The sequence below is a fragment of the Myodes glareolus genome, chromosome 12 (assembly GCF_982192425.1).
Source record: "Myodes glareolus chromosome 12, mMyoGla1.1, whole genome shotgun sequence".
In the NCBI taxonomy this organism is placed as follows: Eukaryota; Metazoa; Chordata; class Mammalia; order Rodentia; family Cricetidae; genus Myodes; species Myodes glareolus.
The window spans coordinates 74367938-74512116 of NC_142037.1; positions in this window are offsets into that span (position 1 = coordinate 74367938).

Genomic DNA, 144179 nt, shown 5'->3' on the forward strand with positions numbered 1-144179 from the left:
TTTGACAAGGGAGCTAAAGGTGTACAATGGAAGAAGGAAAGCATCTTTAACAAATGGTGCTGGCATAACTGGATGTCAACCTGTAGAAGGATGAAAGTAGATCTATACCTATCACCATGCACAAAACTCAGGTCCAAATGGATTAAAGACATCAACATTAATCCGTTCACTTTGAACCTGATAGAAGAGAAAGTGGGAAGTAGTCTACAAGATATAGGCACAGGAGGCCTCTTCCTAAGTAGGACCCCAGCAGCACAGACAATAAGAGAAACAATGAATAAATGGGATCTACTGAAACTGAGAAGCTTCTGTAAAGCAAAGGACACTGTCAGTAAGACAAAAAGGCTGCCTTCTGACTGGGAGAAGATCTTCACCAACCCCTCATCAGACAAGGTCTGATCTCCAAAATATACAAAGAACTCAAGAAACTAGGCACTAAAACTCTAATTAACCCAATTAAAAAATGGGGTACTGAACTGAACAGAGAATTCACAACAGATGAACTTCCAATGGCCAAAAGACACTTAAGGTCATGCTCAACCTCCTTAGCGATCACGGAAATGCAAATCAAAACCACTTTGAGATACCATCTTACACCTGTCAGAATAGCTAAAATCAAAAACACCAATGATAGCCTATGCTGGAGAGGATGTGGGGTGAGGGGAACACTCATCCATTGTTGGTGGGAATGCAAACTTGTGCAGCCACTGTGGAAATCAGTGTGGCGGTTTCTCAGGAAACTGAGAGTCAACCTCCCTCAGGACCCAGCAATTCCACTCTTGGGAATATACCCTAGAGATTCCTTAGCATACAACAAAAGCATTTGTTCAACTATGTTCATAGCAGCACTATTTGTAATAGCCAGAACCTGGAAACAGCCGAGGTGCCCCTCAATAGAAGAATGGTTAAAAAAGGTGTGGAACATATACACGTTAGAGTTTTACTCAGCGGTAAAAAATAATGACATCTTGAATTTTGCATGCAAATGGATGGACATTACTCACTTTACTGAGTGAGGTAAGCCAGACCGAAAAAGAGGAACACGGTATGTATTCACTCATAAGTGGATTCTAACCATAATTTAAAGGTATTTGAGCCTATTTTTCGTGATCCTAGAGAAGCTAAAAAAGAAGACGAACCTGATGAAGATTATTTAGCTATCCGCCAGGAGGTAGGAAATAGTCAAGAGTCCCAAGTAACCTTGGGTGCATGGGGGGGGAGGGTTGTTGGAAGGGGAGAGGGTTAGAGAGAAGGGAGTAGGGGAGGAATGGAGAAAGCTTGGTTGACCGGGATGGGGGGAAGGGAGGAAGGATGAATAAGGGATCAGGGAAGAATATATTTCAACTAAGGGAGTCATTTTAGGGTTTATAGGAAACTTGATTATATATGGGATCCCAGGTCCAAGGAGAGATCCCCAGATTGTTCTCTTGACAGAGGAGAGGGTGCCTGAACCGGCCTTGGCCCACAACCATACTGATGAATATTTTGCATGTCACCATAGAACCCTCATTTGGCGATGGATGGAGATGGAGGCGGAGAACCACGTTGGAACACTGGACCTAGCTCCCTAGGTCCAAATGAGAGGCAGAAGGAAAGAGATCGTGAGCAATGAAGGCAAGGGCACAGGAAACCTTCATCCGACGTTGGATGGCGATACAGATGGAGACCCATATTGGAACACCGAACTGAGCACTCCACAGTCCAAATGAGGAACAGAATGATGAAGAAAATAAAAAAAGTACTCAGGACTGCGAGGGACGCGAGCACCCACTGATACAAGGGGACTGATATAATGGGAGTTCACCAAGGCCTGTTGGACTGGGACTGAACGAGGACATGATCCAGCCAGATTCTCTGAATGTGGCTGGCCCGGAGCCTTTTTGAAAAGCCATTGACAATGACACTGGGACTTGCTTCCTATGCATGTACTGTATTTTTGCACTCTAGTCTGTTTGGACTCTCACCTTCCCTTGACCTGGAGGGAGGGGGGAGGAACTCGGGCTTCCCACAGGGCAGGAAACCCTGACTGCTCTGGGGGATGGAGAGGGAGGGGGAGAGGGAGTGGGGGGAGTGGGAGGGTGGTGGGAGGAGGGGCTGAAATGGAAACTTTTATAATTTAATAATAAAAAAAAAAGAAACAAAAAGAAAACGCTTTACTGAGTGAGGTAAGCCGGACCCAAAAAGAGGATCACGGTATGTATTCACTCATAAGTGGATTCTAACCGTAATTAAAGGTCTTTGAACCTATTATTCGTGATCCTAGAGAAGCTAAATAAGAAGACGAACCTGATGAAGATTATTTAGCTATCCGCCAGGAGGTAGGAAATAGTCAAGAGTCCCAGGTAACCTTGGGTGCATGGCAGGGGGGTGGGAGGGTTGTTGGAAGGGGAGAGGGTTAGAGAGAAGGGAGTAGGGGAGGAATGGAGAAAGCTTGGTTGACCGGGATGGGGGAAAGGGAGGAAGGATGAATATGGGAGAAGGGAAGAATATATTTCAACTAAGGGAGTCATTTTAGGGTTTACAGAAAACTTGATTATATATGGGATCCCAGGTCCAAGGAGAGATCCCCAGATTGTTCTCTGGACAGACGAGAGGGTGCCTGAACTGGCCTTGGCCCATAACCATACTGATGAATATTTTGCTTATCACCATAGATCCATCATCTGGCGATGGATGGCGATACAGACGGAGACCCACATTGGAGCATCGGACTGAGCCCTCCAAGGTCCAAATGAGGAGCAGAAGGACGAAGAAAATGACGAAGGACTGCGAGGGATGCTATCACCCACCGATACAAGGGGCGGATCTAATGAGAGTTTACCAAGGGCAGTTGGACCGCGACTGAACGAGCATGTGATCCCACCAGATTCTCTGAATGTGGCCAGATTCTCTGAATGTGACTGGCCTGGAGTCTTTCTGAGAAGCCATTGACAATGACACTGGGACTAGTTTCCTTTGCATATACTGGATTTTTGGGATCCAGTCTGTTTGGATACTCACCTTCCTGGACCTGGAGGGAGGTGGGCGGGAACTTGAACTTCCCACAGGGCAGGAAACCTTGACTGCCCTTAGGGACAAAGAGGGAGGAGGAGAGGAAAGGGGAGGGAGTGGGAGGGTTTGGGGAAGAGGGGCGTAAATGGAAACTTTTATAATTTAATAAAATTACTTTAAAATAAAATAAAATAAAATATATTATATATATATATTTATCTAAAAAAAACACTGAATAGATATAGGAACTAAAATAATATGGTGCCAAATATCATCCATTAGAATGATTTAACAGAAGAGAAATTCCAGAAATATGAGTATATAATGAGCCAACTTTTTTGAAGCAAATTATGTGTTGCTGTTTGAATTTAATATCTACCATAAGATCATCAGATTGGACTCTTAGTCATTAAGTGTTAAGAACAATGTGTGAAGTCTTGCCATCATTAGGAGAAAGGGCATGGCTAGAGAAAGCTGACTATTCCTCTTCCTGAACTGGAATTCTAACAAAGAGTCACTGACCACACATGCTTCACCCTAGAAAAGCATATAACAGAATGATGTCTGCAGCTGGAAAATTTGAGACTGAATTCAAAAGTAATAAATGAAAATGTTAGATATAGAAATTCTCCTGGCAATAAAAAATTTAGACTGTATCATTGTTATTCTTCACTGCATTTACCAAAATGTACAGTTGGAAGAAGTTGAAACTCTATCAGGAAGATATAAAAAATGTAAAGTTTAATAATGAAAAGACCACGAATATGATTATAATTGAACACAAGAAAAGTGAAGAAAATTAGCCATAGCTTTTTATAGATTTCTCATTAAGAAAAAAATCTTACATGTTGGAATGAGAAATTAAAAAGTACCTAGAAAGTAAGGCAATATTCATCAAAACCTCTGGAAGACAATAATGCAAGCTCATTTGAAAAGTTTTAATTCAGAAAGCAATACCTGATCAAAGAGAATCTTGAGAACATTCTCCAATGACATTTGTTTCCTAGGTATTTATTTTCTCAAGTGCAGTCACATAGCATACAGAGGACATTACAGCTGTGAGGGACAGTTACCATCCCAGAAAAGAAGGAGAACTTGCTATTAACATCCATGTTTTGCTTGCCAGGTATGGAGGATTCAGGAGAAAAGGAGGTTCTAAAGGTTTGCTCTTAAAGAAAATATTTGAAACTGCATGACATGTAGCAGGATCAGATTCTCTGCATGGAGCTCCTGAATAGGATGTATTTGAAACCAAAACTGGACTATATCACATTGAGTTCCCATTAAGCTGCAAAGAATTAGTCAACGACAAACATACCAACTGCTAAATGGTTAAAGATATGTACCATCTAGACATCTGACAAAGAATTAATATCCAGAAGTCATAAATAGCTCAAAAATTTAACAATGTAAAAAATGTCTTGCAATCTACTTTTTATAGAAAAATGAAAACCAATTTGAATAGACACTTCTCAAGAGAAGCAAGACAAATGACCAATTAATATATGAAATAGAATATTGATATCATTAACCTTTGGAAAGATGAGTCAAAAAATTTCAATGAGATATTTCACCCTAATTGGAATGACAGTTATTAAAAAACAGTCTGTCAGCCAGGATAAGAAGAAAAAAATCTGTGTCATACAGTTTTGTTGAGAATGTCAATTACTATAACTATTATTGAGACTCATTTCAAAATTCCTTTAACGATATAATTTTATGTAGACTGCAGACCTAGATATTTCACTTCTTGATGAATTTATCAATAAAACACTCATACAATAAAAATACACAGCATTATATATAAATATAAAAATATTATATATATATATAATATCATATATATCTTATGTTGGAGAAGGGAACTGTTTGTTGGTATCCAGCTGCCCACCTAGCTTAGACCTGAAATAATCACACAGAAACTGTTTTAATTAATATACTGCTTGGCCCATTGGCTATAAGTTCTTATTGGCTAACTCTTTTTTTTCCTTACTTATTTATTTAAAGAATTTCCACTTCCTCCCCTCCTCCCAATACCCTCCCACTTCCCCCACTCACTCTCCTCCTCCCTCACCATTCCCAAGAGCAGTCAGGGTTTCCTGCCCTGTGGGAAATCCAAGTTCCTCCCCTCTCCCTCTAGGTCCAGGAATGTGAGCATCCAAACAGACCAGGATCCCAAAAAGCCAGTCCATGCAGACGAAACCAGACCCAGTGCCATTGTCAATGGCTTCTCAGTCAGCCCCCATGTCAGCCACATTCAGAGAATCCGGTTTGATCACATGCTTGTTCAGTCCCAGTCCAGCTGGCCTTGGTGAGCTCTCATTCGGTCAGTCCCCTTGCATCAGTGGGTCTTAATTTAATCCATTTCTAGTTATTTGTGTCTCACCATGAGGTCGTGGCCTACTAGCAAAGTTTCAGCACGTCTGTCTCTGACAGCTCCGTGACTTCAGCCCAGTTTTCCATGCCTAGCGAAAAATCCAAAGTAGTTCTTTATTCATTAACCAATAAAACCAACACATAGACAAAAGGACCTCCCATACCAATATTATTCCTGAAAGCTAAAATGTATGATTGATATTCATTAACCCATAGTAGATGAATAATATATCATAAATATTGAAGCCATGATTACAGCATAATGAAGAATAAAGCATCATTTGTCACAAGTAGAAAATAAAATGTATCATTAAGCATGGTAGAGTTGGTCAGTTCTAGTGACACACCCTTTTAATCCCAGCACTCAGGAGGCAGTCTAGGTGTATTTCTGATTTAGCAGCCATCCTGGTCTACAAAGTGGATTTAGGGCAGACAAGTCTAAAATGAGAAACCAAGTCTTGATAAGCCAAAACCAAATATAAAACAAAGATGAAAAAAGAAGTGTTGTGTTTGGTCATTATTCATTTTGTGCACATGATGAATATGATAATAGACACAAGTAAGATCTTTCTTTAGTTAAATTTAATTAAAAAAGGAAAAGTAATCTATTTTTATGTCAGTGTATTCTGGATATGACTGGTTGTTGGTGTTATGAACTCAACAGTAGCTCTCATGCCTGTACAGTTCTGTAAAATTTCAAGCCAATAAATAATCCAATATGGATATAGGAGAATGGGTTTATGAAGTATCAACCCACTTGCAGGCCTACTGACAACTGAGTACTGTTGTAAGAAAGTAAATGAGATCTCTCCAAGAGTATAAACCATGACATGTTGACTCTGCTCAAGTTGATGGCTGGCCCTATTATCATAAACATATGTACAGTTTTTATTGTGGGATTTCTAAGAACTTGAATTTTGGAAAGGTACAAAATTAAGGTATCCCTGAGAGGGGCACAGAAGAGCTTTCAGGTTGGTATGATCAAAATACACTATAAAAATATATAAAATTCCCAACATTAAATAAATTTAGAAATGGAAATGTACAGCAGTAAGCAGTCTCATTCGTGGTTCAGCACTGATATCAGAGAGAAAGCTTTCAGCTCTTTTGATATAGATTCTATAATGATGACTCATTTTATGAAACCTTAAGTATATTGTGGTATGTTTATTTTATGCACAATTTATTTAGGCATTTTACCATAAGGGCATATTAAATTGATTGATTGAGATGAGATTTGTTTGCCATTAATTCTGTCGATGTGATATTTGGAAATATATTGGTTCCTTTATATAGAACCATCATTCATACTGAGAGTAAATATGGTATTAAAATCAGACTGTGTTTGACTTTACTGAAAATAGTGTCCTGTAGTAGTAGTTTTGTTCCATACTTCTATTTTAATTTTAAATGAATTAAAACATTGTCAGTATCTCAGACATTTTGTTATTGGTTAATTTTCTTATAAATTAACACTTATATATTCCTTATAAATTAAAGTGGATAATACTGAAAATACAAGAAGAACAATTTTACAGGAATGTTACTGCTTCATTGAATTTGAACTTTCATCCTCCACAATCTTGAAGCTGTAACATTGGACATGACATCAAAACCTAGAGACATTTATTTCTAAGCACAGCAAAAGAAAGAATGTGTAAGCCCTTACATTAAAAAGCTCTACTTCCAAAGTACATTCATTTTCCTTTTTTATATACTCTTTTTTTTTTTTTTTTTGGAGACAGAATTTTCTGTCCTCCCCTTTTCTGCAGCAATTCAGTCTCAACAAATCATACAGGGGCTTATATTAGTTATAAACTGGTTAGTCTATTAGTTCAGACTTATTAACTAGCTCTTAAATTAACCCATAACTCTTATCTATCTTTAGCCACATGGCTTGGTACATTTTCTTAGTGCAGCATTCTCATCTTGCTTCTTCTGCATCTGAATAGTGACTGTAGACTGAGCCTTTCCTCAGAATTCTCAGAATTGCCAGAATTCTTCTCGTCTGGTGGGCCACACCTATCCTTCCTGGATACTGTCCAACTGGCATTTTATTAAACCAATACAAGTGACAAAACTTTACAAGGTAATAGAGCATTATCCCACAGCACTTTTTTGAATTTATTTATTTTGTGTTTTGATATGGTAATATAAGTATATCAATTCCACATCCCTTTTCTTCCATCCAAAACCTTATATATCTACCTGCTTGCTCATTTTCAAAATCATGGCTTCATATTTATTAATTGTTCTTCGATACTTATATGTATAGTATATATGATGTAGGATTCCCCTATGTATGCTGTGAATATGTTTTATTACCATTGGTTAATAAAGAAGATACTTTGACCTATGGCAGGAAAGAATACAAACAAGCAAAAAAATTAAACTGAATGCATTGAGAAAGAAGGTGGAATCAGGCAGATGCCATAAAGCTATAGCAGGAAAAAATACGAGAACTTTACCAGTAAGCCACTGTCTCATGGTGATTCATAGTTAATATAAATGGGTTAATATAAGGTAAAAGAGCTAGCTAGACATGTGCTTGTGCTACTAGCCAAACTGTGTTGTAATTAAAACAGTATTTTTGTGATTATTCAGGTATGGGTGGGAGGAAAACAAAAAAGCAGTTTCTGTTTACATATATACATGCATGTTTCCTAATATATAAACATGGATTGCTCCTGCTGTATAATGTTATATATATTATCAGGATTTATCATTTTACATGTAGTGGCCAGTTGCTGCGCCCTTTCCTGGTGAGGACTATTTCTCAGACCTTAACATTCCTTGATTGTCTGTAGATATTTTTCCAGGTTTGATGCCTTTTGGGTTTCCTTCTTGTCAATATATCAAAGATCACAGGTGTGAATTTGTTCTATCATGAGCAAAAGTCAGAGAGTTAAAGCTTATTTTTGCAACTTCAAAGTTATTGACAGGAGGCTTCAGTTAAGGTCTGGCTACTGATAGCAGGTCTTTAACTAGGGTGAACACCCTCAAGAAATTACTTCACTCAACTGCCAACTGAAATGAACCTGGCACACAGGTTACACCATGAAAGATCTGATTAACAGAGCCCCCATTCAGCACGAAGCAGTTTGGAGAGAAAAAACTGTGCCTATATTCCCAGATATTATTTATAAATGTTCTTTTACATTTAAAGGGGAATATGATATAGGTATGAATAATTTGCATTGGTATAAATCTTGACTTATTGATACAAGTTTAAGGTCAAATTTGTTATATGTATATGTATTTCTGATCTTGATTAAGGTATTGTGATTGTGTAGTTCATTTAAAAATGTGATGTATAATTAGGAAATATAGGTTGTTAATGGATAATCATCAATAATAGTCAAGCTTGTAGTCATGTCAGTTAGATTTTCTAGATATATAGAGATATATTTCAGTTAGATAGGCATTCTTCATATCTTTCAAAGACTACAGAATATGGCATTTAATGTTTGAATAACTTAGGGTTTTTCATGACAATGAGACAAGTCTGCTACTGGCAGCACCGATCTACTTCGGGAGGAAGATGGGCATTGAAGAGGCTCCTTATGGAGTTTGATAGCCATCTGGGCAAAAAACTGCTCTTGCCTGGACTGTTGCATAGACTGGACACAGAGAACCCTCAGAGAGAGAACTGCTGTACTTACCTAAAGGTGAGATGGTTTTTCAGGGTTCCTGATTTATGAGAGTCTACGAGACATTCTGCAGGACACAGCAAAAAGTGACTGAACTGTCATTGAATTTTCCTGCTTCATGGAAATGTCAGCTGGATATTATGGGCCTGTAGGCTGAAGATGGATGCCCCAATGGTACAGAGGAACTTTGGGTGACTGTACAGGCAGCAAGATGTCTCTGTCATTTCTAGAGTTTGGAAGTTGCTTATTTCTTGTTTACTTAGGTAGTATTATATCCTTCTGGAGTCTTTGATGGAGTTGAAGAATGGATAGTTATAGTTTACCTTAGTTATGATAAAAGATAAAATAGATAAAAATATCATAACTATAATTCTTGCTTGATAACTGTTGTTATATGTAATTTTACTATGTTAAAGTGAAAGCCTTTCTTTTTTGTTTAAACAGAAAAAGGAGAAATGTAGGACGGTCATATGTTCATGTGTTACTTTCATTGGTTAATAAAGAGACTGCCTTGGCCCTTTTGATAGGCCAGCCCTTAGGTGAGTAGAGTAGACAGAACAGAATGCTGGGAGAAAGAAGGCAGTGAGGCAGACGCCATGGCTCTCTTCCCCGAGACAGATTCTTCCTGGTAAGCCACCACCTCGTGGTGCTACACAGATTATTAGAAATGGGTTAATCAAGATGTGAGAGTTAGCCAATAACAGGCTGAAACTAATGGGCCAAGCAGTGTTTAAAAGAATATAGTTTCGGTGTAATTATTTCGGTTAAAGGTAGCCGGGAGATGGGCGGCAGGAATCAGCCCACCATTCCTTTTACAGGTTACCTGTTGTTTTGTGTAATAAGATGGTAATTACTTTGTTTGTTCCTTGTTTCTATCACAGTAAAGAAGTCTTGCCGTCTTTCCCCCTTTTTGAGTTTGGGTATTTAAAGAGCGTGAGACATAAACATGAATAGATTCAGAATTTACTAGGTTTCCCTCTCCACCGTAGTCTGTGTCTCTGTACATTTCTTTTGTATCTCTGTATTTTTCTGCCTTTCAAATCCACAAGCTCCTACCATGGAGCACGTAAATCCATCAAGTCTGGACCCCAACAGATGGCCTTCAACAAAGGTCTCATGACATCCATGTTAGTATTCCATTATTATTGTCCATATTCAAATGTTCTTATTTATGATATGGGCCTGCACAAATTAAAATATTTCATAACATTTGGGAAGCATATTCACAAGTACTGATTTTCTTGTTGCTCAGTAATAAGTACTTCATGTAAATTGTTCACATTGCTTGCCCAGAACAATTTTATAGTTTTGAAAAATAAGGGGGGGTATTCCCGCCATCCTTATCTCCCTGGCTGCTTCAAAGGGGTAGCTTCCCCCAGCTAATCCCTCTCTCCTGCTACGCCATCCCAGCTTTTGGCCTCGAACCCCTCCCCTCCTCTCTCCCTTTTTCGGGGCTTAAATTCCTCCATCTCAGCTGGGGTGGGCACCACGGCCCGGGGCAGGCGGTGAGTGCAAAGGGATGGGAGTCCCTTTGTGCTGATAGCTGGCCTGCAGCAAGCTAAGACCGCAGGCAGCAAGTCTTCTGACCAGCGAGGGGCTCTGATCCTGTGGAGGGGTGAGTGTGTTGACCGCCATACAAGTCCGGTTAGGTACACATGGCATTCCCGCCATCCTTATCTCCCTAGCTGCTCCAAAGGGGCAGCTTCCCCCAGCTAATCTCTCTCTCTCGCTACACCACACCTGCTTTTGGACTCGAACCCCTCCCCTCCTCTCTCCCTTTTTCGGGGTTTAAATTCCTCCATCTCAGCCGGGGTGGGCACCATGGCCGGGGGCAGGCGGTGAGTGCAAAGGGAAGGAAGTCCCTTTGTTCTAATAGCCTGCCTGAAGCGAGCTAAGACTGCAGGCAAAGTGATTCCTGGATAGCAAGGGACACTAATCCAGTAGAAGAAGACCCAGAGGAGGGAAGAGCCATTGGAGAGCATCTGAAGGAAGAGATGGGCAGGCGCCAAGGCAAAAATTCCTCCAACAATCTGAAAAACAACATGAAAACACCAGATCCCAGCGATCTTACGACAGAAGGAATTGAACGCCCTATTCCGGAAGAAGTGGAAAACAGTGTCATTATGAAAGCAATAGAGTCTCTTAAACAGGGTATGAATAACTCACTTAAAGAAATAGAAGAGAAATATAACAAAAAGATGGAAGAAATGAGTAAAGAAATGGAAGACAAATATAACAAAAAGGTTGAAGAAATGAGTAAATTCGTAAATGATACCCTGGGAAACCAAGAAAAAGCAATCAAACAGGTAATGGAATCAGTTCAAAAATTGAAAACTGAAATGGAGGCAGTGAGGAAAACACAAACCGAGGGCCGGCTGGATATGGAAAACCTAGGTAAACGAACGGAGACTACAGAATCAAGCATAACCAATAGAATACAAGAGATAGAAGAACGAATCTCAGATTATGAAGACACCATAAAGAAAATAAACGCCCTGACCAAAGAAAACAGCAAATCCAACAAATTCGCATCACAAAACATTCAGGAAATATGGGACATGATAAAAAAACCAAATCTAAGAATAATAGGAGTAGAAGAAGGAGAAGAATTGCAGACCAAAGGTCCAGAAAATATATTCAACAAAATTATAGAAGAAAACTTTCCCATCCTAAAGAGTGATATTCCTATGAAGGTGCAAGAAGCATACAGAACACCGAATAGACTGGATCAGAAAAAAATATCCCCTTGCCATATAATAATCAAAACACAAAGCATTCAGATTAAAGAAAGAATATTAAGAGCTGCAAAGGAAAAAGGTCAAGTAACCTATAAAGGTAAACCTATCAGACTTACACCAGACTTCTCTATAGAAACCATGAAAGCCAGAAGGTCCTGGATAGAGGTAGTGCAGAAACTAAGGGACCATGGATGCAAGCCCAGATTAATATACCCAGCAAAGCTTTCATTCACTATCAACGGAGAAAACAAAATATTCCAGGATAAAAACAAATTTAAACAATACGTAACTACTAATCCAGCCTTACAGAGAATATTAGAAGGAAAATTACATCCCAAGGAATCCAACATTGCCAACACTGACTACAATAATTCAGACATCTAGTGACCCTTCACAAGCACAACTCAAAGAAGGAAAACACATACACGCTACTACCCAAAAAAATGACCGGAGTCATCGATCACTGGTCATTAATATCACTTAATATCAATGGTCTCAACTCACCTATAAAGAGGCACAGACTTAGAGATTGGATACGAAAACAGGATCCAACATTCTGCTGTCTACAAGAAACACACCTCAACCACAAAGACAGACACCTACTCAGAGTAAAGGGTTGGGAAAAGGTTTTCCAAGCAAATGGACCTAAGAAACAAGCGGGTGTGGCCATTCTAATATCTAACAAAATCGACTTCAAACTAAAATCAATCAGAAGAGATGGAGATGGACATTTCATACTCATAACAGGAACAACTCATCAGGAAGAAGTCTCAATTCTGAATATCTATGCCCCTAATGTAAAGGCACCCACATATGTAAAAGAAACTCTTCAAGAACTCAAGGCAGTCATCAAACCACACACACTAATAGTAGGAGACTTCAACACTCCTCTCTCACCAATGGACAGGTCAATCAGACAGAAACCAAACAGAGAATTAAGAGATTTATTGGAGGTATTGAATCAAATGGACTTAACAGATATCTATAGAACACTCCCCCCAAATAGGAAAGAATATACCTTCTTCTCTGCAGTTCATGGAACCTTCTCGAAGATTGACCACATACTCGGTAACAAAGCAAACTCCCACAGATACAAAAAAATATTAGTAACCACCTGTGTCTTGTCAGATCACCATGGATTAAAATTAGAATTCAACAACAATGCTACCCCCAGGAAGTCAACAAACTCATGGATGTTGAACAATCAACTACTAAATCACCCCTGGGTCAGGGACAAAATTAAGAAAGAAATTAAAGTCTTCCTTGAATATAATGAAAACAAAGACACAACATACTCAAACCTATGGGACACTATGAAAGCAGTGCTAAGAGGAAAGTTCATAGCAATATGTGCCCAATTAAAGAAAACGGAGAAAGCACACATTGGAGACTTAACAGCACACTTGAAAGCTCTAGAAAAAAAAGAAACTGATTCACCATGGAGGAGTAGAAGACTGGAAATAATCAAACTGAGGGCTGAAATCAACAAAATAGAAACACAGAAAACAATCCAAAGAATCAATGAATCAAAAAGCTGGTTCTTGGAGAAAATCAACAAGATTGACAAACCCCTATCCAAATTAATCAAACGGCAGAGAGAGCACATGCAAATTAATAGGATCAGAAATGAAAAGGGGGATATAACCACAGACACAGAGGAAATTCAGAGAATCATTAGATCTTACTACGAAAGTTTATCAGGAACACGACAAGGCTGTCCACTCTCTCCATACCTCTTCAATATAGTGCTTGAAGTTCTAGCAATAGCAATAAGACAACATAAGGAGATCAAGGGGATTTGAATTGGAAAGGATGAAGTTAAACTTTTGTTATTTGCTGATGATATGATAGTGTACATAAGTGACCCCAAAACTCTACCAAAGAACTCCTACAGCTGATAAACACCTTTAGTAACGTGGCAGGATACAAGATCAACTCCAAAAAATCAGTGGCCCTCCTATACACAAAGGATAAAGAAGCTGAGAGGGAAATCAGAGAAACATCACCTTTCATGATAGCCACAAATAGCATAAAATATCTTGGGGTTACTCTAACCAAGGAAGTGAAAGACCTATTTGACAAGAACTTTAAGTCTTTGAAGAAAGAAATTGAAGAGGATACCAGAAAATGGAAAGATCTCCCTTGTTCGTGGATTGGGAGGATCAACATAGTAAAAATGGCAATTCTTCCAAAAGCAATCTATAGATTCAATGCAATCCCCATCAAAATCCCATCAAACTTCTTCACAGACCTTGAGAGATCAATAATCAAGTTTATATGGCAAAACAAAAAACCCAGGATAGCCAAAACAATCTTATACAATAAAGGAACTTCAGGAGGCATTACCATCCCTGACTTCAAACTCTATTACAGAGCTACAGTATTGAAAACAGCTTGGTATTGGCATAAGAACAGAGAAGTCGACCTTTGGAATTGAATAGAAGACCTGGATATTAACCCACAAACCTATGAGCACTTAATTTTTGACAAGGGAGCTAAAGGTATACAATGGAAGAAGGAAAGCATCTTTAACAAATGGTGCTGGCATAACTGGATGTCAACCTGTAGAAGAATGAAAATAGATCATACCTATCACCATGCACAAAACTCAGGTCCAAATGGATTAAAGACATCAACATTAATCTGTCCACTTTGAGCCTGATAGAAGAGAAAGTGGGAAGTAGTCTACAAGATATAGGCACAGGAGGCCTCTTCCTAAGCAGGGCCCCAGCTGCACAGACAATAAGAGAAACAATGAATAAATGGGATCTACTGAAACTGAGAAGCTTCTGTAAAGCAAAGGACACTGTCAGTAAGACAAAAAGGCTGCCTTCTGACTGGGAGAAGATCTTCACCACCAACCCCTCATCAGACAAAGGTCTGATCTCCAAAATATACAGAGAACTCAAGAAACTAGGCACTAAAACTCTAATTAACCCAGTTAAAAAATGGGGTACTGAACTGAACAGAGAATTCACAACAGATGAACTTCGAATGGCCAAAAGACACTTAAGGTCATGCTCAACCTCCTTAGCGATCAGGGAAATGCAAATCAAAACCACTTTGAGATACCATCTTACACCTGTCAGAATAGCTAAAGTCAAAAACACCAATGATAGCCTATGCTGGAGAGGATGTGGGGTGAGGGGAACACTCATCCATTGTTAGAGGGAATGCAAACTTGTGCAGCCACTGTGGAAATCAGTGTGGCGGTTTCTCAGGAAACTGGGAGTCAATCTCCCTCTAGACCCAACAATTCCACTCTTGGGAATATACCCTAGAGATTCCCTAGCATACTACAAAAGCATTTGTTCAACTATGTTCATAGCAGTACTATTTGTAATAGCCAGAACCTGGAAACAGCCTAGGTGCCCCTCAATAGAAGAATGGTTAAAAAAGTTGTGGAACATATACACATTAGAGTTTTACTCAGCGGTAAAAAATAATGACATCTTGAATTTTGCATGCAAATGGATGGACATTACTCACTTTACTGAGTGAGGTAAGCCGGACCCAAAAAGAGGATCACGGTATGTATTCACTCATAAGTGGATTCTAACCGTAATTAAAGGTCTTTGAACCTATTATTCGTGATCCTAGAGAAGCTAAATAAGAAGACGAACCTGATGAAGATTATTTAGCTATCCGCCAGGAGGTAGGAAATAGTCAAGAGTCCCAGGTAACCTTGGGTGCATGGCAGGGGGGTGGGAGGGTTGTTGGAAGGGGAGAGGGTTAGAGAGAAGGGAGTAGGGGAGGAATGGAGAAAGCTTGGTTGACCGGGATGGGGGGAAGGGAGGAAGGATGAATATGGGATCAGAGAAGAATATATTTCAACTAAGGGAGTCATTTTAGGGTTTATAGGAAACTTGATTATATATGGGATCCCAGGTTCAAGGAGAGATTCCCAGATTGTTCTCTGGACAGAGGAGAGGGTGCTTGAACCGGCCTTGGCCCATAACCATACTGATGAATATTTTGCTTATCACCATAGATCCTTCATCTGGCGATGGATGGCGATACAGACGGAGACCCACCTTGGAGCATCGGACTGAGCCCCCCAAGGTCCAAATGAGGAGCAGAAGGAGGAAGAAAATGACGAAGGACTGCGAGGGATGCTATCACCCCCTGATACAAGGGGTCGGATCTAATGAGAGTTTACCAAGGGCAGTTGGACTGCAACTGAAGGAGGACATGATCCAACCAGATTCTCTGAATGTGGCCGTGTTCTCTGAATGTGGCTGGCCTGGAGTCTTTCTGAGAAGCCATTGACAATGACACTGGGACTAGTTTCCTCTGCATATACTGGATTTTGGGATCTAGTCTGTTTGGATACTCACCTTCCTGGACCTGGAGGGAGGGGGGACGAACTTGAACTTCCCACAGGGCTTGAAACCCTGACTGCCCTTAGGGACAAAGAGGGAGGAGGAGAGGGAGGGGGGAGTGGGAGGGTGTTGGGAAGAGGGGCGTTAATGGAAACTTTTATAATTTAATAAAATTACTTAAAAAAAAAAGAAAAAGAAAAATAAGGGGAAAATCAAGTAAATGGCGCTATTTGATCTATAGAAAATTTTCCTCACATATTGCCATGTTGGTTCTATCTGTAAATTCTTACTTGCTTGAAATGATGTCCAAATTCATACATGAAACTATCAAAATGTAAAGTAAAGAATTATGTACATATTTCCTTTTAATGGAAAACCATGCAACAATATATAGTAGTGTATATTCATATAGAGTATCCATAATTCATGTTCCCATTGAAGTTGTTGTGTTTATTAGTTCATCTTCTTTTCTAACATTGGCTCTAGGTGCCACACAATCTTTAAGAGCTGTTGATAAGAGAGCAAACACTGATTTAGCTGCACTGGAAAGGTCCTGTAAACATACAAAGTTTGCCTTTGCAATATTTCTTTTAAATTTAATTATCTGTACATGAAGGCAGAATAGGTGTTCAGGAAAGATGCCTGTAGACACCATACTGTATGTGATTTACCCTGGATCTATAGCAATAGGCAATTGTTGGTCTCCAACATGGATGTCTATAACCAAACTTGGATCTTCTAGAATAGCAGTGCATGCTTTTAAGTCTGAGACTTTTTTTTTCTATTTTTGTAAAGGTTATTTTCTTTTTAATACTTGATGAACAAAGGTTTCTTATTGCTCTGTTCATAACTGCATGATAACTGGCAGCAAACTCGTTGTCCATATGCATATTGATGGATAACAAAATGTGTTATATTTGCAAAATAACATATTACTCAACTGCTGAAAAATGAAATTTGCAGGCAAATGGATAGAGCTAGAAACAATTATTTTGAATGAGGTAACCCATACTCTAATAGAAAATATGGTATATATTCACTTATATGTGAATGTTTGCTGTTAAGTCTTGGTAAGCAGGCAACAATCCATGTTACCCTAAAGGTAAGATAGAGATCAATGACAAGGGGGCAATGTGGAACTCCCTAGAAATGGAAAACTGGATTATTATGGACAGATGGATGGGCAGGGTAGAATGGGGGACTCAAATGACATGGAAGAAGAAGAGATGTGTGAAACACTGAAAAGGGAGCCACAGCTAAAACTAATGGTTATTTAAGTGGTTATTGGGAAACGTAATACAGTAGAAGTTTCCTCTAATGCATACATATGCAATGGTGATCTAACTAGAATCACAACCAACAGAAAATACAGAGCCCCAGGTAAACACTGTTATCAACAAATTAAGTGTCCTGATTGGATTACATATAATCAAATTGCTGGCCAAAGACTTTACATGATAAACCCTAAAGAACCCAGGCTGTTTCCAAAACTGTAGGATGCTCTGCACAAAGCCCCATGTCTGAAGACAACATCTATACAACCAATATAACCAACTAATACCTGATTTCTATTAAGGCCTATTCCATAAAATGTAGTCCATACCAGACACTGCTTGGGCGACCAAACATCTGAGATTGGATAGGTCAGGGACCTAGGAGAAAATCAAATGCTAATGTTCTAATAAAAAAAAAATAAAATACTGACATTCTACTAAACTCATAAATCAGTGTCTAGTTCTCCTATGGTAACATTGCTTCTTCCCACAATAGATGGGAACAAATGCAAAAACTGACAGCTTCACAGTATGCAAAATGAAGGATCTTGCAATACTTAATGAAACGTCTCCATCGTTATCTCTTCCTAGGGGTTCAAGGAAACCAGAGTAGAGGAAAAGCCACACAGGATGGAAGACAGCAATGAAGCAAAGTCTTTAAACAGAAAAGGACTGATGTATTTATGAACTCACAGTGACTGTGGCAACATGTACAATGTCTGTGCTGGTCTGGATCAGATGGGGTCTCAGCTCTGAGAATGTAGTGGACATAAGGGAATACACCTGAACCAGAAGATATTTCCAGTTGATAACTTTAAGATGAAGAGTAAATTAATGTATTCCAACAGAATCTCACAGAGTATACAAACCAGTTATTTTTTTATTTGTTTGTTTTTATTTTACATACCAAACCCAGTTTAGGCTCCCTCCTCTCCCTCCCCTCAACTCTACCTGCCATTCACTCTTCAGAGGGGTAAGGCCTCTTTTGGGAAGTCAACAAAGTCTTGTATACCATAAACTGTGGGACCCTGTCCTCCCTGATCCTTGAGACCAAAATACTGGATGCAAATAATGTTTACACTAACCAGCTAAGCTTCCTGCTAGTTCTGTCCTTGGTTCTACTACAGCCTGGTACATTAGCCTGAGGGATCTATTTTACTTTAAAATGGTAATTTCTCAACCTGCCTCAAAGAAGCTCAGGCGCCAAGGCCCATCTAACCTGTCTAACATTGCCTTGAACCCTTGACCACCTGCCTGGGGAAAAACTCCCACAGAGGCCAGTTTCCCCAGCCCCCTCTGGTTGGGAGGAGTTTTCCTTTACTGGGGCCAAAGGTATTTTAACCCTGGATTTAGTTGAATAAAGGGGCATTCGCTTCTTGAGGATGACTGGAACTCTGTATCTGTGTGTGTGCGTCTTGTGCTTTAACCCCTAGGACAATATGGAACTCGTGGGATGTGGGTGGCATGGAAGGACGACCCCTACAATAAACCACTCTTAAGACCAAGTTCTATGTCTTGTAGTAAATGGTCAATAAAAAATAAACTCAATGAACTTTTGGGAGGTTCTTTTTCTTTCCTAATAATTTGTCAGAGATATTTTTGATTTTGTTGTTTTCCTTATTTTTTATTTTTGGTTTTTCTTTTTATCTTTATAGCTCTTTTGTGTATATACTATGGCTTTCAGTTTTGTGTTTTAATGGAACTCCTATGTATGCAATGTGTGTGGATCTCTGCATCAAAATTTACATTTTTTTTATCCTTTTTCTTTGGTTCTTTTGTTTGTTTGTTTGTTTTTGTCGTATTCTGTTTTGATTTTGTATTACCTTATTTTATTTCTTTGTAATTAGTTTTTATTATTCTTTTTAAATGTTTCTTTGTATTCTAATGAAAGAAAGATGCTTGTTTGTATCTTAATTAAAGAGTATGAATAAAACAAAAGAAAAATGAAAGGAATTTTTAGGTAATATGAAATAGACATACATGGTTTTATACTTCTTAAATTATGTGTCTTCCCAGTAGATATTTTAGTTATATAAGATATAGAAATAAAGTTTCTTCTTAGGGAATATTATTAAAATACATTATAGATTTTCTTGGTAAATCCTCAGTAATCACTTATATTGAAACATAGTATACACATTAAACAGATTTATATATTTTATGCAAATAACATTTTACTCTCTATTAACTAATATTAATGTATTTATATAGAATGCAATTTTGCAAGCACTGGAAATTTTCAAACACTTAGAGTGTCTTTTGTTCATTAATGTAAGAGACGGTTGAATTATCAAGGGAATGCAGATCATCTCCTAAAGTAGGATATTTGAATGAATTTGTTTTCAAAATGTTGCTAAAGATGCTGAATTTCAAGTTTTTGTCCCCTTAAGTACTTAAGTCTGCACAGTTCCTGACATGTTCTTTCAGGTTAAATTCAAATGAGGTAGAGCAATTCTACTTAGCCCTCTAGAAGAAAAGCACACTAAATAGAGATGACCTAATTATGGCTGAAGACGACGAGGTCAAGCTAATTAAGTTAAATCAGCTGTTCTTCCTTCAACATAAACAATGATATATCCTTTAAATCCTCCGTTGTTCTTGGCAAAACTATAAATTGACAATGCTTCCTAAAACTTTTAATGCATGTTTATTTTACTAGTCTTATTTTCATGAGATTCAGAAAGATAACAAGACTCTAAACAACAAAAGGAAAGGATTGATAAGTACATTGTCAGTAAAAACATTTAAAACATAAATACTATTTAAAATGTAAGACATTACTATTTTCAGAATCCACTGACATATTTTCATGTGTATGGTCACATCGACACATATTCACACTGACTTTGCAGTATCTTATTTACACTACATGTATGCTCCACATGAACTGCTTCAAGCTGAATGACATTCATATTAATTGGCAAAAGTTTAACTTCCATATGGTACCAATTAGCTACATTACTTTTAATGGGTCAAATGGTTTAGTTTAAGATGTTATTTTATTTTGGAATAAAAATTATATCTTTTATATTTTAGATATAACTGAAAGGACTAGAACTGGGAGCATAAAATACAAATTACTATGAAACCACTTGTTCATCTGCTCGATGCTGTAGGGTCAGTTCTCAACACCACATGAGAAAACTCATTAGGATATAACATAACATGTGGTCTAATGTATTACAAGTATTATTTTTCATATTTTACTTTTTGATTCCGTAGAAATGTCACATTATGTACCCAATGTCACCTTTTTCCACTACTTCCATGCTCACTCTCACCGTTTAGTGACCCCTGAAAAGAAAAGTTAAAAAAGAAAAACTACAAATAAGTTAAAGTTCTAAGAAAAATCATAAAACAGTCATAAAATGAAACAAATATATAAAAAATAAGAATATTAATTTTAATTAAAAAACAAGCCAAGAAAAGCAAACAAACAAAACAATAAAAATAAACCACTTTGGAAATGTACATATGTACACATAAGGTTTTAAAATGTAAAATTAAAAATAGACAAGTGAGCTTGATATTTTGTACTTTTGACTATTTCAAGTATAATTTTAACTCCATAAAATATCAATTGCAGAGACAGACATAGAGATCCATAAATAGATTACTGTGAAAATTAATAGTATCAATTGCAGAATTACAAGTTGAATGAAAAATCTTAATTCCATTTCGTACAAATCTGTAATGAAGCATAAAACATAATGAGACGACAATATACCAGTCCTGAAAAGCAATGGGATTTTCATTAACATTTAGAAGGTACAATAGGATTACTAATTTGGAAAAAGCATGCCATTATATAGTAAATTTGAAGACATTAGTGTATCTTAACATATGCCACAGACGGCTATTCAATGAAAAACAACTCACATTCATGTATCAGAGTGAATCACAGTACATAATATGTTATATTATTTATAACAGAGTATCTATTAAATGAATTGTTACAGGAGCATGCTAATGTGCTAATGGACAGTACAATGAAAGAGAAGCTTAGCCAACAGCACTTTTGGAAACATTCTTCAGTAGGTATTGGAAGGAACACTTTTATACTTTGAATACAAAACTGTAAAACTGTCAAAGGTAATCTCATAGTAATATTTTAATTAGGCCTGAGCAAAGTCATAAATATTACTGCTTTCTGCGTAGTGCATTGAGCTTAGAAGTGCAAGCTCCAAGCTTGGCAAAATATGAAAACAAAATTACCATCTTCAAACTAATATACAAACACATATATGTTTCTATGTATCTATTTATTTAATCTATAGGTATTTACTGTTTTTTAAGATAGAGATTAATTCCTCAGCATTTAGACTCAGCATGTGACTGAAAAGACAGCCATGAAGTTCCTCCTGTCTGATAACCCAGTACCAGAATAAGAACATATGACAACAGGATCACTGAAGCATGATTGATAAAAATTCAAAAAGATAAATTGGGGTTCAACCTAAACTTCAGAAAAGCAAAATAGCCATCCTGTGGCTCTTACCTCAAAGTTACTGTGAAATGTCAGTCCTGCCTCTAGGAATATCAAAATGAAACTGTATCTGAGAGCTGTCTATTCACATTGATATTCCTTCCTAGGACTGGGATTAAAGGTATGCACCACCCTGTTTCTATGGCAAACTAATGTGGCTTCAGTTTGGGATTAAAGGTGTGTGTCACCACTGCCTGGTGTGTAAGGCTCACCAGTGGGGCTGTTTTATTCTTTGATCTTCAGGCAAGCTTTATTTATTAAAATACAATTGAAATGCCACTACAAATTACCATTCTTAATTTTATTATTTTGAACTTGGGTCTAGCATTCTAAATCTAAGGTGAGTACCTGATCAACGAATCTATTCCTTATATTCTGTGAATCTTTTATTTTTTAATATGGTTCAAATGTCTTCCATGTTGTTCTCTCTGTCTTACTATTGCTGTTTCGCTCAAAAAGTAGGCTGACTTTCACAAACAAAACACGTTGGCCAGTCACTGTCAGAATGTACATATTAGTAATAACTATTTTAACATCAGGATTATTGATATTGAATTTCTCTTTTGTATCCAGATGGTTAACACGAAGTCAATTTATATCAGCAAATTAATCTATTTGAGGGGTAATATTCCATATTTTCCCTTAAAAAGATATATCAACATCAATTTGACTAAAAAAATTTTTTTAAAAGAATGGTATTTATGAAATGTTTTGTTAATGGTTTTATGTGTGCAAATGCTTCTTCACCAAGACATTCAGGCCTTTTATTAAAATGTGACTTTCATTAATTGTGTTAAATCTGGAAATGATTGAAACATTTCAATGAATAGTCTGATGATTCCTGGCCTGACTTGGCCTCATTTTCATCTGTAAAAACAAATTCTGTGGTAGTGGCATCTATTTTTAACTTTTTATCATTAAATAAATTAATCTCCTATTTTATTCCATGTTTTTAATATATATGATTTATGATTTGTCTTTATTCCTATTTCTTTGTTGATGTCATTATATAAACTCAAGTGAAATATTTACTAATATATGATTGAAATATAAGTTAACATTTATAGGTGTTTATAAAGTACTGCAAGATTGACAAAGAATAAAAATGAGGTATGAGAATAGAAAAAATACTTAATATTTTCTTTGGGAAATGAGGTTAAATTTACATATAGCACACTATTAATACTCAACATGATAAATTCAAATATGTTACATGCTGTACAATCTGAAGAAGTATAAGTAAAAACATTTTATCTCTTGGGCACAACCAGATCAACAAAGCTGAAAATACCTTGATGGACGTTTTTCTCAATGTCTAAGAAAAAAATTAAATTATCTAAGCTACTCACTGTGGAAATTATTTTATTTTTCTTTTTATTCACTCTAAAAATCAGACACATTAACCTTGAATCACTCATTCCTTTGTTCTAAAAGATACTCTTTTTTTTTAAATAATGCCAGATGTAAACAAAATTCATTGAGCTCCACAGTGTGTCAGACATATGTTTTAAATACTTGATTTGATTAAGCATCCCCAGTAACTTTAAGGAGGTACAATCAACATTCTACATATTCCAAGGGTGTTGTGTAACTGCTGGGATCCTAGAGTCAGTAATTGCATGGTTAAGAATTACAATTTAAAAAGAAAAGCGAACCCTTTGTAAGGTGAATCTTTGAAGGAGAGTTAGAGGCATTTTGGAACAATACTGAGTTAACTGGGCAAAAAATGGGAAAGGATGAGCCATCATTATCCCTTCATTAAAGTAGGTCTACGGGACCTTGGCCAAAGTCAGCATAATGATGCCGTAATAAAGAAAAGCTGCCTTGACCTTTTCCTTTGTGCCATTTCTATGAAAGGTTTATATTTTTTTCTGTGAAGGTCAATTTAGAATCAGGTTTTGTTAAACAGAGAATTCTCTCTCTGTCTCTGTCTCTATCTCTCTGAAAGAAAACAAATTCTACTTAGAATTAGTTAATAACTATTTCCTGGGGTAAATTGATTTCCTTGGTACTTAAAGGAGTAAGAAAGTAATATAATTTAAGAAGCAAACAATTGATACTCTACCAGGAAGTCTTTACACCTCAAATGAAAGAAAATTACAATATGTTGTTGAAAAGACACAGTTTTGAAAATGACTGAGTTAGGTTTTTCATTATTTTATATGTGAGTACATGAACAATTATCATCATTGATAAATTATAATAGTAAATATTTCAATAATATTAAAACAAGAGGCATACTCTTATACAAATACACCTATCAATTGAATTATATATTTAGTCTTATGGAGTTGAAGTAAACCTTATAATTATTAGCATTTATGGCAATATACAGCTTTCATTCACACTATTATAAATAATCAAGGGAATAATCACATCAAAATTCTTCTTTCCCATGAGCAATATGACACTGAAATGGCAAGCACACTGAATTTTTTCCATGTCTCCTGAAAACCTAAATATCATTTTTCTGCTATCATTTGGTTTTAGACAAGTCATTTTTCATGTTTGAGCCTTGTATAATTGTTAGATAAAATTCAATAAAATATTTTAAGCATTAGTGTAATATAAAGTTGTTAATTATACCTATTACTGGAAATTCTGTTTATCAAGTTTATAATTGATTATTCAACTCTGCAAAATTCTCCATAAATACTTGATGAGAATATAATGCAGGAAGTTTTCTCTGATTCTCTGTTAGATTCCTCTAAATTAGTGTCAATCATATCTGACACTGTTTGGACACAGAGTGAGTATCTGTTAGTTATTTTACTTAAATGAGGTTATTCAAAAGGTTTAACTTATTATCTAATAACAAATGATCATTCCATTAAATATCAGTCAATGTTATGGTTTTATCTAAGTGCAAACATTTATTTGGCGTGCTCACAGTAGACATCACATTGCTTTTCATCATTTGAAGCAAGGACTTTTGAGATCTATGAATGGACTATAAATTGCCATTTCCCACCACTTTACAAAAATTTCCGAAATTTAGAAGGAAATCCAACTTTTATTGTACATAGATATCAAAGAAAGAGAAGCCATGTAGCTAAGTCAGGGACAGATGCTGGAACTTTTTCCGGTAGGCCACTGACATATGGTGATACACAGATTAATAGAAAAGAGTTAAATTAATATGTAAGAGTCATCCAATAAGAAGCTAGAGCTAATGGGTCAAACAATGATTTAAATTAATATGGTTTTATATGATTATTTTGGTTCTGTGCAGCCAGGACAAACAAGTGGCCTCCATGAAACAATGAATCTTACTATAATTATTTGTTTATTGATATATTTTATATCAATTTATAGAATTTTAAACAGAGTTAGATGGTTGACATAGTCTATCAGTTTTTATTATATGAATGGTTGATCATTTTTATCTAACAATAGGTTTTCACCACTTGTGTTTAAATTATTTTATTCTTTGTGATTGTAGTATAATTACATTATTTCCAACTTCCCTTTTCTCACTCTAAACCATCTCTTATACTCCCTCTTTTCTTCCCTTCAAACTCAAGACCTCTTTTTTTATTATATGTTTTATTCTAACATATACACATATGTACGTATATTCAACCTGTTTTGCAGTTATAATGAAACTTGAATGTGTATTCTCAATTGATAATGTATACCAAACACCGTTTCTCCCACTCTCAGTGTTACGTGTGGTTCTCTGGGGATGTTCAAAGCCAATGGGGCTTTCCTCAATCCATTAATTGCATTTCTATTATTGTTGTCCTTGTCAGTTCATGTTTGGTTATTTAAGGTGGTAAGTCTTTATTGGTATTGCTTCTTCACATAAAAATAATATGATAGCAAATACTTTGTATGAATTTAAAATTTAGAATCTAGAATCATAACACACATTAAAAGTGGTTTATATTTCTTGCATCCAAATTTAATTTGTTAAAGCTAACAAAGCTACAGGCAATTTAAAGAATACAGCACATCATGCATTTTGGTGTAGTATCACAAAGGTTTGTCAACTACATTAATATGCAAATTATTTTCTAAGAGTATTCCATTTGTTTTCACACCTGAGGTGGGTAATTACATCTTAAACTCTAATGCAGATCATGTTACATTTTATTTCCAAATCCTGCAGTTTCCTAATAACAAAACAAAAGCCACAAAAGGGGGAAAACAAAATGTTTTATTTAAATAAAGTAAATTGTGGGAAAATAAAGGATGAGTGAAATATACGAGTTATTTTGACAAAACTTATCTCAATGAGACATCAAATGTATGATGCCCTGATAACGGCTGCTCCTTTTCTTCTCATGCACAGTTGCGTGTTTCATGAGAGTTCTTTTTTTTAATTAAAAATTTCCACCTCCTCCCCTCCTTCCACTTCCCTACCCTTCCCTCTCACCACTCCCCCTCCCCCTCCTTCTCCTGGCCAAAGAGCAGTCAGGGTTCCCCTACCCTATGGGAAGTCCAAGGTCCTCCCAAATCCCCCCAGGTCCAGGAAGGTGACCATCCAAATAGACTAGGCGCCCACAAAGCCCGTCCATGCAGTAGAAACAAAGCCCAATGCCATTGTCCTTGGCTTCTCAGTCAGCCTCCACCATCAGCCACATTCAGAGAGTCCGGTTTGATCACATGCTCCATCAGTCCCATTCCAACTGGCCTTGGTGAGCTCCCACGGTGGGTGAACGTATCTCTCGCGTTCCTGACTTCCTTGCTCATTTTCTCCCTCCTTCTGCTCCTCATTAGGACCTTGGGAGCTCAGTCTAGTGCTCCAGTGTGGGTCTCTGTCTCTATCTCCATCCATCAACAGATGAAGGTTCTATGGTAATATGTAAGATATCCATCAGTGTGGCTATGGGATAAGGCCAGTTCAGGTACCCTTTCCTCTGCTGCTCAAGGAACAAGCTGGGGACATCTCCTTGGACACCTGGGAACCCCTCTAGAGTCAAGTCTCTGCTAACCCTAAAATGGCTCCGTTAGCCAGAACCTGAAAACAACCTAGGTGCCCCTCAATAGAAGAATGGATCAAAAAGGTTGTGGCACATATACACTTTAGAGTTCTACTCAGCTGTAAAAAACAATGGCATCTTGAATTTTGCATGCAAATGAATGGAAATAGAAAACACTTTACTGAGTGAGGTAACCCAGACCCAAAAAAGAGAAATGTGGTATGTACTCACTCATAAGTGGATTCTAGCCATAAATAAAGAACATTGAGCATATAATTCGTGATCCTAGAGAAGATAAATAAGAAGGTGAACCTAAAAAAAAAAAAAGCATATAGTTATCCTCCTGGATATTGGAAGTTGACAAAATTTCCGGGCAGGGGTTGGGAGCACGGGGGTGGGGGTGAGGTGGGGATGGGGATAAGGGGAGATGGGGGAGAGAAGGGAGAAGAGGAGGATGGGGAAAGCTTGAAGGAATGGGATGGGTGGGATGAAGGAGGGGTGGATGTGGGAGCAGGGAAGTATATATCTCATTCATGAGAGTTCTTAAACATCTATTTAAGAGTCAAGTAAAGAATTCTGATCCCCATGACTGTGGGTTTTTTTTTTTTAGTGGTGGGTGGGGTGCTGAGCTTCAATAGTTATACAAAAGTGATATATTCTTAAAAATTCTTAAAAGGTAGGCAAACACCAAATATGTGAGAATAGTTGTTCAGTGAGTTTGTACAACCCTTTTAATTGGACACAGACTCCAGTTCACTCATTAATGAATTAGTGACAGTACACTAATGAACATCAGTTGGTTGGTGTTCACATTCATCTGTAAATTTCAGATAAGCAGTGCTGATCCAAGGGAAATCATACATAAAGTTTCTGGAAGGTACACTGGAAATTCTTTTTTTTTGCTATTTTTATCATACAATTATGATTGGTAAATTTGGGAAAATAAGAGCACTGAAAATAGAACAACTTAGAGTACTGACCAAGTGTTCCAGAGAATTTTGTTATGATCTGGCAGTCTTTTGTGGAACACTAATGGGAATATCAGTGCATGTCCTAAAGCATCTATATATTTTAAGCACAGGTTTTTTAAAAAAATTAGCCTTCTGTGTCAGGAAAATATTCATAATTAATTATAACTCTGCATATTTCTTGTGTATTCTCACTACTACAGAAAATTACAAGGTCATACTGATTATACACACGGAGCAAGTATTATACATGACTTGAGGCACACTGGTGCTTTTCATAATGTATTGCTGTTATCTTTACAAGTCTGTTCAATTAGAAATTTTGTTGTTTGACTTTTCTTGGATAGATTGTTATTAGTTCCAAATATAGCAGTTTCTTTCTTTTATTTTTGAAAATATACTCCTCTCATAAAATACATCAAAACCAGTTTTCCCTTCCTCTACTCCTCCAAGCCCCACCTCATCTTTCCTCTCTCCCAGCATATTCACCCTCCATTTCCTCTTAAGAAAAGAGCAGGCCTACACGAGACCATAGCTGAAAATGACAAAAAAAAAAATCACAATAAGAAAAGACAAAACCCCTCGTGTCAAGGTTGAAGAAAGCAACCCAATAGGAGTTAAAGAGTCCGAGGACCAGGCAGAACAGTCAGAGATGCAATTGTTAGGAGTCTTACAAAAATACTAATTTAACATCCATAACCTGTACACAGAGGACCTGATGCAAACCGTTGCCTCTTTAGTCTGTGTTATCCCATTAGAGCCTAGCTCAGTTCATTAGTTGAACCATGTTCTACTCAAAGAAACAAAATCACCCAAACCAAGCTTATTGAACTTTGAATTTGTGGAGCTTAATTATAAGAATATCAGTGTAGCACCAAAATGCTCATTGTTGCAGGCATGATAGATTATGAAATACGCATTCTGCAAATTCTCATTGCAAGTTACAGGCAGCAAGGTTGATTAGACTGAATCCTCCCAGCTGCTGTTGTTACTTATAAAATGACCTTGGTGAACGACATCTGTATTATTTTAGTTTCAGAAACTTCCTGAACTTTGTGAATTTCTTCTACTTCCTAAGTATTTTAACCCCTGCCCCCAGACTGAAATGTTTCAGTTGGGAGTAAATAGCTACACAGAAATGTTCTGTCTCAAATAGAGTACAGCTGTGTTCTTCAGAGTGTTCTGCTGGTCTGATTATAATTTATAGACACACTTAAGTCATTATGAAAAGTTAAAAGAGCCTTCTAAATTGTTAAATAATTTATAATAGTCATTAACTGGAGATTTAAAATTACACCATATGACTTTAGCAAATGAATATGTTAGCCCAATTATTTTGTTAAGAGATGTCTCAAATAGTGAGATAGCATCACATGTTTTTGCCACACATACACTATATGTGTGCAACTGTTTATTTTCTTTGGCCTACTGACAAATCAGAAATTTCAAAAGGAAGACACATAAAATTATGTTTTTTAATATTATAAAATTAATTCAATCAACACTAACAAGAAAAGACTATAAAGTTATTCCATTTATTTTGAACAGCAAAAATTACTCCACTTCCATTAAAAATAATTAACTTATAATCATAAATTTTAATTGAAGTAATTAAATGAGGTCAATTTTAATATTTTACTACTAGTTTTAAGAAATTTTCTTTCTGACAGATTTGTAATCTCAATTTCTTTTCATGTTCCATTAAGTCAAAACTTCAAAAATAAAATCAGTAAGCAATTTGATGTGAACAGTTAGATTTTCTCAAACAAGTAACACATAAATAAATTTTCATCTTGGTGATTACTTTATTGGGCCCTGTAATATTTATTAGCACTTAATAAAAGAACAATGATATATGATATTACAGTAAGCCAAGATTTCTAAAATATTAATAATCTTAAAGCATGAGTAGCAACAGCTAAATACATATGCTTATTCTTTTTCTTTGGTGTGATATTCATCCCTCTCTCCTTCTCAGTGTCTGCCTGAGTGTGTGTGTGTGTGTGCATGCATGTGTGTAGAGGCTTGTATCATGTTTTCCTTTTTGATTCATATTAGAAATCAACTAGCCTGCTTTTTGACAAAGATTTTGATGCATATGCTCATTTAGTTAAAGAACCAGCATTATTTCCCAACTAAAATATGCCCAACCATATGACAGATATAAGGGTACAGATATTTCTTGTATAGTGGCTGTTACCTAAATTTTGTAACCAATATCCAAACAGCAATTAAATATTCCACTTATAATAATATAAATTACCATAAACAGACTGATTCTTGTTTATTATACTAACATCTCTTTTGAAACGTACAATTTCCTCTTGAAAGACATACTTAACAGATATTTTTTGAGCACAGATAAAAACCTGCATTTATATTCCTGTAAATAAACTCCAAACTTTTCTGTCACTAACATGGTTTGGTTGGAAATTTGTCACTAATAGAGTATATGATAGTTTACAGATCATTTTATTTTTTTGATTAGTCCTTCTTATAATATATGTATGACTGTTTTGACTAAATTTATTGTAGTATAATATATATGTGATTTGTTCCCACCAAGGCAAAAATAGAACATTGAATCCTATGTAACTGGAGTTACTGAGACCTGTGGACCTTCATGTGGTGGCTATAAATCTAACCTAAGTCCTCTAAAAGAGCAGCATATGCTCTTAATATCTAAACCATCTCTGTAGACATTATCCGTCATTTTTTTTCTTAAAGTATATCAAACAATATTAAAATGTTTTTAAAATATTTACAGATTTATACTTTTTTATCAACAGGATAACAAAGAATCTCAAGTTTTAATTAGTTGAGGGTTTCATAAATGTTTTGATCACATTCAGCCCTCTTCTTCTTACTTTTTCAAAATTTACCCCTTTTCCTAATCACACAACCTCTACTCTCCACACATTAATTAGATTTTCTATCAGTGCGAAGAATGTGTACACATTCATCTTCCACACATTCATTAAATTTATAGTTGAGGAAATATCCCAGGAGTGAATTCTTGCTGCAGAAGTGTAAGGACCTGAGTTTGGGTGTACAAAACAACGTAAAGCCAGCACATTAGTAAATCTTTGATGCTTGGTGTGCCCTGTTCACAATGAAGGCAGAGACAAGATGCTCTGCAGAAGCCTCTGCATCTGCTAGTAGGGAATATGCAGAGGTGAATAGCAAGTGGATGAAACTAGAGAAAGATACCACCCTGTGTGGGGTAACCCAGACTCAGAAAGACAAACACAGTATGTACTCACTTATAAATGATATTAGATATAAAGTAAAGGATAACCAGACTAAAATGCACAGCTCTAGAAGAGTTAGGTAACAAGGAAGACCCTAAGAAGAATGCGCAGATTGTCTTGGGCTAAAAAGTTTGATGAGATCTCCTGAGTAAACTGGGGGTAGTGGGGGCAATAAAGGGGAGGGGAAGAATACGAACACCAGGGACTGAGATGGTTGAGTAGGGGAACGATGGAGTGTGAGAGCAAGGAAAGAGAGATCTTAATAGAGAGAGACATTATGGGGTTACCAAGAAACCTTCTGCAAGGGAAATACCCAGAAATCCACAAGGATGACCTCAGCTAAGACTCCAAACAATAGTTCAGAAGGTGTCAGAACTGGCCTACTCCTGCAATCAGATTGGGGAATACTCCAACCATCACCATAGAGTCTTCATCCAGCAATTGATGGAACCAGATGTAGAGATCCACAAACAAGCACCATGCTGTGCTCCGAGAATCCAATTGAAGAGAGGGAGGATGGAATATATTAGCAAGGGAGGTCAAGAACATGATGGAGAAATCTACAGAGACAGCTGTACCAATCTTCTGGAAAATCATGAACTATAGACTGAAAGCAGTGGAGCCTCCAACTGGTCTCTCCATGTGTGGGAGAAAGTGATGATGCTTGAATATCTGAGGGACCCTTGACAGTAGGACCAGGATCTATCCCTTGTGCAGGAGCTATTTTGTTGGATCCTTTTTTCTTTGGTACAATGCTATGCTCAGCCTTAATGCAGGGAGGAGGGACTTGGTCCTCCCTCAATTTAATATGCAGGACTTTGTTGACTCCCCATTGGAGTCCTACCCACTGGGAGAAGTGGAAGGGAGGTGGGCTGGAGGAGGAGTTGAGGGAAAGCAGGAAGAGGGATAGGAGATCTGTGGTTGAAATATAAAAGAAACTAAAAAAATAATAAATAAAAAGAGGTTTTTTTCTAAAATAAAGTAGAAGGAGAAATGACCTTGGTTCAGACACAGCAATCACGACAGACTCCCAAAGCTCTAGTTGTGCTTATTGATAAATGTTTTCATTTTCTATCAAAATTATCTGCAAATAGTAGAAAAAGTAGCTATTTCTTGAAATGGACAAACTACAGCTAAAATGTATTAGAAAAAAGAGATAATCAAGAAATGACATGCAAAGTGACTTAGGATAAAATCTCTAGTGATTGGTGATAGGATCTTAAAGAGAAAAGAACACAAACAGTCAAAAGTAATCTCTTACACTATGTCCATATTAATAGACATTATAGTAAATGTGCACTTCAACAAATAATTAGTTAAATGTGGCAATTGTGTAAGACAGATGTCCAGAAATTGATATAAGAACTTTAGTAATAGATCCATATGTGTATAGTAAGTTGATATGGCACAAACACAAATAAGAAACTCAATGTAACCCATCATTACCCATGTATTTCAACATCAGCCAGTGACTGAACTTTTCTCTTTCTTGAACAATTTTTTACTGACCACTCCAGAATATTCAGTGTTTTCGAGCCTTTTTGTTTTTCCATTTTAGGTACTAGTTCTATTAATATCCATTTCGGAACTGAAAAATTCTAACACTGTGGCTATTCACAAGTTACACAAAACACAACAAACAACCTTGGGTGCATGGGGGGGGTGGGAGGGTTGATGGAAGGGGAGAGCGTTAGAGAGAAGGGAGTAGGGGAGGAATGGAGAAAGCTCGGTTGACCGGGATGGGGGGAAGGGAGGAAGGATGAATGTGGGATCAGGGAAGAATATATTTCAACTAAGGGAGTCATATTAGAGTTTACAGGAAACTTGATTATATATGGGATCCCAGGTCCAAGGAGAGAGCCCCAGATTGTTCTCTGGACAGAGGAGGGGGTGCCTGAACCGGCCTTGGCCCGTGACCATACTGATGAATATTTTGCTTATCACCATAGATCCCTCATCTGGCGTTGGATGACGATACAGATGGAGGCCCGCGTTGGAGCACCGAACTGAGCCCCCCAAGATCCAAACGAGGAGCAAAAGGAGGAAGAAAATGACGAAGGACTGCGAGGGATACTATCACCCACTGATACAAGGGGTCGGATCTAATGAGAGTTTACCAAGGCCAGATGGACCGTGACTGAACGAGCATGTGATCCAACCAGATTCTCTGAATGTGGCCGGATTTTCTGAATGTGGCTGGCCTGCAGTCTTTCCGAGAAGCCATTGACAATGACACTGGGACTGGTTTCCTCTGCATATACTGGATTTTTGGGATCCAGTCTGTTTGGATGCTCACCTTCCTGGACCTGGAGTGAGGGGGGAGGAACTTGGACTTCCCACAGGGCAGGAGACCCTGACTTCCCTAGGGGACAAAGAGAGAGGAGGAGAGGGAGGGGGGGAGTGGGAGGGCGTTGGGAGGAGGGGCGTAAATGGAAACTTTTTATAATTTAATAAAATTACAAAAAAAAAAGAAAGATACTCTGAGACTTCATAGTTCATAAGGCTCATGGAATTCATGAGATCCTCATATACCTTGAGTTTATATTAGAGCTAATCCATTGACCATATTTGGTGTTGTCCCCTGGTATAGCTGTAAATGGTTTTGGGCAATGGGTTGGATTCCTGGTGGTCTCATCTCTTCTGAGTTTCTCAATTTCTAGAAACAACCACAATAAAACTTCGTTTACTAAGGTGGAAAAAAAAAAACAAATACAACAAATCAGTCTATTAAAATGGAATTATCTCCAAAAAGTATAACTGGAATGAAATAATACAGAAAAATCAAGGCTTATACCTGTTACTCTAGGACTAGGGAAATGGATCATGAATAATGGCAAAGGAACTTAATGTCATCAAGTCTGAGTTCAATCCCCATAATTCACAGAGTAGACGAGAGTCCATCTGTAAAATTATCTTCTGATTTTCTTATAGGTGTTATGGCTCTTTCAGACCCACAAAAACAAACAGTACATACATGTCATTTTTAAAAATAAGTAAATAAATATCACCTGAATATAAGTAAGAAGAAAAGGGACACATTTTTAATACTATGTATTATAGTCGTTAGAATTTTATTTCTTTGCAGTTTTTTCTTATGAGATCATAGCAGTGAGAGGGGGAACCAGACAGAAATCCCATTCCAAACCAAGATGTTGTCTTAAACTGACAATGGCTTAAAAGAAAAACTAGTGATCTTCAACGGAGTCTGAGTATTTTAGAGTATATTAGCCACGTTGATGGGCATGTCCTCAACTCCCATTTCCATTAGAATGTCAGCCTCCACACACATACACAACTGAACGGTATTTTTGTAGGTTGTTTTTCATCTCCTATTGCTTTGATTCGACATTTTTTTGCTGTATAGGTCTTTTGATTGCATATTATAGTTTCTGATTTTGTGCTTTCATGGCCCTCGTAAGAGTTTCTTTCTCTGTAGATATGCATTTCTCTTGTTTTTCTTTTTAAATATTTTATTCTTAAATAAAATCTAGTGCTTTATAAAACTGTGAATACTTAATGTGACAGCAGAGAATGTTTGGCTGTGCTGCGGCTGGGAGCACGCTCTCGCAGAGGCTGCATGAAACCTGCACTTGAATGCCCCGACTCAGTAACAGCATTTATGTTAAAAACAGTACTCCAGGAAACTACAGGAAAGATATAAAATCTTCACAGTATTCCAAGAAATGATTCTGCAGATATATGTAAATTAACTTAAGTACTGCATTTGCAGTCTCTGGGAGGCTGTAAAGGAGATATTAGTATGAAGAACTACAACAGGCAGGATTAATCACCAATTAACTCATGTGACTGACCAGTGAGTGTGCTGACAGGGAATGTCAAGTATTTTGCCAAGAGTCCAGGCTTCAGTAGAAAGCTTCTAAATGGTAATGCCCTTAAACTTACTGTGTAAGAAAAATGTTCTGTGGCCAGGTGTTGAAATTGTTAAGTAACACCTTCTACAATATGTTCAAATAACCTGCAAGCTAAAATATATGCTTATAAAAGATATTGTTCATTGTCCTCTAAAGCTGAAACAAAATGTAAATTGTTACTAAAGGAAGAAAAATGAAATTTGTAATTTATCCAAGATACAGCCACAGCAAAAAAAAAAATCTGAAATAAGGATCTAAATATTTCTTAAAATAGCTCATATTTAGTCTAATGCTACCTTTTGACAATATTTTCAAATATTTTGTTTGTCCCAACTAGAAGTTCACCAAATAGCCATCTAGTATATGGAGACTTGGGATGTTACTTAATATTGGAAAATGTACAGGTAGTTCCTCACACAAATAATTATTCAGCTCAAAAACCTACACTACTCACATGGAAAAATTCAATGCTACACTAACAAATATACTAATATCAAGTGCCATGTTCAAGTCTAAAATGTATCCTTATATCAATATGATGCTGACTATCATTTGAACAAAGTGATATAATTTTTCTTTAAATTTAGTTCATCTGCGTATGTGAAGGTTATGGTCATATTGCTACTATTAAATTTGTCATGCTGCAAAAGAGTTATAAAGACAAATATCATCACACAATACACATATACATATCAGCATAATTGAGAATAAAATTAAAAAAAATTAGATTTTCTGTAATTGTGCTACCAATTGCTTTTCTGTTCCTATAAGAAAATGTCATGACCAAGAGCAATTTAGAAGATTAAAAAAAAAAGGTACAACTTTAGCTTATGGTTACAAAGGTGATCCCATCTCTTATGCATGAACACATTGAACAAAAGCTTAAAGCCTGACAGTCAGGACACAGAGGGGTCACATGGCATCAGCACCCAGGAAGCTGAGAACAGGGAGTGCATTCATATCATTGTACCCAGTGTCCTACTTGACTCAACATAGTTCTGCTTCCTAAAGATATTACATATTCAGAAACACCATTACCACAACTTGTGGGCCAAGCTTGTAATGAATGAATTTATGGGAAATATTTTTCATTCGAAGCACCACAAATATTGACAAACAATATAAAACATTTTATTAGAGGAAAAACAAATGACTCGGTAGTATTTATTCTCAGAATGCAATTTATTTCTGAGCAGTTAATGCAGAATCTTGGAAGCAAGTATATTTTACACATATGTATATTTTACACTCATGTAGAGCAATCAAAAGAAATGGATTAGTAAGTGATTACAAACTCAGCTCTGTGACACATATAGACACCAAAAACATGAGGATACAAGGAAAGGAGTGAAAACTGGAAGATGTTCTTCCTGATTATTGCATAACAAATTTGATAAACTCAAAACAAAATGAACTCTCATGATAAAAGATTCTTTCACGCAATTATAGGGTCTTGATCTAACTATATTGTCAAATACCAAAAGTAGTTTAAGATTTGGCAAGTTAAAAAAGAGTAGATAAAAATAATAATTCTTATAACAATATAGGTATAAATTATATACCACACAATTAAAAAAATATATATTATAGTTTGAGCCTAATAATCTGTTTTTATTAGAATTGTTATTTTTCAGTCAGCTTAGGATCTGCACCTGAATCTACTGATGTTTTAAATACCATGGCCCTGCATTCCGTGTCTGATATTCATGCCAACAACAAATCATACAAGTATAATGTTTGAAATTTCCCCTTGCAAATTGAGGTAATATAATGATATCACCATGGTAAGTCTGATATTTCCCATTAATGCAACAGTAAGAGGATTGTATGCAAAACAAAGTCCATGGATTATTTTTCATTCTACATCCCTTTAATAACAAAAATGCTTTTTCTGAAATACTAAGCACACAAGCTGAAGTAAAAGCTCAGTAAAGAATTGTGTTTTACATATTAATGTTGTAATAATGTGCAATGCCAGGACTGAAACAACAAGGAGCACTCCAGGAAAATCCCAGATGGAAATGGGCAGAAAGCAGTATTTACTACATGTTCATGCAAAGTTCAGTTCCATTTCAAATGCTTGTTGGAAACAGTTTCTCCAGTTTGCCTAGACTGGTCATAAATGTATGATTATCTAACATCGGCAGCCTCAATAGCTTGAAGTTAAAGCTGTATTAAACTTTAATATTAAACTTACAGTTTAAGATGATTATCACTTATAAAAATGCTCCATGCCTGAAAAGAAGAACAGGAGAAACAAACCAAACTTCTGTTAATGAGAAGATGGCAAACACAGAATTACATGTAGAGATAAAAGAATGAAATTGAGATAAATACTGGTACAAGGAATGAATTTAATCTTTAGAAAATGATTGTTCAGCTCATGATTACTCAATGTCATTGCTGGCAGCAATGGCATGATGGTAATCACAGACTCTCCTCTAAGATCAACTCAAGGAAAGCAGCTGACAAGAAATAAATTTTCTGAAAAATAACTTAACCAACAACACAGTAGCGGGAGAAGACATACAGAACACACCTAATAGGTCTATGATGATTTTAAAACATTTTGGTTAATTGTTACTGAGGCAATCACTATACTGACTTCTTGCGTTGTGACCAAACCCAAAATACTTAAGTACTTTATAGGAAGAGGTGCTGTGGGAGACAGGTTAGAGAGTGTCCATCATGTGACATAGGAATACTCACTCAGAGTCTGCCCTCCTGAATTCAGGCTACAGTCCTTTCCATGAGCATCTCACCTGTTTTTTCCCTTGCTTTGTCCTCACTCCTTTATTGGTTAAAACAACATTGGATGAATTCTTGTTACTTTTAACTCATTCGTGCTTTTTCTATATAGAGCTAGGGATGTCATGGATAATGTGGCAGAATCTACACCTGCCATTTTACTAAAGGAGCATTACCTTTAACTATGTTCTAGTTATGCCCAGAGTGTGTGACTCTGAAGGTGGGCTTTGAAGATGTATATGCTCAAGCTATGCCCATTGTGAGACAAAGATGCCTTCTGCTTTAAGACATAGAACTCTCAGCTCCTTCTCCCGCACCATGTCTGCCTGCATTTTCTACTATATTGAGAGTGAACTAAAGCTCGGGAAATGTAAGCCATTTCCAGTTAAATATTTTCCTTAATAAGAGTCCCCATGGTCATGGTATCTTTAGCAATAAATATCCCAAGTAAGACAGAAATCGCTACCAGGGACTGGGCATTGCTGTGGTAGACGTGACCTTGTTTTGGTATGGAGGAATTTGAACTTTGGTATTTTGGGTTAGGAAAGCAGTGGAATGCTTCAATCATTGCTTAATGTACCATAATAGTATGACCGTGAATGACAGTGGGGCTGAGGGTGATTTGAACTGGGGGAGGGGGAGACTTGTGACATTTGGTGAAAAATGTGGAGATTCGGGTTAATTTCTTTGTCAAAGGAAACCTGAAAACAGCCTAGCATATTGCGTGGTTGTTAATGTTAATTCTAATGAAGACTGATAATGAAAGGGAGCAAGAAAAGCAAGCAAAAGTGCAAAATGTATAGACTGAGGCACTAGGAAGTGAAATGATGGTAAGTCCTATGTTCAAGGAGACAAAAATATTGAGTAATAGAATTAAGGGGGTTGTAACTTATGGCAAATGCCACACAGATAAGCTTCTCACCTCTGAAAAGAAACTAAAAAACAGTTTAGCTTCAAGCATGGTAGTGTACACCTTTCATCCAAATATTCAGAAGGCAGAAGCTAGCAGATCTGAGTTTGAGGCCAGCATGGACTACAGAGTTTTAGGAAGGCCAAGTTTAGGCTCTGAAAGAAACCATCAAAAATGGAAAGATGGTCAAACACACACACACACACACACTATCACCACCACAACCCATAACAAAAACAACAGGATTCAACAAGTACTGATCATTGACTTCTCATGTATATGCTGTAAACGTCAGATTGGATGTGGAAAGAGGATTGATCATTTTGCTGAATGTATGCCCCACTACTGAAAGAAAAGTGGAGCAAGAAAGATTTTTTTTTAATTAAAACATTCTAGAATTTAATGAAAATGAATACACAACATACCCAAACTTATAGGACTCTATGATGTGGTTATAAAATTAGTCCATAGACATTAGTGCCTACATAAAAACAATGGAGAGATCTCATACTCTTAATAGCATTTCTGAAAATTCTAAGACGAAAAGAAAAAATAACTAAAAAAAAAAAACAGTAAAAATTAAACACTGCTGAAATCAGGAAACCAGAAACAACCACCAAAGAAAACCAGTCTAAAGAATCAATGAAAGAAAAGTTGGTTCTTTGAGAAGAATAAATTAAGACTGGCAAACCCTTGTCAAAATTAACTTAAAGGCAGAAAGAGAATATCAAATTGGCATAGGAACAATTACAAATAGTAACGAGAAAGTAGATATTTTATTAAAAAGGGAATCAACTGAGTAAAAGACTCTCAGACAGTGTTCATCAAAAAAGATTACTGTTACTGCTTTGCTAATCCTTGGAAATATTATAGACAAAAAGAATTTAAAAAAGAATAAAATTTCATGTATTATGAAAAACAGTTAAAGATGAATTTCTCATTATTAAATAAAAAAGAATTAAAAGTAACATAATTTGACAAATTTTTAGTGCAATTAAATATTGAATGTATGTTATATATTCTAACACATAATAAAATGTCATATATATATATATAATTCAGATATTTTTGATAATGTATAGAAAATAGAGATAGCATCCCGTAAGTCAAACACAGCAACCCTCATTTTGTAGCAGATTATAGGATAAGAATACATATGTCTTTTCCCCAGATGCTGATATAAAATTTATGAAATCCTTGGAATTCTGGAAATATGGTGATATTCTTTGTTATTAACACCAAACCTTTATGGTTTGGGACTTGATAAGCTGTAAAGGTAATCCAGAGTGAAAGACCTGGTTAGACCCAAGATAGATTCTTTATGAGAAAGAACAGTAGTTAGAGTTTGAACTATTCATGGTACCCACTAACCTAGAGGGGATTTTGTGGGGACTGGACACAAAACAATAATAATTCATGAACACTAACATGAGCTTTGCATCTGTGTTGTGAACCTATCTACACAGTAAAAGTAACATTTCTTCTTCACTACAAAGAAAATGAGTCTTCCTTCACTTCTGTAGATTCCTGTTTATTTGTCAAAACAGGCAATATATCTACAGAAACAATGAAAATGAGGAAAATTATTATTTAAAATGTAAATAGGATTTATTAACATTAAAATATCTCTCAAAGCAATTTTTAATTTTCTATACAGTATTAATATGTTGAAATAATGATCCTTACAAACATCCTGTGATTTCATTCTTTGAGTTATCAAATCTTTATTTATATGGAAAAATAATGATATTAAGCTTCAAGTGTAAAATAAAAATACTAGTTTTATTTTCTATCATATTTTAATAAGGATTCAATGAAATAACTCAAACACTGGTTGTACATTTTTTCAATACACTAATTATATTTTGAATAAAAAAGCTAGTTTTTATTTGTAGTCACTAAAAGATATCTAGATAAGTATATCTATTTTTATATATGAAATATATTATTAAAAGTATTTGAAATCTGTACAAAATAAAAATTCTTCAAAACTTAACAAAAGAAAGAGAAATGCAATAGGTCCTTTCTTTCTTTGCTACTTTCTCTCTGGTGGACAGTGGATAAATCACATTCCAAGAAAACCAATCTACCCGTGCTTCTTTCTTCTCATCTCAGAGCTGAAAAACTATATTAGAAATAATCTCTGTAAAATCCACAAAGAGTTAGAAGGCATAACTGACATTCATTGTTATAAATAAAGATAACAAGAACCCCCCACTGTTAATGCTATTATAAAATTCATTCCTCTACAAAATGGCAAAACTTCATAGAATCACCATGGAGCCTTCCACTGTTACTTGGAATGAGCACAGGAAGCAGTTTAGCATTTCTGAAGAGACTTCTTCTATTCAGCATATATTTTCTAATAATTATACAATAATAGTAGAATTATATTACCTGTATTGACTATGCTTATGTACAGTATACATGATTTGTTAATTTAGAATAGGCTCATATATAATTAAAATTGTATCCAATAAATTACCAAGAAATTTTATTTTAATATTCTTTATATATTTATTTATATATTTATTTATTCTCTAGAGAATATTTATATATTTTATAGAGAAATTTAAAAGTTATCCCATGAGCAATTTGATGAATGTACTTTGTAAAAGTTAATGAATCAATTCAAATGATTATTCTGGAAGATATCTTGCCTGTTGCTTTTAATAGTCTTTAATTTAGAAATAAATTCAGCATTTGAATTTTAGATCTGCAATATTTTATATGACTTATTAGGAATGGTAGTATGCTACCCCAAAATAGTAGAAAATGGAAGCATAAATGATCATTGTATTAAGGTATCTATCACTGTAGATATCAAATCTAAATTTCTTTTAGGAATTCTGTAGGATTGTTATAACTGGATCATAAAATAGATTTATTTTTAGTTTTTGAGAGTTCTCTACACTGATTTTCAGGGTGCTTGGATTTGTTTGAAACCCCAAGAAAGGTAAATGCAAATTTTCTGTTACACACAACTTCTCCCGCATTTATTGTTCTTTGTTTTGTTGATATTTGCCATCAGAAATAAGAAAAGATTAAATTTAAAATTGTTTGGATTGCATTTCCATAATTTCTAAAAACATAAAAATTGGGATACTTCTTAGCTAGTCTTATGCTTTTGAGTACTGTCTATTCACATATATAGCACATTTCTTGAATATGTCTTCTGTTATCTTTTTATTGAAAACATAGTCATACAACATATTGATTATTGAGTTGACTTCTACAATTCCTTCCTGGTGCTCCAATCTTCTCTGCTCATCCAAATCCATACCCTTTCTCGCTGCCTCATTACAATACAAACAGGCAAATAGTGATGATAATAATGATGATGATGATGATGATGATAATGATGATGATGATGGTGATGGAACAAGGCAAAATATGTCAAAAAAAGAGAAGAAAAGAGTAAGAAATACATATAGAGACACAAGAAACTGTAATATGTTTGCAAAAGTACTATAAGAAAGATAAAATGGAGGAAGACCCTGACAAGAACCTCCAAAATGCCACTGAGTTAATTTTGTGTTGACCATCTACTGTTGGGCATGGGGCCTGTCCTCAGTAGTGCTTTGTATACACAGTGAGACTCAGTTGGAGAAACAAATAATCCGTCCTCACTTAGAGACAGTTCTGGGTAGGCATAAGAGTTTCCGTCCCCTTTTGACACTGGCACCTCATCTGGCACAGACACAAACATGCTCTGTGCATACTTCCATGATCTCTATGAGTTCATATGTGCTTTGTTCTTGCTTAATTTAGAGCGTCTTATTTTATAAATGCCTTCTTCCCCTCTGGCTCTCATTATTTCTCCACCTCCTCCTTTGCAGGGTTCCCTGAGTCCTAAGGGAAGGGACTTGATGTTGATATACCATTTAGTACTGAGTGCACTGTACCAAAGTCTCAGACTCTCTAAATAATGTTGGATTTGGGCTTATGCATTCCCTTCTACTGCAGGATATAGTTTCTCTGAGGTCGACTGGGGAAAGCATATGGATATAGCAGGATGTTATTAGGAGAGATTTTAATGTTATATCCTGCTGTGGGACAATAGTCTAGTACCCTGTAAAGATTTGTCAGTTATATTGGTTTAGTAAAATGCTAATCGGCCAGTACGCAGGCAGGAAGTATAGGTGGGATGATCAGAAGAGGAGAATTATGAGAAGAGGAAAGACTCAGTCTGCAGTTGTCACCCAGACACAGAGGAAGCAAGATGAGGATGCTTCAGTGATGAAAGGTATCAAGCCATGTTGCTAAACATAGACAAGAATTATGGGTTAATGTAAGTTACAAGAGTTAATAAGGCGCCTAAATTACAAGGCCTACCAGTTTATAATTACTGTGAGTCTCTGTGTGTTTCTTTGGGACCGAGTAGCTGTGGGACAATGTGGGAGAGAAACTTCTGTCAGCAATGTTCCTTTAGCAGAACAGAAGTGTTTCTTTTCCCTCTCTGTGCCTAGTCTATCTAGTCTTAGGTTCTTGACCAACCAAGCTATGTCAGGGATGAATTTCATCTCAGGAAATGAGCATGCAATACAATTATAGTTTGATTGGATTCTCTTACAGGCTTTGTGTGACTTCTGTACTAGATCATTTTGCAGGCCGGAGGACATCAGTGCACACTAAAAGGCTTAAGTGTCTAAGTTAATGTTCTATTATTGTAAAAAAAAGCCACCATAACCATAACAAGTCTTATAAAGAAAACAATTTATTCAGTTTGCTTTAAGTTTCAGAGGTTTAGTCCATTATCATCATGGCAAAAACATTATAGAATACAGGTGGACAAGGTACTGGAGAAGCTGAGATTTCTAGTCTGGATCTACACGCAGCAGGAAGAAGCAGAGAGCCATTGGGACAATACCAAGCCTACTCTAAGGCTGCTCCTCCTACTCTTACATAATACCACTCACTGATGGAGAAGTATTCAAATATATAAGCCTATAATCAAACCAGCACAATTGTTGTCTACATTTTGCTTTTGGAATCACGCAGAGTACCTTTCAGTACCGTGAACACCAGTTAGTAGGGGTGAAGGCTGTGGCTAAGCACAAGCTCAACTTCTTTATGTTTAACTAATTGTGTTAGTGTCTCTTCAGCATTAGGGCTCAAGAAAGATCACAGATATCAGGGAATCTTTAGTCATCTAACCTAGGTCCTCTGTATTTATGTTATTGATGAGAAATTTAGTGTTCTTGTGGGATTCCTAATAATGAGAGCTAGAACTGTTTCTTATTCTTTTACCTACTTGTGGAACATTTTGCCTTCTAGTTATTTTCCTAACCTCTTCCAGCCTTGATCATGTATGTGCCTGGTATTATGCATGTTATATCATAGTTGGTTGATGTATCTGGGAGTTGTGCTCTTTTCTGCTTTTTGTCATGTTGTCTAATCCCAGCAATAGTAATGCTAAAACAGGTGGACATATACATTTTCATTTGAATATTTATTAGCAAGAAAATTCAAATGAAAGATAACATTAAATGTTTATGCAAGTGCTTAGAAGTGAAAGAGAATAAAATGATATATAAATATGTCAGTATCTGTGAGATTCTGTGTGGGTTCTTGTTACAAAGTTTCTTGTGTTTGAATGTGTTAGTGATTTTTATGTAGTGCAAGTGGGTGACAATTTTTAAAATATCCATAAGTCTAGGAGCAATTGAGAGTGCTGAAGAATGTTTGAAGCAGAGAGCAGATGGCTGCAGGGAGGTGAGCAGGAGAAATCTCTCATGACTGAACCAGCATTGACATGAAATACTCAACTGACTTGTATCTCAGTTTGGGAGAATAAAGCAAAGCTCCCCAGATAGAATTTGAGGAACAGATCTATAAAGTGATATAGGAAACTCAAAAATAAGAAAAGATGAAAATAAATTGAACTGTAGAGAATATATAAACAGACTGAATGTAAGTTTTCTAATGTAAAAGCAGGTTAATTCCCTATAGACTGTTCATATATATCTACTCAATGCTCTTTTGGTTGTTCAAAGTTAATTCAATAGTATGCTGGCTCAATAATGTATCCATAAACAGCAAACAAAATGTTTGCATTGTTAGAGAAAGAAACTTAAAAAATCAATACAATGGTTATTTTAAGAGTTGCTACCAGTTTCATGAAGGAAAAAGTTAAACTCTGGTGTTACTGCAAGAATTCAATATTTTCAAATATACATATTTATATTCCTATTTTAAGGACATGGACTGAAATTTATTCATATGAACACTAATCATTTTCTCAACAATTATAACTTAAAGCACTTTTCTTTTCTACAGATTTATCAAACATGATCAACCTTATCTGATACCATATTATAATATTTTAATTAAAATTTATTATTTTATTTTTGCTTTTAAAGTCAATTAACTTGCTAAGAACAATGACACTCAGTGAACATATCATTTATTCCATAGGGAGCTTTCCATCTTGTAGCGGTCATATAAAGGTTAAAAGTAAATTCATTATATGAGTTATGTGTAACTTATCTAAAACTTACCATGAACTATAGTTTCTATAAAGGTTTAGATGAGGTAGTAGAAGGTGTAGTGGTATAATAGTAGTAATAAAAGTGTAGTAGCAGTTAGTGTTAGTAATGTAGTAGAGTAGTAGTAGTAGTTTGGTAGTAGTATAGAAGTAGTAGAGTCGTAGAAGAAGGGTTTTGCAGAGCTATAGAAAAAACAGACCCATTCATGTAACACTATCAGTCTAGTATTGAACTCTATGCCCAGTTCACTTACCAATGAAATAGAATACATTCTTTTGACAATACTAAACTTTTGAACCCTCTCATAAAATGCTTATAAAATGTGAAAAATTCATGGATAGTACTTTGTCTCTATTCCATACTGCTTCAACTTTTAATTTATTTAATATTAAAGGAAATGAAAATACATTTTTATAATCTTGAGAAACATTTAAAATGTTAAGTGCTCCCACGTATCTAATGACTGTAATATAGAAGAACACTTTCAGAAAACTTTACCACAGTCTCTAACTCTCAAGTCTGCTTCACTTTGTGCAAACCCTCCAAGGAGACTTGTCATTGAGTATATGGAGTACAGATCTGGCTTAGTTGTTAAGATCACTTATGGCCTATGTAGAGAGACACATGTTGACTCAAATAATATATAATCCCAGTTCCAAAGTGTTACAATTCATCTTGTGGTCTCAGCTGACAGCAGACATACACGTTCAGACAACAATAATACATATACAGGAAACGTAACTATATACATCTTTAATAAAACTACCCACCCAATCCTATGTTACATTGCACATATGTGTACAATGTAAGCTATATATAATTTATATTTCATCATTGGATAGCACTTTATTTTACTTATATCGATGTGTGTGTGTGTGTGTGTGTATGTGTGTGTGTATGTGTGTGTGTATGTGTGTGTATGTGTGTGTGTGTATGTGTGTGTATGTGTGTGTATGTGTGTGTGTGTATGTGTGTGCATGTGTGTGTGTGTGTGTGTATGTGTGTGTATGTGTGTGTATGTGTGTGTGTGTATGTGTGTGTATGTGTGTGTGTATGTGTGTGTGTGTATGTGTGTGTATGTGTGTGTATGTGTGTGTGTATGTGTGTGTGTATGTGTGTGTGTGTATGTGTGTGTATGTGTGTGTGTATGTGTGTGTGTATGTGTGTGTATGTGTGTGTGTGTATGTGTGTGTATGTGTGTGTGTATGTGTGTGTATGTGTGTGTGTATGTGTGTGTGTATGTGTGTGTATGTGTGTGTGTATGTGTGTGTATGTGTGTGTGTGTATGTGTGTGTGTATGTGTGTGTATGTGTGTGTGTGTATGTGTGTGTATGTGTGTGTATGTGTGTGTGTATGTGTGTGTATGTGTGTGTGTATGTGTGTGTGTATGTGTGTGTATGTGTGTGTGTGTATGTGTGTGTATGTGTGTGTGTATGTGTGTGTGTATGTGTGTGTGTATGTGTGTGTATGTGTGTGTGTATGTGTGTGTGTATGTGTGTGTGTGTGTGTGTGTGTGTGTGTGTGTGTGTGTCAGGGTAGGTGAGTGCACTTAGCTGTGATGACCAGATATACTGAATCCTTTTCAGCAGCAGCTGTTTCAAGCACATGAAATGAAAGCTTAGAAAATGATTGAATTTTAAAATGCTGAGGCAAAAATATATCTATTGACTGACAATGATTTTTATGTATACATAGAAAGATACCTGTATGTTTAGTCACGGAAAGTCTGAAAACTGGTAATATTTATCAATATGTCAATTGATATGCTGCATGTTTATCATTATGTGTAAATTTATTCTACTACTTTTTATGAAACATATTGATTGCAGTTTTATTATGGCTCTTTTTCAACTTTTGTTATCAAATAGGAAAACTTCTATCTTTATAATAAAATACTTGGTAGGCAAGAGATAAGAAAAAATAAAGTAATTTCTTTGCTTTACTGAGACAATAAATTCTGGTCAGTTGGAGCTAAGAAATTAGAAGAGCCAGCATGAGTGAGGTGAAATCTTTTAGAAAGGATTTTTTTCAGAATCTACACAGAGAAGCTCTGTTCCAGAAGTAGATTGAACTTGAACCGTCAGCTGAACTTGGCAATGTAACCTAAGTGGTACTAGTTTTGGAGACATGAAAGGGTCAAGAAAAGCAACTGAGACAAGCACTGTGAGAGGCCAGGATAAGCCGCTGGAGAAGATGTAGCTCTGAAAGCACTGAAGCCCCAGAACTGAAGGGATGATGGAAGTGGTAAGGTTTGGCACCTTGAAAAGAACCTATTTATTCATTGTTTCTCTTATTGTCTGCGCTCCTGGGGGGATTTTGGGGATCCAGTCTGTCTGGACACTCACCTCCCTGGCCCTGGAGGGAGGGGGGAGGAACTTGAACTTCCCATAGGGCAGGAAACCCTGACTGCTCTTAGGGATGGAGAGGGAGGAGGAGAGGGAGTGGGGAGAGTGGGAGGGTGTTGGGAGGAGGGGAGGAAATGGAAACTTTTATAATTTAATAAAATTACTTTCAAAAAAAAGAACCTAGAATAAGATATTAGTCAAGGTAGTGTCCAGAACATCCCAACATTTTAGAGGTTACAGTAATATGAGATGACCACCAAGATTAGCAGCAGCAATGCAGTGAGTCAGAGAGCATAGAAGACAGGCTCTGTTTGCCACAGATAGCAGAGCCAATGAAAGGACCAAAGCCCCTTGGAGGAGCACACATGATAATGACTGAATTCCAGACATTGGACATTGGGTTATTTTCACAGTTTTAGTTTCATTCACTTTGATTTAATTGTAACTGACTCTTCCATCTTAAAATAATAAAGTATTTGATAAATTTATGTGTTTTATTTTACATGAACCAACAGTTGAGAGATTTCAAACTTTTAAAAGGACTTTGGAGATTTACACAGACTTTAGATTTTGAAAAAGCTTGGGTATATTAAAGAAACTTTGAACTTTTAAGTATTTAAATTTTTAAAGACTGTGAGGACTTTTTAAATTTTGGAATATTTTATATTATGGTATTCACATTGATGCAAAATTTTGGGGAGGAATAGAAATGGAAAGGTTGTGTCATGATTGTGATGCATTTGTGAGACATGTTGGCAAAGGGTCAGCTGTGCTTGCTAGTTTTATGGCAAAGGACAAAAGTAGAGTCACCGGGGAAGAGGGAGCTTAAATTGAGAAAATACCACTATAATATCCAGCTAGAAGCAGATCGAGAGGCAAACATTTTAATTAGTGCTTGCTGGGGGAGGAACCAGCCCACTGTGGTGGCTCCCTTGACAGGTGGTCCTGGATTCTGTAAGAAAGCAAGTTGAACCAGTCATGGGGACAAGTCAGTAAGCAGTGGTCCTCTATTGCCTCTGTGCCAGCTCCTGCCTGCAGGTTCCTACACTGTTTGGAGCTCCTGTCTTGAACAAGGATAAACAATGATGAGGAAGCATAAAGTAAATAAACTCCTTTCTCCCCAACTTGCTTTTTGTCATGAGGCTCCATTATATCAGTAGTAACCCTAAGTAGGACATATATTTAAAAGAAGTTGAATTTAAAATGCTTTTAAATAAATCAAGGTCCACAGCATGATAATGCTATTAGATTCATATTTAACTTAAATTGTGGATCCGTGCAGAAGTCATGATTCAGAAAAACATAAATGTAATATTAAGCTGGTAGAGTCTTATAAGCCAATGTCTACTTTTTTATAATAAGGTTAGGTTAAAGTACTAATCATAATGTACCAGCATTTAGTAATTGACTAACTGAATACATCTAATTATCTCTATTATATTTTAGAGAGTCCAAAATTCTGCTAGCTTTTTTTTCTTTCTAGACTCTAAGCGACAGATATTTTAATTGTTATCCTGCGGTTACATTAAAGGAAGTGTGTATAAAATATGTATACCTACATAGTCAAGACCACATGAGTAGCTATCCAAACTAACTTTCATTCATCATACATAATCCCTCATTTGTATTGTCTCCATGAGATGATTAATTTTGGCCCCTAATGTGAAAGATATGACTATTAACTAATTTGTATTTCTCCTCTTAAAAGGCAGTCTCATCTCTTAAGTGTGACTTTCCACCTGTTGAACTAACTCAGCTTCTGCGAAGTGGCAAGTCTTTCTATACTTTCCACAGCACAATTTTCAATATCTGTCATGTTTTTCTTCAAATTCCATGCTTCTGGTACAACTTCCATACTCCCTTTCTGCCTGTTTTACAAACAATCTTATTTAAGTCTCATTTAAAATTAAATTTTGTCATATCATTTTATCTGATACAATTGTTAAAGTTATTTACTCTCACTCCAGAATCATAGAAAATGAAAAACAGAAAGTTTATTTTTATTCACATTTTTTTTACCATTGCCATTGGCAAGAGTGAGGCTTCTCCTCACACTGCTCCACATGTGCTCTGCCATAGACTAGGGGCAGTCAGGAGAATTAATGAGTTCCTCTGAGTTCTAAAATAAACTCTATACCCAACTTCAGAGTTAACTAGACTAGGGCAGATGGGCTCATTAGGAGCTCAACCTATAGCAAATATTCAAACCAATAATCCTCAAAAATCATTTTAATGAAACAGGAAAAGCTGCTCTTCTGATGGTAAATTATACATTTAACTAAAATGTAAATTAGTTTTTAAGAGCTTATTTGTAACTGAATTGCTTTATAAAATTTATTTTGTTTTTATTTATTTATATGTATCTGTATATTGTGAGGTGTTGGGTGCAGTGTGAGTATCCGAGTAAATGGCAGAAAGATATGTCAAATCTCCTGAAGCTGGAGCCAGAGACAGATGTGAGACTCCAAGGATAGGAGAGGCCAACCAAACTCAGATCATCTCCAAGAACAGTTATGTGCTCATAACTGCTAAAACATCATCATCTCTTCTACCTCAATGTAGGTCTTCTTAAGCAGGAAAATTGTTGAATAAAGTAGATATTGAAAAGTTTTAATAACCATGTAAAAGATTTAAAATGGACATTTGCAATTACATAAAATATTGTTTTTATAGCTGCAGAGAGTAAAGATATTGATAAATAATAGTTATCTTACCAAGTGTGTCTGAGCCCTTCCTGCTTTCAGAAAAGCAACTATGACTGGACATGTCAAGGTGATTATCATGTGCTTTTTATCTGGAATTTCAGGTTAGTGGCATGACTCCTGTGTTATGCAGTACTGGGGATCAAGTCGAGGACCTCATATATGTTAGTGAAGCTCTTTACCAGCTGAGCTGTACTCCTACCCTGTTAGGTACATTGTGTAAATGAATGTGTTTTAAAGCATGGTGAGGATTATTGAACTAAGCAGAAAAATGTAGAGATAAATCATATACATGCAACTCTGCTGCTTCCTTTATTAAATAAGTTCATATGCATTCTGAATTATTTTTTAAAAATCTACTCAGTGACAGCATTTTTCTTACTCTGCAAGGAACTATGGATAATGCAATGCATAAAATATATTAGATTATTATCCCCATGAAGTTCCAGTTTTTGTTGCATTACTACTTTAAAAGATTGCTATCTCCTTTATCCAGTGAGTAGTCTTTTTTAAAAAAAATTACAGTATAATGATGTGGGTATATTTTACAGATTTTATTTTAATCCACTTTTATATTTGTTTAAATTTGGCAATACCACATTGTCTTTATAGCAATATTGATATAGTAGCTTATCAAGCATCTAACATTTGATGTTCTTCTTGGCAACAAAATTAACAATGATTAAGGATTATGCAGCTGAGAAATGAATATATCATTGCTTGTATCTCAGAAATTTCAAAGTTCCTTAATAGCAACAATGATAAAAATATAGTACCAAAAGATATTAAATATGCTTAATTAGGATTTAAGAGATAGATCAAGTCCAAGACAACTGAATGCTGTACTTGGACATTGCAAAATAAGTGTTCAGTAAGTTCAGTAAATTTAAACAGAACATCTCCATACCTTAGTTTAACCAAAAGAGAATTGCAAATATATTTTATTATATATCATAATATATTAAATATATAATAATCATTTGATTATTTTTATATAGTTAGTACTTATATATTTGATTTTATGGAGAAGTATTCTACTTTATTGTGCTAATTTTAGTTTAATACAGTTTGACATGAATGTGTCTGTATGCAAATATATAATTATAAAAAGTCCCTAATTCTTGGATACTGAAGATATTTGACCACTAATTTTCTAACATTTATTCATTTATACTAATTTTTAATTTCAATGCAAAATTATCTTTTATCTGACTGCAGTCATGTGGGGGCTCAAATTTAAATGTCACCTGTTTTATTTATACAGCCATGCACTTACATAGACATAGCAGATTTTTATCTTGATGTCTTGAATAATTTCTATGAAGAGCATCATTTTATCATAAAATTATAAAAGCTTTACTTATTATATTTTTTATATATTACTTTTATAATACATAAAGTGCTCGTGATACTTAAATAAATAACTAGGTTAAAATTACAGTAATTGAGACTAAAACATTTTTTTTGTTTTGTTTTTTGGTTGTGAGCTTAGCTCTTAACAGCTGAGCTATAATGGCTCAGTGGTTATGGGCATTGCCTGCTCTTCCAAACATCCTCAGTTTATTTCTGAGCAACCACATGGTGGCTCACAAACACCTGCAATGAAATCTGGTACCCTCTTGAGGAAAAGACCTGGTCAGTCCTTATCAACTTAGACCATGTAGCCTAATATGAACAAGTTCAACAGAACCTTCATATACAGGCTGCCCATGCATGCTTCAACACTACCAGGGCATTAATTTCATTTGTTTTCATGTCTTTTTCTTGTTGAAATCTCTTTGCTTAGTTCAATTTTTGTCCGTTATTTATTTTCAGTTAACTATTCTTGGAGTTCATTAGAATCAGGTGCTATGTAATTGTAAGATGGGAAATGTAACCACAGATTTACTATGACATATCACAGTATTTTTGCATTTACATGCCACAGGTAAGTAAAGAACTGTGAAATATGGAAAGGTATAACTGCCTGACAAGGGTGGAGCGCACAAAATTCAGGTTGTCAGGTGCAGCAGCAAATGCTCATAACCGAGAACCAACTCTTAGCTGATAGGTGCTACTGTTGTTTGCAAACTTGTTCTCAATTACTCACAGAAGAACTATGAATTGGAATAGGGCAAGCCTGTGTCTGGTTGTCATTGGTTACATGAAAGGCAATAGAGGCCATGCACTGTGTCATATATGATATATAACAAAGTTAAAAGAGGCAAGAGCATAGACCTTCTCTTCGGACTTTTAATAAGGATCACAAACCTAAGGTTAATTTGATTTTAGCCCATTTAGCAACGTTAAATGTCAGCTCTAACAAAATACAAAGTCATCATCAGACAGGCTTCCTCTTGCAGCAGACAGGAGCAGGTAAGAGAACCACAGTCAAATATAAGGGAAAACTTGGGGAACTCTAGAAAAGGATGGTATGGATTGTCACATCCTGGTGGGGTCAAGGTCCCTAAGAGATCACTGCCCTCAGAATCATCTAAGCAGGGTTCATAGGAGCACACAGAGACTGAAGTGGCAAACACCTGAAGTGCGGAGGTTGGAACCACAACATGCGTACAAGTTGTGGTGCTTCAGCTTGGAGTGAGGGTGTAACTGATTCTTTTGCCTGCTCTTGGGACCCTTTTTCCTTCTATTGCGTTGTCTTATCCAAGCTTGGTATGAGAATCAGTGCCTAGTCTTAACGTGTCGTGTTATGTTGACTTTCGTTGATAATCACTGGGAGGCAGGATCTTTGCTGAAAGAAAAAGGAAGAAGGTTGGATCTGGGGAAGAGGAGGGTGGGTGAGGACTGGGAGGAGGGATAGGCAGATAAGGCTGCAGTTGCAATGTATTTTAGGAGAGAGGAATAAATGAAATAAAAAATGAATGTGTTGTTATTAAAACTGTTGGTATCATATTTAAAGTAACATTGAAAACAAAGTCATGCTTTTTTATACAACTTAAATTTCCTTGTGCTACTTGAGTTCATCCTCATTATATAAGTTGATGTTATCTTACATATATTACAAATATGTAAAAATTTGTCAATTTTTTTACCATTATAATTTTTAACTGTGTTGTTTAGAGATGTTAAGTTTTATAATGTTGCTGACACTTCTATTTTATTTACTTTACTGATCTTACCATGCACATCTCTTTTCTACAGTTATACATCAAATTCATTCAAATTTTACGTGGCATTTTGCTTTATTTTGACCTTATATACCATCATATAACTGTAACTGTAGAAAATTTAAATTTGGCACATTTTTATTACCATCTATGTCAGACAACTTACAACTGTCTGTAACTCAAATTCCAGACACTCTGATGCCCTCTTCTGGCCTTTATAGGAATTCACTTGTTACATGCCTACATAAATACATACTTACTAAATATGCTAAGCATGTTTTAGCAATTCATTTTGCATGTGCTGCTTAGAGACTAATCTTTTTGTTTAATGCCTTTTTAATTTAAATGTCAAGTTGAAGTTTTAAAGTAAATTCTCTTTCAAACAAAAATTAAATATTATTTTTATGTACAATGGTCAAAGAATCCATCCCTTCAACTCCTCTCAGAACCCTCTCTGCTATCTCCCCACTCCCCCAGTTCAAATCCATCTGGGCTTCCCTTTACAAAAGAGGGCAGGATATCCCAGGGATATTCACTGAACATGGCCTAGCAAAATACAATAAGGCACAAACCTTCATGGGAGTTGGGGGACTCTCTATTTTATCTTTGCTTGGGATACTTTTTCTCCTACTGGGTTGCTTCAACCTTTCTGAATATGAAGGTTTGTTTCCAGCAGCATTTGTTAAAGAGATTGTCCTCTAGTGTACATTGTTGGCATTTTGGCTAATTAGGATGTATATGTGAAAGTGTGAATTTTCCATTATGTAATATTCCATTGCTCAATATTTCTGTTTCATTACGTTATTTTGTATCTATGATGTTTCAGTATGCTTTTACTATATATTATGATTCCTTGAGTTTGTTTCTCTGTTTTTCTTTTTGTCAAGATTCCACTGGTCATTTAGAGTGTTTGGTCTTCTATTTGAATTGTTTGAATCTTAAATTGTTTTTCACAGTTCTTTGACGAATGCCATTATATGCGTGCAGATGACAACATCAGTATAAAACTTTGGAGTATGAACACTATAAAATTTTGACATTATCATCTAAGTACATAAGAAACTGTCCATTTTTAGTGATTAATAGTTTACTTTCAGGGTATACAAACTTAATTCCTAGTTACCTGCTTCAGACTCAAGAAGAAAAAAACATAGAAGAAGCTGGATGAAGCCTATTTACAGAATTAGTTAATACTCTGATCATTAATATAATGACAGAAAGTATATATATATAATTAATACATATTTTCTATACATATTTAATTTATAAATTATTTATATATGTATCTTATAAATTGAAGATAATATTTATAATAAGAAAGTTTTTAAAGTTTCAAAATAAAACTAAACATTTATGATATAAATGAAAATAGAAAAGTCCCTTCATTTTGTTTTATTTCTATCCCATATCTTCTGACTCTTCTGACATTAGACAGAGATTTTGGATTCTGCCTTATCAAGCATTCCTGGATTTAGAGAGCAGAACACACTCCAACTCCAGAGCCAACTTTGATTTTTAATAGAATTGGGACATTAAAAAGATCATCTGCTTTCTATGCTTGTAGATAGCATCAAAAAATATTTGGGAAGATTTATTTTTTTTTTCCTGTTGGAAATGTGTACAACATTAGGCCAAAATTACTCTTTTTCTTGAGATATTCCTTTCTGGATGATTCATCTTTCATCAGACGTCTCATTTGTCCAGTGGTCTTCAGATCTCTTAATTAAATGCTTTCATTCCCTGGAAGAAAAAAAACAAAACCCTTTCCCAACCCTAACTTTGAGAACGCCCTTTTTACTCAAGTTATATATTTTTTTTAAAGCAAAATGTTTTTGGTAGCAGCAGAAGTATTATTTTTAATAATAAAAATATTTTATCTCATTTTTATACGTTCATACCTGATCAAATGAAAGTATTTGTTTGTCTCGTAAGTTAGTTTAAATTGAATGACCAAGTTGTGTGATGAGCTAGCACATCTCTTAATCAAGAAGTCCCTCCGAGTTGACTCTAATTTTTATAAATCTTGATGGTGTCCATAGCTTTTTATTTCCTGTGAGGGAAAAAAAATAAAACCCTTTCTCTAGCATAACAATTACCCTGGTTTCCATTTTGAGGTCAATTCATTTTTAAAATATATAGGATGATTTAATTCAGCAGTGTTCCTATTGTACACTCTCTCTCTGCAGCTATTGATTCTTGTTCACTAGAATTTAAAGTCAATAAAACACTATGTAATCTATCTCTGGGGGTCATTATTACCCAAATCTGCTTATTCAGCATATCTATTAAAGTCAATTAGACCTTTCTATAACTGTTTGTCCTGTGTGGTATTCCTGGTATATGCTTTATGCTGTAATAGGCAAAAAAAAAAAGTTTCATTTTACATGTATTGGAGTGTTGTCAGTCTTAATTTGTACAGTTATTCCCATAATGGTCATTGCTTCCAATAAATGCAGAATTATAGAATCAACCTTTTCAGATCTTAAAACAATTGCCCATCAAAATTCAAAATTTGTATTGATAATATAATTTTATCACCCAAACTTTACAACATGAAACTCATTCGTTGTCCAAATATTATTTATTTGAGTAACTTTTGGGTTACTTCCTATATCAGAGTTCAATTACATAAAAAAAATAAGTTAGACATTTTGTTGGCTTGATGTCAAGTGTCAGAACATTCTCCCTTCAAAACTTAGCTGTTAACATGGTGTCTTATGAAATTATGGAGATTCTACCACATTTTCTACCAATAATTGATCAATTACATTTATCTTGTGCTAACGGGCCTGATAGACCCATATAAAATCTGATATGTGTTATATGCAAGCGATAATTTATATTTTGATTATATTTTCTGTTTGAATTAGTAAGTTAATTCTGAATATCTGGAATAAATTCAGAAATTTATGTAAAAGAATTCTCTTTCTGCATATTGAGAGTGAGTTACTGCATTACAGGGTTCTGGAATATCTAACAATGCCATGAGAATAGCATAAAATTCTGAGTTTTGGACAGATCCATAAGGACTGTGAGACACTTTACTTTCTTTTCTTAAAACTTGTCTTTCTTGATTTACTTTCAGCATATCAAATGTAGGGACTCCAGAAACTGGTTTTCCCTTTATTACATGAGGGAGAATTCAAGTAGTTCTTTTTATAACATGAAAACTCTTATTTTTTGGATATTTGTTGCTAATCTCTCCCAAGAAATTATTGCAAGATCTTTGCCAATGTTCATTTTATGCCCATAAAGAAGTGATTTCAACATTAGTAAAAGGTACCATAATTTATGCTTGGTCTATCCATGATAATTGACAAGTTTTAATTTTCCTTTCAGAATCAATTCAGGAATCTTTTCTACATAGGGTCTTGAAGGTTTTACTGCTTGTGTTGTGAAATATCCATTCTAAGACACTATCATCTCTCTGCATGAGATGGTGGGGCTGATCTAATGGGAGCTCACCAAGGCCAGCTGGACTGGGACTGAAAAAGCATGGGATCAAACCGGCCTCTCTGAACGTGGAGGACAATGAGGGCTGACTAAGAAGCCAGGACAATGGCACTGGATTTTGATCCTACTGCATGTACTGGCTTTGTGGGAGCCAAGTCTATTTGGATGTGCTCCTTCCTAGACCTGGATGGAGGAGGGAGGACCTTGGACTTCCCACAGGGCAGGGAACCCTGACTGCTCTTTGGACTGGAGAGGGAGGGGGAGGGAAATGGGAGGTGGGGAAAAGGCAGAAATTTTTAATAAATAAATAAACAAACAAACAAACAAAATATGTGGTAAAAAAGAATTGCTGTAGGATAATGGATAGACGGTATAATAACCAGAATACAATCAAGGACAAGATCTATCTGTTCCACAAGTGCTTCCTATAATACCTTTTCTATCAGGATTAATTCTTGCTCAGCCTCAAGTGATAGTTGTTTAGATAGATTTTAGCCTTTATCACCTTGTAATTCTGGAAATACATTACTCAGTTCTTGAGCTGTTAATTCATTGGTGGGCCATACTTGATTAATATCTCCAAGTGATTTTTGAATGTCATTAAGAATTTGTAATTGATCTCTGCTGATGTGTACTTTCTGTGATTGACTTTTCTATAAACCTATCTTATACCCTTACTAATTAATAGAATCTCCTCTTTGTATTGTTTTAGGAGCAATTTGTAATTCCCAACTATATGAAATTGTCTTTACTCCATGAAACATTTTTTTTCTAAAATATCTGTTTCTTAATAAGTCAATAGGGTATCATCTATATAATCATAAATTATAGATGGAGGGAACTATTTACAAATTAGTTTTAATGGCTGTTGTAAAAATATTGACACAAGATGGGGCTGTTTAACATTCCTTGAAAAAGAATTTTCCAATGGTGCCTTTTAATAGGGTGGGAATTATCATAAATGGGCACTTTGAAGGCGAATTTTTCTCTTTTCTGTTCTTGTAAATGTATAGTAAAATTCAGGTAGCCTTTCAAATCAATCACTATAATAGACCACCCTTTACATAATTAAGAATGCAAAGGAATTCCAGGCTATAAAGTGCCAATTGACTAACTACCTTCATTTCTGGCTCTAACATCAGTTAACAGTCTCCATTTTCCAGATTGTATTTTATTAACAAATGTGAGAAAATTTCAAAGACTGATCAGTTCTTCAGAATGTTAAGCTTTTAAATGCTCCTGTTCCAATGTCTGTTATTTTTCTGATGTCAAAGTCAATTGTACCACCCACAGAGGTTTGTTAATTAACCACTTTATCCCTACAGCTCTTGGTATCATTTTAAGACCAGAAGCTGTTATGCCCTGCTTTTTTTACATCCTGAAAAGTTGATGAACGTTTTTGAAAATAGCTTTTAATATTTTTCTCAGAGACCTGCACTATTTTGTGGTTGTTTCTGGGATTGGAGGAACGTTTATCTATGTTTTCCATTGTTGCAACAAATCATGTCTCCATAATTTTTTTGCTCTGTTAGCCACATATTGTTTTAATTCTTCTGTCTGTCATTCTGGCTCTCTCCACTCATCACATCTTGCTCTTTGTTTTAGTCAAGAGATAAAGTTTTAGTCCCTAGCAGCTGAACATTTACATAATGAAGAGGGAACTCTGAATGCCAAGATTTTGGTAAAATTATTGTTATATCTGTACCTGTGTCTTACAAACCTTCATTTTCCATGCCATTTTTTTTAGTATTTTAGCTTTTGTCTTTGATAACTTATAGACATTTGCCAAAATACCTGTTATATGATCTCTCCTGAAAATTTTACTTTATCTCCTGAACTTGTTCTGTCATGCAGCATTGTTTTAAATAACAACCATTAAGTCTTCAATATCTCTGTGAAGTGGTTTCCACAATGTTTACAGTGAATATTGAAGCAAATTTGTCATTGGAGCCTGCAGAGGCCTCCCTAGGTGTTTCACATTGGCAAAGGTTAATTTTTCTTACTCTATTACTTTTTCCACAAGTTTAATATTTATTTTATTACTTTTAATATTAATTGTATTACTTTTAGTCCTTTACTCTATGATTGCCTTTACTCATCTATATTATAATTGTCTGTACTCTTTTCTTCTCTCTTTCAAGCCTGTGTATATTTATCAAACACTGTGACTCATTTATAGGTCTTTTCCATGGATTTGTATTTATTGAGTGAGGATCTTTGAATTCACAGTTACCAGCCAACTTCTTTAGAAGCATCCTGGATGCTCAGTTCCCATCTTGGTGGGAATTTTATTTCTGCAGACACCAGCATTGTTGCTGTCACTACAGAAAGATAGAATTAACTAAATATCATTTTATTTATAAATTATACTCGAGATTCAAAGGCTGGGTTGTAAAGCTGCTTGCTCAGAGAGGTTGGGTAGATGCTACCTAACCTTCTCTCCTTGCTGGTCTGCCTTCCAAAGCCCATCTTTTTACTCTACCCAAACAAAAAGAGGTGTGTCACTCAAAATTTCTTGATACTACTACTGGAACATTTCTCTATCTCTTCCAGATGCCCTCTGATGCTCTATTATTCCTTTCTGTCAACTAGTTCCTAGTTCAGCCTACTGATCCAAGGTAAATTGTATTTAATTAATGCAAATACTAACCCAGGGTTCACAGTGTGATCAACTATCCCCCAACAGACAAAGTTGATGAACCAATTTTTCCAAGCTATATACAGAAACAAGTTGAAGAAATTCCTTCCCCTGAGTTAACTGCAGGATTACATATTAAAAAATCATCTTCAAATTAGTCAGATAAATCATAATCCTTCCAACTATAAATGATCATATTATGTAAATGGTGACTCTGAATCTAAATGCTCTACAAAAGAGATGAAAAATTGTTTTATTAAAAGTAAATATTTCTCTGCAGCTGGCACTGTAAAGATGTTAAGAAATCCTTCTTTTGAAGTTCTAACTCAGCTTGAGAGTTCTCAAAATTCCTTCCTGACATTCTTTACAGTCCTCTTTCTATTTATTCATAAGTATATTCTAAATAAATTAAAGACTTCAAAATAAACCATGATGCTATGATACTGCTCATGAAAAGCTACATAATACAGAAGTAGATGAGAACTCTTTAAACAGGACTATAGTTACTCAATGGATCATCAAATGACAAATGGGATCTCATCTAAATAAAATACTTCTCTACAAAAAGTAACTAGCTAATGTTATGAAGGCAACCTACAGAACAAGAACAGATGTTCAATATGTAAACATATAATAACATATATAGTTATTTATTATTATATAATAATATATATGATTAATTTGTATAGTGTAAAATAATTCAAAAAGGAAAAGGCTAATAAAAGCATTCTATGGATATGAGAAATAAATCTCAAAAAGAATAATATGAATGAATAATAAATATTTTATAAACTATTCAATGTCATAAACAAACTGAAACAACTTGAAGATTTAATCTTACCCTAGCCATAGTTGATATTATCGACTAAAATAAAAACAAAAATATTTGTAAAGATATAGAGAAGAATGAACAGTTTCCTGGTGTAAGTTTAAACACAAATTGGTGTAGTCAATTTGAAATAAGTGTGCAAATTCCTCAAAAGGTTAAACTAAAGTTAACTTATGGCCTACCTGCTCCAGTTCTCGGAATGTATCCAAAGGTTATTATATTTTATTATTAAGCTACTTGCTTAACCCTTTTGATGATCACTGTGTTCATCATACCTAGGGTATAAATTAGGAATGATGTCCATCAAATGAAGAACTGATATTGAAATATATATATATATATATATATATATTCACTGAAATTTCATTTGGCTTTTAAACTGAAATAATAAAATAATAATATAAAATAAATAAATGTATGAAATTGGGGGAAAAATCCCTTACAGAGATTACCTACACAGAAACACACACAACTTGAGATCCTGTCTCATATGTGTACTCTAGGTTTGTATCTTTAAAATTTCTGGTTTTAACTTATAACATTTGTTGAAGCCAGAGTTATAAAAAAAAAGACAACTGGATGAGTAGATGCATTGCTAGAGGAGACTAGCAGGATCGATATCGCAAAAAAAAAAAAAAGCAGATGGAACTGATACTGTGAGATGAAAGTTTGTGCAAGGATGTGATGGGGAAGGATAATTTGGAGGGATATGAAATATTAAGCTAAATGAAGGCTTTGTGAAAACATCCATATAAAATTCTGCTACTTTGTGTGTGTTTGTGAGTGTGTGTGTGTGTGTGTGTGTGTGTGTGTGTGTGTAAGAGAGACATGGGAGACAAACATACTACAGAATTAGAGGCATCTTGCAAGGCTGTATAATGTTCTCCCAATAAGCCAGGTTACTAATCAAAAGCAGAAGTATCTGGTCTGGATAATCTTTTAGAAACTCTTTACCAGGAGGTACAATAGGCTGCTAAAATCATGCAAATTCTTGCCTCTCTTTAGGAATGGTAGTAAATACAGAATGATGGTGAAAACAGAAAATGGCTGCTTGAGGTGCTGGGAATATGTGACTGCTGAGTTCTTAATCACAAACATGACATTTTCACCACCACCTCAAAAGCACAGGGAACAGCATGTAGGAACAATAGAAAGAATGTAAAAACACCAGTTTAAGGTAATGGATATGGTATTCTCTTAGAATGAAACAGCCAATGTAATCAGAATCTGTCAGATGCTTCAGGTGTCTGAAATAGATCTACATAAGAATGATCTTTCCTGAATCATGGATTGGGAAACAACTAATACCTACTCCTTTCCATTAAGCAATCGACTACCACTGGATTCTAATGATGAAGAGGAGATGGTTTACAGTTATGTGAGAACTAAAGAGTCAACTGTGCTCCAGGGATTAGTTCCAAAATCATTGTCCTGCTTAAACCAAGAGTCAAAAGCAAAAAAAAGCATAGCAAATAGGGGAAAGAGTATTATAATGAGATCTAGACGGAAAATGGAGTTGAGATAATATTAATAAGAATTTATATGTTCATATGTGAAATAGTATCAGAACAGATTTAGTAAGAGTCAAATAATAAATAATTAAAATACATTCCATTAAGTAGCTAATGAAACTGAACAGAAACACACAGGAACCTTTCCATTATAATGGAACACATTCCATTACTCTACCTGATTTCTACAATTTTATGAGATATAAAATAAAAAATCCTGTCCCAATGAACTCCTGCCTGTGCTGAAGAATAAATCTTAAAATTTTTATCTCAACATAAATATTGGGTTTATTGCAATAATAACTAACAGTATTCCCAAGTTTTGAAGCAAAGACAGATACATATTCAGAACTATCATAAATTAAGTTAGACCAATATATGTTTAAGAATGAAATTTTTCTCTAAAGATTGTAACGTCATGCCAGATGAAAATTAATAACACCTGTGCACAACTTGTTTTCACTGATCTTCCTTTAAATTTGGTGAAGAGTCTGCTGTGATTACAAATGAAAAATAATTTATTTTTCTCAATGCTACTATGATGTTATCTCCTTTCCCAATGAGTCAGTTAGTACAGTGTAGTCAGTGGCCTGTTTATTCAATTTACAGTTAATCTTAATGACAGTTTTAGAATAGAGGAATCTTTAAGGAATATTTTAAGGTTGAAAATTAATTAATTTTTTTTATTTTATTTTGATCATAGTTAAATTTGGCAAAGAAAATACAGTTTTAATGTTAATTACTTAATGATTCTTAATTTAAATCTATATCCCCCAAAGACCTTTACAACTACTTTTTCTCTAATGAAGATGCTATACTGTAACTATAATCAAAGAATAAATGTGTGATTAGTGTTTGCCACTTTCTTTATAGAACAATTTCTTTTGTTTTGTTCTTAACATGTGTTTGACCCATGATGAAATGGAGAACTCGTTAACTTTGTGTAGTATGATAAGTGGAAAATATGTTCAGTTATAGATATATAAATTGACATTAATCCAACAGTAATTTTTAATTCTAGAAATTCAAAGTGTTTTCATGTACTAGGATATATGATACCTCCTTTGAATAATGTCCTCACTGGTAAGTTAAGTAAATATGACCTTTCCTTTATTCTGGATTCATTTTCTCTGTCTCTCTTTCTCTCTGTGTCTGTCTGTCTCTCACTCATTCTGCATGTGAGTGTGTCTTCTTTAAGGAAAATGCAGATTAAAAACAAAGCCATAACTCTCTTTGAGTATTCTACACTTCCTTTGTTACAGCTATTTCTGTAGAGACAATTTCAATTTCTTTTTGGAAATTAAGCATCTGTCCTCAGAAAATGTATTTAAAACTTTTTGAAAAATTAATGAGCTTCTGTCAGTTTAGAACTCAGAAATGTCTTTTTCAAGGACTTGAGAAGCATCCATGTGCAATATTTTCATCTGTGATCCAAGCAATAACCATGTGTGATCTTAATTTGCTTATTTGGTGACAGGAAATTAACATGGTTAGGATTTATGGCTGTAAATGGGAAAGTCTAGTATCAGGATTGGGTTATCTCTGTTGGTGTTTTTAACCAGTTTGTCTGGATAGATCCTCAAACATGCTGGCTACTGTCATTTTTCTTGGTTAAAATTTAAATTCAGTAGAAAGATCCTACTTTGGAAGATACCTTGTACTTGAATTCTATAATGTGTAGAAACTAAGATGTTATTGACCTGCAAGTCTCATCACTATGAGCTAGTTTTTAAAGTGTTGGTAGATGATATGAATGCTACCAACAGAAAATATAATCATAATTCATATTGAGGTTTGCCCCTGGGATCTACACTAATGGTTGGGCTGAAAGGGGTAGATAGTGGAGCAATGGTGGCACAAATATCAGAGGAGAAAGCAAACATTTTCTGATTGGTTTTAAGTACAGAAATATACAATTGAAACCATACTTACCACCATTATCACAGCCACTACCAGTGATGAATAGACCATAAATACTAACAAAGACCCAATTTCTGCTATTGTGCTAAGTGGACTAAATGTTAATCAATGTCTAATGACCTAATGCTATAGTTGCAGATGAGTGCATCTTTCAACTCTCACAAATAAACTACTTTCTGTGTTAGGTGATGTTTAATATAGAGTACAATCATTGGTCAATTATAAAGAATAATATTCTTCCAAACACCAGACCTAAGTGGGGCATGTATAACAAAACATTCCCAACATATCTCAGCATTTAATGTGGAATAGTAGGGAAGAACTATTTTAAGACACAAAGCAGTGGATACATATGAGAAAACAATGTTTTCCCAGACCCAAATAGGATAGTTGCACACTGAGCTCTGAGATATTGTGACACCATGCACAAGACAGAAGACTGTGCAGAATAAAAGTTAGAAAGAGAATTTCATATTCTAAAGAATAATCCTTTATTTCTATAGAAATAAATCCAGAGTCTCCAATTTCGGTAACTGACAGTTTTTCTCACACCCTTGCTTATTTTACTGGCTTTAGTGTATACTATAATTCATTGTGAATTTAAGTCTTTTATCTCACCTCTTTCTTATTTTTGCATAAATTATTTTAACTGCATAATTTTTCTTATAATATCATTAAAATTAACATATTGGAATTACTATTAGGAAGAATATACAAAGTGGAGTTATGGGAAAGATGCCTAAGAATGTAAATTATAGAGACGGTATAAAGTCAAAACATGCTGAGAGAAAAGTCATTACTGCTATCACATTTGGGAAATTATTTCCAGTGAAGTAGAGATAAGGGCTTTGGCTGTTTGAAATGGCATGAAAGGAATCAGCAGGCGTATATTCTCATATCACTTGGGATTCTTGGTCATACACTTACTTCATTTAGCATTAACTACACATTAATCATGTACTATATATTTGTTCTTTAGAATTTCTTTTTCTTTCATTTTCCCTGAAATCCCTAAAAATGAATTAAAATAATAGTAAGAAGACCAACAGCAACAACAATACCACAGTAATGTTCAATGTGATAAAAATTCTCTTAGATGAAAATTTTGGATTTTGTCAGTAAAATTTTCTTTTAGACAAAATGTTCATTCATATCATAAAATGATGTAAGAGATCCTTAGCAAAACTATAGAAATAATTGTATCAGTACTCTCACCACATATTATTGTCTTAAATTTTAATTTATTTATCTATTCTCCAAGAAGTTCAAGTAAGTATACAACATATTTATTTGGTTATCCAATCTTCATCCCTGATACAATTCATACAATTTCTCCCAGGTCCTTCATAAATGATACTTCTTTGGTTTTCTTTTATTCTTTCTTTCTTTCTTTTCTTTTTTTTGCTTTTTTTTTGAGAGAGAGAGTTTCTCTGTAGCTTTGGAACATGTCCTGGAACTAGCTCTTATAGACCAGAATGGCATCAAACTCACAGAGATGATACTCAATGTCAAGCCTGTTTAAATCACTGTTTTCATTCTTTTAATTCTGCTGTGACTATTTGAGTAGGTTACCATTGGTGTGCCTCTAGCTTTAAATAGTATTTTAAACTCATTGGAAATTTATTGTTTTTGGTAATGTTCTCATTTGGACTATTTGATTTTATAAAGAATAAAACATTAGCACAATATTATTTGTAGTTATGCCACAGAGAATTTGGTTCTTAATGGAGGAATGAAGATAGGTTTGAATAGGCAACGCTTAATCATTAATTTGTTTATGTAACTGTATTCTACAAGCTTATATTATGCAACAAATTTATAGACTAAAAAGGACTATATGTCTCAGTAGGCCTTCATATTTGCATATATAATTAACTAGATGTGTAATTCTGAATCTGGGGCTTTATGAGTTCCTCTTAAGCATTGAAGAATACTTCCAACAGCTTTAATATCCTAATACTACAATTGCAAAAGCATGAATTTTAGTTCGTAGTGTTCACCTCATCTATCATAACGAAATAACAGACGCAAAGCTATGAATTTTAAATATAACTCTTTTTCAGAGTGCCATACTCTGGGAATTTTATTACTCATTGCTGATTGATAAATTCATAAAAAATATAAAGGCATATATTGTCTAATATGCCCCTCAAAATGTGACCAAAAGATAAAATTTAAATGCAATATTTTAAAAATGTTTATACTCTTAACACTTGCTGAATTCAAATAAAATATGTCAACTTCATAAAAATATTTTTATTTCTAAAGACAAAATTTATGCACTGTAATCTAAGTTTTGTTATCTTTGTTGATATGTTTGCTAATAGTGAAGAAATATGTCCACAGTCTGAAATGATCTTCACAGGTATATTGAAAAACACTGTTTTATTTTATACCTTTATAATAAATCAAAATTATTGTCATAAATATTGTTAGAAAATTACTTATTACCAATTATTTTTGATAAAATCTAAAATAATATAATGCTCCTAAACATCTGGCAAATGTCATGTTTTATTATAATACATTGTGAAATTTTACTTTACTCTGTACAAATTAAAATTAATTTAATAATAATTTTTATTAATTTATATAACTAGGCAGAATGCACTCAAGATGGAAACATGATTCTCATTCATTTTCTACCACAGGTATGACTAAGTAATATATAAAATGTATCATTATATATTTGTTTATTTATTTTATATGTATGTGTATTTAACCTACACGCCAAGTATGTGAAGTATGTGTATCGTGGTGTGTGTGTGTGTGTGTGTGTGTTTCCTCCAGAGGCCAGGAATGGGTACTAGTTCCCGAACTGGACATACAGGTGTTCTGCATTACCATGTGGATGCTGGGAACCAAACTAAGAATCCTAGTTTCAGCAAAAATTGCTTGGCTATGATTGTCCATTTTATATCATAATTTTAATTATGTTAAAGGAAAAATGTTTAAGATAATTATTAGATATGTTTTAAAAAAAATGAATAACATGTTTGGAACATAAATTGATGCTTAACAATCTAGAACCTTGACAAATATCCCATAGATTTGTACTATACAGTTTTTCACTTTTATTATGTAAATGTAAATGCACAATGTGATGAGATGCAAAATTAATACTGCTTTGAATATAGGTTGAAGAAACAAATAAAACTGCATATTAGATACAAAAGTGTTTGATGAATGTTAGTGTTTTATGAAAAGGTAATAATGCGGTGGTGACTGAATATTCTTATGTACTGAATGTTATCTTTTTTATATTTTCTCTTTTCCACAGTTTTTCCTTCTCCTGTTGGACTTATAATCCTTATAACATGATTGCTTTTTAAAATCCAACAAATCATGTCAACAGGAAGCTTAATAGCCTGGAATACAGGATGCTTAGAAAATGTTGAGTACCTTTTCAAAGACAAGACAAACATTGGAACTGAAGACCTTTCTTGAAGGGCTATCCACAGCTTGAGTCTGATATGGAATCACAATTGCTTACATATTCTTCAAACTGAGATACTACTAGCTAGACTAATATACTCCCAGTTTATTTTATGTTCTCCAAATATAATGATTCATTATACATTTTCCTAGAGAAAATATGCATGATAAATTTAGTGACCTTTGAAGTTTAGAAATACCTAATATTGTCAAAGAAACAAAATATATTATTTTTTATTTCTTATTTATTTTTTTAATGGGAGTTCACCAAGGCCAGCTGGACTGGGAGTGATGGAGCATGTGATCAAACCGGACTCTCTGAATGTGGCTGTCAATGAGGGCTGACTGAGAAGCCAGGAACAATGGCACTGGGTTTTGATTCTACTGCATGGACTAGCTTTGTGGGAGCCTGGTTTGTTTGGATGCTCACCTTTATAGACCTGGATGGAGGGGAGAGGACCTCGGACTTCCCATGCAGCAGGGAACCCTGACTGCTCTTAGGACTGGAGAGTGAAAGAGAGGGGGAGTGGTGGGAGTGGAAGGGAAATAGGAGGTGGGAAGGAGGTGGGAATTTTAAATAAATAAATAATAAAAAAGAAACAAATTATTTTTTATCTTGGCTATCTGTTTTTAATTTTAATTTTTTTATTAAAAATTTCCACCTCCTCCCCTCCTCCCACTTCCCTTCCCTCCTCTGCCCCCCTCCCTCTCCCCTTCTTCTCTAGGCCAAAGAGCAGTCAGGGCTCCCTACTCTATGGGAAGTCCAAGGTCCTCCCCAATCCCCCCAGGTCCAGGAAGGTGAGCATCCAAACAGACAAGGCTCCCACAAAGTCAGTCTATGCAGTAGAATCAAAGCCCAGCGCCATTGTCCTTGGCTTCTCAGTCTACCTCCACCGTCAGCCATATTCAGAGAGTCCTATTTGATCGCATGCTCCATCCTATTCCAACTGGTCTTGGTGATTTCCCATTATATCTGTCCCACTGTCTCAGTGGGTGGACACACCCATCGTGGTCCTGACTTCCTTGCTCATGTTCTCCCTCCTTCTGCTCCTCATTAGGTCCTTGGAAGCTCAGTCCAGTGCTCAAATGTGGGTCTCTGTCTCTATCTCCATCCATCACCAAATGAAGGTTTTATGGGTAATATGCAAGATATTCATCAATGTGGCTATAGGACAAGGCCAGTTCAGGCACCCTTTCCTCTGCTGCTCAAAATTTTGCCTGCAAATGGATGGAAATAGAAAACACTTTACTGAGTGAGATCACTCAGACCCAAAAAGAGGAATATGGCAAGTACTCACTCATAAGTGGATTTTAGCCATAAATAAAGGACATTGAGCCTATAATTCGTGATCCTAGAGAGGCTAAATAAGAAGGTGAACCTAAAGAAAAACATAGAGTTATCCTCCTGGATATTGGAATTTGACAAAATTTCTGGGCAGGGGTTGGGAGCACGGGGGTGGGGGTGAGGTAGGGATAAGGAGAGATGGGGGGAGAGAAGGGAGAAGGGGAGGATGGGGAGAGCTTGAGGGAATGGGATGGTTGGGATGAAGGAGGGGTGGATGTGGGAGCAGGGAAGTGTATATCTTAATTAAGGGAGCCATTTTAGGGTTGGCAAGATACTTGTCTCTAGAGGGGTTCCCAGGTGTCCAAGGAGATGTCCCCCAGCTTGGTTCTTGAACAAAAAATTTTTGAGTTTACTAAAATCCTTGCCAAACAAAATTAAATAGGATGGTATAATAGTGTGCTATTATCATTCATGTCCTAATGAAAATGCAAAAGTAGAGGGCATGTTATAGATAAAAGATGATTTTATTCCATAATCTAATATCTAATCTCTCAGAAACTCCTAATTAAATTTCGTCACCAAGCCATGGAAAAGAAACTACTGGAACAAATACAGAAGCAAGCTATTGGATATTTCTAAACAAAATAGAAGTCACTAGCATGTGTGTTCAGTAGCTGCCTCAGCAGAGCCATCAAGGTCTGAACGCCCATTAAAGTAAATAACAAACTGACATCTAGAATCGTCCTCCCTGGGTTAGGATTGGCAGAGCTTTAAATTGCTTGCATTCTATTGACTATTCATTTCTCCCTTCTATGGATGAATAAAGTATTCTGTTCATCAAGACTTTAATTTACATGAAAGCAAAATATGGCATTAGCTATTTTTTTTCAATTTAAGATTCCAGTTAAGTCAAATGGGAATATTGCCATTGCAAATAGTCAGAAGTAGTTTCTCATGGGAAATATAAGGAGTTGTATTTAATAAATAGTTCTTTATAAAATTTACAGATAGCAAATGGGTTTCAACTCAATATTGAAAATTATTTACTATGGAAAATAAGTCAATCAAAAAATGTTTTAGTATCTGTCTCTGAGTTTTTATTAATCATGCTTCAATACACTATATACTCATTTTAGGAAAAATATACCAAAAGACATTTCAACGTTTAACATCTGTGTGCCAAACACCCAAGTTTGTAAAAGAAACAATATACTGGCATGTATAACATATTGGTCCTCATATAATAAAATGAGAGATGTTAATACCTCACTCTCAAGAATAGACATGTCATCTAGACAAAAACTAAATGAGAGAATGTGAGTACCGAGTGAAGTTATAAACCAAGTGGAACTAAAGGATATTTACAGAACATTCCATACAAACACAAAAGAAAATACTTCTGTCTCTGAACCTCATGGAACTTTCTCCAAAATTTACACATACTCAAACACAAAGAAAAACTCAACAGATACACTAAAATATAAGCAATCCACTGCATCTTACAACCATGGATTAAAGTTGGATATCAACAACAATAGAAATAATAGGTGCATACAAAAATGCAAAATATGAACATATAAATACTCAGTAAAAATGCATCATGGTAGAAATTAAAAACTATCTAGATTGAAATTTAAAAGCATGCACAACATATTCAAAGTTATGGAATACAGTGAAGGTGAATTGTAAAATGCAGGTTAATATGATGACATGCTTATATTAAAAATTAGGGAGCTCTCATACTAGTAATTAACCAAAAAACTCTTGAAGTAAAAGAAGACATCAACCCAAAAGGAGTACATGACAATAAGTAATCTCTCTGTGGCCTAAAATCAATCAAAAAAGAAACAAACTGAAACTATAATAAATATAAGTACAAAATAATCAATAAAAAAGGCAAAGAGTTGGTTCTTTATGAAAACCAATGAGATTATCAAACTTTAATCAAAATTGATTAAAAGGAATAGAAAGTACCTTTAAATAATCAAAATTAGAAATTAAGAGTAGGATATAGCCACAGTCAATGAGGAAATCAAAAAGAATTATAAGAGTATACTTTAATAACTTGTACTCCAGGAAAAGGAAAATCTAAAAGAACTGGATCGTTTTCTAAGCAGATACCACTTACTTACGTTAAATCTAGAGCAGGAAAGCATTTTTAAAAGACCTATAACCCCAAGTAAAGAAGAAGCAGTAATTAAAATTTTCCCAAGCAAAAGTAAACATAAATGATCAAATGGTTTTAGCACAGAACTCTACCAGTCTTGAAAGAAGAGCTAATGACAGTCGCACTCAAATTATTCCACATTATAAGAGCAGAAGGAATACTGCCCAATTCATTTTATAAAATCATAGTTACCTTGATAACCCCAAACACACAAAGACCTAACAAAGAATGAATATTAAAGTTATTTCTTTTCTGAATATAGGTGCAAACATAATGCTTGTGAACGTATTGAAGAACATATGAAAAAGTTTTCCTCTGAATTATGGAGGCTTCAATTCAGAATGTAGGGATTTCTTGACTGATGTAAATCAATAAATGTAAGCCACCACATAAAGCAACTAAAATAATGAAAACACGTGGTCGTTTATCTCATTAGATTTATAAAAGGTTGTTGACAAAAATTAGTGCCATTAAGAGTTCTAGAGAGATTAAGGATGCATGATAGATACTGTATTGTAACATAGGCAATTTATAACATGCCTATAGAAAACATCACCTTAAATAGAGAGAAACAGATGAAATCGTGAAAAACAGCATAAAACAAGTTTTTCCATGCTTTCCATATCCATCACAGTAGTGGAAGTCTTAGAGCAAGAAGATAACTGAGGCAAACCCAATGGTATACTTGTCTCTAGTTGCAGAGGATATGATAGTACTTAAATAACTCAAATAATTCCACAAGAAATTTCTTTTTTTTTTTGTAATTTTATTAAATTATAAAAAGTTTCCATTTACGCCCCTCCTCCCAACGCCCTCCCACTCCCCCCCTCCCTCTCCTCCTCCCTCTTTGTCCCCTAGGGAAGTCAGGGTCTCCTGCCCTGTGGGAAGTCCAAGTTCCTCCCCCCTCACTCCAGGTCCAGGAAGGTGAGCATCCAAACAGACTGGATCCCAAAAATCCAGTATATGCAGAGGAAACCAGTCCCAGTGTCATTGTCAATGGCTTCTCGGAAAGACTGCAGGCCAGCCATATTCAGAAAATCCGGCCACATTCAGAGAATCTGGTTGGATCACATGCTCGTTCAGTCACGGTCCATCTGGCCTTGGTAAACTCTCATTAGATCCGACCCCTTGTATCAGTGGGTGATAGTATCCCTCGCAGTCCTTCGTCATTTTCTTCCTCCTTTTGCTCCTCGTTTGGATCTTGGGGGGCTCAGTTCGGTGCTCCAACGCGGGCCTCCATCTGTATCGTCATCCAACGCCAGATGGAAGGGGAGAGGGTTAGAGAGAAGGGAGTAGGGGAGGAATGGAGAAAGCTCGGTTGACCGGGATGGGGGGAAGGGAGGAAGGATGAATGTGGGATCAGGGAAGAATATATTTCAACACAAGAAATTTCTTAAAGATTTTACACATATTAAACAAAGTAGTTGGATACAAAAGAAACTTTCAAACATTAGTAACATCTCTAAATAGAAATGACAAATTGACTGTTGAAAAAATACATAAGTCAATAACATCAAAATAAAATATATCGGAACAACTCTAACGAATCAAATTCATTTTTTAAATAAAAACTTTATGACAATGAAGGATCAAGTTAAAGAAAATATTATAAATTGGAAAGATGCCTTATGATCATGGATTGGCATGATCATTATAGTAAAAATATCCATCCTACCCAAAGGAATCTACAAAAATCAACATTCCAAATCTTAATAAACCATGAAGGGATAATTTTCTGTCTCATATGAAAAAAAATTAAATAGATAAAACAATACTGAGTAATGAAAGAATTGCAGGAGAAATTAATGTCACCAATTTCAAGTTGTACGACAGATTTATAGTAATAAACCACCATGGCTTATTGTCTCAAAAGGACATGTTAATCAATATAATAGAGCTAAGGACACAAGCACAGATTTACATACCTATCGCAACAGATTTTTTGTAAGACACAAGAAATAAACACCGGAAAAATGACAGCAACTTCAGTAAATGGTGGTATTCAAAATTAGTAACTACATATAGAAGATTTAAATTGATCCCCTCTTACCTTGCTAAATAAAACTCAACTCAAAAGTGTGATCATGATCCCATAGAAACTAGGCAACAATGAGGTCCCTAAGAGAAACATAAATGGATTCCCCTTGTGAAAGGGAAATCTCCAAAGAAAATTGAGAGTTTTGGGGTGATGGGAAAAGGTGGACTGAAAGTGAGGAGGACAGAAAAAGAGGGAGGGGGAAGAAAATGAGGGAACAGGATGATTGAGATGGAGAAAGAATAGAGAGGGAGAGCAAGGTAAGAGATACCGTGATTGAAGGAGCCATTAGGGGGCCAGCAAGAAACCTGCCTAGCACTAGAGAAATTCCCAAAAATCCACGAAGATGGCCCAAGGTAAGACCCTAAGTAATTGTAGAGTTCAGGTACCCTCTCTTCATGACCTTTCCCTGTAGACAGATTGAGAACTATCTTAAATGTCATCACACAGCCTTCATCCAGCTGGTGGAAGCAGATGCAGAGATCCACAGTGGAACGCTGGGTTCAGCTCCTAAAGTCCAGTCAAAGAGAGGGAGGGACAATAATATGAGCAAAGTGTCCAAGACCATAATGGGGATATCCACTGAAATCACCTGCTTGAGGTAATGGGAGTTCACTGCATAGAACCAACCCAGGTAAATCAAATTACTTTGAGATTTTACTTTACACTCCTCAGAAGAGCAATAAAACTACTGACAGCTCTTTCTACTGAAACAGTACACAGAGTAGGGTAAGCAGGCATACAACAGAGAAAGTAGTGCAAACATTTGCAGATACTTTAAATAAGTGTGGCAGTTCCTCAGGAAGATGACAATAGATCTATCTCCACATCAGCTATACAACCATTTTGCAAATACTCAAAGCATCCTACTGCAGTGACACTAACCCATGTTTATTGTTCCTGAAGTCACAACTTTTAGAAATGGAAAGCAATTTAGATGTAATCTAGTAGAAGAATGGATAAAAACATTTTAAAATGTGGCACATTTACAAAATGGAGTTTTACTCTGCTGTTTCAAAAATGAAATCATTAAATATTTGGATAAACAGAAGTGAAGGAAAAAAAATCATGCATTGATTAATCAAGACCCATAAAGACCTGTACGGTGTGCATTTGTTACAATGTGAATATTAGCTGTTAAATCAATGATAATCAAGCTAAAATCAAAAGAATCATAGAGTGTATGTGTAGAGGAAGGGACTAACTAGACAATATATATATATGTATATATATACATATATATACAAACACACACACATATGTCTTATTAGGGAAAGGAAATAGAATAGACAGTGTGGGTGGATATAGAGTTTCTTTATCAGGAAGATCAAGTGAGCAAGGGTACAGGTGAGGAGGATGAGAATGAGAATAAGAGGGGAGACTGCTAAAATTGATGGCTATATGAAGGGTAATGTGAAAACATATCACAATAGACAATTTGTGAAATAGAAAACATATGAGACACTGCATGACTAACCAAGAATTTGAGAAAAATAGGCCAGAGACTTAGGTTAAAACCAAACATTACTCTTCTACAAAGAAATAAATGTTCTTTCCTATATGGGTGGAATATTCTATAGATATATGTTAAGTCCATTTGATTCATTACCTCTATTAATTCTCTTATTTCTCTGTTAGGTTTCTGTCTGATTGACCTGCCCATTGGTGAGAGAAGTATGTTGAGTATAAAATGTCCGTCTCCATCTCTTCTGATTGATTTTAGTTTGAAGTCGATTTTGCTGAAAATTAGAATGGCCACACCCGCTTGTTTCTTAGTTCATTTGCTTGGAAAACTTTTTCCCAACCCTTTACTCTGAGGAGATGTCTGTCTTTGTGGTTGAGGTGTGTTTCTTGTAAACAGCAGAATGTTGTATCCTGTTTTCGTATCCAATCTCTTAGTCTGTGCCTTTTTATAGGTGAATTAAATCCATTGATATTAAGTGATATTAATGACCAGTGATTGTTGACTCCAGTTATTTTAGTGAGAAGGGAGTAGGAGAGGATTGGGGAAAGCTTGGGGAAATAGGATGGGGGGGAGGGAGGAAGGATGGATATGGGAGCAGGGAAGTATATATCTCAACTAAGGGAGCCATTTTAGGGTTTGCAAGAGACTTGATTCTAGAGGGGTTCCCAGGTCCAAGGAGAGGTCCCCAGATTGTTCTCTGGACATCAGAGGGGAGGGTACCTGAACTGGCCTTGGCCCATAACCATACTGATGAATATTTTGTATATCACCATAGAACCTTCATCTGGCGATGGATGGAGATAGAGACAGAGACCCACATTGGAACACTGGACGTAGCTCCCTAGGTCCAAATGAGGAGCAAAAGGAGGGAGAACATGAACATGGAAGTCAGGACCGCGAGGGGTGCGTTCACTCACTGATACAAGGGGACTGATCTAATGAGAGCTCACGAAGGCCAGCTGGACCGGGACTCAACGAGCAAGTGATCGAACCGGATTCTTTGAATGTGGCTGACATGGGGACTGTGTGAGAGTCCATTGATAATGTCACTGGGACTTGTTTCTTCTGCATGTACTGGCTTTTTGGAATCCTAGTCTGTTTGGATGCTCACCTTCCTAGTCCTGGAGGGAGAGGGGAGGAACTTAAACTTCTCACAGGGCAGGAAACCCTGACTGCTCTTAGGACTGGAAAGGGAGGAGGAGAGGGAGTGGGGGGAGTGGGAGGGTATTGGGCAGAGGGGCAGAAGTGGAAATTTTTATAAATTAATAAAAAAATAAAAAAGAAATATATGTATGAATATAATGACTTCTAATGACATTCTTCTATACTCATATTTCAGTGCCTTGAGTATCATACCAGAGTAGCTTTGTCTTCTATCAGCTGGAAACAAATATAGACATTATGCAAAGTGTAAGGGAACTCAGAACACTCAGTCCTAAATTGACTTCCATTTAGTGTTGCTTTTCTAGGATTTCTAAGTGAGAAAACAAATGGGTCTTTAACTCTTGGGTTCTTTCCCTTCTGTTTGTTTGTTTTGTTCAATTCCATGGTATTAATTTCTGTTTTATCTGTTATATTTGATTTAAGGTATTATTGTCCCAAAGAAGTCTGTTTATTTTCTAATAGTTGAGAGAAAAATGTGTGTTTTTGAATGGAATGGTAGTGGGAGAATTAGAAGGAAGAGAATTTATAATCATGATATATTACATGAGAAAAGTGCATTGATAAAATTGGAGGAATATGGGACATAGAAAAGCAGCATTAATAATCCATTTTAGAAGTCTTTGTTTTATTTTTATTTATACAAATGCTTCTATTTATGAACAAATCCATTATTTTATTTAATTTAAGATAATGCACTAAGGAAATATAAAGACTATCACTCTAATTCCTCATACATGAAGATCAACAATTGAAAAATAAATCACCATGAAACTATACTTTGCTGTATAATTGATAACCCCAAAGTGAGTTATAAGAATCCTAAAGAACAGAAAAACATCTACCCACTATATAACTTATAGTAAAAGGAGCGTCGGGCTGAGTTCCCGGTGTCCGGCTCCCAACCAGCTAGTTTACACCCGAAATAACAACACACAAATTGTATTCATTTAAACACTATCCTGCCCATTAGTTCTAGCCTCTTATTGGCTAACTCTCACATCTTGACTAACTCATTTCTAATAATCTGTATGTCACCACAAGGTCATTGCTTACCGGCTTGAGTCTAGCCAGCGTCCTTCTCAGGAAGGGGAATCGTGGCGTCTGCCTGACTCTGGTTTCTTTCTCCCAGCATTTTGTTCAGTCTACTCCACCTATCTGAATTCTGCCCTATCAAAAAGCCAAGGCAATTTCTTTATTCACCAATGAAAGTAACACATAGACAGATGACCCACCTACATCTATAACTGATTAAGCATAGCTATCTAGAAATACAAATAGCTGACAAAATAAAGAGAAAAACAAACAATTTTAAGAAAAGTTAATGGAATTTAGTGAAGATTTCTCAGAAGAAATGTGAGTGGCCGATAAATATTTTAAAATAATCAGATGATTCTTGTCTTTTAAGTTTGGTTTTGTTCTTTGGTAGACATTACAGAATTTGTTCAATGAGTGAAAGAATTTTGTAGTGACCATCACTGTCTATGGTATATGACTCTTTTTCATTTTTTAAAAAAAAACTGTCTTTTATCATTGTACATACCGATTCCAGTTCCCACTCACTCCCCTTCTCCTGTTCCCTTCATCCTCCCCTCCACACCCTCCCCATCCACCCTTGAAAGAGGATAAGGCTTCACATGCGTGGACAACAAAGTTGAGCACTTTGCTTTGAGGAAGGATCAAGACCCTCCCCATGGTTTCTAGGCTGAGTAAATTATCCCTCAAAACAAGAATGAGTTCTCAAAGCCAGTTCAAGCAGTAGAGATAAATTCTGGTTACACTGCCAATGGCCCCACAGTCTGCCTCTGCCATACATCTGTCACCCACATTCAAAGGGCCTAGTTTGGTCCTATGCTGGTTTCTTCCCTGTCAGATCAGAGTTGATGTTCTCCCACTAACTCAGGTAAGCTGTGTCAGTATCCCCATCATGGTCTTGACCTCCTTGGTTGTATTATCAGTCCCCACACTCTTTGAACAGACTTTGAGAGCTCAGCCTAGTGAACCACTGTGGATCTCTGCCTCTTCTTTGATCATTTGCTAAATGAAGGTTCTATGGTGACATGTAAGATAGTCATCAATCTGACTACAGGGCAAGGCCAGTTGAGGCACCCTCCCCACTTTCGTTTAGTATCGTATCTGGGGTCTTTTAAATGGATTCCTAGGAATTGATCTAGTACCAGGTTTCTTCCTAGCCCATTAATGACTGCCTCAATCAAGATAGCTTTTTCCTTGATCTCCTTCTCTATTCTTCCCCCATCTCAACTATCTCATTCTCTCAAGTTCTTCTCCCACCTTTTCCTTCTCCCCTTATCCTCATCTTCAGCTTTTCCTCCCCCCCCCCCACATCCAAGTGCCCAATTTTCTTAGGAGACCTTGTCTATTTCCCCTCCCCAGGGAGATCTATATATATATTTTTCTTAGGGTTCTCACTGTTACAGAGCTTCTCTGGGGTCATGGATTATAGGCTTGTTAGCCTTTGTTTTACACTTATGAGTGATCTTTCTGGGTCTGGGTTACTTCACTCAGGACCTCCTCGTACAAGGGTACTGCATTTGATTTCAGCTGCATATGATTCTTGAGTCATTATTTTATCCATTCATTTTTGATTATTTCTTTTCATTGGTTACTTTCTATTTACTTTTCTACTTCATTTTTTTTCCACTTCTAAGATTGACTATATTGTTATTTATGCTAGTGAATAATATCTATAGAGTTACTACTTTTGTTATTTAATTTTGCTTTTAAATAATTATATTTTATTAAAAGAATATTTTATTTAAAAATAAAAATAAGTGACACATTAAATCATACATAAAATAATCATACAAAAATAAGTGATACATAAAATAAGAGAATTTTCAAAAGAAGAAATAGAATGGCTGATTCTGATATGTGAGTATGTTTAATAATGTAATCATCAGTGGAATGCAAATCATAGCAACACTAAAATTTCATCTTATGCAAGTATTGTTAATAAGAGGAGGTAAGATAACAAATTCTCTCATTGATAGTGGGAAAAATAACTATTATTTACTCTTTATATCAATGAAAACTGGTACAGTTACTATCAAATTAATGTGGATGTTACTCAAAAGTCAGGAATAGATCTGAGACATGACTCAACTCTATTTCTCATGAATCAATATCCAAAGTATTCTGTACTTTCCTACAGAGATACTTGATCATCTGTATTCATTGATGTTTTATTCACAAGACCCAGGAAATTAAAACACTCTAGATGTCCATCATCTTATTAATGGATAATCAAATATGCTGGATGTACACTATGGAATTGCATTCTGCTATAAAGAAAAATAAAATTAAAAGGTTCACTCATAAATGAATGAAGTTGGAAATAATAGTTCTAAATAAGGTAACCCAGACCAACAAAGATAAAGTCCACATGTCATGTTATGTGTATAGATGCTATCTTTCAATCTTGAATATGCACTTAAATTGAAGTACCCATAGAAACCAGAATACCATTATGGGGCATGTGAGAAATATCAAGAAAGAAGGGATGTAATATTCACAACATAACAGATGAAGTGGTAGATGGAAGGAAAGGGTAGAAGGAGAAATATGAGAAGTGATTAGTTCATGTTTTTGTAAAATCTATATAAAAACCATCAATGTAGATCTGTCATAAAATATATACATATAAGTAAACTTAAGACATGGAATTATCATGTAATGTAATGAGATGATAATACCTTTGAGACACTAAGCTATCAAATAAAAGCCATGCTAAATGGTTTGATTTACCTCCCTTCTAATTGTTGGTCACTGACATCACATATATTTGGCATGTTCTGAACTCTACTTGTACCAATTAGGAAGTTTTATTCCTACTGCTGGCTTTTCATAACTATAAGCTCTATGCCTGGTACTAGGAAGAAAAGTGATCAACATCCTAACGTGGATGTGAATCATGCAAAGAACAATGACTGACACGGCCAGAGATGATCATTAGTGTGATAACCACAAGAATACTTTGAGATCAATCATGGACTTCTTTGAATTTAAACATGCTACATAAGATATGGTAAATAACTGATAGTTTTAATTGAGTCAGAAACCAGTGACTCACTGGACCATCAGCAACAGGAAAGAACTTATTACTGTTATTACAATTTTAAATGGACATACTTTCAACCTGCCCCTAAGCACTCATTTTTAGTCCTATAGATTAATGTGTCTTTCAACCTTTAAGAGAGAAATTTCTATTTGCTGTAGTGATGACTGCACTGGCCCATGACTGGATATTGTGCAATGAACAAGCCTGTGGTGTTCTCTAGCCACTGTAAGCCACACCCTTCCTCATAGAACTTGAGTATCAGCATCAGACATATGGTGGGAATACAGTATGAACAAGAGTTTGTTGTTGATTATATTAACAAGATGCTTTCTGAAAAGATAGGGATGTTCCATCTATAAACTCAAAGTGGTTGTGACTGCATTCACATATGAATGAGATAAAGGCAACTATAATCTGAACAAAGACAGTAGAATGCCTCAAGAAGTCTTACTATTATCTATTCATAAATGATCACAGCATGGAAGAGATTAAGTTTTACTGAAGGATGCAAGCCTCTCTGGATCTATAAGTGAATATGTGGATGATCCTAAATTCATTTCAATACTGGCAGTACCAGTGAACTCTGAGTATAAAATAAAAGGAGCACATGAAGCAGAAATGGAAAAGAGCAGGAGGGTTTGGAAGGGAAGGGAAGGAGATAGGTTTGAAAAAAACACAGAATATTCATATATAAAATTCTTAAACCACTAATTAGATCCACTTTGGAAGTGTAATGTACACATAAAACAACCACATGTAGTTAATCTATAAACTAGTATAAAGCATTTGATTTTGATAGCTTTCAAGTTTTTATATTATTATTTTTCTTATTTAAATTTATACTTCCATCTCTCTCTCCTCTGCTCACCTCTCCCACCTTCTCTTCACCCAACCTCCCATTCATTCCTCAGAAATGGTAAAATATCCCATTGAGAGTCAACAAAGTCTAGTGTATCAAGGTGAGACAAAACCAAGAACCTCCCCCCAGTATCAAGACTGAGCAGGATAACTCTCCATAGGAAATCGTCTCCAATACGTGAGTTCATGCCCAAGGGATAAGTTCTGCTCCCATTGCCAGTGATTACACAGACTTTCCAAGCCAAATAACTGTCACAAACTTTCAGAGGGCCTAGTTCAGTCCTTTGCAGTTTCCCCATCTGTCAATCCAGAGTTAGTAGACTTGCACTAGCTTGGGTCAGGTGACTCTGCTGGTTTCCCCATCATTGACCCTTTTACTCACATAATTCTCACTCTCTTCCACTGAACTTTGAGAGCTCAGTCCAATGCTTTGCTGTGGATCTCTGCATCTGAATCCTTCAGTTACTGGTTGAAGGTTCTTTGATGAAAAATATAGTGGTCATCAGTCTAATTACTGGGGAAGGTCATATCAGACACATTTTCCACTTTTGATAGGTGTCCTAGCTAGGGTCACCCTTGTGGATTCCTGGGGATTTCACTAGTACTAAGTTTTTCTCTAACCCCATAATGGCTCCCTCTATCAAAGAACAATATTCAACTTAATATGGACAAAGAAAAAAATAGGATAGCCAAAACAATACTGTACAGTAAAGGAACCTCTGATAGCATCACCATCCCTGACCTCATATTATACTATAGAGTTATAGCAATATAAACAGCTTGGTATTGGCATAAAAAATAGACACTTGAATGAATGGAATTGAATTGAAAACCCTGACATTAATCCACACATCTATTAACACCGGATTTTTGATTAAAACATCAAAATTTTACAATGAAAAAAGATAGCATATTCAACAATTGGTGCTGGCATACTAGGATGCCAACATATAGAAGAATGCAAATAGATACATATCTATTCCCAGCCACAAAACTCAAGTACAATTGAATCAAAAACTTCAACATAAATATAGCCACATGATAGACGAGATAGTGGGAAATAGTTTTGAACACATTGGCATAGGAGATCACTTTCTAAGAATAACACCAGTAACACAGACCCCCAGAGCAACGCTTAATAAATGGGATCTCCTAAAACTGAGAAGCTTCTGTGAGGCAAAGAACATGATAAAAGAGACAAAATGGCAGCTTACAGTCTGGGAAAAGGTCTTCACTAACCCCACCTCTGACATAATCTAGATATCAAGATACCAAATCATCCAATTTAAAAATGGGGTACAGATCTAAACAAAGTATACTCAACAGAAGAATCTAAAATGGCTGAAATACAATTGAAGAATTGTTTGACATTCTTAGTCATGAGGAATTGCAAGTCAAAATGACTCTGGGATACCATTTTCCACATGTCAGAATGATTACAATTAAAAATACCGATGACCGCTAAGGCTGGAGAGGATCTGGAGTAAGGGAAACACTCTTCCATTGCTGGTAGGAGTGCAAACATTTACAGCCACTTAGGAAATAAGTATGGTAGTTTCTCAGAAATTTGTGAAACAGTCTTCCTCAATACCCAGTGAGCCCACTCTTTGGGATATACCAAAAGGTGCTCAATCACACCAAAAGAATACTTAATTAACTATGTTCATAGAAGCATTATTTGAAATAACCAGAACCTGGAAACAACCTAGATACATCTCAACTGAAGAATGGATAAAGAAAATGAGGTACATTTACACAATGGAGTATTGCTCAATAGTAAAAGAAAAAGAATTGACATCTTGAAATTTGAAAGCAATTGTAAGGAACTAGTTTCCAGTTTTATTTATATAATATTTTCTTGCCATTGCTATTATCTTACTGTCATTCAAATTCAAATTCATTATTTGTATAACTTCGGTTATGAAATTACTTTCTATTTTACTTTTTATATTTGTATTTTCATATAAAAATAAAAGTCTCATTTAAACATATTCTTTTAAACATGGTTGTATTCTATTTTATCTCAAGATTTAGACTCTAATAATTTTAGAGGGCTATTCTAAAACCTTAGCTCTCCCATGTATTTACCCTGGCAATATCCTATTTATAATTTACACACTTATGGTGGTTCAAGAAAAACTTCTTTATGCCTGTTGGTGCTATATGCTATAATAGAGAAATTTTTAATCACTGACCTTTGGTCATATTTTGGAGGATTTGTTCAAATATTCTAGGTCGGTTATTCTTGAAGCTGAGGACAGAGGAGGGAAATGCAGGATTCTTCTATGAGGTCTACTGCTGCTGCTATTGCTAATAAAAACTGATTCTCACTGCTGCAACTATGCAATAGAGCATATCAAAGAGTGAATCATAAACTTTCTGCTGCTATATCTGCTTATTATACAGCCCGCATTAGCTCTGACTTATAGAGATTGCCTAGGGGGTGGTCAGGATGCCATACCATTGTTTCTGCTCTTGCTGACAGGTCAAAGAGACCAGTGGTGATCTGAATGATTTGCAGGGATAAAATAGATTCTAGGTTCAATGTTACTACTTCTAACAGAGGAGCAAATTATCAAAGATGACACATTTGCAATCACAAGTGCAATTTTTGGCTTAGTCTTTGTTTTAATACAATTTTGTATGTCCTTTAGTCAGGGAAAATACTCTATTTTTATTTTTGTAATGGTTAGTTCCTTAGAGTTTCTATTGCTGTGAAAATACATGACAACAGCAAATTTCATGAAGGAAAAACACATAATTGTGGTGTCTCACATTTTCAGAAGGTTCAGTTCATTATCATAATGGTGGGCAACATGGCAGCATGCAGGCAGATAGTAGCTGAGAGTCCTACATTTTGCAGGCAACAAGAAATTGAGCAACGTGCTGGATAGTATCCTAAACATAGAAAACCTCAAAACCCACACACATAGTGACAATCTTCAGGCAACACGGCCATACCCACTCCAACAAATTCACACCTCCTAATAGTGCCACTCCCTGTGATATTGTTGGGGACAACTACCTTCAATTACATTATCCATTTATATTTTGGTGGTGGCCTATTCTTGTTATCGTCTTCTTGATATAGTCCAAAGCTATAATGGAGACAAAATGAATGTATAAGGAATTTTCCGCATTGTAGTTTCTCAACTCTCCATAACCAAGCCTGTCTACAGCTTTAAAAGACTTAAGATTTGAGTTTTGCCTCATCATAGTTATTTTAATAATTATTTTAACAATTACAAGCAGTGATTTTTGAGTTAATGACTATTTACAAAAAAACCCTTTTATACTGAGGGATGAGTGATGTACTATTTTTTGTATATATTGATAATCATTAGAAGTCAGTTTAATAGTATGACCATTTAGCTGAATAACAGTAGTATCTAACCTGTCATGCAGATTCATTGGGGGTCATATGATAGGTAATTTGAATGAAAGTTTCAGTAACAGATACTACTATGAATTGTAAAGGTAAGATATAGAGAATGATAGCTGATTTAATGAAGGATTGATATAGATAGTTCTCTTTGTGTTAGCAATACTCTATGAAACTTCATCAAATGATTTTAGAGCTGTTGGAAAAAATAGCCTAGCATAGATGAGTCATGGTACATGTAGAGCTTCTTTTTGTTTGGAAAGCTCAAAGTTCATGCCAGGATATGCCAGATGATTCGGAGAGAAAATCCAATGAACAAGTAAGGAGCACAGAAAGTTTTACTTTTCATGTATTGGTTAAACTAAAACAAATTCCTATTAAAAGTAGATTTTATAAAAAGATAGAATGGTGTGGTACAATTGTATTCTGTCAATTATATTTTAAATAAATGCTGATTGGTCAGTAGCCAGGCAGGAAGTATAGGCGGGACAACCAGAAAGGAAGTAGAGGCAGGTCAAAGAGAACAGGATTGTTCTGGGAAGAAGAAAGCTCTTTCTGCAGTTGTGAGCCCATCACAGAAGAAGCAAGATGTGACTGCCCCACTGACAAAGATACCGAGCCGTGTGTTTAACATAGATAAGAATAATAGGTTAATATAAGTTATAAGAGTTAGTAAGAAGCTTGAGCTAATGGACCAATCAGTTTATGATTAATGTAGACTTCTGTGTGATTTCTTTGGGACTTAACAATTGCAGGAACTGGGCAAGACAGAAAACTCGACAACAATAGAATATCTAACTCCATCATCTAATACATTTTGTTCATTTTAATGTTCCTTTTCTTATGACATATTTTATTTTCTAATACAATAATGTAATGACATACTTTCTCCATTCCATTTCCTCCCTCTACCCCTATATACTTTTTCTTGCTCTCTTTCAAACTCATGACATTTTGTTTATTCATTATATGTACATGTGTGTGCTTGTGTACCCATGTGTGAGTATGAGATTGTATCTGACCTGATCAGGTTGTATAGTGTTACTTGTATGTATGTTTTCAGACATGAACACTCGGTATTAGTTGATCAACAGGTGTGTTCTTTCCTGCAGAAGACTTTTCCTTTCTCCATTTCTCTTTATCCCTTAATTGTTATAAATCTTTGTGATGGGAAGCTTATCAGCTCTCCCCGTTCACCTTAGCATGCATACTGTCATCTCACATTTATCTCACATTAAGGAAACCATGTTACTCATGTTACTCTTCCTCCTTGTCAAATAAAATTCTGTAAACAACATATAGAAGAGACCATTATAAAATACTACAACCATTCAAAATGTAGAAAAGTTAGTTTGAATCCAACTGATGCATATTAAACACATTCCTGCACCTAAAGCTAAATATCCATTGATAAGGGACAAAAAAAGTGAAAGAGATAGGGGAGGAGAGAGCTTGCTATGATATTGTGACTCTTAGGAATATCAATTTTTTGATAAAAAGCTTACATACATTTGGAGAGAGTTTCATGAGAAAATTTATGTCATATTTCGGAGATTACTATCTTGTCAATATATCCACTCACTTCAGTAAAATTAAATAATGTTGAATGTACATAAAATACTTTTAAAAAGTTAACACACTGATTACAACTTTAATGTCATTACTGATGAAACACATAAATCAAAGAATGTCATTTGTAGGAAAGTACTCTGATACTTATAAGTCAGAATGTTATTCTTTCTTGCAGTAGTATCTGATTGCTCTTTACAACAAACATGAATTTAAAGTTAAATGCTAAAGAACTATTTAAACTGCATGTATGAATTGACAAAAAAAGGAATAAAGAGGCTGAATGTCAAACTCTTAAAGACTGCTATATAACACAGGCACAAATTAAGTCACAAATTTCACATTAACTTTGAAGGCCATGTCAAATTTAGTGAAATAATGAATTGTTGGTCATAGTATCTCAACCATCGTGGGCACAAACATAATGCTTAAGGCAAACACACACAGAAGCATAACTAATAGGAGATCCTGAAAGGCTGGGACCTGCAGGGCAATTTTCTCATAAATTTAAATTTACCTCCTTATAATCTCTTGATCCCTGCTTCTGCAGCTATCACTGGATCTTGAGAAGTCAATCTTGGTCAACAGCTGTGAACTGAATAAAGAAATGGGATCAAACACAAAAATTCTTCAACAGCAACTAGGTATTTGCTAGAACAAGTGCTGTTATAAGAAGTGTATGTGTTTTATATGTGATTCAGAGAGACAGGATTTGTTCTTTAAGATAACCTCACATGACTGGGCCTTCTTAACTTTCTATAAGTGAGAATAAAATAGTTTCACAAGAAAGTACTTCAGGATAGTCTTCAAAGACAAAAGGATAAAGAGTTGTCAAACAATAGTTGTATGAATAGTCTACAGGACAAAATGTAACCATTATTAAAATTTTAATCTTATTTTGTAGTCATAAAAACACATCAATATAAATCATATGATATCTTTAGTGGTCTCTAAAACTAGTTAAATAATCAAAAAGAGTGAAGTATGCAGCATTTTTTTTAAAAAAAAATTATATTTTCTACCTTATCAAAACTCAGAATATTACAGTTATAGAAATTGTAAATAACTTCTGAAAAATTGCTAAATTCTTAGGTTTTGTATAATGGAACAAACTCTTTCCTGTATGTTAAAGTTAACAATATCACAAATAATAAGAAAACATGAATCACAAAGAAAATTATAGTGAAAATTAGAAAACACTTAAAAATAAATCATTATGAAAATATTTAAATTTTTAAAAATAGCAAAATTACCTCACATATGTGATGTTCACATTTTTGCACTTCAAACATCAGAATAAAGAAAACTATCAGTCAGATATATATCATTTGATTTAAAACTAAGAGAGCTAAGTTCATAACTTTCATTTGTTTTTCAATATATGATTGCTTATATATCTATTAGGCAGTGGTTCTAAGATCATCCACTCAAGGTACAACACAACCTTAATCCAGAGAACCATAAAAAATGATTATACCTTAATAAATCAGTTGTCCTGAAACAAAGAAATATCATTCACATGCTGGCAATAAAATGCCCCATGTTCAAGATACTTTATTACAATAAGATCTATTTAATTATTATCTGCGTGTGTGTGTGTGTGTGTGTGTGTGTGTGAGAGAGAGAGAGAGAGAGAGAGAGAGAGAGAGAGAGAGAGAGAAATGTGTAGTATGCTGGTGTTCCTGCATTTATTAGCTTGTGTAGATGGAAACCAGAGGTCAGTATCACATCACTCCTTGAATAGTCCCCCACACCTTATATTTTAGTACAGTATTTTTCACCAAACTAATTTGAAGCATTTGAAGAAATTGATTAATCCATGAACTCCATGCATCTACGCGTGTGCTAATCAAGTTCTGGGGCAATAGATGTATGCTATCAACAAGGCTTTTACACAGCTGCTGAAAGTGGAATTCAGATTCTTGTGCTAATGCAGCATCCCCTAAATTGCAGGAGCTGTGTCTACATCCTTAAACATTGTGATCTTAAGCCTTTCAATGATTAGGGCTTAACAAAGTTAGTAGGTGACATATATCAGTGTTAGAGTAATACCTCGTATGCATAAGGCCCAGGGCTAAATTTTGAGCAGTAAAACACAAAAAAAGAAAGAAGAAAGAAAGGCAGAAAATAAAGAGCCCTTTTAATAGTCACATCTGTAGTAATGCAAGCAGAAATTTACCAAATAAAAATAATTATCTTAGATTAAAAAAACTTAGATACTCATAGTATATTAAGAAATAATCTGTTCAAAAGCTGAAGACAAAATTCAGTGGAGATGATTGAGTCCCATAAGATGTAAACACACCCAAACATGCATGTATATGCATCATATATGTACACAAGGAAAAACGGTAAAGCATACCAGGTGGAGTAAACAGTACTTGGCCTTGTTAAAAGCATTAACAGTTTTCCAAACTATTTCTAGTTTAAAAAAAATGTGCAAGTATCTACATCTCCAGTCTAACTGAGACAAAGCACATTTGGTCACTGTTTTAGGAAATTGTATTTGCTGCAATATTCTCTAAACAACATTATGTATTGACTAGTACTTAATCTACCTACTTGAATTACAAAAACATAGGTAGTATATATAAGAATGCTTAACAAGATTCAAAATCAATAGTCATAATATTATTATGGAAAATGTTCAGGAAGTACTGTGCCAAGCATGCTTGTTTTAGATTATAAATACAATACTGTTGCATAAAACATGTTTTTATGGTATATGCAATAAGCAATTGAACATTTCTTTCTTCGTTATTATTCTATTGCTGTATGGAAACACTGTTGATCAATTTATAACAGAAAGCATTAGTTGAGGACTAGCTTGTGAACTCAGAAGTTCATGATCATCATGGTGGGAATTATAACAGCACACTGGCAGCCCTGTCGCTGGAGTAGAGAGCTGTAACGTGGTCTGTAAGTTGTAGACAATTAGAGAGAGAAACAAACTGGCCCTAATCTATCAGATGAGTTCTTATCTCCATGCATACTGGGCATACATGAGACCACCCTGCTGAAATCTCCTCTTATCACAGCTGTGTTAGGTGTGGGCTTCAGTTATTTTCATCGACCTCTTCTTATCTGCAGTGGGGATTCTTTGGGTGACACGGGAAGTAGTACAGGATGAGACAGCTGAAACAAAGTTGGGTTTGATGAGTGAGAAGGCTTAACACAAGTTTCCATAAATATGTCTTGTGTATTCTGAGATTATCTCATAATTTAAGTACGGAGGAATTGAAAGAGAGAAACTTAGCAAAAGAATGGAAAATACTCTCTAGTGTGTGGTCTATTAAGTTTCTTAGTTGAAAGTCAAACTCAAATGTCCTCATATCCGTGAATTATATGATTTTAGTGTTTGTCAATTTACATTTTAAAATATAAAAGAGAATCCTTTTCTTTTTTTCACTTTTTCTAAAATTGTCATAAAAGGGTGGTTCTGTAGTGCCTGAGACTGGACTGCTATCTGATATGAGAAGAGTTGAACCAGAAGGTCAAAACCCCATTATTAATATAAAATGGGATTTCTTGTTCTACTTCTAGAAATTTTTCAGTTATACATCTGGGAAAGGAGTACAGCTATAAATTCCTAGGCCGTAAGCATATATTTCTAAAGAAAATATTGCTGTTTTAAAATTATTTGAAATATCTTCATGACTTAGTTTCTATAATGCCCTAACCTGAAACAACTTGAAGAAGAAATGGTTTATTTCATCTCAAAGTTTCAGGTAACAGTTCATCACTGAATGAAGTCATGTCAGGAAACCATGCAGCACAGGAACCAGGATGCATGCACAAACACAGACAACATTGTTAAATGCTGTGTACTAGTCTGTTCATCACAATTTGATAAGTTTACTTGTCACCTAGAACCACCTGCTCAGGGGTGGCACTTCCATCAGTGGGCTGAGCCTTGCTTTATCAATTAACAGTTAAGAAATTGTGTCATAGACTTGTCTACAATTAATCTGATGGAAAAATTTTCTCAACTGATGTTATTCCAAGATAAGTTTCTCTAACTTGAAGTAAAATAATGCCACTACCCCTCACAAAAAGATAGCATTTTAAAAGCTTGTCAGCAATGATGTCTTTCTTGACTCTCAGCTACTGGGGTTTGTCAGACTCCAGAATGAGAAATTTCTTTCTCTTACCATGTCATAATGTCTTTAAAACTTGCAACACACTCAGCCTCACCCAGTAAATCGTCAAAACCCATTGTGCTGCAGCTTCAGCTTTAACTAACCCTCCTCTGCATGGATTTATTTTAAGAATTTATAGTTTATAGTCAGTAGAGCAGACTGAGTTGGTTGCTCTAAGAGACAGATCACTAAAATCTAATAACAATGAAAACAGCCACTATTCTACGTTGAGAATGCAGAACACAGCAAGCACCATGGGAGAGAAGAATGAATCATGACGAAAAGCTACCAGGTCCAGAGGCTAAAAGAGTTCCAGAGAGCTTCCCACCACTGTTGGCTCAAGCTACACACCACTGAATGTCAAAGCTCAGAACAGTCAATATATAGGCATCTTCACATTGTATTTGATGATTTATAACAAAATTGATCAAGAGAATGTCAGCTGCTGACAATATAGGAAAACACCTTAGTTGAGTAAGGCATAAAGTAAAGAAATGTAATGTTTATTGTATGTGGGACTGTTATGTATAAAATAAATGTAATAGATTTAATTTTGGGGTGCAAGCGCAGTTTATGTTGAAAAAAGCATTTTCTTTCTGTATCCTAACAGACAAAGTATTAACCTCCGTATAGCCATCTAATCAGGGTACTAATCATATTTATGAGAGTACACTACTCAAAGCTTAGTCTAATCTCCTTGTGGTTTTACATTAGGATTTGATTTCAATGTAGAAATTTGGCAATACAATTTTTCAGTCAATAGCCCTTATTGTTACCTTTTTTCCCTTATTTGCTATAGGTTATAAAAAGGATAGTCAAATAAAAATGTATGTGTTCCAGTGTAGTGAATTTCAGGTTCAAGACTTGTTAAGCACCTGTCCTGTCGATGTCCTTGTTCAAAGGCCCCATTTTTCTTGGTTGTGTCTTTCATATTCAGTGCTAGATTTGAATCTTAGCATCTTATTCAGTCAAAGTGCATGTGCTAGAGTGTTAAACTTTAAAAATTATAAATAGGGATATTCTGAAGAAATGTGATTTTAATTTAGATGACTAGAATATGATAAAGATTGTTATAAAATCATATCACCTTTCATAAATCCATGATTATTTTTCTTAATTTATAGGAAATTACTTTCACTAAGTAAATATGTGACTTTTTATTAACTTCCAAATATCTTACATCTTCCAGTTCTCATTTTTCCAATGATTGCAATTTTATAGATGTTAATAAAGTCATACATACCCAATTTCTAAATCTATTATATTTTTGATCTTCTTTTACCAGTCATGAAATAATGACTTCATAGATGTTTTATATTAATTGACTTTTGCCTTACCCTTATATTTTATTATCTAACTATTTTTGGTGCGTCACAAAGTTTTTAATTATTAAAAGCTCTAAGACAATATTAAAGTTTCAATTCACAAATGATTTTTGGATATATATATATTAACAGAAAGAAATAATAATCAAAACAATATTAAATAAATTAAAAAACTAGTATTCTGAATGAATCTACTTCTGGAATATGAGCAAAAGTTAATGGCTATTTAGAGAGAGATGGAGATATGGAGAAGGATGGAAATTTGAAGGCAAAAGAGTGGAAGAGGAAGAAAGAGAGATTACCTTCGTTTAATCTTCATAGAGTAATATCCATACTTCATAAAACCTCTAAGGTCTTTGCCTATTTCTACCTTAGAAAGAGTTGCTTTTAACAGGTTTATTCATAGAACATAGAGACTTTCATGGCTTGAATTCTGGTGTTTAATCAGAAAGATTTTAAAGTAGACCTACAAGGCTTATTGAGTTTCCTAGAAATTAGAATTAAGAGAAGATACTAACAGTTCATGAGAACATGTTTTGAAATTCCCCATTAAACAATGAACCGGTCACACTTGGGCATGACTCATGAAAGTTCTATCAAGTTCTATTTAAGAAGAGTTAATACATCAAATAAAATGCTCACATTCAGTCTCTTTTTATGGTAGATTACATTTATTAATTTACATATCTCAAAGCATCTCTGAAACAAAGCCAACTTGTTTATTATGTATGATCTTTAGATAAAATATTGGATTTTTGAATGTTAAACAAAAACAATATCTTTTCTCATTTTACATCCCAATCCAAGTCCCCAGTCCCTTCCCTCCCACTGTTCCCCCCACTTTTCTCCACACACCTCATTCCCCAGCACTCCCCAAAGAGGTTAAGGCTTCCTGTGTGGAGTCAGCAAAGTCAAGCACATTGCTTTGGGGAAGGTCCAAGGACATCCCTACTCAATCTTGCCTGAGTAAGGTATCTGTTTTCTTTATTGCTTCTATTTTAGTTTTCAAGTCTTGGACTGTTTGAACTGTTTGCTTCACCTGTTTGATTGTTTTTACTTGTTTTTCTTGGAATTTTTAAAAAGAGATTTATTGATTTCTTCGAATTTTTTGTTTGTTTGTTATTCTCCATTTCTTTATGGAATAATTTTATTTCCTATTTTAGGGTCCCTATCATCCTCATAAACTTCTATTTAAAATCATTTTCTTCTACTTCTTCTGGGTTAAGATGATAAAGTCTTCCTATTGTATAACCACAATGTTCTGGTATTACCATGTTACTTTTTAGGCTGTTGAATAATTTCTTGCATTGGTGCCTACCCATCTCTTCCTTCAGTAGCTGCTGGCAATATCTTTGCCTCTTGAACCAATCCTTGCAGTTGCTCTCTGTGTCTTTGGGAGCTGTCCTTGGTCTTTTCTGTACAGTCACTAAGTCTCAGTTAGCCACTGAGGTTTCTGCAGGTTCTCTCTTGGTCTGCTCTCTTGGTCCACTATGTACAGTCACAGCCAGTGCTTCAGAGTTCCTCTCTTGATCTCCCCTTTGCAGTAGCAGACTCTTAATTTGCACTGTGCATTCATAGACTCTTGGCCCACTCTTAAACAGAATATTAATATTTTCCAATGAAATATCAATGGCTATTCAAAGTATACTTTGGTAAGCCCCATGGTCATCAGCAGATGGCTCACAAAAATCAAAACTCAATAGTATTTTATCCCACAATGCTTTTTGGTGAATATTTTGTTTTACCTAACTTGTCCTTTGTTTGTCCAGTATGGTTCCAAATTTTGTATTTTCATGGCTTTTTTTGTGTGTGTTTTATGTGTTATAGAGTGCATGCGTATGTTTTTTTCTGTGCTTTATTTTTATTTTCTTTTAAAATGGTGTGTGTATTTCTTTGCTACATTTTTTTCTGACTTTTTTTTTAGTTTGCTAGCATTTTATTTTCTAAAGAGACAGAGAAAGAATGTGTGTGGTAGAATGTGTAGGTGATAAGAAATATCTGGGAGAAGAAGAAGGGAAAACACAATCAGACTATACTGTATGAAAAAATATTTTTTTCAAATAACACTAAACAAGATTGCAGCTCAAGTACAACATAATTCAGAAGATTTGAGGAGCAGATAAAAGGAAATTCCAGGGTTGGAAAGCAAGCAGATATAACAAACCATTAACCATGACATTTGCCACATGAACTTAGCTCTGGGAAGCAAAATAGGCCCACAGAAATGCTACAAAGAGACTCAGCAAGTGCAGGTAACTGCAGTATCATATAACTGCAGTTTTCCTTCATCTAAAACCCAGGTAACTTTTCACTATTTGCTAGAAAAGTCTCCATTCAAAAGAAATAATCATTAGTAAGAAATAAAAGGGACCAGAGACAAATGTAGCAATGATGTCCACGATCCTACCATTTTGTGTTAATGAAGTTTACATTGGTGACAGGTTATATTATACAGAATGTGGTACTTGCCAAGTTTAAATTTGTACTAGTAATGTGATAAACACATATTTGGGTTGTGATTCTATTTGAGCCTAGAAATGCAGGTAGGACTGTGAATGAGCAGGGAAGTCTATTGATCTGCTCCTACTCTGCGATCAAGTGGAAATAAGAAAGTATCATTACTGAAACAAAGTGCAAGTGGAAATAAAGTGATTTATTTTTAATTTGGTGACTGAAAAAAATACACATTATTTAGAAAGTTTATTACTTTTCATTTATAAATTGTCCTACCATTATTATATATTATTTATTATATATAATTAATAAATTATATATTATATTTTATATATAATACTACTTTAGAAAAAGAAACCTTCTTAGGGTCACTTGCAATGCATTATTTAGAGATAAATGTATAAAACTTTCTCACTCAGTTTTTATTTCTTCCCCTCTTTTGGAATCTCTATTTGTAATAATTTTTAAATTACTATTATTAAAATACAAATACACGAAAACGTTTATATCAGAAAAACATAATATTCTTCTCAGAATTCCTTGAATATAGTCTTATTTCTCTCAATCTTGTTCATCCTTGATTTATCAAGTCTATGTGCACACACAAACTCCTGTATCCACATATGTTGTGCTATATTATTTTAAAATGTGTACATTTGTTTATGCTTGGGAATATTTGTTTTAATTATAGAAAGATTTGTTACATTTTTCATGTTGCCTTTGCTCAACACTGCAAAGCTTTGTTATTTTACTGTCTGAAACACCTGACGGTCTAATAAAGTGCTGAAGGCCAATAACAAGGCAGGAGAAAGCACAGGTGGAGCTGGCAGGTGGAGAGAATAAACAGAAGGAAAGATCTAAAAGCAGAAAAACTCAGGAATGAGAAGAGGGGCCAGACACCCAGCCACATAATCAGAATGGAGTAAGAATAAAAGCAAGAAATGCAGAAGAAAAGGGGGAAAAAGCCCAGAGGCAAAATATAAATGAAATAATTTCAGATAAGAAAAGTTGGTTAGAAACAAGCCAAGCTAAGGCTAGGCATTCATTCATAAGTAAGAATAAGTGTTAGCTTGTGATTTATTTGGGAGTTGGGTAGAGGGCCCCCTAATAAAAAGTAATAAAACAACCACGTACACATGCAAACTGTATGTATAAAATGGTATAATTCTGCCCCACTCAACTCTTTGGTGAAATCTTCAAATTTTCTTTAATACTCTTAGTTACATAATAAAAGCTAAGACATTACTTTCTTTATAGTATTCTGAAGTTGATCTTCTCTGCTTCTCTATTTCTACAATGATTTCACTTTTTGCTTTTCAATCTATTGTTTCACTGGTATGTAAGTGCATTCTGATTTCAATATAAATCATACATGTTTCTGCTCAAATAATCTACTTCAAAAAAGGCATCTCTAGTGACATTTTAAGCACATGAGCTCCTGTATCATTCATTCTGCCCAGGCTTCCCGTGACAACATTAAGATTTTACATATAAGTGTGTCTGGTTAAAGTGGAACTGGATTGTATCGAGTATTGATAGGAATGTTACAAGATTCAAGAACATCTGAAGATTTCCTTTGATGCTAACTTTGCTCTGTTTTATGAATTGCAATGCAGATGGAAAACCAAGAGAATCCAGAATCATCTAACAACCTTCATCTCCAATGCGGAGGTATATATATGTGTGTGTGTGTGTGTGTGTGTGTGTGTGTGTGTGTAGACTATAGTACCTAAAAAAGTTAAATAGAAATTATATATACACAACGGAAATATTCTGAGAAGTTTATTTCTTTTTAAATTAATAAGTAAACAACACTATGACTCTATAGAATAAATAATTATTCCCTTATGTGGCATGTATATATTGAGCAGTTTAAACCCAGTAGTGTAAAACACACTTAATGATTCTGTTCTGTACTTTTGAAAATTAGTCCAAATGAATAAAAATGTGGTCTCTAATCTACATAAAAATAGTTGTTAAATTTAAATTAATAATATACAGCTTTTAGAAATGTATAAATATCCTATTATCAAAATTAGGGTACTTTTCTTCCAACCTAATAAAATTATAAAATGAAGACATTTTGCAGCACATCTGATGCAAGAGATTAAATTACTAGGAATTAAGGGGCAGATATATTGAACTCTTTCTGGTAGTAGGATCTAATTTTAAGTGCTCAAAGTCTTGGCAAACACTATAGAGATACAACACCACTTCTTGATTGATTTTATAATAGTAATTTCATAGGTACACACAATCAGATGGTTAGAATCATGTACTCACTCTTTTGGTGGGTACCTACTATGCCACCCAGAAACTCAGTGTGTTTTTTATATATAGTAAAGAAAAGAAGATTTATCTAGTTTTAGATAAACTTATCTGTAGTGCAGTAACCTCATGCTGTATACACCATGTGGGAACTCCTTCAACCAATAGCCTTTAAGATACAAGCCCACTTTGACTGTGATCTCATGTACCAAAAATGCAAACAAAATACATACAAGGGTCTCTTCGCTGCCGGATTTGGTTCCAGTTCCCTGTGCACACAGAGGACTATGGTTCACTACTCTTTCTGTGAATTTACCCATAGATAAATAAACCTTGGTTATACCCCATTCCTGACTAGTGTAGAACTTTTTTGTACACCAACAAATTGGTGCCCAATGTATGGCTAACTTCATGTCCAGCCACACAGTTCAGACCCAGGTGGTTGTATATCTGCTTGGGGTTAGAAGGAAAGTAGCTGAGTGCATTCCTGCCATTCAGAAGCCTCACCTGTTTAGGCAGCTGAATCAGGTTTGACAGGTGTGCACAAGCAGGAAAGCATGGTAGATTCCTGCAACCATACAATGAGATATTTCCAGGTGGTGCAGCATGCAGCCTGGGAGACTTAGCTTTTACACAGACAAAAGAGGTTTATGTGCTGCACAGCGCTTCTAGAGTTAAGATGTGAGCATGGCCTCTACCCAGAGCTGATGGTAAACATGCCTCCACTATATTGAAAGGCCAAAGGAGTTGGCATGAGCATCCAGGGCTGACAGGACCACATTGCTTACTATTTTAAAAATGCTCCAATTTTAGATACACAATAGGTCAGATTCAGACATAAAAGGACACTCTAAACGAGATACAGTGTTTTTAAAAATGTATGTAGGCTTGGGAAAGAGAGGAGAAAGGGTATAGACAGTTAAAAAATGAAGTAAATTTTTTAAAGAGAAAGTAAAAGTAAATAAAAGTGTATAGATAGTCATAGATTAAAGTTGTAAAGAAAATAAGCAAATGTAAAGATGGAAAATACACAGAGAGCTAGATTTACATATTATTGTATTGAATTTTTTAACTGCAGAGAGACATTTTTTTTTCTGGGGACTGCTAAGTTAAACCAACATAAAGGTATCTTGACTTCAAAATTTGGGTCTAAGAATATGTTGCTTTGGAAAAGAGGTTCTGCTTTTGTTTCCATAGATGAGAACCTGTGGATTCCTGCCAGTCTAATGTGGTTCAATGGAACAAGACCCACTTAAAGATATCCATGAACCCTAAAAATACTTTGCCCAACAAACGGTAGGAAGCAGTTTGGAGAAAACCACACCTTATTTCCAAAATGATTATTTAAATATGTTTATTTTTATTTTAAAATGGTTGGATATAAATGGTTAACAGAAATAAGGGGGATATGAGAACAGAAATAAATACTTTGCATTGGTATGGATCTTGTTCTGTTGATACAAATTTAAGGTCTATTTTGTTACACTGTGTATAAGTATTTCTGTTCATGTTAAGATATTGTGTTTGTGCAGCTCATTTAAAAATGTAATGTATAATTTATAATTACATATTAATAGATAGTCATTTATAATAGTCAAAAATATAGTGATAATATTAGTTAGGTTTTCTACATATACAGAGATATATTTCAGTTATGTCATTAAAATAACATGGTTGCTCTTGTCAGCGCTGATCTAGTCCTAAGAGAATGTTGGACACTAAAGACACTCCACTTGGAGCTTACTTTCTTCTTGGCAAAACTGGCCATTGGGAAAAGAACTGACCCTGCCTCGAACACTGACAAAATGCATGGTATTAAGACTCAATAAGCATAGTAAAAGCAAAAAGACTGCCAAACCTTTAAAAGACAGGGGAAAATGGTGTATCAGATTTTCATGCTTCTTAAAATGGTCTGCCAATTACTGTAGGCCTTAGTCAAAGTTGGTTGCCCCAAAGTTACAAATGAGACTTTGGGTGACTTCCCAGGGAGCTGGTTATCTCTATTATTTCTTGCACGTTTGGAAGTTGCTTGATTATACTTCTTGCTTACTCAAGTAATATTATTTCTCTACTCAAGTCTTTGATGGGATTGAATACTTGGCAGTTGTAGTTACTTAGCTAAGCTATTTTTAATGTAAGACTTAGACTCCTTAGGATAAGACTAACTACTGAAACATTTAACATGTTTCTTGCTTGATGTTGTTCATGCTGTTTGTAATTTTAATTTTTATGTATGTTTTTGTTTCTTCTTTTCCATGGACAATACTTGAAATTTGTTCTTGTTGTATACAGTTTTGGATAAGACTTAGAACTCTCTTATTTAAACAAAGGGTGCGGTACTGTGGAAACTTCCTCAGCCAATAGCCTGTAAGATACAGGCCCATTTTGGCCATGGTCTCATGTACTATAAATGAAGACAAAAGTGTTCACTGGTCTCTTGGCTGCCGGATTTGATTCCAGCTGCCAGCACATGCAGAGGACTGCAGATAGCTACTCTTTCTGTGAGTTTTCCACTAGATAAATAAACCATTGTTATACTCCATTGCAGGCTAGTGTGGAACTCTTTGGTATGTCAATATGTATCTGACCAGAATCAACTGCAGTTGACCCTTTTCTGCATGTCTTCACCATTAGTACTTGACCAGGAGAATGTGTTTCTCTTCCCATGAGACTGACCTGGGGAAGGCTTTACTGTTTTAATAGACCTGAGACTTTGTTGTCCTTAATACAGCTGTGCTCAGGTTAATAATGCATTCAAGATTTCATCTGCTCACCACACTACTGTGAAACAGTAAGAAAATACTGAATGAGTCTTCTGTTTCTGTTTTTGATTTACAAAAATAACTCAAAACAATGTTTAAGAAAGTTGAGGGTAAAATTGAAACAATCGTTCCTTAGATTAGAAATGACAGAAAGTACATCCATACAGTCTCACCAACAAGACAGCCTATATTAGCGGAATAAGAACAGCAACAATATGCATGCTAATGAGGAGAGAAGAAAGACTACTGAGGGCTCAGTCCCATAGAAAGTATGAGAGAGGCAACCAACATTGCCGAGAGTGAGAAAAATTGTCTTAACCAGGGAAGAGCATACCAACAGTTTACTCAGTACCAGACATGCAGCCCTGAAAACATGCATAAGGTTAACCTTATACATAATGAACAGACACACACACACACACGCACATACACAAACACAGACAGCTATACATATAGGCATATAACAAAATATAAGTAAAAAAGAGGCCAAGAATTTGAAAGAGACCAAGGAGGGAATGTAGGCAGGTTGGGAAGGAGTAAAGAGAAGGAGGAAATGATTTAATTATTTTATAATCTCAAAAATAAATAACTAATAAAATAAAAAAATAATATAAAATTTCAAGAAGATTTTAAAAGATTATTTTTATTAATGCACAAGGACTTAATTATACAATCCTTGATGTGTCTTATTTGCCTTAGAACTACTGTAAAGTTCCACTTTCCAGAACTTTAGTAAACTTTGAATAAAATTAGAGCAAATAATGATTAAAGTCACTGAAAATTGCTTCTACAATATGGGAGAATACTTAATTTGAATATGTATTATATTACCCTGTTTGCCTGATTGTTCTGTTCTTGATCTTAAGTTTGCATAAAGGTACCTGTGGTGCTTTCCTGAGATGGTAGAGACATTAGCACATGGGAAGTTCTTTGAGATATTTTAAGTACACAATGAAGAGTCATTTCATTGGGTTATTTGTTCTGATTCTGGCTTCCAGGAGGTCGGTAGTTCTTTAACCTCTACCAAGTTGTGTATATTGGGAATTTTATTACAATGACAGAAAACTAAAACAGAATAACAGTGACTTTGATAGCAATAGCATAAATGTAGATCCCAAAGGTAGGTAGGTAATAGCTTAATTATGAGAGAATGACTGAAAAGTGAATAATTCTCCTGGAATAATCAATTCTCACAGGTCTGCTGTTAAATATTCTACACATTGTTTCTTATATCATTCATATTTTATTGGTATAAAGTAAAATGTTTTTTCAGTCAATCTTCAAATTTTAAAGAATCTTTTTCAGAAGAAATATTACTTAACCTGGTGTGTGTGTGTGTGTTTGTGTGTGTGTGTGTGTGTGTGTGTGTGTGTGTATTTGTAGTAGTGGGTGAAAGAATTTGCATAGAATTTATCCATTATTTCTAATTAACTTAAAACACTATTCATTTCTGATGTTACTTTAGCTTCTAATTTAACTCTTGCCTTTTTGGCCTGTTATAACAAGTTAATCTGTTCAGTTCTGTAATACTCATTCATCGCTTAAAGAGATCAGGATGTCCCTGTCCCTCGATTCAAGTAATACTTGTAGAAATAGTCCTTCAGTTCATTATAGTCTAACCTCTTCGGATTTTTCCCCAATGTTTTGCATAATTTTCATGTTATGATTTGCAATGATTTAAAATATTGAAGAAGCATGATGCCAGTGGTGCTTTGTGGCAATCAATGGGACTAGAGTAGTCACACTGAAATGTTACCTTTGCAATTTGTATGACAAGTTTGCAAGGAAACTGATATAGATATCACACAATAAATATTGATATTAAGCTAATATATCCTATAATTTGCATTCATTTCTAATGACAAAATATTAGGTACATTGGTAAATGTGTGCTGTTTCTAATACTCACTACATCAGTTCAGTTAACCTACATATGTAGTTGCCATAGTTTGAATCTAGCCTATCCCAGGTTTTAGGCAACAAGGATTTGATGCCCAGAATAGCACTATAATCATCTGTTAGAATCTCTAAGAGGGAGCTAGGCATCGGTGATGCACACCTCTAATCTTAGCACCCATGGGGCAGAAGCAGGCAGAGTCCTGTGAGTTTGAAGCCAATCTGGTCTAAAAGAGCTAGTTCCAAGACACACAGAGAAGCTGTCTCGAAAAGAAAAAAAAAGAGAAAGAAAGAAGTAAAAGTAACTCTAAGAAGAAACTTTACTTATTAGTCATCTTAAGCTAATGATGGCATTGCCTTTAATATGAATACTGGATTTATTCTATTTGTTTTATATGTAGCCTCCCTTCTGACTCAAAAGTGTTGAGTTTAAGCATAGAAAATAGAAACTCCTCAATATGTGCCAAAGTCAGCATTGCCTTTTAACATGGATTGTCTTGTGCATTTTATAACATAAAGTGGAATTTGCATAAGAGAGGACTATATTACAGTATTTGATAAAACAATGATGTGAGTGACACATTCTCTGTATAGGCTAAGGAAGGTCATTCTGATGTTCATGACATTTCTCTAGTCATTTTGTGAACAATGATTCTCTAGGCCTCATCATTTGGATTTTTTTACTGATTTACTCATCTCATATCTTCTGATAAAACCCTTTGGACTACTAACCTGTAACTTCAGTGATTGTTCAATAAATGCAGTTGTTGGTGGACATCAGACATTCTTCAGTTTGCACCTTTAGGAGTTATTAGTTTCATGAACTATTCATGCCCACAAGGATCTTGAAGATGCAGTCAGCTCTTTCTTCCTGCCAGTAGGATATGCCTTTTTTATCTTAGACTCCACCTGAGAAAGCAACTTCCTTTGTATTGTTTTTCATTTCACTGTAATTCAGTTCATTTTGGTTTTATTGTTTTCTTTCTTCAGTTTGCTGACAGATTTGCAAAACCTGCAGTTTTGTGTCCTTCATCATTTCCACATAGAGTGAGAGTGATGAGTCAGGATAATCTCCAGTCCCCACTGGCTCATCACAGGTCTTCACTCATTTTTTTATTGCATTTTTCGAGATTGTAGTATGAACACATCAATTTTCCTTCCCTTTTCTCCCTCCACCATTTCCCATATACACTTCTTGAATGACACTGTCTTTTAAATTTGAGATTTTTGTTTTCTTTAATTGTGCATGTGTGTGTCTGTGTATCAGTTGACATTTTTATACCAACTATATAAATACATATATCAAATATGAATTTCTTTGTGTCATTGATTTTCTTGAATAGTTAAAATATTTCCTACAATGTAACATGCATATTAGAAAGAATACATGTTAAAATATAAGTTCATTATCAGAGTGAATATATTTTGTAGCCAAGAAATACATTCAACTTTGGTCGTGTTACCTGGTCATCATTTTTCCTTTCTTTTCTCCACAATGTAGCAGAGCAAGAATATTAGCAACTAAGACTGTAAATCAATCTTATCTTTTAAATGTAATTTTAGTTATATAAATCCAAAAATCTACATAATAAAAAGTGTAATAGATAAACTTCTTGCCTATAACATTGCCACGAGATGGACTAGAGAGGGTAAGAGAATGCTTGTTGCTTCTGCAGAGAACCATGGGTTGGTTTCTAGCACCCACACAGTCGCATATAACCATCCATAACTCCAGTTCCAGAGAATCTAGGCACACATATGGTATACAAGCAAACATGTATGAAAAACACTCAAACACATAAAATAAAATAAATCTAAAAACACCTCAAAGAAAGGAATCTTTTTTTGTGATTAATGTCTCAAAATTATTTATGTGTGTGCGCATGTGTAATAAAATGTCCACTGTCACATTAACACGGTGAGTAAAGTTGCTGTCGCCAAGTCTGAGTTTAGTCACCATGAGTCATGGTAAAAGAAAAAAAAACAAATGCAAGCTTTGGTCGACCTCTGTGTGTGTGAATAGGACTAAAGCTCTGAACTTTAAGGCCCAACATAATTTTCTTCCTTTGTAAGAGGTGCAGGAGTCGTGTGTCTCTTCACAGCAATTGAACACTAAGACAACCTCCACACATGAACTGAGGAAACATCTCACCTCATACATAGATATTTACAAAAAATAATGGATTTGTAGCTTCCTCATAACATTAATCTTACACTTTACTTAAAATATACATATTCACAATTGACAGAAAACTTAATTTTAAATTACATAAACAATGAAATAATCATCCTAAAACCCATGGTGCTTCATCTTCGATGCAATGTGTTAGCTGTGTCTCCTTTGGATTTGTTTGATTGTTTGTTTGTTTCAGGGTAAGCACAATGAAGTTTATTTATTTTTTAATTATTGGCAAAATTATTGAATGTGTGATTTTTGTTTGTGATGCTGGTAATTGTTTTTTTTTGAAAGTAATTTTATTAAATTATAAAAAGTTTCCATTTACGCCCCTCCTCCCAACGCCCTCCCACTCCCCCCCTCCCTCTCCTCCTCCCTCTTTGTCCCCAAGGGCAGTCAGGGTCTCCTGCCCTGTGGGAAGTCCAAGTTCCTCCCCCCTCCCTCCAGGTCCAGGAAGGTGAGCATCCAAACAGACTGGATCCCAAAAATCCAGTATATGCAGAAGAAACCAGTCCCAGTGTCATTGTCAATGGCTTCTCAGAAAGACTGCAGGCCAGCCACATTCAGAAAATCCGGCCACATTCAGAGAATCTGGTTGGATCACATGCTCGTTCAGTCACGGTCCATTTGGCCCTGGTAAACTCTCATTAGATCCGACCCCTTGTATCAGTGGGTGATAGTATCCCTCGCAGTCCTTCGTCATTTTCTTCCTCCTTCTGCTCCTCATTTGGATCTTGGGGGGCTCAGTTCGGTGCTCCAACGCGGGCCTCCATCTGTATCGCCATCCAACGCCAGATGAAGGATCTATGGTGATAAGCAAAATATTCATCAGTATGGTCCCGGGCCAAGGCCGGTTCAGGGACCCCCTCCTCTGTCCAGAGAACAATCTGGGGATCTCTCCTTGGACCTGGGATCCCATATATAATCAAGTTTCCTGTAAACTCTAAAATGACTCCCTTAGTTGAAATATATTCTTCCCTGATCCCACATTCATCCTTCCTCCCTTCCCCCCATCTGGGTCAACCGAGCTTTCTCCATTCCTCCCCTACTCCCTTCTCTCTAACCCTCTCCCCTTCCAACAACCCTCCCACCCCCCCACCCCCCATGCACCCAAGGTTACCTGGGACTCTTGACTATTTCCTACCTCCTGGCAGATAGCTAAATAATCTTCATCAGGTTCGTATTCTTATTTAGCTTCTCTAGGATCACGAATAATAGGCTCAAAGACCTTAAATTATGGTTAGAATCCACTTATGAGTGAATACATACCGTGTTCCTCTTTTTGGGTCTGGCTTACCTCACTCAGTAAAGCGTTTTCTATGTCCATCCATTTGCATGCAAAATTCAAGATGTCATTATTTTTTACCGCTGAGTAAAACTCTAATGTGTATATGTTCCACACCTTTTTTAACCATTCTTCTATTGAGGGGCACCTAGGCTGTTTCCAGGTTCTGGCTATTACAAATAGTGCTGCTATGAACATAGTTGAACAAACACTTTTGTAGTATGTTTGGGAATCTCTAGGGTATATTCCCAAGAGAGGAATTGCTGGGTCCTGAGGGAGGTTGACTCCCAGTTTCCTGAGAAACTGCCACACTGATTTCCAAAGTGGCTGCACAAGTTTGCATTCCCACCAACAATGGATGAGTGTTCCCCTCATTCCACATCCTCTCCAGCATAGGCTATCATTGGTGTTTTTAACTTTAGCTATTCTGACAGGTGTAAGATGGTATCTCAAAGTGGTTTTGATTTGCATTTCCCTGATCGCTAAGGAGGTTGAGCATGACCTTAAGTGTCTTCTGGCCATTCGAAGTTCATCTGTTGTGAATTCTCTGTTAAGTTCAGTACCCCATTTTTTAATTGGGTTAATTAGAGTTTTAGTGTCTAGTTTCTTGAGTTCTTTGTATATTCTGGAGATCAGACCTTTGTCTGATGAGGGGTTGGTGAAGATCTTCTCCCAGTCAGAAGGCAGCCTTTTTGTCCTACTGACAGTGTCCTTTGCTTTACAGAAGCTTCCCAGTTTCAGTAGATCCCATTTATTCATTGTTTCTCTTATTGTCTGTGCTGCTGGGGTCCTACTTAGGAAGAGGCCTCCTGTGCCTAAATCTTGTAGACTACTTCCCACTTTCTCTTCTATCAGGTTCAAAGTGGACGGATTAATGTTGATGTCTTTAATCCATTTGGACTTGATTTTTGTGCATGGTGATAGATATGGATCTACATTCATTTTTTTACAGATTGACATCCAGTTATGCCAGCACCATTTGTTAAAGATGCTTTCCTTCTTCCATTGTATACCTTTAGCTCCCTTGTCAAAAATTAGGTGTTCATAAGTTTGTGGGTTAATATCTGGGTCTTCTATTCGATTCCATAGGTCGACTTCTCTGTTCTTATGCCAATACCAAGCTGTTTTCAACACTGTTGCTCTGTAATAGAGTTTGAAGTCAGGGATGGTAATGCCTCCAGAAGTTCCTTTATTGTATAAGATTGTTTTGGCTATCCTGGGTTTTTTGTTTTTCCATATAAACTTGATTAATGTTCTCTCAAGGTCTGTGAAGAAGTTTGATGGGATTTTGATGGGGATTGCATTGAATCTGTAGATTGCTTTTGGTAGAATTGCCATTTTTACTATGTTGAACCTACCAATCCAAGAGCAGGGGAGGTCTTTCCATTTTCTGGTATCCTCCTCAATTTCTCTTTTCAAAGGCTTAAAGTTCTTGTCAAATAGGTCTTTCACATCCTTGGTTAGAGTGACCCCAAGATATTTTATGGTGTTTGTGGCTATCGTGAAAGGTGATGTTTCTCTGATTTCCCTCTCCGTTTCTTTATCCTTTGTGTATAGGAGTGCCACTGATTTTTTGGAGTTGATCTTGTATCCTGCCACATTACTAAAGGTGTTTATCAGCTGTAGGAGTTCTTTGGTAGAGTTTTTGGGGTCGCTTATGTACACTATCATATCGTCAGCAAATAACGAAAGTTTAACTTCATCCTTTCCAATTCGAATCCCCTTGATCCCCTTATGTTGTCTTATTGCTATTGCTAGAACTTCAAGCACTATATTGAAGAGGTATGGAGAGAGTGGACAGCCTTGTCGTGTTCCTGATTTTAGTGGAAAGGCTTTGAGTTTCTCTCCATTCAATTTGATGTTAGCTGTCGGCTTGCTGTATATTGCTTTTATTATATTTAGGTATGATCCTTGTATCCCCAGTCTCTCCAACACCTTTATCATAAATGGGTGTTGAATTTTGTCAAACGCTTTTTCAGCATCCAATGAAATGATCATATGATTTTTTTCTTTCAGTTTATTTATATGATGGATTACATTGATAGATTTGCATATGTTGAACCATCCCTGCATCTCTGGGATGAAGCCTACTTGATCATAATGGATGATTTTTCTAATGTGTTCTTGGATTCGGTTTGCCAGTATTTTATTGAGAATTTTTGCATCGATGTTCATGAGTGAGATTGGCCTGTAATTCTCTTTCTTGGTTGTGTCTTTGTGTGGTTTTGGTATTAGGGTGACTGCAGCTTCATAAAAGGAGTTTGGCAGTGACTTTTCTTTTTCTATATTGTGGAATACATTAAGGAGTATAGGTATTAGCTCTTCCTGGAAGTTCTGGTAGAATTCTGCATTGAAACCATCTGGTCCTGGGCTTTTTTTGGTAGGGAGATTTTTGATAACAGCTTCTAGTTCTTCACGACTAACAGGTCTATTTAGATTGTTCACCTGGTCTTGGTTCAACTTTGGTATATGGTACTTACCTAAAAAAAGTCCATTTCTTTTACATTTTCCAACTTTGTGGCATATAAACTTTCGTAGTAAGATCTAATGATTCTCTGCATTTCCTCCGTGTCTGTGATTATGTCCCCCTTTTCATTTCTGATCCTATTAATTTGCAAGTTCTCTCTCTGCCGTTTGATTAGTTTGGATAGGGGTTTGTCAATCTTGTTAATTTTCTCCAAGAACCAGCTTTTTGATTCATTGATTCTTTGAATTGTTTTCTGTGTTTCTATTTTGTTGATTTCAGCCCTCAGTTTAATTATTTCCAGTCTTCTACTCCTCCTGGGTAAATCAGCTTCTTTTTTTTCTAGAGCTTTCAAGTGTGTTGTTAAGTCTCCAATGTGTGCTTTCTCTGTTTTCTTTAGGTGGGCACTTAGTGCTATGAACTTTTCTCTTAGCACTGCTTTCATTGTGTCCCATAGGTTTGAATACGTTGTGTCTTTGTTTTCATTATATTCAAGGAAGACTTTAATTTCTTTCTTTATTTCTTCCTTGACCCAGGGGTGATTTAGTAGTTGACTGTTCAACTTCCATGAGTTTGTTGGCTTCCTGGGTCTACCATTGTTGTTGAATTCTAATTTTAATCCATGGTGATCTGACAAGACACAGGTGGTCACTAATATTTTTTTGTATCTGTGGAAGTTTGCTTTGTTACCAAGTAAGTGGTCAATTTTCGAGAAGGTTCCATGGGCTGCAGAGAAGAAGGTATACTCTTTCCTATTTGGGTGGAGTGTTCTATAGATGTCTGTTAAGTCCATTTGATTCAGTACCTCCAGTAAATCTCTTATTTCTCTGTTAGGTTTCTGTCTGATTGACCTGTCCATTGGTGAGAGAGGAGTGTTGAAGTCTCCTACTATTAGTGTGTGTGGTTTGATGACTGCCTTGAGTTCTAGAAGAGTTTCTTTTACATATGTGGGTGCCTTTATATTAGGGGCATAGATATTCAAGATTGAGACTTCTTCCTGATGAATTGTTCCTGTTATGAGTATGAAATGTCCATCTCCATCTCTTCTGATTGATTTTAGTTTGAAGTCGATTTTGTTAGATATTAGAATGGCCACACCCGCTTGTTTCTTAGGTCCATTTGCTTGGAAAACCTTTTCCCAACCCTTTACTCTGAGTAGGTGTCTGTCTTTGTGGTTGAGGTGTGTTTCTTGTAGACAGCAGAATGTTGGATCCTGTTTTCGTATCCAATCTCTAAGTCTGTGCCTCTTTATAGGTGAGTTGAGACCATTGATATTAAGTGATATTAATGACCAGTGATCGATGACTCCGGTCATTTTTTTGGGTAGTAGCGTGTATGTGTTTTCCTTCTTTGAGTTGTGCTTGTGAAGGGTCACTAGATGTCTGAGTTAATGTAGGCAGTGTTGGGAATGTTGGATTCCTTGGGTTGTGATTTTCCTTCTAGTATTCTCTGTAAGGCTGGATTAGTAGCTACGTATTGTTTAAATTTGTTTTTATCCTGGAATATTTTGTTTTCTCCGTTGATAGTGAACAATAGCTTGGCTGGGTTTAGTAGTCTGGGTTTGCATCCATTGTCTCTTAGTTTCTGCAGTACCTCTATCCAGGACCTTCTCGCTTTCATGGTTTCCATCGAGAAGTCTGGTGTAAGTCTGATAGGTTTACCTTTATAAGTTACTTGACCTTTTTCCTTTGCAGCTCTCAATATCCTTTCTTTAGTCTGAATGCTTTGTGTTTTGATTACTATATGACGAGGGGATGTTTTTTTCTGATCCAGTCTATTCGGTGTTCTGTATGCTTCTTGAACCTTCATAGGAATATCGTTCTTTAGGATGGGAAAGTTTTCTTCTATAATTTTGTTGAGTATATTTTCTGGACCTTTGAAATGCAATTCTTCTCCTTCTTCTACTCCTATTATTCTTAGATTTGGTTTTTTTATTGTGTCCCACAGTTCCTGAATGTTTCGTGATGAGAATTTGTTGGATTTGCTGTTTTCTTTGGACAGAGTGTTTAATTTCTCTATGGTGTCCTCAGAGTCTGAGATTCTTTCTTCTATCTCTTGTATTCTATTGGTTAAGCTTGTTTCTGAAGTCTCTGTTCGTTTACCCAGATTTTCCATAGCCAGCTGGCCCTCGGTTAGTGATTTCTTCATTGACTCCATTTCAGTTTTCAAATCTTGAACTGTTTCTATTACCTGTTTGATTGTTTTTTCTTGGTTTCCCAGAATTTCATTTACGGATTTACTCATTTCTTCAAACTTTTTGGTATATTTCTCTTCCATTTCTTTACTCATTTCCTCAATTTTTTTGTTATACATATCTTCCATTTCTTTACGACAGATTTTCACCTCCTGTTTAAGTTCCTCTATTATTTTCATAAAAAAGCGCTTAGAGTCGATTTCTTCTATTTCTTCTGGAGTAGGGTGTTCAATTCTTCTAGTTTCGAGCTCCCTGGATTCTGGCGATGTCATGTTGCCTTTCAGGTTGTTGGAGGAATTCTTGCATTGGTGCCTGCCCATCTTCCCCACTCTGGATGAAACTCCTCAGCACTTTCTGGATAGAACTCCTCAGCACTCTCTGGGTAGGACTTCACAGCACTCTCTGGATAGAGCTCCTCAGCCCTCTCTGGGAAGAACTCCTCAGCAGGGCAACAGGGCTAGCTGGTCTTCCCAGAACCCAGGAGACAAAGGGCCCGCAGCAGTGGGGGGAGGGGAGGGGTCTCTTGGAACACCAAAGACCCTGCCGCAGAAGCTGAGGGGGGAAGGGCTGTGCTCCCTTCCCGGACAGGCAGGCAGGCTGCCCAGGCTAGCACCCACTCACCTCTCTGGGAAGAACTGCTCAGCAGGGCAACAGGGCTAGCAGGTCTTCCCAGGACTCAGGAGACAAAGGGCCCGCAGCAGTGGGGGGAGGGGAGGGGTCCCTTGGAACACCGAAGACCCTGCTGCAGAAGCTGGGGGGGGGGGGGCTGTGCTCTCTTCGTGGGCAGGCAGGCTGCCCCGGTGAGCACCCACTCACCTCTCTGGGAAGAACTGCTCCGCAGGGCGACAGGGCTAGCTGGTCTTCCCAGGACTCAGGAGACAAAGGGCCCGCAGCAGTGGGGGGAGGGGAGGGGTCCCTTGGAACACCGAAGACCCTGCTGCAGAAGCTGGGGGGGAGGGGGGCTGTGCTCTCTTCGTGGGCAGGCAGGCTGCCCTGGTGAGCACCCACTCACCGCTCTGGGAAGAACTGCTCAGCAGGGCAACAGGGCTAGCTCCTGGTAATTGTTTTGTTATTAACTTGAAATAATTGTGAATTTTTATTTCAGATTTCCAAGAACTATTATCTTGGCATGTTTGTATTTATTTGTTTTATGAAAATGTTGCTTTCAGATGAGATATAATATTTAAAAAACTGTTCTTAAAACCTTCATGAACAGAAGTGCAGTTTTTCTTTTTATTTCCCAGAGTCCAAGTTGGATGGCAGCGAAGCACTTTGGAAGGCTGCATTAATTGTTCTATTACTTATAGGTCACACATTAATGATGCGCTGTGCACAACAACAATCAGGAAAGTGGCTGCCAAGAATGGGATAACTTCTATGCCTCTTTCAGAAAGTGCTCTCTTTCTTTCATCATATTTAAATATTGAGTGATTGAGTGGGATTCCCTTGGTATGCTGTGAATACCATTGTTGGATAAAGAAACTGCCTTGGCCTGTTAATATGGCAGAACATAAGTAGGCAGGGGGAGAGAAGGCAGAGTCAGAAAGAAGCCATGTAGCCTCACGAAAGCCAGGTGGAACTTTACCTGGTAAGCCACAGCCACATGGCAATACACAGATCACTAGAAATGCATTAAATTAAGATGTAAGTGTTACCCAATAAGAAGCTAGAGCTAATGTACCAAGTAGTGATTAAATAATACAGTTTTGGTGTGATTATTTTGGGTCTGAGCTGCCAGGAAGCTGGGAATTAACTAGTGGCCTCCAGCAATAAAACATATCAAGATTTTCTAGAGAGCTTTATATTTCTGGTAGAGAAATTTATAAAGACAATTTACTTCTACATTTGTGACTTACAGGTTTAATAATATTTAAGGTAAAATAGAACTTTAATTTAAGTTTACTATATCTTAAATAGAATAATATAAATGTTAATTTACATAAGTCATCTATTTACCATGTTATTGTACATATCTTTTGCACTGGACATTTCTCCTGGAACTAAGTAATAGTAATAACTATACTAATAAATTAAATATATAACATGTTAATTATGATTACTACCTAATATTCTTAATATGTAGCCATATACTTCTCATAAATAACAATGAAACAGACTTAGTGTTTATTTATGTGTTTTTTTAGAGTGTTAATGTCCATGACCACCATGGTTGTGAGCATGGCAGCAGGCAGTAAGTCACCTTGCAAATGCTGAGAGCTTACTAGAAATGATGTCAGTCTTTGGAAGTGTCAAAACCCATTCTTAGTGACACACCCCCTCCAACAAGGCTACACCTATTAATCCTTCCCAAACAGTCTCACTAGCTGAGGACCAAATATTTAAATATAGTGGCTATTCTTATCCAAACCAGTATAATTATCAGCATTTTCACCCCACATGTGACTACTTTCTGGTTCCTTAATAGTATTACTTTGAAATATATGTTGTATAACAGTAAATTCTTTTCTTTATCGAAAATCACTAATACAACATAAAGTTCATAAGCCTTTATAACAAAGTGTGAGTATGCATGTGTGGTATAATACATATTTGTACATGTGTGATGTATTGAGATTGAATATGTGTGAGAATAAATTACCGTGAATATTATTACATTCAAAGGTCAAGAAGTTATTCATAGCAGAGTTAATAATGGAAGTTCCGTGAACCCTGATGACCTACATGCTGCTCACATTATTAAAATCATCAATCCTCTGTCATCAAAAGAACGACACTTGATAGGATAACATATAAGAGGAAGCTCATCAAGCAAATTAGATGAATACATTTATCTTTCATTCAGGCTCAGTGATTAGAAACCAAAAGCAAGTCAGCATCAACCTGCCACCTTGACAAGACTACTAATTACATCCATCTATATTTCAATTCATGTAGATTCAAACAATATAGACCACTGTAAGCAGATAGTTGTTGTATAAGATAGTTGTATAAATTTATCAATACATTAGATAAACAACTGATCTGTAGGAAAAGTAGTTTAGAAGTTGAAAGAAAAGATTTCTGTTTTATCAATTAGCCATGGTAATATTAACAAATGGACATATAAGTAAAGATTTGAAATACTAAAATCTACCTTTATAATAAAAATGGAACTGTTCTATTAGAGAACACCAACTACTAATTGGACCTTGAAAACAGGAGATCTGTTATGTAATTCATCCTCAGGTTACTGTAATTGGTTCTGTTAGCTTAAAAATTAATTCCTTGAAAAACAAACATTTGGAAGAGATGTGGACTCAAATTAATTGCCATTTCCTCAAAACATACAAAGTTACTTTGGCAGCTGCATTGATTTTCAGGAAAACTAACCCTACCTCTCCCAGCAAATATCAGTTGTTAGCAGATCCTCTGCTAGGCATGGACCTTCATGTCTGCATTCTCTCTCATACTGACATTGGTTCTGGCTTGGTTTTGCATAGGAATTCTTGCATGATGCTCTAACAGCCGTGAGAGTTGGGCTATGGAATTAACATGTTCGAATTTTAACTCAGTGTAGAAAATTCTCAAACAATTGATTAAAAATAAAACATCATGACCATATTGAAGTCAAGGTCTGTGCTGACCTCCATGGCCTGCCTGTGTGACCACTGAGGGCCATAGGTATGCCTGTTGTTTGGGGCCCCAATTGAGGCTAAATTGATGTCTGAGGGCCACACTAATTTGAGTGACTTTACTCTCACCTGAGGCCATGGCAATATCCTGGTTCAAACCAAATCTAAGCAAGGGTCATGTCTATGTCCATGCCCAACTGCAGACTTAGGCTGTGATGATGACCATGTCCAGTGTTACCTCTGAAGATGCCTGGGTAAGGGCCACAATCTGAGACTACGTTGGTATCCATGGGCTATGTTGTCGCTGAGGCAATATATATCTAAGTGGCCTGTCCTAACCCTAGGGTCATTAGGAGTCTGAACCTGAACTGTGGTTGAGAGCGGTATCTTGGTACACTTGGCCTGTGTTCATGCTCACAGCCTGTGATAACCACTGAGGACCATGAGAGAGCTAGCCTTGGTTGCCTGGAAACCAGAGAGCTGGTTGGTCCTGCCTCTTGCCAGCAGCTTCATCAGAAGAGCTGTCTCCCCGATCACAGACCTGGCCTCGGTGACATGAGTGTGGGAAATCTGTCATGGACTTATTAAAACTGGCCAAGACCATCAAAATCCTTGGGAGAAGAGCTCCCCACCCACCAGCTACCACAATAGAAGAGCTGTCACTACCCACAGGAGAACTGGACTCACTCCTCACCATATGCTCTGATCATTGCCTGAGAACAACTCAGACCCACATGCTTTGAGTTTGCCCACCCCAACATCTACCCTATCTGTAACATGCTGGAGCATGTGTACTGACTGGTCCTCAGGAACTATAGTTTAAGGATGTACATAGCACAGGGCAACAGCAGGATACCTGTGGGGTGTCATGGTGAAGGTCCAGTACTCATGGTGTAGCAAAAGCCAGAGGCCTTGAACCAAACCGACAGCACATTACAATGAGCATCTGCATGTAAAGCAATTTGGGTAATTGCTCCCTTGCAGCTCCCAAGGTCACTATGACAAATGTTTGTGTGATAGAGAGACCAAAAAGATAGAAAAGGAGGGAAGTGGTGTTTCTGTTTGTCTTGGTTTGTGGGTTTGTTTATGTTGTTTAATTATTTTTATTTTCTTTAGTGAGGGGAGGATAAAGGAGTACAAGGCAGTCATGGGGGAACTGTGAATTAAGTGGAATTGGGATGCCTTAAGTGAAATTCACGAAGAATCAATAAAAATTATATTAATAAAATAAAAATCAAACAAAACATGAAAAAGCAATAAGTGTTTAAACAGATGAAGAAGCAAGAATATAGATGTCCAGGAATACAGAGTTCATCTAAAAACAATGGTTCTGTAAACTGCGGCACTGCCCATTGTGTGACAGGCTAAAGACCTTGGAGATCTGATTCTAAAATCTCCCAAATCACTGCTCTCTACATTGCTTACCCTTCAAAGAAGATCACAAAGTACAAGCCTTGTACTTTACTGTATCTTATGACAATTTTAATGCCTACTTATTATGAGGACTCCACACTGTGCATAGGTCTATGTAAATACTGTAGAGAATCAAGAAAATACCATAGGGGTTAAAAAGCAGTTAACAGTACTTGCTGCTTTTTCATGACACCTGGATTCCGATAATTCCTGTAATATTTGATCAAGGGGAGCAAAAGACTTTCTAGCTTTGTCAGGGGTCAAGAATGAAGTTCCTGCATATATATACATGTATGCACACACACACACACATACACAAACATACACATACACTAAAAAATAAACAAAGAGAATAAATGTGCAAAATAAAATAAATCAACAGAATAAATTTTAGTCAATTGAAAACAAAAATCAGTGGAACTGTGGCACTGAAGCAGGTCAGCTCAATATAGTATATCATATTAATGGAAATTTCCTAATATTGTCTGAAACAACTGTCTGGTATTGTAATAGGTATTTGTGTGTAGAACAGTTAGTCTTAATGTAATTATCATGAGACAAATACTCAATGCAATGTTTTTAAACATCTGTTAGATTTCTTTCCTTGCCATCCATAAAGAAACAAAAAAGCAAAATAAACAAAAGAAGTAAGAAGAAATGATAGCATTTTGAATTCACTGAATGCAATTTACTTGCAAAGAAATAATGGAACAAGTGTTGCCCCTGGGTGTGACTGGGATAAACCAAACATTGTAAAATTCTAAGTTAAAGTGTATTAAAACAGAGTTCTATGTAAATATGTTACTTTCTAACTTATACTTTCTTGGGCATACTTAGCATTGATGGTTTCAGAGCTTTTATGATTAGATTATACATGTAAATAGTTATTAGGCTTAAGATTTATTTGGATGGAATTTAAGTTTATTGACTTTATTAATCAAAGTCATCAAAATCTTAAGATGTTGTAAATAAATCATGAAATTGAAGGAGCCTTTTAAGATTTTGTTGTATATAATAAGCATGTTATTAGAAATATTCATTTATCATTAGGAGATTTCTGAGATAAATATTTCAAATGCTTAGACTTTAAAATGTGAACATTTATATTCAATGCATGTGTTAATTATTTTCTAAGTAATTTGCTAAGAAACATGATTACATTGGTAAGAAAACAAGCCAGTGATTGTTTGGCAAATGTTTAAGCAGGAATTATAAACACAACAAATAAAGACAGATATGATGAATTGTTTGATAAAAACATAGATGAGACACATAATACTAGTATATTCGTAAATCCTTTGTAACATATTGGCAGTAGAAAAAGAAATTTTATACACAACATCATAAGGTGACAGATTAATATCAAAATTAACTTGAAAATAAGATTATTTAGTCTATAGATATGAAAATACAAGTAAATTTGTTAAGTAAACAATCTATTTTGTTTAAAAAAAACTGTAAAAATGACTAAAAGACAAATACAAGCAAGGCAATAAGTTGTCATATAAATAATAAAATGACTAATTTAATATTAATAAATTAATAAAAGGAGTTTTGGAGAAAAAGTCTCACTATGTAGTGGTTGGAAACCCAGAACTCTTTCTGTCACATAGACTGGCCTTGAATTCACAGAAAATCTTCTGCTGCCTCTGCTTCTCAAATGTTATAGTTAAACGTGACGACTGTCACATCAAGTGAAAAATAAGTATTCTAATGTTTTACTTCAAATTAAAGATCAATTAGCACATATTTAATAAATTTAGATATATATTTATCTGAATTACTGACAATTTTGATTCTGAGATGGCCTTGTAATTTTCAGTATGAAAAGGATTGTCTTTTGAAAATTTGTGTACTGACTTGGCATGTAGGAGCCTATTTTAATCTCTGCTTGAGAATTCATCTCATTGCATTGTAGCCATAAAGATATGATTTACATTTTTTATTAACTTTCTGTTTATATAAAGAGCCATTGTGTTATTATTTATATAAATTAATTTATTGGATTTAAATAAGGAAGTATATATTTTATCTGAAATTAAGTTTCTCTTTTGAAATCAAATTAAACTATTGATTTAAAGTATAATTTAATTTAAAATTATAGAATTTCCCATATGTATTTATTTAGTAACTACTTAAATTTAGTGAATAGGAAATTGTGATTCCTTTTTACTATTTAGACTGAAATCTACTCTCCAAATCCTTGTTGTCTCACCTAAAAATATTTTATTATGAATAATAAATAGTAAATAGTTTGTGATGTTAAATGCCTATAGAGAAAATTTGTACATGATCTCAGAAAGGTAAACAGAAAGATCTATTAGTGCACTATGATGTTTTTGATTTTTTTTTTACTGAAATCACAGTAGTTAAGTCATTTGAATTGATTATGGCTTTTACCAGTTTTCTGGATATTAAAAAACAAATAATAGGCCACAGGTTAGCAAAATTAAACAAAATTACAAGAAAATTCTTGCCTCTGAAAAACATTCCAATGAGGCAAATTGAAGTGGGATTTAAACAAAATTATGTTAAATGTAATCAATGTGGATAATAAATTCTTGAAATAATACTACCTCATGTAACATTTGCTGTATGACTGGTGTTTCCATTTTGCATTGGATTATGAAAACAATTGTTTAAATCCTAACATTTAGGGTATTGCCTTAAAATTTCTAAGTATACCTTCAGTGTAATTATTTACCATGATCAATCATTATTGAAATCACTGTTGCATGACTGAAAACTACAATTAGACATAGAATGACTATTAAATATTGAACTATGTGTTGCATGAACGTGTGCTTAAAAACATCATCCTACAGTATTTCAATTGATTTTTATATTGATGTAAAATGCTCCTTTAAACATGTAATTGGCAGTCTATAGATATTATTTCAATTATCAATCAGGAGACTTATAGTAGAGTCTGTATTAGTGGAATAATGGACATTTATTCAAAAATTTAAACATTTAGTATTTATTTAATTTTTCACAGTGATCATATGTCCCTATAATCTGCTCTTATTCCACTTCCCGTGATCATATTTTACTATAATCCTTTCTTATTCCATTCAACATTTTATTCTCTCCTAAACTTCATTTTTCATTTATGACTCTGTGTGTGCAAATGTGCGTGTTTGTTATTGTGAATGTGTGTGTGTGTGTGTGTGTGTGTGTGTGTGATACATTTCCTTTAGATAACTCACCATCTCAAGAGTATCACACTCTCCATTCCATGGTCTGCTTTTCCTTTCCTGCTTCTCTATGTAGTTTCTGTAGACTCTGTACACATATTTGAATATTTGGAGCTGAGTACCATATATGAAAGAGAACATGTGTTTTATTATTCAGGAATGGGCTAATTCACTCAGTATAGTATGTTATATTTCTATTAACTTACCTGAAAATTACATTTTTTGTTTGTTTTTTTTTCAAGACAGTGTTTCTCTATAGCTTTGGATCCTCTACTGGAACTAGCTCATGTAGACCAGACTGGACTCAAACTCACAAAGAATAGAGAAGCAGAGAGGGAAATCAGAGAAACTTCACCTTTTACGATAGCCACAAATAGCATAAAGTATCTTGGGGCAGCTCTAACCAAGGAAGTGAAAGATCTATTCGACAAGAACTTTAAGGCTTTGAAGAAAGAAATTGAAGAAGACACCAGAAAATGGAAGGATCTCCCATGCTCTTGGATTGGTAGGTTCAACATAGTAAAAATGGCAATTCTACCAAAAGCAATCTATAGATTCAATGCAATCCTCATCAAAATCCAAAAAAAATTCTTCACAGACCTTGAGAGAAAAATAATCAAGTTTATATGGAAAAACAAAAAACCCAGGATAGCCAAAACAATCTTATACAATAAAGGAACTTCTGGAGGCATTACCATCCCTGACTTCAAACTCTATTACAGAGCTACAGTACTGAAAACAGCTTGGTATTGGCATAAAAACAAAGACGTTGACCAATGGAATCTAAACGAAGACCTGGATATTAACCCACAAACCTATGAACACCTGATTTTTGACAAGGGAGCTAAAAGTATACAAAGGAAGAAAGAAAGCATCTTCAAAAAATGGTTCTGGCATAACTGGATGTCAACCTGTAGAAGAATGAAAATAGATTTGTATCTATCAAGTCCAAATGGATTAAAGACCTCAATATAAATCCAACCACATTGTAATTTTTCTTTGTTAAAGTTAAAACCTTTCTTTTTATTTAAACATAAAAGGAAAGGTGCTGTTGAATTTCCCTCTGTATACTGTAAATACCATTGGTCAATAAAGAAACGGCCTTAGGCCTGTGATAGGGTAGAATAGAGCTATGTGGAGAAAACTAAACTAAATGCTAGGAGAAAAAAAGGAGAAGTCAGGAAGAAGCCATGGAGCTGCATCCAGAGACACTGGAACCTTGCCGGTAAGTCACAAGCCTCATGGTAAAATATAAAATACTAGAAATGGATAAATACTTGATGTAAGATCTAGCTAGCAATACATTTAAATGATTGGCCAAGCAGTGATTTAAGTAATATAGTTTCTGTGTGATTATTTAGGGAGTCTGGGCAGCTGTGAAACAAATAAGCAGCTCCTACAACACTATATCTTATTAATTTCTTAACATTCTCCCTATAAATTTTAAGGTGTCTTGTCATTTCCAGGCAGTGAACATGGCAGATTCATTCAATAAAATTAGCATCTCATACTGATGTGTTTCTAAATAAAAAATACTTTTATCAGTATTTATCAGTATTTATATCAGTACAATAATTTAACCTCTCATGTAGGACATAAAATTACAGAATGTTGAATTTTTACTTATTCATGTGGTGGTTTCTACACAAGAATGTATTGTAAGCAACTGAGCCCCAAATTTCTGATTGAAAACCAATTCCTTGGCTGAGTGTAGTTGCATGTGCCTGTAATTTTAGCATTCAGGAGGCTAAATAAGAGGGTAACACAATTTCAAGTCTAGTATGGGCTACATACTGTGTTCCAGGAGAGCTTTCCCTTCAGAACCAGACCCTGCTCCCAACAAAATAAAATCAAAGAGAAGAAAGAACAATTCCACCAAAGCCATTTTCTGCCTGCACATAAACTCTATAAAAGAATTTAAAGTGAAATAAATTCATATGGTTTAACATTTTTCTGTCCTTTATAAGCAAAAATTAATATACTTCTCTTGGTGGATGTGGATCAAAGCACTGGCTATTTCAATAGCGACATTAATGAAATAAATTTTAATTCATGGCCATCTATCTGCTGACCAGCAAAATAACTTCTGTTGTATTTTTTGAATTACATGGTACATTAATAACATGATGTCTTGTGAGTTCAACATACAATGCACCACTGAGGTCATGATGGCTGAGGAGTTAGCCATAATGCTGTCAGGCTCCCCAGCCTACCGGGTTTGTTTTTGCCATTCCAATGCTGGCACCGAGTGTAATGTCTCATGCTGGTCTATAGCACAGTGTTCATACTTCCTTCGGGCTTTATTTGTAGAATGAGCCAAATGGGGGCAATTGTGCTTTGCAGTGATTAATGACTCCCTGTAGTACAGCAGGGAGCGTATTTCTAAAACTTGTACTGTGTTCACAGTTTAGTGAACAATCACTCTTTCTTTGCTGAGAACAGCAATATTCAGTCTCTACTAAGAAACCATTGTTTTCTAAGCATACATGTTAAATAAAAATGAAATATGAAATTCATACGATTTTCAATACTTATATAAAAGTAATATTTAATTACTAATTTGTAGCTCCTCTTTTAAGCCATTTATACAAATTGTCAGAATATTGTAAAATCATTAGAGAGTTTAATTTTTGAATCTAAAATTAATACAGTTAAAAATAATGCTGGAAGTTTCCTCAATTTATTTTGGTCTGCATCAGCAATACAAAGATGGAGCATATGTTATTTGTGGACTCACATAAGAAATAAAAATATAACTTTTAACCCATTATGAGTAGCAGATGCAGGATTGACACATCTATTTCCCCTATGTACACTGAAAATAAAATTAGACATGCATTTATTCACTTTCAAAAATGTAGAACCAAACCTGAATGAGGAAACCTAGAAACTCATTAGAGACGCTGGGATATTTATTCAAACTAATAAGTGATAGCAACGAGCCAGAGAATGAGCTTCATCAGTGTAATGGGAGTATTTGTTTAGGTGTATATAAAGTATATAAACTACTTGATCTCATAGTTACAAATACTATAGCTGAAACATGATTTCATTTTTAAAAATTTTTCATTTTATTTATTCTCTCCCACAATAATTCTGAGCTCAACTTTCCATCTGCCCAATCCCCTCACAACTTCCTTCTCTCTCAAATGCTCCTCCATTTCTCTTCAGAGAAGAGCAGGCCTCTAGGGGATATTATAACAGATTATCATATTATAGCCACAATGAATGTTACTTAAGATTTAACCAAAATTAAGTGACAGTTTCCAATAGTTTCATTAAGCAACTTTGACAGCAGAATTGACATTTGTTTTGAGAACCTTAAAAGGCAATTTGCCCAACAACAGAGGGGAGTTTAGATTGACAAACTGGGCCAGGGAACAATTTGCTGTGCTGCAAATGTCATCTTTAAAGTTTCTTTTCCTCATTTGGGGAAATAGAATCATACCTTATGTGGAGGACTGAACAAAGAAGTTTTAGAAGTGAATATAAAATAAATGCTCACATAAGGTCAATAGAATGTTTTAAGTTATGTGAATGAGGATGCAATATTTCTACCATCTAGGTTTATTCTTCTGATGTGATACATTTTTTGATAAGAAAAACAAAAATAAAGCTGAAATGAAAGTATGACAATCTCTTTAGGATATAAAATAATAAAAAAAATATTTGTTTTCTGTTAATTATATGTCCCACTATCTTTGATCAATATTCCTTTTTGTTTTTTGAGTCAAGATTTTTTATTAATATACTTAAAAAATTTAAAGTAAAAGCTAAAAGGCTGCACATTTACTTATCATTAAAAAAGCAGTAACAGCATACAGACAATGGATCTAAGATCTTAACTATAACCAGTTTGTTACAGAAATTTATTACCATTCATTAATGACATTACTGTTCTTCAAAATGACTGAATAAAGGCAAATTCATAATTTCACAAACTCTGCAGAATGAGTTTTGCTTCATTAGCTTCTTAAATTTGAATAAACCAAACCAACAAATGATTCATTTATATGCGTTGTCCCTCTTTGTAATAAGATGCCTAATCTCATATATTTTTACTTCCCTTTAGTATGTTTAAAGATAGGTAATATCATATATTATAAAAATGAAAGTTACAAAAAATCAATTTTATGATTTCTCAAAAGCATTAGTTAAGATAATGATGTAACAGAACAAGGAAGTACAAAAGAATTCTTTGAAAATTACTTCTCTTGATGTTATATGCATGCTTTCAAGAACAAACTCTGAAACCCCCAGGAAGAATAGTTACAACTGCCTCAGTTTAGAATTAGTTGAAAGATTCTTTAATTGTATAGCACTCTATAGAAGAATAAATATCTCTATAATATTACAAGAAATTACCTTTTATTATTATTTTAAGATAATATATTTAAACAAGAGTATGACTGGACATAATAAATATCTTTTTATTTATTTATTTTATAATTTTCTATGCTCCCCTCCCTTCCTCTCCCCTCTTCTTTTACCCTCTGCCAATGGTCCCATGCTCCTAATTTACTCAGGAGATCTTACATTTTTCAACTTCCCATGTAGATTAGATCCATATATATATATATCTGACAGTCCTCATTATTGTCTCTGGGATTGTGAATTGTTGACTGGTTTTCTTTGCTTTATGTCTAAAAGCCACTTATGAGTGAGTACATATGATATATGTCTCTCTGGGTCTTTTATACCTCACTCAATATGATTGTTTTTAAATCCATCCATTCACCCGCAAATCTTAAAGTGTCATCATTTTTTTCTGCTATGTAGTACTCCATTGTGTAAATGTACCACATTTTCCTTATCCATTCTTAGGTCAATGGGCATTTAGATTGTTTTGCCGTTCTGGCTATGACAAACAATGTTGCTATGATCATAGTTGAGCACATGTCCTTGTAGTATGATTGAACATCTTTTGGGTATATATCCAAAAGAGGAATTGCTGGATCTTGAGAAATATGGTTTCCTAATTTTCTAAGAAATTACCACACTGATATCCAAATGGACTGTACCAGATTGCACTCCTACAAACAATGCAAAAATGTTTCCTTTACTCAACATCCTCTTCAGCATAAGTTGTCATCAGTGTTTTGATCTTTGCCATATTACAGGTGTAAAACTGAATCTCAGAGTTGTTTTGTTTTGCATTTTTCTGATATTAAGATATTGAACATTTCCTTAAGTGTCTTTCATCCATTTTAGATTCCTCTGTTGAGAGTTCTCTATTTAGATCCATACCCCATTTTTTACTGGATTATTTGTTCTTTTGAGGATCAATTTCTTGAGTCCTCAAAAAGTTTGGAGTTCAGACATCTGCATGATGTGGGATTGATGAAAATCTTTTCCCATTCTGTAGGCTGCCCTTTTGTCTTATTGACCATGTCCTTTACTTTAGAGAAGTTATCCTCACTGCACAACAATTACCTTTAATGTATTGCTTGTGTACTTTTTTTTCTTTTTCAAGACCAGATTTCTTTTGTCTTAACTGCCCTGGATCTAGCTCTTTTAGACCAAGCTGGCCTCCAAAATCACTCAAGTTCTGCCTGCCTCTGCCTCCTGAATGATGGGATTAAAGGTGAACACTTCCACTTAACTGTTACTTCAATTTTTAAAGATTTTTTAAATGTTTAGACTTTTAAATTTTTCTTTTAATTTCATTAAGCTATATTGACATTTTAATCTATTAACTAGGATTTCCAGAAAATATAGTCCCATAAAAATTATAATGAAATATTTTATAGAAATAACTCTTTTTACTCAAAGATATGATCATACTAGTGTGATTTTAAAGTAAAATGATAATTTTTCTTAGTCTTTTTATTTTTACATGTATACAGTGACATATCTGGTTCACTCTACTCACACTTTCTAATGCCTACTAAATATCCTAATTAATATGACCCCCTCAAAACATAATGGCCTTTTCCCTCCCTACTTCTTTCTCCCACCCTCCCTCCCTGCATCCCTTCATCCCTCTCTTCTTCCTTTTATCCCTCTTTTCTTTCATTTATATTACTTTCTTAATAACCACCTGAATATACTTAGTATCTCCCAATGTACACAAGTGTGAAAACATAGCAAGAGTATGGCCATACCGTGCAATGACTATGATTCTTTCTCCCCAGTGCCATAAATTGTTACTATGTCCTCATCTAGGATTAAGACATCTGGAGACAATCCATTCCTCATTTTGGTATTTTGACTTGGAATGATCTTGTGAATGTTTCCCCCCCCCATACACGTGTGTGTGTGTGTGTGTGTGTGTGTGTGTGTGTGTGTGTGTGTGTGTAAAATGAACCATATCATGTTCAAGAGGGCAATTTATAGATTTCTAGTATGTTTTCTGACATAATTTTATTCTTTTCTCTCTACAGAGAGGTCCTCTGGAATACATAAAAGATGTTCTATTTAGGGCTGACAATTTTCAAATATTCTCCAGAATTTGCCCTGTTAAAAGTCTTTGTATGACCTGTTGTCCAACTCACGAAGAAGTCTGAGAACAATATTGTGAGAAGACAGATTGAATTTAGAAGTATAATTATTTAGATTTCATTTTGACATCATGTTCCTTTAGCATAGCAAAAATAGAAAATTCCTCCCTAGAGTCTGTGTCCACCCTAGCTGTGGGCTTTTGACCGGGTTTGCATTAGCAGACTTGAATTCTCTTCTGTGGAATCAGCCTTTTAGTTCAATTAGATTGTGATTTGTTAAAAAACAAAACAATCATTCCATTATTACACTAGTTGCCTTATCAGTCCACCAGTAAATAAGACTGCAGATGTATTTGTTCTTTCAGATGTCTGCATGGCATCTACTAGTCTATGAATGCTAGTCAACAAGGAAGATGTTTCCTAGCCAGTATAAGCTTGATTTATCAGTTTTTACAGCCAAACTCTGTGGTGTGTAGAAAGAAATGGCAGGCCACTTCCCGCCGCCCGCCACCGGCCTCCGGCTAGCTTTACCCGAAATATTTACATGGAAACTGTATTCTTTTAGGCACTGCCTGACCCATTTATCTGTACTATCTTATTGGCTAACTCTCACATCTTGATTAACCCACTTCTAGTAATCTGTATAGCACCACGAAGTGGTGGTTTACCGGGAAGGATCTTAATCTGCGTCCATCTTGGAGAGGAGAGCTATAGCATCTGCCTCATTGCCTTCTTCGCAGCATTCTATTCTGTCTACTCCACCCACCTATGTTTTGACCTATCAGGCTAAGCAGTTTCTTTATTAACCAATGAAAGTAACACATAGACAGATGACCCTCTTCCATCAGTGGTGGCTTCAACAATATGGTTTTACCATTGAGTCATGGTGGGCAAGCAAAACAGCAGCAATAGTTAACATTATTTGGATTCCTATGGGCCTCAATACCAATAATGTATAGCATAGTATTTCATAGTTGTATTGATTTTCTAAAAATGTGGGTAATATGACAGTAGGTTTCTATATTACAAGCTATACTTATAGTATTAATTACAATAGTTAATTAATCTCTAGCATAAACCAAATTTCAAAAAAATAGATAACAACAGAAGAACACAATTCACTGAAAAATCTACAAAACTAAATAATTTTCACAAACGAATAAAAGCCGGAATGGGAGAGATGGCTTAGCAGTTAATAAAATGGGTTTTTCTTCCAAGGAACCTGTGATCCACTCTCCACATGGTGGTTCACAACCAAATTTTACTGTACTTCATGGGGTCTGGATGCCCTCGTCATGTTATCCACCAGCACACACAAAGGCAAACAACCATGCATATAAAACAAGAAAATATTTATTTAAAAGAAGAAATCCAAATGGCCAAGAAACACTTAAAATCTACATAGTCTTCAGGGAAAGGAAGATTAAAACAATTTTGTGGTTCCACATTGCTATAGTCAAAATGATTATCACCAAGAATAAATAAAAGCATTTGGTGTGGCGAAGGAAAAAGTAATGCTTCTTTTCCGATGTGGGTTAGACTATTTCTCCCATTTTAGAAATAACTCTTAATATTTCCTTTATTAGAAATAAAATTATTGTATGACTGTGTTTGACTGTCCCTGGGTATGCATCCAAGGATTCTATATCATACTGTGGAGGTCCCTGAACACTCATGCTTATTGATGATCTGTTTGTTATAGCTAAGAAATGGAAACAGCCTAGGTTAGGTATCAGGTAATCAATAGATATTGAAAATATAGCTTAAATATGTATTCAAATTTTATCTGGTTGTAAATAAAATTGCCTATGAAGATTGCAAGGTAAAAATATTAAATTGGAAAATATTATTTTGAATGAGTTCACAGAGGCAAATTCTTAATGATTCATGTATATAGATCTATAATATGGTAGATTGGTTATTATCTTTCTCTTTAGTAGAAAACTTATAATCCATTTACTATTTTTAACTAAGTTTATTTTACATTTATAGGTGCTCTGACTGCGTGCATGTCTATGCATGACGTTTTTACATGATAAACAAGGATATAAGAAGGAGACTTTGGATGCACCGTAGTTAGAGTTATCTGTGATTGTGAGCTGCCATGTAAATGTTAGGAGCTGAACCTCTATCCTCAGAAAATGACCTTAGTTATTGAACCACAGATTTATAATAATCATGATAATTATCAATATAAATGTTTATTTAAAACTATCAATAAACCAGTTATATAAAATTGTATAGCTATGATCAAAGGAATCTAACTTCGCCTTACACCAAAATAATACATATACATGTTTATTGTTGCACTATTAATAATAGCTTGGAAACAAGTCATATTGATGTTCAACACAATAGTGTCATATATAATATGAGATTTTATAAAGCCATTAAAAAATATGAAGTCACTGAATTTCAAAGAAAACAAATGAAACTTGAAACTATTAGCTTAGAAAAACAAGCCAGACATGGATAGAAAATACTGCATGCTCTCCCGTATGTATGAACTAAATTTAAAATTATAAACTCATTGATAACTTAGATTATATAAAAACATCTATATCACATTCATTATTGTATATCTCAAAAATGTGTTTATGTGGGTCATGATGTTAGACTGCAGAAGAATCAGAAGAATCCTTAAGGAAAGAGTGAAAAGTAAAGTGTAAATGAGTATGTGACAAGGAGACATAAGACAAAAAATCTCTGGAGAGGAAGGAATCCACCATTGGTGTGGGTAGTCAGTGAAGAGCTCCTATTTTAGGAGAATTATGATATTTATAAATAAAAATGTCACTATGAAAAATCTATTACTGCGCTTGCTGACTTAAGAATCAATTAAAAGGAAATATAATGATTCTGAAAGTCTGCTGCCATGAGTCTAGTTGAAGATTTAGCTTAAATATAAAATTGTTCCTTTTCCTGTATTATTTGTTAAAAGTTAATTCCTTTGGTAATCTAAGTTTTAGGTGGTAAACTTTAATTGTTACATATTCATTACTTGGGACACTAAATAGATCTGACTAGAATAAATAGAACTAATTTAGTTACCTAAGAATTATTTAGGGAATATTCCTGGTTTTTCAGTGCTGCAATCCTTCTCACCAGTCAAATGTTTGTGAAATATAAACCCTAAGGGTAATTCACCAAGAGGATTGGAGCAAGGAAAGCTTACAAAATGTTAAAAGCAAAATCAGACTGAAGTGTTTCTGGAGAGGAAAAGGAATCTATAAGAAAGGATGACAGAGGTCAAAATATTTAGGAAATGATTTGACATGAAAAGGATCAGTGAGTAAACATATGAAATTAACATTGATAATATTGTGACAATGTGGAAGCATTCTTAATAATTCTAGCACTCTTAGAATGAGGTGAGAGATAGAGAGAGAGAGAGAGAGATGGGAACAGTCTAAAAGTTGAGGAACTAGTATACTTGCAGTATACACAGCTACAGAATTAAAAGGAGACCCCAGCACAATAAGGTAGAAGGCAAAAATAGATTCTGGAGAACTGTCCTCTGATCCCTGTTCATGCTGTATCTATCATGGGCAATGACACATGTGACAAAACCACACTCAAACACACTAAAATGTAATAAAATCCCCGAATATATTTTTCAAGGAACTTTTCCACATAGCTTTCTTTATTCAAAGTTCATGATGTAAAAGGCACATACTGAAGGTTAATTTTTGGATTAACTTTTAGAGATTTATCAGTATATGTATTCTTGATGTTGACATGTAAAGACTATGTAAACTATGAAGGATAAAGATTATAAAAAGAATAATTGTCTACTCCGTTAGCAGGATATAACTACATTGAAAGACCTCTTAGAGATATCCTATTTCTATTAATTATGCTAAACTTCTATAAAGACATGAAATCGCTCCTCTGTAGAAATTTTCACTCTTAATTCTGAGTCCTGGATTAAAATTTATTGTTTCTTTTGTAATACTGTTCTGTCTGCCATAGAACATAAAACATGCTGGTCTTTCAATTTTAATCAAAATAATTTTCTATTCTCCTTCATTTTTTATTTTCATACACCTGACCCCACAAATTCACATCTTGGTAATGAAGCATGTTTATAAGTATGTGACAAAAAATGAAAGTTTTCACCCATGCTGTGCTCTCACAGTGTCTTCATCAGAATCCCACTGATTCATAAGAATTTTTTATGCGTGTACAGGTTACATTATGTTACCCTGACATTTACCTTTCTTTTTATTACAAAGGACATGAACATTTTAGTTAAGTTATTTACATTTACTGAAACATATTTAAAGATAATTTAGTCTGAACTTTGCCATCATGAAATGGAAGTATTTTTCTATAGCTACTTTTTTCACGATAAACACTGATCTCTCTCTTCAGCATTCATACAATTCTATTTCTGTGAAAATTTCCTTAAATTATGTTTTGTGTTTTCTGTCATGTTTTTTTCTAATAGATTCTGTATCTCATAGTGGTTTGAATTTTAAAAGTTATGCAGCATCTATGTGTCCCAATCGACTTTCCATATGTAAAATCAAAGCACACTGTATAATGGAGTAAAAATTTAGTATCATAATGAAAGAGCATTTCAAACAATTAAGATGGAGTAACTTAAATAATTAATACACAATGTAGGTAACCAAGTGAATAAGTGTAAACATAGTAGTTTGTACATTTATGGTTAAGTTTTCTTTTCAATTTGATGATAAGTATAGCTAAGCAATTGAACATTCAGATGTTGAAATAACATAAGCATTATAGAATATAGTTTACATGAAATTTATTATTTCATTTTCCTTTGAAAATAAGAGCATATGTACATAGAATCCTAATAATCACACATATAATAATATATGTTTATATAAGATATATGTGATCTGGTATGACAATTTCCTACATATATTGCATTTGCTATATATAGTAAAGACATACCTTGTAAATTTAAGTTATTACAGTGTTCAATTTGCTAAATAATAATATCACTAACTTACAGTGTTATATTTTTTAATTCTGTAATGTATTTTAAAATATAAAATTGTGTGATATTATGAAGAGGATGGTATATAAAACCGGAAAGGAAAAATGTTCTCTGAGGGGTATTTCAAAATTCTTTTCATTTTATCTTATTAATCATTAAGCATATCTCTCCAAATAGAGATTGATAAGAGAATAAGATGTATGCATATTTAAAATTATAGCATAGCAAAATTTGATGGTTCACAGCTGTAATTACAACACTTGATAGGCTGAGTCATGTGGAAAGCCTGCCAGTTGACCAGTCAAACCAACAAAGTATGATTAAGCCAGCCTAGACTATAGTGTGGCCCTGTTTCAATTACGTAACCAGAGAGATAAAGAGAGAGCAGGAGGGAAGGAGGAAGAGGGGAAGAAAGAGAATGGCAAAAATTTACATATCCAAATGTTGTGAAAATTAGGATAGTATTAAGCCATAAGTCACTCATTCCCATTGAATAAGAGTCATGTAAGTGTGGGATATACTTTAAATTTAGAATGTATACATTGCCTGGTAATCATTGCTTAAGACATTGAAACCTGTTATTTTACAATGTCCTTTTAAAAACTACTTCTGAAAAGAAAGCTGTATACTTGTGGTGTAGGAGGTCTTTCTGTCTTTGTGTTGCTTTCATTGGTTAATAATGAAACTGCTTTGGGACTGTTGATATGGCAGAACTTAGGTAAGTGGGGAAAATTAAACAGAATGCTGGGAAGAAGTAGGCTGTGTCAGAGATGGCATAAATCAGGTGGAGACAGATGCTGGGAATTTTACCTGGTAAGCCACTGCCACATGTCTATATACAAATTAATAGAAATGTTAAATAAAGATGTGAGAGTTAGCCAACAAGAGGCAAGAGCTAATGAGCCAAGCAGTGATTTAATTAATACAATGTCTGTTGGTTATTTCAGGTGTAAGCTATTGGGCAGCAAGGATAAACAAGCAGCCCCCTCCTTGAAATATAACTGATTCATTTTGTCAGTTAAATGAAAAGAAATAAAGTGATACTCAACTGAATAACACTTTTAAAGATATCTGTTTCTGGCTTACTCTCTCCCTATCCACCATCTACCTTTTGAATTTATTACCTATCTAATATAATTGTTAGCAATATTCTGGGTTTTACCCCCATTCATCTGCTTTAATACTTCCTGATTTTTCTAACATTTCCTTATGATAGTCAGAGAAATAAAGTATTTATTTATTTCGTGTAAAGCCTTATTGTTTGGGTTAAATTATAATTTGTATTTCATTTTATATTTTGAATGATTTTTAAATAAATGAACTCAATTGACATGCTTGCTTGTAACATTCCGATGATCACCCAGTTACACTGTCTCCAAGTGTATCTTGTCTACAATGTTAATTGTGACTTGCTTGATTCATGTTCACTTTACTTTTAGTAAAAATGAAGTAATTGTTACCAATTCCTGTGTTAATGTTGAATGATTAACATATCACATATGTATTATTTCTACTAATTTTAGTAACATGCCTTTGGGCCATTTTATTCTTATGGAATGGAAATATAATCTAATGATTCTCTAAATCTTTCTCTTGACTTTTTCCTCATTATTTGGTTTAGCAATGTTTTGGCTGTATAAATTCTATATTGAGTGCCATTGCTTCTCATGTCTAGTTCCTTTTCTCTTTTATTTTTTAAACAATTTTATTTTACATACCAAACTCAGTGCCCTCTCTCTCCTTTCCTCATGCTCTCCCCATCTTCTCGCCACTCTACCACCATCCACTCCTCAGAAAATAAGGTCTCATTCTCTTTATCTAGTGTGTGTGTGTGTGTGTGTGTGTGTGTGTGTGTGTGTGTGTGTGTATTTCTGTATCCTGTATATAGAATTTATAGATGATAGATAGATAGATAGATAGATAGATAGATAGATAGATAGATTCATCCAATCTCTTCTTTTCCTATAGAGAACCATGACTAATACAACCATAATGGTTCTGAAAAAGACACTCAAGTACTACAGAGCTAAAATATTTCTCAAGATGGAATAAGAAAAGGTAGGTTTTAGTGAGATTATGTCTCCTAGAAATGTTACAAGCTATTCTCATATAATCTTACCAGCATGACATCCCAAATGTGGGTGGAAAAAAGGACAACACAACTATATAAGCTAAAGGGGAATATAAAGCCCTCGAGATCCCAACCCTAACCAAAACAGACAACTAAAATTCTTAAGCAAGTTGAGGAAGGTGAACATTTTAGAGTATTGGAGAGGTATATCACTGGGAATAGGCTTTGAGTTTTAAATTGCCCATGCTAGGCCCAGTGCATCTCTCTCACTCACTCTGCCTATAACTTTAGAGTGAGGTCATCTATTGCAACAGCATCTTGTCTGACTGCCTACCACTGTGTTTACATCTTACTGTTCATCCTTTGGAACTCTAAGCAAACCTCCTGTGAGATGCTTTTGCTTATTAGCTACCTTGGTGATAATGATGTCTCTGCATTAATAGAACAGTAACTAAGACAGAAATTGGTACAATAAAATAGGGTCTTGCTCTGAGAGGCCAGACCATGCTGCTTGTTAGAGAAATATGAAAGATCTTGGGAGTTTGGACTAGAGTATTGGTTGAATGCTTTGGTTAGGGATTATTAAGGTATAGTAGTAGAAGCACAGAAGATAGGAGTGCAAAGAGAAAAGTGGATGTCTGAAGACCAACTCAAAATGCTTCATAGGGAAAATACATTAGAATAAATTCTTAAGATATCTGCCATCCTATTGGTTCTAAAGTAGATGAGGCCTCTAAGAAAGGCCTAACAGCTTTGATATCAGGCTATCAGTTTCACAGTAGATACTCCTCCAAGGAGCTGTGCACCATAAGGTATTTCTTGCTGAGTACACAAGTAATTCACTGTGCATTGTTATTAATGTTTAACAACAATGTGTCAATACAGTTAGTTAGTAATCCAACTGCCTGTTTAAATAAACTTTTAGTTAAAAATGAGTGATATTTAATTAGTTATTTAACAAATGTAATTAAAGCTCAATTTACTTACCTTTTTCAGGCCTGCAAAACCTTCTGATTTCAGATAGAAAAAGGCGATGGGCTTCTTCTTCCTCTTCCTCTTCCTCTTCTTCCTCTTCCTCTTCTTCTTCTTCTTCATCTTCTTCCTCCTCCTCTTCTTCTTCTTCTTCTTCTTCTTCTTCTTCTTCTTCTTCTTCTTCTTCTTCTTCTTCTTCTTCTTCTTTTTCTTCTTCTTCTTTCTTCTCCTCCTCCTCTTTCTCCTTCTTTTGTTTCTTTATCACTGAAGTTTATGTGCAGGTGTAGTGCTGTTATTGTTGATGTATATATTGTTATTGCTTCCAAACTACCTGTTGGTCTATGCCTGTAATAGACCTGTAATATGCCTGTAATGTTGTGAATTTCTTATGTTTTCATTTGCTATGATGATAGATACATTTACCAGCAGGTATAATTTTAGAATGGATATAAAATTTTTCTGATCTGGTAAATAATGTACAGTCTTTCATTGATAAAGTCCATGGCCTGAATTGTTCAAGTTACATGCTAGATATCTAGAATGAGACATGATTTCCATCCCCCTTTTGAGTTATGAGTCTAAAGGTACAACTGTTGGTTTTCATGAAAATATGAATGCAATTATTGCACCTTTAGAGATATCTAGCAATGCTTTACACTTCTATCGTCAGATTTGGATGGGATAACTGATTTCTTCTGTCCCTCAGCTGATTACACTATACTTGTTAATACACTTACATCATGTGATAATTGCTTCCAGCTTACATCATCTCAGATCTTCAGTTTCCAGAGTTGAATGTATACAGTGTCTTCAGCATTTGGGATTTACCTTCAAACTCTTAGAAGAAATCAATGAAATCATCACCAACATGTATTGATTTGGGAGTTACTTGGGTCACGCTGAGCAATAAAAAATTGTACCTCTTACTGGGGATTTTTGTTAGATAACTATTTATTGGCTCATGAACAGATCATTGTCAGCCTAAGTGACATAACTTTATGTAATATATTATTATTATTACTTTATGTATTATATGCATAATTATACATTTTATACTTATAATACATTTATACAAATTATTTTTGCAGTGTATATATACAAGCATGTCTGTAACACTGCATATTTATGTAAGTATGAGATGATATGATTTATTGTGACTTCATCAAGCAATTTTTATGATATTTGTCCCCCCTTTCATCTTCCTTTGCAGTTATTCATGTTCCTATTTTTGAATTTATGCAGTCGCATCACTTGAAATATATTATTCCGATTTTAGCTCTCTTCCATAGCAAGTGCCATTTTATTATAACTGATTTTATGATTACTGAAAGTTACAGGTCACACCTAAATATAGGAATCTAGAATTCTTAGATAGAGAGAAAAACCACGCTGCCAGATTATTTAATGAGTTCTGTGAATCTAATTTCTGATATCAGTCTACAGTAGTAAGATATTTTTTCCAGTTAAGCCAGCTGTTTAACCAGCCATTTCTTATTCTTTCTTCTTACAGCTTACGGCAAGGGCAGCCAATGGACTGAGATGCATATTCATGTTTCTTTTCATCAGTGTCTCTTTCAAGTACTGTGCCGATGGAAGTGCATGGTTTAGGAGATATTTTATTATAGCTTCTCTTACTTAGACTTCCATGCTTACTGTGGAATCTGCAACCCTCAAAGATTCTATTTCTCTTTCCCTTTAGTAAAATAGTCTTCTCTCAAAATTCCTGACTAGTAGTACTAAACTTTATAAATATTTTAACTTTCTTGATTTTTATTACATCTTCTAATAATCATCTGCCTATCCATAGATTTTTTTAGAAACTATTAATTGGATGTAGTCTGTCATATACATCAAAAACATGTCCTCTCAGGCACATGGAATTAGGAACTTCTTAACAATTAAACCAAATCAAAATTAATGTCATTGCAATGTCCCATCTAAATTTAATGAATTTGTGACATTTCTGATAAGACTGCTAGGGTGATTTTTACTTTCTATTTGCTACTCTGAAAACCTTTCTGTTGTCCACCTAGGGCTTGCTACCTATATTGCAAAATTGTGGAAAAAATTTATAAAAAAGAGAAAATTATGGTTGGAGATATTCTGCAAATAAATGAAAAAAATCCTATTTGATAACATGATAAAATTGAATACTACTATCCAAAAAAACCACAGTATGTAGTAATGAATTAATTTTCATCCTAGGCATACAGTTCTGGTTTACTCCTAGCAAATCTATTAGGGAATTACACTGCATTAAAAGATTAAATAGTATTCCCATTTAATCTTTTCATTAGAATCAGAATGTACACTCAGAAAAGTGCAATGCTGTTTTATCATTAAAGCTCCTAATAAAGGAAGACTAGTGGCGAACTACTCTTGATTGAATAATGGATAACTACTTCAAAACTAGTGTAATCATCATAGTTAATGTTGTAATGACAGTGTAATATTTCAAACTTCAAGGGCACTAGATGTTAACAACTTTGCTCCATTTGACTCTTTATTGTATGGGAATTCTAGATAATGCAGTTTGACATTAAAAGCAAAGAAGACATAAAGATAAAGTGAAAATGTCCTTTTCCAGTGACTATGTAATTATGCTATAACATGACAATTACTTTTTGTCTTAATTAATAAACAGTTTGTTATATCATTAAAGTGGGTAGTTGGTACTGATAATTCTCAAATAAGCCTTATCTCCCAGGCTCACAATGTCCTTTACTGTTTATATTCCTTTATCATAGCAAACTACAACAGATTAGCAAATTTATAGCTCATTAACTAAACTCTTACTTCTAATTTACATTTGCATTGACAATTTGAGTTGTAAAGTTATGTGACTTTTGCTAAACACATGGAGTCTTCCTTATAATACAACAATAAGAACACTAGCATACTATTCTAAAATCTCTGATGTGTCACCTATTAATCTTCTTTCCACTACCCACCCACTATCAGATGACAGATCACATTTTATTATCAATTCTTTTTTCTATTTATAGAAGTTTGTATAATAAGAACCAAATAATATATTCTCTGATGTGCTTTTTTAAAACATGTAATATTAATTTGTTTCTTCATGGCTTCATAATTCATTTTAAATGTTTAATTATATGCAGCTATTGCATAAATATAATTGCCTTCTATCTTAATCTTTTAAGGCTATTTTGTTGTCCTTTGTAGTTATACTATTATGAATAATACGTGTAAGTATTTACATGCATGGACTTATGTGTTGCAATACATTTACAAGTAATTTGTGTAAATAAAAATGATGTGAATGGTAGCCTATATACCAAATTATATTCCTAAGAGACAGAATCATTTTGTATTCTAACACTAATGAATGGCATCTTGCTTCTACTCAGTCCCTAAATTATTTAGTGTTGTCAGTGTTCAGGATTTTCACTATATAAATGTATCACTTAATTACTCTGGTACACATATTTCATTCATTGCTGCTTTTCCTTGGCAAAATATTAGGGGAATCTTATGTAAGTGTGATGCTTATTTTTATCTATTATAGACTTGTCTCTTTGACAGCTAAAAAAAATCATAGGAAGCTTGAAAAATATGGTATCTGAGTTAAAATACATAACTGAATGTGTGAAGGAACAATGGTTTCAGCAAATTAGACAGTAAGGCAAGAAGATTCTATCCACATTATCTATGTCTTAGTTATTTACAGTATAAATAATAAGTGTACAAATGAAAATAAAGGAAATGAAAGATTCTACCAAAAGAAATTCCTATGTCTGAAATGGAAAAGAGACCTATCTAAAATTTATGACTGTGATTCATATTTCTTTTGCAAACCTTATTGATAAGAGTAACATATACAAAATTTTGATGGTGAATGATTAAGTATATAGGAAAATAATCCTGGAAAATCACTGAAAAGCACTACAGAAAGCAATCAAAGAAAGGATTTCTAAAGGATGCAGTTTTCTGTAGCCAGATATCTCAGAAAAAGTTCCATTGTTGATAACCTAGATAAAAAAATAATTTGGGAATCTGGCATAGATATAAGAGTAAATTATGTTCCTTAATATTAAATATGCAATTAATGTTACATATTTCTTTAATTTTATGTCATTACATTTTGTTTTGCAATAAATATAGTGGTAAATTTTTCAACTGGAAATAATTCAATGCAATATATTTTATATAAGGGCAAATTCTGTGAGGATACATATTTGTTTGAATATTTGAGACAATTTCCTGAGATTTACATCTGAATATCCATTTTCCTAAAATACAATAAATAAATTGCATAGTCTGTGAAATTAGAAAATATGACCTTGTTATGGTGTGGGAGAATTGTCTGTATTCTGTCAATCATGTTTTAAATAAATGCTGATTGGCCAGGCAGGAGGTGTAGGCAGGAAAGCAAGACAGGAAGTGGAAATGATGCAAAGAGAGCAGGAGAATTCTGGGAAGGAGGAAGTTGATTCCTCCCACTCCTGCCCAGATCCCCGAAGCAGCAGGATGTGACCTGCCCCTTTGAAAAAGGTACTAAGCCACATAGCTAAAATAGATCAGAAAAATGGGTTAATCAAGATGTGAGAGTTAGCCAGTAAGAAGCCTGACCTAATGGGCCAATCAGCATTATAACTTATAGAGTTCTGCAGTGTGATTTTTCTCTGTGACTAAACAGCTGGGGGGCAGGGCATGAAAGAAGCCCCAACAAGCAGACCCACTCATGTTACACTGTTAAATGTATATTTTGAACTGGTCACAAAAAGTTGAAAAATTGGCACTGTTACTTTGTTAATTTGAATATATGGAAATTATTATAGAAAACTTAATTTCTAAATTATTTCTTTAGAGCTTTTAGATCTTGCAGAATTGTTTCAGGAGTTATTCATGAATACTAGACATGAAGAATTCTGAGATGACATCCTTCATATAGAAAAACTACTAAATATTAGTTGATTTGCCCCTTAACAAATGATAAAACTTGGTGATTTCAACAATAGGGAGTCAATGATCAGTTAGGAAAGGGGTCCAAGAACATGACTCCATGCTCATGAGGATCCATGCATGACTAATGTTAACTGGGGAAGGTAGAGCTATTTCCCTTATGTCTTTACCACTAATAAGTTGTTCATGCTATTATAAATAACTTACTCTCACAAGGCCATTTAACAATCCTAATGACATGCACTGAGAAACACACACACACACACACATAACAATATAAACATATACAAAGACAGACATGTAAGCAAAGAGAAAAACTAGTTGTCAAGAGGAAGTAGTCGCAATACTAACAGAGAGACAAGTATTATCTATGTGAATATGACTGAAAATATACAAATATGAAAATAACATAATAAAACTCATTGTGTAAATTTATTATGAAGTAATAAAAAGTGATATGACTTCTTTAGAAAACTTTAATTATTAACTGCAGTCATAAGAAATCGAATCACCCTGGGTTGCATGGGATCCATTAGAATGAAAGAAGCAAGTCATTGGAATGCTATGTACATGAGATCACAGAAGCATGCCTTAAAGAGAATCACATATACATGATAAACACCTACATGTTTATGCGCAAAAAATTTCATCTTTCTCTTAAATTCCGCCCTACATATGTTTTAACAATCGATTTATAAATTGACAGTTTTGATGAATATCCTCATGATTTTCCATTTTGAGAATATTTCCAGAAGAAAAACATCAAGGCATTTATAAAATTAGATAGCACATTTACTCCATGAAAAGTCTTTTTATAAATGTGAACTCTACAGTGGAAACTCATCAGTTTAATTATTCAATATAGATAATGTTCAATTTGAAAACATAAGGCCTTTGATCCTTAACCTTTCCAATCTCTGTTGTAACTAGCACAGCATTTTAGAGTCTATTAAATCTTTGCTTCTTGGATTCTTTCTTAATTTTACTTTAGATGGTATGTATAACAGAAAATAGAAGAACAAACATTCAGACAGAAATGTTAAAACATTTTTATTTCATTTAATGATACAAAAGTTTAGTCAGGCAAGTATAATTTTCATTTGACAGAAATAAGTTTCAAATTTAGATTTCTTACAATTATTATTATAGATCATTTAAGACCATTTGAAATCACTAATATTCTTCTAAGAGTTGAAAAAAATATATGACTTTGTCATGAGATGCTGAGAAAGATAATATATACACAGGGTAGACTATATGTACTGACTGAGACAACCATGACCTTTTCACATCATAAGAGAGACTTTGAGAGCTGTCACTTGGCTTTTAGCTTCCTCCCCCTCTGGAGTTAAGAAGACAGCATTACCACTCAATTTCCTTCTTTCTTAAATTTTGGAGTATAATCAACATATTTAAATACTTCAAAAGAAACTTCCAGTTATTCTATAATCCTAAAAACCAATCATATTGATGAAACCCTGTAATTCAGCATCTGTGTGACTGAAACAGTACACTCTCATTATATATTCTAGACAACATGGCATGCCTAAACCAATAAATTGTCAAAGTTGACAGAAATGATCACAAACCCCCCAGTCCTGCACAAAGAATTCATAGACACTGAGGAATATTGAGAAAGCAAGAAAATAGTCTTTGCCATGGAGCGGTACACTGACTGTTTGGCCATCTACAAATGATCACCAGTGAAATGCACATATAAGCAAGAATATTCATATTGACCTGTGATGCCATTCTTGGACTGGTTGTTATAAGTTCTATTCAAAAGCAAGCTAAGAAAGTCAGGAGGACAAATCAAGTAGGTATCAATTCTCCATGGTCTCTGCATCATTTCCTATCTCCCTTTCTTGCCCTACTTAAGTTCCTTTCATGACTTCATTTGATGATGAACTGTGATGTGGGAGTCAAAGTTAAATAAAGTCTTTACTTTCTAACTTGTTTTTCATCATTGTGCTTCATCACAGCAATAGTAAACCTAATAATGAATGTGTGTATATATGTAGTTATGTATATATACATATATGTTTGTGTGCAACAACAATTAATGAAAAAAGAGGCTGTGTGTTTCAGAAAGAACAAAGAGAATTACATGAAGGGTTTTAGGGCGAAAGACAAAGGAGAAATGATGTAGTTATATAATATTTTCAAAAATAAAAGAAATAATAAATTGAACAGCAAAGCCATAAAAGGATTGTATTTTATACTGATAAATAATGGATCTGTCTATCATGTATTATGTATCTATCATAATAGTCTGGTACATTTATAAAGAATGCAATCAAATCAAAGTAATAAATATTTCTGTATCCTCAAAATTTATTACAGGAGAAATCTTTCTGAATGATGAGATATAATATAACCATTACTTTAAAGCATATCATACTATGGTGTGTATTTGCGAAAAACTTGAAAGCATACACTTAGATATAGAAAACACACATTAAAATTACCATCTAATGAAATAAAAACAGGTTTATATCATCTACTGAAAAGAGTTTTACTTATGACAAACTACCCTCTCTTGTGGTGTACTACAATCGTGTTGCTTAATTCATCCTTAAAATGAAAAAAGCCGAACAAAACAGAACTATCAGATGATTTTTAGTAGAGTCGCATAAAAAGGTCGTTTATGCATTTATTAGGAGAGCATAGACACAAAATATCAAACTTTGAAGAAACTGCTGGGAAATCCTGCATGTGAACACATGTGAGAGATGCCACAGATTCATCTGAAGTTCTGTAGTATTTTAACAGGTGCTGATAATGAACTCTGTTTCTTAATTTTTAACATATATCAAGATTACTAGAAGGAATGAAATTAACTTTTAAGATCCATTTATTTTTGAGTAACCAAGTGAGAAATGTTAGCATCTACAAAAAATGATTTGAAAATGTATCAATAATAAAAGAAAAATGGGAAAATAAAAAATCAATATCAAGAATCCTACATGAAATTTTTTACAAAGCTTAATATCTTTCAAAAAACAGTACAATGAATTAAAATATACCTGTAAAATTTAATTGGGAGCATCACTGCAGCTCCTAAATTGGGAGTTGCGTTTGTCTGGACTCCAACTCCCAGCCTGCCAAGCACTGACTCCTCCCCAGGAGAGAATCATGATCACTCCCACATGATATTTAGGCAGCTGTTCAGAGAAGGAACACGTGGTTTGGGGTTTTGCATGTCCTTTCCCTCTGTCTCCCCTACCTGCCATGCTCCCACCCGAGAGCGTGGGATTCATTAAATGTGCTCATTTTTTATTAGGTCTAATCTGGTTTGATTGGAGTTCTTTGAACCAGTTTTGACTCGATTAGGAAATATTCCTAACATCTTTGGGGTCCCACCAAGATGAGTCTGTTTATTTTCCTTTCGCACAGCTCCACCATGCTGGAAAATACCCATCCCCCGCAAACTCTCCAACAGACTAAATAGGCTTCAGACTCAGTGAATTCCTCTTCTTTTGCTCTGTATGGAAGGTTTTTATTGAAGCCGCAATCCACGCTGGAGTCTTATCCATGTCCAAAGCCAGGCTTTGCTAAAATGGGACTTGGGGTTGGGGAGACATTCCCACTCATTTCTCATACACCCCCGTTTTGACTCAAGGGCTCTGTTCAGTGGTTGAGTCCCATTGGGCACAGACTTTCAAAATGGGTCCTTACATATACAAACCTATTACTCAAATGCCCTTGAGGGGCCTTTTACAAAAAAATCCTTTGAAATTGGGCCTCTCTAATATTTACAATTCATGGTTTCTGGATGTGCACTCCTGCACCACTCCCAACTTTCCTTCTTCACTGATTCTTAATCCCCCGTTTTTCTTACCCCTACTTCTGTTTCTCCATAGCCTGGGGGCGGTGGGAGGAGGGGGGGCATTCTGACACTGCACCCAGCTGTGTGGCTGGCTCCATTCCCATTCCGGATTTGGTAATCTAAACCTGACTTCCTTTACATTGGCCAAGGACAACAGAGGCCATCACCTGGGTTCACTGTAGGCTCCTCCTCCTTCTAGCTGTTTGATGTTTACCTCACACCAGAACTCTCCACAATGGATGCTTCCCCTTTGTCCTAATGTTTCTGTTCCCTCTTGCAGTGTCTGCTAGTCTGGTTCTTAATAGGATCACCTCTGAGCTTTTCTAGCTATTGCCACCTGCCTACACCAAAATTTTGGGTTGGTCAGCTGATAATGTGGCCACAGTATGACTGTGTAACTTTATAAATGTTTCTGTGTGCATGTGTGCTCATTTTAAGATTCGTTGACTCTTTAAAATGTTCCTTTTAATCTTCTTACATTCACTACCATTGGTAAACTGTAACTAATTGGATAAAATATACATCTAAATTTAGCTTCCATGCCTTGGTTAAGTAACAGGTAATGGTACCTAGTTCTCAAATGCCCTTACAGATCTGAGGGTATGGCATTTTTACAAAAGAGCTTCTGACACAAACTTGCCAACTTTTGTAGCACGCTTTAGCTCCTCCAAGAAGACAGAAGACCTTCCATCTCCAGGGCTTGCCTTTGAGTTTGGCATAACCATCCACACAGCAAAAAGTGGTTTTTCAGCTCTTCAGCTTCCTGAATACTTCTTCACTCAGCAAACCAGTCGTCTCATCCTGCCATGACAGGTAGACTAAATTGTCCCCCCACAGAAAAATATCTTTAGGCCTCTTATACTAAACAACTAATGGCACTGCTTCTAAGACTGGTGTTCTCCAAGGACTAAGAAGAGGATTTGGGATTTCCTACATAGCTAAAAAAGCTGTCTCATTTTTGCTCATTTATCTCTCCCAGATCTGTCTAACGGCATTTGACAATTTAAGTTAGTGTTACCTTATTATTTTATCCGGGACATTTAATAAAGTTTCCTGCTAAGATACAAAAAGGCGTGCCTCTTTAATGGGCTTCATAGTCCAGGATTAACAGGTTTCAGGTGTACCTTCAGAAGTTCAGTTATGTAAATCTGTTCCAGTACTCTTACAAGTTTCTGGAAAGTTCTACTGTTGTATCAAAAATCAGGTCTGGGGAAAAAAAAAAAAAAAAACTAGTAGTCTCCAGAGCCTTTTGCTAACCACAGCCAGTTTTAAGCATATTTCACAGGTCACTACTGCTCCATAGGCCAAGACCAACTTGCAAAGTTCTCCCCCAGGACAATGTCAAAGACCTGTACCAGCTCCTGGAACTTCACCATTGGTACCAACTCTTGTGGATCAAGGACACCTCCTAACTAAAATCTGTTTTAATCTGCTATTGTGTCCCATCCAATGACTAGCCCCATTTCATAGGGGCAATGATAACAATATTTTTTCTCCTAGCCACCTGACTTCTCATCTCCTTCAAAAAGCAACTGCCTAAGTTCTCCAGGATGACAGCAAACCAGATGCTGTTCCAGCCACACATCTCGCTAGCAAGAACACAGCTACTCCCAGCCCCCCATTCTCCCCCATTACCCCATGCTCACAGGAAGTAGCCAGAATTGAACCATTGTCCTCCAAGGATTGGGAGATGTTTGATTAAAAGTGTGACCCCAGCCCTCTAAAACCCATAGATCCAAAATTCTGGAATGTAATATTAAGTTGGGAGCATGACCCCAACCCGTAGCCTGTGAATTGTGTTGGTCTAGACTCAAACTTCTAGCCCGTGAAGCACTGACCCCTCCTTGGGGAAGGTCAGGATCACTCCCACAGGTTATTTAGGCAGTCGCACAGAGAAGAAACAGGTGTTTTCAGATTTTGCGTGTGTTTTTCTCTCTCTGTCTCCTCACTCCCTCCATCATGCTCCTGGCCACCCGAGAGCACAGCATTCATTAATCATGGGCATTTTTGATTCAGTCTAATTTGTTGTGATTGGAGTTCTTTTAGCCAGTGGAAAGGCTTGGTTAGGAAATATTCCTAACAATAACTACTAATAAAAATGAAGTAACATTGACTGCCTACTAGTAGTTTATTATGAGTGCATGAGATTTACTTTAAGGAAAATGTTTTTAAACCGCGAATAGCAAACAAACAAAAATGAAAGTTCAAGCAGATTAAGGCTGATAGACGAGACTCACTGGGAAACAGTGTGCATTCTATAATCTCTAGAATTCCATGGGGGCTACTCCGTGGTTGTAATTTTTCAAAGAAAAGTATAAATATATCCTGAAGCCAAATGTCAATCTATCAAAAAGATAGACCTCTTGATAACTCAAAACAAAACAAAAAACAAACAAGCAAACAAAAAAAAGAACAAAACTGAAAAATCAGGTTTCATTCCAAATTACCTGTCAAATAATATCCTAATATTGCACTGTAAAATTACAAGTAAGAATAGGAATTACATTAGTTGATGGTGGTGCATATCTTTAATCCCAACATTTAAGAGGCAGAATCAGGAACAATTCAGAGTGGAAGATCATCCTGATCTACAGAGTGAGTTCCAGATTAGCCAGGGAATTCATATCTCAAAAAAAAGAAAACAAAGAGGAGAAGAGGAAAAAGAAGAAGGAGGAGGAGGAGGAGGAGGAGCAGGAGGAGGAGGAGGAGGAGCAGGAGGAGGAGAAGGAGGAGGAGCAGGAGGAGGAGCAGGAGGAGGAGGAGGAGGAAGAGGACGAGGAGGAGGAAGAGGAGCAGCAGGAGGAGGAGAAGAAAAAGAAGAAGAAGAAGAAGAAGAAGAAGAAGAAGAAGAAGAAGAAGAAGAAGAAGAAGAAGAAGAAGAAGAAGAAGAAGAAGAAAGAAAGAAAGAAAGACATGGAAAAGAAAAATATGAATTAAAGCAAAGCATAGTTAGTATTAATTTTGTTTTGTACAATTTCATACATTTATATGAAATTACTCTGTCCTCTACTCTATTTTATTTTTCCCATTATTGTCTACACCATCTTCCCACTGAACCCCATACCCATTTCATCTTGCCTTTTTTCGTTACTCAATGAGTGTAGTCAGGACTCTCTGTCTTTGAGTTCAAAACTAAGAACTAGATCCTGACGAAATTACCAATGGGTAAAACCTAAAGTCAGTGACTGTCCTCATTGAAAATTAATCTACAGGAAATAATTAAGAAAAAAATGTGTTGCTTAATGCAGAGCATACTGTCATTTATACTAATGAACAAAATAAAACAATTTCTTAATGATAGTTAATTTACTGTCATATAAAAACCATATAACAATAACACATGCAGTTTTTGAAATAGAGTTAACACATAGCATATGTAATACTTTGTATAAAATGTCAAAAAGTTAACTTGATATTACCCTAAAGTCTCCAAAGTTCACTTATACTTTACTATGTCTATTTGTCACGAATTAGTACTTTTAATATATCTATCAAATTTTAGCTGGATGTATATGATTTCTTTAATTTCAACAAGTAGGTGATAGCAAGTGAACATGCAGAGTTTAGGGCTAACCTGAACTATGTAGCAAGTCAGACCTACATAATGAAACAGCCAAAGTGTTCAAGGGATGGGAGTTGGAGAGATTTACAATGGAACACAGATATTCTAAAATGAAAAAATGCAAGTGAATAGGAAAGTCCTTTTAAAAAGTGCTCAAAATCATAAGCCATGGAAAATTACAAACTATTTTAAGATTCCATTTCTCCATGATCAAAATGATTATGATTTTTGGGAGTCCTGTACTTTTCTGAAAGGAAAAATAAGTAGCATGTATCTGTGGGAGAATGGAGGTGAAATTGTTGGGAGTAGAAAAGGGAGATTGTTGGGATATATTATATTAGAGAAGAAAAAATAAACAAATATGAATGTCAAAAAAGTGGTAATAAATTTTGTCTGAATGAAGAGAAAAAAATGTCATGCCCTGAGTGAAGTGTAAGCAGTACAGGCACACTGACTAACTGCTCTCTCTCTGCTCACCATATATCATACAATAGAGACACATGCACCCCCCACATACATTTCTGCTCTATTCATAATAGGTAGAGAATGAAATCACCTAGATATTTACTAACAGATAGATATCTAAGAAAAATGTGACATTTTTAAAAGATTATAATAATCTGAAATATAGTAAATATAATTCATTTGTACTCATTATTATGCATTGTATGTCTCTGTTCCACTAAAGTGAAATTGTTATGAAACTGAGTGAATTTATCTGTATTATTTGTTAATGAGCTGATAGGAAATCCTCACAAACTCTATTATTACAGGTTCAAACTAATTTCATTATATCTAACCAAGAGGCCGTATAACCTGGTCATCTACTCTGGGGAGCATTAAAACATATCTTGTTTCTAAGACTATATGGGCATAGACTATTTGAAAAAAATCAAAGAAAAGGAATTGATTAAATGCTTTTGTAAAAAGAACCAAGCCACAAAATTAAACTGACCAGAATTGTTTATCATGGGTGTGAAATTGTGACTTAAAATCAATACTGGAGTCAAAGAAAGAAATGAGAGCAGGATAAAATGGTATTTTACATCTAAGGACATGTTTCAGTTCTATTCAGTGGAGCTGAAATCAGTGTTTTTAGATTATTTAAGTTGCAACCAAGTGTAAAGAAACATAATTAAACTTCAACTGAAACAAAGCCCTTTACTTACTAAATACAAATGGGTGACAACTCCTTACTGCTCAGTACAAGCTCCTTAACCTTCCCTCTGTAGAAAACTTGCCACCACAAAGACAGTAAGCAGCACAATTATCTTAAGACAGAGTCGTTCATATAATTTCGTGAATATACACTTCAGAAAAGGC